Genomic DNA, 101036 nt, shown 5'->3' on the forward strand with positions numbered 1-101036 from the left:
GAATGGACAAATCGGTAACAGATAGAGACGGTCCCTGCCCTTTGACGGGCCGACCGATTCCCCTGTGTCTCCCCCAGCGTTTAGAACAGTGCTCGGCACATAGTAAGCGCTTAACAAATACCAACATTACTATTATTATTATTATTAATCGAATAATAATGATGGCATTTGTTGAGCACTTACTATGTGCCGAGCACTGTTCTAAGCGCTGGGATAGAGACACGGTAATCAGGTTGTCCCACGTGGGGCTCACAGTCTTCATCCCCATTTTCCAGATGAGGTCACTGAGGCCCAGAGAAGTGAAGTGACTTGCCCACTGTCACCCAGCTGACAAGCGGCAGAGCCGGGATTCGAACCCATGACCTCTGACCCCCAAGCCCGGGCTCTGGCCACTGAGCCCCACTGCTTCTCTAAGCACTCTATAAGTACGATTGAATGAATGAATGAATGAATGAATGACCCCGCTGTGTGTCTCAGTGGCCAGAGCCTGGGCTTGGGGATCAGAGGGACGTGGGTTCTAATCCCACCTCCACCACTTCTCTGCTGCAAGTCACTTCACTTCTCTGGGCCTCAGTTCCCTCATCTGTAAAATGGGGATTGCGACTGTGAGCTCCACATGGGGCTAGCTGATGACCTTGTATCTACCCCAGTGCTTAGAACAGTGCTTGGCACATAGTAAGCGCTTCGTAAATACCATCATCATCATCATTATTCTCTGTGCCTCAGTTCCCTCATCTGTAAAATGGGGATTGTGACTGTGAGCTCCACGTGGGACAAGCTGATGGCCTTGTATTTACCCCAGCGCTTAGAACAGTGCCTGGCCCATAGTAAATGCTTCATCAATACCATCATCATCATCATTATTCTCTGTGCCTCAGTTCCCTCATCTGTAAAATGGGGATTGTGACTGTGAGCTCCACGTGGGACAAGCTGATGACCTTATACTTAATAATCATGTTGATATTTGTTAAGCGCTTCCTAATGTGCAGAGCACTGTTCTAAGCGCTGGGGGAGGTAGGGGGTCATCAAGTTGTCCCATGAGGGACTCACAGTCTTCATCCCCATTTTCCAGATGAGGTCACCGAGGCCCAGAGAAGCGAAGTGACTTTCCCCCAGCTGACAAGTGGCAGAGCCGGGATCCGAACCCATGACCTCTGACTCCCAAGCCCGGGCTCTTTCCACTGAGCCACACTGCTTCCGTCGATAATCGGGGGGGGGGGGTGGTGAGGTCCCCGTGAGGCTCACGGTTTTTAATCCCCATTTTCCAGATGAGGTCACTGAGGCCCAGAGCAGTGACTTGCCCACCGTCACCCAGCTGACAAGTGGCAGAGTCGGGATTCGAATCCATGACCTCTGACTCCCAAGCCCGGGCTCTTGCCACTGAGCCACGCTGCTTCTCTATCCCAGCGCTTAGAAGAGTTTTTAGCACATAGTAAGATCATAACAAAGACGGTCATAGTAATAATAATTATGATTAATAATTCCAACGCATCGCCCTCCCCCTCGGGGTTCAGAGGCCACGCCCCTTTCCCCCCTTTCGCGGGAGCCCGCCCGACGCCCCGCCCCCCTCCCATCGGGAGCGCGCCTTCCCAGCCCGAATTGGGGGGGGGTGTCCCCTGGAAGCCCCGCCCCTTCCCGGTCCTCCTTCCGGGGGCGGGGGCGGGGCCGGAAGAGGAAGAACGGTGGGGGGGGGCCCAGGGAGGAGGGGGGGGGGACGGGCCCGGGGCCCGGGATGAGCGGGGAGGCCTCCGGCGGGACCGGCACGGACACGGACAGTCCGGCCAGTCGCCGGCCCACAGGTGGGGGCTTGCAGAGGGGAGGGGGTGCAGGGCTTCGAGATTTGGGGGACCCCGGAGAGGGGAGGGGGTGCAGGGCTTTGAGGTTTGGGGGACCCTGGAGAGGGGCTGCAGGGCGTCGAGATTTGAGGGCCCCTGGAAAAGGGAGGTGCGGGGTGTCGAGGTTTGGGGGACCCCGGAGAGGGGAGGGGGTGCGGGGTTTCGAGGTTGGGGGGACCCTGGAAAGAGGAGGGGGTGCAGGGAGTCGAGTTTGAGGGGGTGCGGGGTGTCGAGGTTTGGGGGACCCTGGAAAGGGGAGTGTGGGGCGTGGAGGTTGGGGGGACCCTGGAGAGGGGAGGGGGGGCAGAGCGTGGAGGTTTAGGGGACGCCGGAGAGGGGGTGGAAGGAGAAGGCATCCAAAAAGGGTGTGGCGTTACCTCGTCTTTTCCCTCCTCCTCTTGCCCCCCCTTTCCTCTCCCGACCCCCCGCTCCCTCCTCCGTCCCCTTCCCCGAAGCGGGGGATGTCACGAGGGGCTGTGGCTGGGGAGCTGGGCCGGAGGTGGGGGACACCTGCGTCCCTGGGGGTAGAGGCAGGGGGCTTGGTTTTTCAGCTCCTCTCTCTGCTGCAGAACGATGTCTCCCGACGAGTGGACGTATCTGGCCGTGCTCCTGGCCGCCGTCCCTATCGGCTTTGCCTTCAAGACAGCAGGTGGGTGACCTGTAGCAGAACCCCGAGTAGGGGTGTGGCCCCTGACCGTGGGGGGCCGCAGAGGGTGACAAGAGGAACAATTCTCCAATTTCTCTGGACACCGGAGGAACCCTGCCCCTCCCTCCCCTCCTAATCCTGGCCACTTCCTGGCTCGGGGCGGAAACTTCTCTTATCTGTGGTTCTTCTTTCCCCTTCTTCTCCTCCTCCTCCTCCTCCTTCAGGCCCCCGGGTGAAGCAGGTGGGTTCAGCGGCTGTAGGGCTGGGCTTGACGTTGCTGACCTGCGGCCCTCACGTCCTGCACTCCCTGGTCACCATCCTGGGGACGTGGGGCATCATGAAGGTCCAGCCCAGGTGAGATGCCGGCCCCAGCGGTCGTCCCTCTCGGGCTGAGGGGGCCGGGGGAGGAGGCAAGAGGAGGGGTGGGAAAGAAAGGGAGTTAAAGACGGGAGGGAGGGTGGGTGGGCGGGTGGCTGGTGGCCGCTGAGAAATGCTTGTCCCACGGCCTCCCCCAGGTCCTGCCACTTCCTGGCCTTGGGCTGGACGTTCTCTTATCTGCTCTTCTTTCGCACGGTCACGGCCTTTGGCCTGCCGGCCCCCACGCCCTTCACCAATGCCATTCAGCTGCTGCTCACGCTCAAGGTCAGACGCCCCCCGCCCCTTTTCCCCCCTACCCCGCACGCCTGCCCGGGATGGCAGCTCCCGTCCCCTCTGGGGGCAGCCTGCTAATTGGGCTAATCAGCAGTCAGTGTTATTTATTGAGCACTTAATCGTGCCAAGCACTGGACGAAGCGCTTGGGAGTCTGCAGTAGGGTTTGGAGGCTCGCTCGCCCCAGGGTGGTGTCGGAATCCGGGATCCTTGAGGGGATTGTGGAGGGAGCTTCCCCCTCTCCCAAAATCAATTAGTGGTTCTGGTTGAGGACTTAGTGGGTGCAGAGCACCGTACTAAGCATCTGGGAGAGGACAGGAGATGGTAAGCTCGTTGCCGGCAGAGAAAGTGGCCGTTTATTGTTATAGCGTACTCTCCCGAGCGCTTGGTACAGTGCTCCGCACGCAGTACTCAGTAAATCCGGTTGAATGAGTGAACGGTTCAGTTGGAAGATACCGTTCCTGCCCTCGAGGAGCTTCCAGTCTAGCAGGAGAGCCCGGCATGCCCACTCCCTGCCCTGTCTTCTTCCACAGCTGGTCAGCCTAGCCAGTGAGGTGCAGGAATTCAACCGGGCCCGGCGGGAGGAGGCCACGGCCTTTGCCAAGACGCCGGCCGTGGGGCTGTTGCTCGGGGTGCCCACGCTGCCCGAGATGCTGAGCTACAGCTACTGCTACGTGGGCATCATGACAGGTGAGGGGAAGGGGACGCTGTGTCGGGCCCGATTAGCTTGAATCAGTCCCAGCGCTTCGCACAGTGCTCAGCACGGAGCGCCTAACCTCCCCGGAGTGATTGTTATTACCGCCCACCTGTCTCTCTCTCCCTCTCCCGTCCCGGTGCGTCCCTTCTCCCAGGCCCCTTCTACCGGTACCGCACGTACCAGGATTGGCTGTCGCAGCCTTACGCGGGCACCGTGCCCACCTGGCAGCCCCTGCTGCGTCGGGCCCGGCTGGCCCCGCTCTTCGGCCTCCTCTTCCTCCTGTCGTCCCACTTCTTCCCGCTGGACTACGTGCGGGAGGAGGCCTTCTACGCCCGCTCCTTCGCCTTCCGGCTCTTCTACATGACCCCCGTCTTCTTCACCTTCCGCATGCGCTTCTACGTGGCCTGGATCATGGCCGAGTGCGGCTGCATCGCGGCCGGCTTCGGGGCCTACCCCGTCGGGGCCAAGGCCAGGGCCGGGGGCGGCCCGACCGTCGAATGTCCTCCCCCCGACAGGTCAGGGGCCCGGGGGCCGGTGGGAGGGGCCCGCCCTCGGGGGGCATCTCCCCTCCGGCTGCCGCGGGGCTCGGGCCGGGGAGGGGGAGGGACGGGGCCTCGGGACTCCCGGGGCGGTGGTCCCATCTGAGCCGGCCCCCCGCATTCCCGACACACACTCCCCCCGTCCCCCTCCTCAGTCCGGAGCGGGCCGGGGCCGTGGAGTACGATTACGAGACGATCCGGAACATCAACTGCCACGGCACCGACTTCTGCGTCCGGGTGCGGGACGGGATGCGCTACTGGAACATGACGGTGCAGTGGTGGCTGGCCCAGTACATCTACAAGAGCGCTCCGGCCCGCTCCTACGTGCTGCGGTGAGGGCGGGGTCCCGGGGGACGCGGAGGGCGGCGGGGGGGGGTGGAGCCCCCCGGGGCGGGGTCAGTCGACCGCTCACTCGGAGGTATCGAGCGCTTGCTGTGTGCAGAGCACCGTTACCGAGCGCTCGGGAGGGGCCGGCAGGGTCCCCCGGGGGCGGGGAGCGGGGCCTGTGGGTGGGAGTAGAGCCGCCTGGTCTTCCCCCGCCCCCCCTCAGGAGCGCATGGACCATGCTGCTGAGCGCCTACTGGCACGGCATCCACCCCGGCTACTACCTGAGCTTCCTGACCATCCCGCTGTGCCTGGCGGCGGAGGGGACCCTGGAGTCCGGGCTGCGGGGCCGGCTGGGGCCCGGGGCCCGGCGGGGCTGGGATTGGGTGCACTGGTTCCTGAAGATGCGGGCCTACGACTACATGTGCATGGGCTTCGTGCTGCTGTCCCTGGGGGACACGGTGCGCTACTGGGCCTCCGTGGGCTTCTGCATCCACCTGCTGGCCCTGGCCCTGCTGGGACTGGGGCTGGCCCTGGGCGGGGGGCCGGGCCGCCGGGGAAACCGCCCGCCTCCGGACAAGTCCCACGAAGAGTGAGGGGCCCGGCTCCGCCTCCCGGCCCGAGGGAGACGGCCGAGGCTTCTCGCCTCCTCGGGACTGTGACTCTCATCGGCCTCTGGGGCGGGAACCCCACGCCGCGGAGGAGGCGGGTGCCCAGAGCCTCCCGGGAGTCGAATTCCCCTTCCCGGGGCAGGAGTGGGGGACCGGGAGCACGCTCCCTGAAGGCCTCTAGAGGAAGGGAGGGACCGACCCTGGTGGCCACAGCTCCCGCTCCTCTGCTGCCCCCTCCTTCCCTGCTCCCAGGGCTGTATGATCCCCACTCCGGGGTAACCTAGGCCCCCTCAACCCAGAAATCCTCCCCATCCCCACCACCCCCCTGATCTGGGGCTGGATGCCCCCGTCCCAGGAGGAGAGGAGCAAGGAGCGGGGGCAGGTGGAGGCCCTCACAGTTTACAGGGGCAGGGTGACGGGCCGGGGAGAACAGGAGATAGGAGGAAGGAAATAGAGGCTTTTTTTTAATTATTATTCTTCTTCTGAACAGTGTTTTTCCCAATAAAGAGCCTAGTGCTGACCTATCCATGCATCTTGGTGTGTGAGACTCCGGGGTCCCCGGATCACCTGGCCGTTGGTCTCGTTTCTTGTGGACTACGACTCCTATGAGCCCCTGGGCGGGTCTGGGCCGGAGCTGGTGCGGCCCGGCGGTGGGAGGGCATCACCTGGAGGTCTCCAGCGGCCCTCAGACTCTGGTTCTAAAAGGCCCTGACTCCGGGCAGCCTCCGTCCTCCCCTTCTGTCCCCTCCCCTCACGCCCCCACTCCAACCAGCCGTGGGATGGGGGAAGCTAGAAGGTCCTGGGAGTCGGTCTTCTCCATTTAATCTAGCCCTGTCAACGTTAGGGATGGTGGAGGGGAGAGGGTGCTTTTAATCTCTCGGTTCATCGTGTTCGTTAAGAGGCCGCTTTCGGCAAAGTGCCTCGGAGAGCGTGGGAGAGGTGAAACGTGATCCCTAGCGTCAGTCAATAACAACAATGATAATAACTGCGGTATCTGTTAAGCGCTTAATACGAGCCAGCGTGCCTGCCATGTAGTAAGTGCTTAACCAGTACCATAAGTAGCCCCCCCGGAACAGATACTGGATCCCTATTTTACAGTTGAGGAAATGAGGCGCAGGGAAATGAAGCCCAAAGTCACACGGCGGGCAAGTGGCAGAGCCAGGATTAGAACCCAGGTCCTGTGGCTCTCAAGACCATGTTTTAAGGCACTTGTTCTCTCTTCCTTCTAACCTCACTAACCCACTACAGTCCAACCCACACACCTCACTCCTCTCTCGCCCACATCCTCCTTCGGGCCTGGAACTCTCCCTCCCCCTTCGTATCTGACAGGCCTCTGCTCTCCCCACCTTTCAAGCCCTTCTAAAATCACATCTCCTCCAGAGGCTTTCCCGCAACTAAGCCTTCTGTTCCCTGATCCCCCCCCCCCCGCCTCCCTCCCCCATATCGCCTCTGCACTGAGATCTGTATTGTTTAAGCCCTGGAAATTCAACCCACCCACAGCACTTGTGTCCATATCCTTCTACTCTTATTTTAATGTCTGTCTCCCCTTTTAGTTTGTAAGCTCTTTGTGGGCCAGGCGCCTGTGATCCAGCTCATATTGTGCTTTCCCGGGTGTATAAATAAATACCAATAAATACCATCGGTTAGTTGATTGAATGGGAGATGGAGGTTAGATAGGATGGGAAAGTAGAGTTCCTTAAAATTGATGTCTTCAAGGAACAGGTAATCTCACTTGTGTCCTCTTCCCCCCCCCCTCAGCTTTCCACTTCTACGCCCCCATTTTTCCCATAATAATAACTATGGTATTTGTTAAGCACTTACTATGTGCCAGGCACTGTAATAATAATAATGTTGGTATTTGTTAAGCTCCTACTATGTGCCGATCACTGTTCTAAGCGCAGGGGTAAATACAGGGTAATCAGGTTGTCCCACGTGAGGCTCACAATCTTAATCCCCATTTTACAGATGAGGTCACTGAGGCACAGAGAAGTGAAGTGACCGGCCCACAGTCACCCAGCTGACAAACGGCGGAGCCGGGATTCAAACCCATGACCTCTGACTCTCAAGCCCGGGCTCTTTCCACGGAGCCAAGCTGTACTCAGCCCTGGGGTGGATCCAAGCAAATCGGGTTGGACCCAGTCCCCTGTCCCACGTGGGGCTCACAGTCCCAATCCCCATTTTCCAGATGAAGTAACTGAGGCCCAGAGAAGTGAAGCGGCTTGCCCAAGGTCACAGCGCAGACAAGTGGCGGAGCAGGGATTAGAATCCATGACCTTCTGACTCCCAGGCCCGAGCTGCATCCACCGTGCTCAGGGAGAAGCGGAAACATCCCCTTTGCCAGCTTCACTGTCCCTCCCTTTAACTGCCTCCACCCTCTCACCTTGTGGGGAGGCACGTATAAGTTGGGGGGCCCTTGGGGCGCCCCGGCTTGTGTCACCCGGTGGTGAATGATTAAACCGGCTCCTCCCCCGGGAAGCTCAGCCGGCCCTCCTGGCCTTGGCGATCGAGTCGGCCCTTCCCGGAAACAGGAGTCGGGTCACCATGGAGGAGGAAGCCGGCTGGGGAGGGGAGGCCGGGGCGAGGAGCTGGGACCCAGCGGCCCGGGGACCCGCGCCAGGTGAGGAGCCGGGGGCGGTTGGGGAGGCCGGGGGACCGGGAGGTCGGAGGAGGGAGCCTCCCGACCCCCGGGGTCCTGGCCGGGGTGGGAGGGGGACCCGACCCCCAGGGCCTCCCCTATCCTCCAGTGGCACTCGGTGGGTGGGTGTGGGGGGGGCTGCTGAGTGGGCAGTGTTTGGGGGGAGGGTTGTGCTGGGCCCCTTGACCCGTACGGGGTTAACGAGGAAGCCGTGAGAGGGGACAAAGTGCGGGAAGTTCCAGGAAGGAGTCGTCTGGATAGGGAATGGATTCCCTCCCTTCCTCTAAGAGTTGAGGCTGCCCGGGTCCTAATGGGGGAGGGAGAGGGCTAGGACGCCCGAGTCTCCCCGAGTGCCCCTCCTCTCTGCCCCAGGTCAGTCCCTCTCCACGCTGCTGAGCCAGCTGCCCAGTGTCGCCAGCGTCCGATACCGGGGACCTGTGCCGGGGGGACCCCAGGAGGAGGAGGAGAAGAATGAGGTGGGGGACTGGGCCGGGGGGCCCGCCGAGGAAACTCCCGAGCTCCAAAATCCCCGCGAGCTGCCCTGGCCCATGGAGGCGAAACGAATGTTCTGGTGAGAGCCTGACCCCTGACCCTTGACCACCAGGGACCTGGGTGTGGAGGGCTTCTGGGTCTCCAAGAGGAAGAGGGTGTGACCTGGCCCGCGCCCCTGCCCCAGCCCGGCCCCAGCTCCGGCCTGCTTAACTGGGACTGGCCCCTGACTTCCCCGATTTTAGAGGAATGGAGTCTGGCCTGTCCTCTTCTCATGGCCAGAACCGGACCCCGATACCCAATACCAAACTGGTTCAGGGTTTTTCCACCCGATCCCTCCCAGGCTGCAGGTTTACCTGGGGGTCCCAGGGCAATCCGGGGAGGCTGGGGGAGGGGCGAGAAGGGGCTGGATGATGGGCATCTGAGGGAACTGTGGGAAAGGGGGTGAAGGTGGAGACACGTATGTGGTTTTCTCAATTTTTCTTTTCTCTCTCTCTCCAAACTGCAGGAGGCGGCTAAAGGCAGAGCAGGCTGGAGCCCAGGCTAGAGCTGGGGGCCAGCGAGGGAGCTGGGGGCTCCACCAGTTCAAAAAGGCTCAGGCTTGGACGGCAGAGATCCTGCAGAGAGCTCAACCCTGGAGGGGAGACCTGCTGAAAATCGGGGGTATGAGGGCCAGGGCGTGAGGGGCCTGGGGAGGGACGGAGGGAACCCAAACTCTGCCTCTGGGGGCAGGACGGGGCAGGGGAGAGAATCCCCTTCCAGCTGGACACGGGTGGTGGTCGGTCTTGGGATCGCTCCCCTTGGCCCGGACCGTGGCGGCGGTCGGTTCCTCGGACAGCGGGGGCAGTCCCCGTGCCGGACCTGGGGCATCGGGGGCCACTCGAGCTCCAGACCCTCAGGTCGGGGGCTCAACGGCTTTCCATTCCGGTGCTCTGGGTCACAGATGTCTCCCAAGTAGCCTAGAGACGGAGGACTGAAACCATCTGGTTCTGGACTGGCGGCCAGCTTAGAGGGACCTGGGGGTGGGACTGGGAGAGGGGGAGGAAGCCCGTGACCCAGCCCGCCGACCTCGCCTGCCCTCAACCCGCCCTTCAGGTCACTTTGGCTCCGGGACTCAGGCCTACTTCTCCCTCTTGCGCTTCCTGCTGCTGCTCAACGTGCTGGGGGCTCTGCTGCCCATCTCCCTGGTGATGCTGCCCACCCTGCTGCTGGGCACGGGTGGGGACTCCCTTAACCCCCCCTCCAACACTTCCCTCTGCGGTCCCTACAATCCTCTGCCCAACTTGCTGGTCAGCTACACCGAGCAGCTCTTCAATCTGCTGTCTGGACAGGTGAGGCCCTCCACCGGCCCCCATCATCACCTTAAACCCAGCCCCATCTCCCTCAGTCAATCAATTAATAGTATTTATTGAGCGCTTACTACGCGCAGAGCACTGTACTGAGCTCTTGGGAGAGGACAACAGAATGAGCAGCCACGTTCCCTGCCCATAACGATACAGAACGATAAGATCGGCCGCAGCCTAAGGGAGAGGGACATCAGGTATTTTACAGATGGGGAAACTGAGCCCCAGAATAGCGAAGTGACTTGCCCCAGGTCACGCAGCAGGCGAGCGGTGGAGCCGGGATGAGAACCCAGGTCGTCCGACTCCCAGGCCCGGGCTCCGACCACTGGGGGACCCCCCTCCTCGGCCCCCTCGGGGGCTCCGTCCCTCAAGGCTTAACCCTCTGCCTCCCGCAGGGCTACCTGGAGTGGTCGGTGCTGTTCTACGGTTTCTACCCCACGATGGAGTCCGGGGGCTACCGGCTGCCCCTGGCTTATCTGCTCTCGGCCGCGGGCGCCGGCCTGCTCTGTCTCCTGCTCATCCTGCGCCGGTCCGCACCCCCGGCCCCTGTTCGCCCCTAAGGCCCGGCCGCCCGAAACTCTCCCGCCTCCTACTCCCCGTGTCTGCCCCAACCTCCGCCCGCCCCCGTCCCCCTCCTTCTCACCCTCTCTCAACTGGGTCTTCCCACCTCCCCGCTGCCCCGCTCGCCCCCGGCCCGCCCCCTCACCCCGCCGCCCCCTCTTCCCGCCTGTCCCCAGGTCGGTGGGGGGCCTGCGGCAGACCCTGCTGGCCGAGTCGGGGGCACTCATCCGCTACAGCGACCGCATCTTCTGCGGTTGGGACTTCTGCCTGTCAGACCCCAAGGCCGTCCGGCTACGACACAACACCGTGCGCTTCGAGATCCAGGTCCTCCCAGATCCCCGGCCTTCTGGCTCCCCCGCTGCCACCTCAGTCCTCCCAGTCCCCCCTGCTGCCGCCTCGGTCCTCGGCTCAGGACTCCTGACCCTCCCTGCCCCCGGTTCGGTCCTTCCGTCACCCCGCGCCCCCTGCTCCCTTTCCCTGGCTCGGTCCTCCCGGGCCCCGCGGGCTCCGTCCCTGGCGAGGCCCGGCGTGGAGGTTGCCCGGCGGGCGGCTCTCACCGCACGCGGTGTCTCCTCGGCCCAGGTGGAGCTGGAGGAGGAGAACGTGCGGCAGTGGGAGGCGGCCTGGACGCTGCCGAAGCGCATGGCCATGTGGGGGCTGCGGGGGCTGCTCAACCTGCTGGTCCTGGGGCTGCTGGGGGCGGCCTTCTTTGGGGTCTACTGGGCCACCCAGGAGTCCATCCAGCTGCAGGTGACCGACGACGGCAGGGGCGGGCGGGGCGCGGCGATCGTTCTGACACCCCACCATCCTCTCCTCAAAAACCTCTGCCCATTCGACTCGGTGCCAATCGACGGAGTGTTTATCGAGCGCTGGCTGTGCGCAGAGCACCGTACTAAGAGCTTGGGAGAGGGCGGTACAAAACGTTCAGTAGCTCACGGACTCCTCACCGTGGATTTTAAGGCAGTCGATCAGCTCTCCCCCGCCTACTTCGCCTCACTTTTCTCCCACTCCAACCCAATCGTCCTCGCTCACTGGTTAGAGGACTGGTCTTATAAAGCAGGGGTTGGGAATTTGATCCTCACTGGGGCCTTGTATCTCTGGATTTTCCTCTAGACTGTACGCTCCTTATGGGCAGGAATCATGCCTACAAACCCTATTGTATTGTTCTTTCCCGAGCGCTTAGTGGAGTGCTCTGCGAACTTCTCTGTGCTTCAGTTATCTCATCTGTAAAATGGGGATTAACTGTGAGTCTCACGTGGGACAACCTGATTACCTTATATCTACCGCAGCACTTAAAACAGTGCTCTGCACGTAGTAAGCGCTTAACAAATACCAACATTATTATTATTAAGTGAATGCTCATTAAATACCACCGATGGACTGATCGGTGGAATCCGTTGGGAGAAGGGACTGTGACAGGGGGTGGGGAGGGAGCCGTACATCTGATTCCCAGCTCTGTTCCCTGCAGAAAGACCCCAAGGTGACCAACAACGCGTTCCTGAAGCTCCTAGTGGACTTCCTCCCGTCCATCTTCATCTCCGCGGTCAACCTGATCCTGCCGCCCGTCTTCACCCTGCTGACCAAGTTGGAGGGGTATACCCTGAGCCGCCAGGTCCTGTTCATCCTGCTCAGGTCAGCGGCGGGAGGGTTCGGGGATCCCGCTCCCGGGCCGAGCCCCTCCCACGAGAGGGGGGCCGGGGCCGCTGAGCACCCGGTCCATCCTCCCCGTTCTCTCCCAGGACCGTGTTCCTCCGACTCGCTTCCCTGGTGGTCCTCCTCCTCACCCTGTGGGCCAAGATCACCTGTAAGGGGGACCCAAATGCCCCGAGCTGCGAGGGCTGTGGCTACAACAGCAAGGAGCTGCCTGTGAGTTGGGGGTGAGAGGGCTGCCCGGGAGGGACCTGGGGAGATCCGGAGGGACTGCGTGCTGAGCCCCTGACGGGAAGGAAGTCACCAACCCAAAGCAGTCACTGAGCACCCACTCTGTGAAGAGCATGGCTCTAAGTGCTGGATTCAAATCCTGGCTCCACCCCTGCCTGCAGGATGATGATGGTGATGATGTTAAGCCGAGCACTGTTCTAAGTACTGGGGTAGATACAAAGTCATCAGGTTGTCATGGGGCTGTCTTAATCCCCATTATGCAGATGAGGGAAATGAGGTACAGTGAAGTGACTTGCCCGGGGTCACACAGCTGATAAAGTGGTGGAGCCAGGATTGGAACCCATTACTTCTAACTCCTAACCCCCTTTCCTTTAAGCCACGCTGCTGCCAAGTGTGACCTTCGGCAAGTCGCCTAACTTCCCCGGGGCCTCACCTTTCTCATCCGTACAACGGGATTGAATACTTATCGTCCCTCCCACTTAGACTCCGAGTCCTGTGTGGGACAGGGACTGTGCCTGGCTTGATTATCTTGTACTTACCTGTGCTCGGTTGAGGGCTTGGCACCTAGAAAGTGCTTAACAAGTACCGCAGTATTATTATTTTTTATTCTTATGGTATTTGTTAAGTGCATACTATGTGTCAAGCACTGTTCTAAACACTGGGGTGGATATAAGTTAACCGGATCGGACCCGATCCCTGCCCCACCTGGAGCTCACTATTATTATATTATTATTATTATAGTGTCAGTAGTAGTGGGCCCCATGCCTACATTGGCCTGGGAGTCAGAGGATGTGGGTTCTAATCCCGGTTCTGTCACGTCTGCTGTGTGACCTTGGCAAGTCACTTCATTTTTCTGTGCCTCGGTTCCCTCATCTGTAAAATGGGATTTAAGACTACGAGCCCCATTTGGGACAGGGGCCGTGTCCAACCTGATTAGCTTCAATCTACCCCAGGGCTTAGAACAGGGCTTGGCCCGCAGTAAGCGCTTAACCAATCCCACAGTTATTATTCTTGCAGCGTAGCAACGAGGTGATGGGCTGGGGGGGTTTCTGGGCGGGGCTGATGGTGTCACTTCTGTCACCACAGTGCTGGGAGACCATGCTGGGCCAGGAGATGTATAAACTGCTGCTGTTTGACCTGCTGACCGTTCTGGCAGTCATCCTGCTGGTGCGCTACCCCCGCAAGTGAGACCCCGTCTCCCCCAGTCTGACCCCTTCCCCCCAGAAAAAGAGGTAGAGAGGGGGTCACCTCCAAGAGGGGATCTCACCCCTTCCCATGGGCTGGGGCAGAAGAGTTCTCCCGTAAAGCCCGGTCGGATGACGAGAGTGGGAGGTGATCCCCGGCCCCCCCGCAATAGCTGGCCGGGACCCAGCCCCTTCCCCCGTTCCCAGGTTACTGTGTGGGCAGTGCCCCGGGGCGCTGGGCCGCCTGGCAGGGACCCAGGAGTTCCAGGTGCCTGCAGAGGTGCTGGGGCTGGTGTACGCGCAGACCGTGGTCTGGATCGGCAGCTTCTTCTCCCCCCTCCTGCCTCTGATCAACGCGTTCAAGTTTGTCCTGCTCTTCTACCTCCAGAAGGTGCGGAGCGGGCCAACCCCAAGAGGCTGAGGGACAGGGTTGGGGGACCTGGGTTTCTGAGGGGAGCGGGGGGAGCAGGGGCGGGGGGCCGGCGGCCTGGGTCCCCAGCTGTCCTCGGTTTCTCTCCCCTCTCCTCAGTTCACTCTCTTCTCCATCTACTCGCCGGCCTCGCGCACATTCCGAGGTTCCAGCGCCCACTTCTTCTTCCCCCTGGTGATGCTGCTCGGGCTGGGGGTTTCGGCGGTGCCCGTCCTCTACAGCGTCTTTGTGTGAGCGTCTCCCCCAACCCGTCCCGTCCCTCCCACCCTTCAGCTCCATTCCCCTCTAGGCTTTGAGCCATTTTCCCTGCCGTGTCCTCCTCCCCACCCTCCGTCTCCTCCCTCCATCCCTCTCGTTCTTCCGGCTTTGCTCCCACGCCACAGGATCCAACCCTCTAAGTTGTGCGGGCCGTTCCGAAACAAGACAAGCATCTGGGATGTGGTGCCACAGGCCATCGAGGAACTGCCCCTGCCCGCCCAGAACATGTTTTTCTTCCTGGGGACCCAGACGTTTGCGGTCCCGCTATTCCTCCTGGCCAGGTGGGAGCCGGGGGCCGGGGGTTGGCATCTCATGGGGGAAGCCAAGGGGCAAATCGGGAGAACACGCTTTAGCCAGAAGGATGTTTGGGTTCTGGAAAACGATTATGTTCCCGCTGTAGTAGTCATTTGCTCCCATTAAGTAGTGCAGCCTAGTGGAAAGGGCCCGGGCCTGAGAATCGGGGGCCTTGGTTTTGAAGCCGGCTCTGCCGCTTGCTTGCTATGTAACCTTGGTCAGGTCGCCTAACTTCTCTGGGCCTCGGGTTCTTTATAAAATGGGGATTTATAAACCTGTTCTCTCGCCCTTTTAGACTTTGAAGCCCATATGGGACAGAGACTGTGTCTGATCTGAGTGTAGCGTGTCTACCCAAGCGCTGGGCTCATAATAAGCACTTAACAAATACCACAATTATTATTATTAGTAGCAAAAATAAAGGTATTTGAGCACCTAATTGGGGCAGCGCATTGGCTTGAAGTTCAACAGAATCGTCACAGTTTCTCTCTTCCTATGTTCCCCCAGCCTCCTGATGTTCTACACGATAGCTCTTGCCAGTTCCTACAACCGGCTCATTCACAAGCTCCAGAAGCAGATAGAGTTGGTGAGCAGGGGATTGGGGGTAGTGCTGGGTCAGTGGGTGGAGGAAAGGGGTGGGAAGAAAATCAGCATGGCCTCCTGGAAAGAGTCCAGGCCTGAGAGTTAGAAGGGCCTGGGTTCTAGTCCTGGGTCCCCCAACCGTCTGCTGTGTGACCTTGGGCGAGAGACTTCACTTTCCTCTGTGACCTCATTTGTAAAATGGGGATTTAAGATGGTGAGCCCCATCTGGGACACGGACGCTGTCCCATTTGATTATCTTGCATCTACCCCAGTAACTTGGTACCGTACCCGGCATATAGTAAGTGCTTTAATACCATGAAAAAAAAAATAATAAGAGGTGGAGTTCCTGGGTTGCGGTGTGAGTGAAAGGAGGTAGTTTCCCACTTGCTTCTTTCTTGCAGGAGAGCCAAAGCAAGAGGTTCCTGGTGCAGCAGACGGTGGAACTGAGCTGAGGGGCAGGAAACTCCTCTAGACTGTAAGCTTGTTGTGGGCAGGGATTGCGTCCGTGTATTGTTATACTCTACTCTCCCAAGGGCTTAGTACAGTGCTCTGCACACAGTAAGCGCTCACTGAATAGGATTGAATTCATTCAATCGTGTTTTTGAACAAATGCACTCCCACCCCACACCCCTTCTCCTCAATAAAGTTGCTTCCGGATTTCTCGGATTCCTCCCTCCTCTCCTGCTCTTCCCAGTACAAGCGGACCGTTTATTAGTTTTGATGTCCGTCTCCCCCCCTTCCAGTCAGTAAACCCGGTGTGGGCAGGGATTGTCTCTCTTTATTGCTTAATTGTACTTTCCACGCGCCTGGTACAGTGCTCTCCACCTAGTAAGCGCTCAATAAATACGACTGAATGAATGAACGAAAGTTGGTGGGCTCCACCCCACAGCCAGCTGCATTGCTGAGGAAGGAAGCAGAGAAGCAGCAGTGTGGCTTAATGGAAAGAGCACTGGCTTGAGAGTCAGAGGACGTGGGTTCGAATCCCAGCTCTGCCACTTGTCGGCTGTGTGACCTCGGGTGGGCCACTTAACATCTCTGTACCTCAGTTACCTCATTTGGAAAATAGGGATTAATAATAATAATGTTGGTATTTGTTAACCGCTTACTATGGGCCGAGCACTGTTCTAAGCAGTAGGGTAGATACAGGGTTATCAGGCTCCCAGTCTTCATCCCCATTTTCCAGATAAAGTAACTGAGGCACAGAGAAGTGAAGTGACCTGCCCAGCCATGCAGCAGACAAGTGGCAGAGTAGGGATTAGAACCCACGACCTCTGACTCCTAAACCCGGGCTCTTTCCACTGAGCCTCGCTGCTTCTGATTAAGGCAGTGAGCCCCACGTGGGACAACTCCATTACTCTGTTATCTCCCCCAGTGCTCAGAACAGTGCTTGGCACATAGTAAGCGCTTAACAAATACCAACATTATTATTATTATTATTATTAAAGGAAGAGGCTCGAGTCCCCGTTCCTTCTGACCAATGAAAAGACGAACATGGAAGCAGCGTGGCTCAGTGGAAAGAGCCCGGGCTTGGGAGTCAGAGGTCATGGGTTCGAATCCCCGCTCTGCCACTTGTCAGCTGTGGGACTGTGGGCAAGTCACTTCACTTCTCTGGGCCTCAGTTACCCCATCTGTAAAATGGGGATGAAGACTGGGAGCCCCACGTGGGACAACCTGATGACCCTGTATCTCCCCCAGCGCTTAGAACAGTGTTCTGCACATAGGAAGCGCTTAACAAATACCAACATTATTATTATTATTCTCTGGGCCTCAGTTCCCTCATCTGTCAAATGGGGATGGAGACTGTGAGCCTCACGTGGGACAACCTGATAACCCTGTATCTCCCCCAGCGCTTAGAACAGTGCTCTGCACATAGGAAGCGCTTAACAAATACCAACATTATTACCAACTAGAGGCGGGTGGGCGGGGCGATTGGGACTAGAGGAAGTGTAGCCAATCAGGAGCGGCCCCCGTTGAGAGCCGCCAATCAAAAGGAAGGGGCGGGGCCGAGGCGAAGGGCGGGACCTGTCCTGAATGATTGACAGGCCAGACGCTGCCGGGTGGCCAATAGGCGGCGAACGGGAGCCAACCAGCCAATCAGGACCCGAGACACTGAGGAAAGCGCAGAGCCGACGTTGATTGGTGGGGCCCCGAGGCGAAGCAGGGCGGAAGGGGCCCGCGGGGAGGCGGGGCTGCAGCCAATCGGAGTCGTCAAGAGGCGGCGCCTGGACCAATCAGGCCCGGGGGGAGGCGGGACACTCACGCGGAACCCAAAGGCCGAGCGGTCGTCGCCATGAACATCCTCCCCAAGAAGAGCTGGCACGTTCGCAACAAGGACAATGTGGCCCGGGTGCGGCGGGACGAGGCTCAGGCCCGGGAGGAGGAGCGCGAGCGGGAGCGCCGGGCGCTTCTGGCCCAGCAGGAAGTGAGTGTGCGCATGCTCGGGGGGCGGTGCTCCCCCTGCACGTGACGGGGGACGGCAGGAGTGCGCATGCGCGGAGGGGCGCGGGCCGGGGGGGGGGGGAAGGGAATCACCTCCTCCTGGGCTCTACCATTGTGCAAAGCAGAAGGGGGGGGCCGAGTTGGTCGCCTTCACCTCCCCCAATAACGACAATCATAATGATGCTATTGACTAAGCGCTTATTATGTGCCAGGCACTGTACTAAGCGCTGGGGCGGGTACGAGCAGATCGGGCTGGACACAGTCCCTGCCCCGCATAATGATACCAATAACAACGATGGCATTTGTTAAGCGCTTACTGTGTGCCAAGCACTGTTCTAAGCGCTGCGGGGAGGTACCAGGTAATCAGGTTGCCCCACGTGGGGCTCACAGTCTTCATCCCCATTTTCCAGATGAGTTGACTGAGGCCCATAGTCATGATAATAATAATGATGGTATTTAAGCGCTTACTACGTGCCGTGCACTGTACTAAGCGCTGGGGCGGGTACCAGGTAATCAGGTTGCCCCACGTGGAGCTCACAGTCTTAGTCCCCATTTTACAGATGAGGTCACTGAGGCCCATAATAATAATAATGATGGTGTTTAAGCGCTTACTATGCGCCAGGCACTGTACTAAGCGCTGGGTTGGGTACGAGCTGATCGGGTTGGACACAGTCCCTGCCCCGCATAATGATAATAATAATGATGATGATGAGGGCATTTGTTAAGCGCTTACTGTGTGCCAAGCACTGTTCTAAGCGCTGGGGCGGGTACCGGGTAATCAGGTTGCCCCACGTGGGGCTCACAGCCTTAATCCCCATTTTACAGATGGGGCCCATAATAATAACAATAATGATGGTGTTTAAGCACTTACTGTGTGCTGGGGTGGGTACAAGCAAATCAGGTTGGACACAGTCCTTGTCCCGAATAACGATAGTAATAACGATGGTATTTGTTAAGCACTTACTATTTGCCAGGCACTATACTAAGCGCTGGGGTGGGTACGAGCAAATAGGGTTGGACACAGTCCCAGTCCCCCATAATAATAATAATGATGGTGTTTGTTAAGCCTTTACGATGTACCAGGTACTGTACTAAGCACTGGGGTGGGTACAGAGAAGCAGCGTGGCTCAGTGGAAAGAGCATGGGCTTGGGAGCCAGAGGTCATGGGTTCGAATCCCAGCTCTGCCACTTGTCAGCTGTGTGGCTGTGGGCAAGTCACTTAACTTCTCTGTGCCTCAGTTACCTCATCTGTAAAATGGGGCTGAAGATTGTGAGCCTCATGTGGGACAACCTGATTACCTTGTATACCCCAGCGCTTAGAACAGTGCTCTGCACATAGTAAGCGCTTAACAAATACCAACATTATTATTATTATTATTACAAGCAGATCGGGTTGGACACGGTCCCTGTCCCACATAATTTAATTATGGTATTTGTTATGCGCTCACTATGTGTCAGGCACTGTATTAAAGGCTGATGTGGGTAGAAGCAAATCAGGTTGGACACAGTCCCTGTCCCACGTGGGGCTCACAGTCTTCATCCCCATTTTACAGATGAGGTCACTGAGGCCCAGAGAAGTGAATAATAATAATGTTGGTATTTGTTAAGCGCTTACTATGTGCAGAGCACTGTTCTAAGCACTGGGGTAGACACAGGGGAATCAGGTTGTCCCACATGGGGCTCACAGTCTTAATCCCCATTTTACAGATGAGGTGACTGAGGCACAGAGAAGTGAAGTGACTTGCCCACAGTCACACAGCTGACAAGTGGCAGAGCCGGGAGTCGAACCCATGACCTCCGATTCCGAAGCCCACGCTCTTTTCACTGAGCCACACTGCTTGGCTTGCCCGTGGTCACAAGCAGACAAGGGGTGGAGGCGGAATTAGAACCCATGACCTTCTGGCTCCTAGGTCCGGGCTCTCTCCACTGAGCCACAATTCCTGCCTCCCCTTCAGGCACCTCATGGCTCAACAAACAACAACAATTGTGATTTTTGTTAGGCATTTCCTATGGGAAGCAGCGGGGCCCAGTGGATACAGCCCAGGCCTGGGAGTCAGAAGGATCCGGGTTCTGATCCCAGCTCTGCCGTTTGTCTGCTGTGTGACCTTGGGCAAGTCACTTTATTTCTCCTGGCCTCAGTTACCTCGTCTGTAAAATGAGGATTAAGTCTGTGAGCCCATTCTGGGCCAGGGACTGTGTCCAACTCCATTACCTTGAGAAGCAGCATGGCTCGGTGGAAAGAGCCCGGGCTTGGGAGTCAGAGATCATGGGTTCGAATTCTGGCTCTGCCACTTGTCAGCTGTGTGAATGTGGGCAAGTCACTTCACTTCTCTGTGCCTCAGTTACCTCATCTGTAAAATGGGGATGAAGACTGTGAGCCTCACGTGGGACAACCTGATGACCCTGTATCTCCCCCAGCGCTTAGAACAGTGCTCTGCACATAGTAAGCGCATAACAAATACCAACATTATTATTGGGAGTCATAGGTCACGGGTTCGAATTCCAGCTCTGCCACTGTGTGGCAGCTCTGTGACTGTGGGCAAGTCACTTCACTTCTCACTTCTCTGGGCCTCAGTTCCCTCACCTGTAAAATGGGGATGAAGACTGTGAGCCTCATGTGGGACAACCCTATTACCCTGTGTCTACCCCAGCGCTTAGAACAGTGCTGTGCACATAGTAAGCGCTGAACAAAGACCAACAGTATTCTTATGGAGCGTTTACTGTGCGCAGAGCACTGTACTGAGCTCTTGGGAGAGTACCACATTCCAGAGTTGGTAGACACGTTTCCTGGATCTCGATTCTGTCGTCGAAACCTTTCACGATCTTGTGGTTCATTCAATAGTATTGATTGAGCGCTTACTATGTGCAAAGCACTGTACTAAGCGCTTGGAATGAACAAGTGGGCAACAGATAGAGACAGTCCCTGCCATTTGACGGGCTTACGGTCTAATCGGGGGAGACGGGCAGACAAGAACAATGGCAATAAATAGAGTCAAGGGGAAGAACATCTCGTAAAAACAATGTGGGTCAGGAGCAGGAGGGGAAAGAAAACCATCAGTGCAAGGGGGTCACACCAGTAGGGGTCTACTACAACCCAGCCCTCACACTTCGCCTTAATAATAATGTTAATAATGTTGGTATTTGTTAAGCGCTTACTATGTGCAGAGCACTGTTCTAAGTGCTAGGGTAGATACAGGGGAATCAGGTTGTCCCCCGAGAGGCTCACAGGTAATCCCCATTTCCAGACGAGGGAACTGAGGCCCAGAGAAGTGAAGTGACTTGCCCACAGGCACACAGCTGACAAGTGGCAGAGCAGGGATTCGAACCCAGGACCTCTGACTCCCAAGCCCGGGCTCTTTCCACTGAGCCACGCTGCCTGTCTATGGACATGAGGGCGAGGGGGCTGGGAGAGGGGAGGAATAAAGGGAGCAAGTCGGGGTGATGCAGAAGGGAGTGGGAGAGGAGGGCTTAATCAGGGAAGGCCTCTCGGAGGAGATGGGCCTTCGATAAGGCTTTGAAAGCGGGGAGAGTCATTGTTGGCTAGGAGGAGGGGAGGCCTGCTAGGCCAGAGGCAGGATGTGGGCCTGAGGAGAGAGAGACGAGATCGAGGTACCGTGAGAAAAGCAGCGTGGCTCAGTGGAAAGAGCCCGGGCTTGGGAGTTATCTGTTATTTATATTAATGTCTGTCTCCCCCTCTGAATGGGAAGCTGTTGTGGGCAGGGCAGTCTGTTATACCGTTAGTTTTCTCGCCCAAGCGCCTAGTTAGGTGCACTGCACACGGTAAGCGCTCAATAAATAGGATCGACCGACATACATCCCTAACCAACCCCCTGGGCCTCCCCGCCAACGTGGTGACTCCGTGCCCTCTTTCTAAGGAGGATCAGTGCCAGGTTCCTTCCCCACCGGCGAGCTAGAAGGGCCTCCCAAGGGCAGGAGTTGGGAGTCGGAAGGACCTGGGTTCTAATCCCGACTCTGCCACTTTGCTGTGTGACCTTGGGCAAGTCACTTCTCTGGGCCTCCGTCCCCTCATCGGAACGGGGATCGACTGCGCCCCCCATGTGGGACACAGACTGCGCCCACTAATATTAGTTTATATCGATCCCAGCCTTAGAAGGGTGCCTGGTACATAGGAAGTGCTTAACAAATGCCCTCAGAAAAGCAGAAAAAGAGAGCTCGTTACGCAGCAGGGAATGTGTCTACCAGCTCTGTTATATTGTACGGCCCTAAGTGCTCAGTGCGGCGCTCTGCACACGGTAAGCGCTCAATACATACCACTGATTGAGAGCCCTTGAAGTAATACGTGCCATCCCCTTTGTCTCTCAACTCGGTAGTATTTTAGTATTTACGCCGTAAGCCCCACAGCACTTACGAGAGTGCTGAGAGGCAGCGTGGCTCAGTGGCCAGAGCCCGGGCTTGGGAGTCCGAGGTCGTGGGTTCTAATCCCGGCTCCGCCGCTTGTCAGCTGTGGGACCCGGGGCAAGGCATTTCGCTTCTCTGGGCCTCAGTTACCTCATCTGGAAAATGGGGATGAAGACTGGGAGCCCCACATGGGGTAACCGGATAAACTTGTATCCCCCTCAGTGCTTAGAACAGTGCTTGGCACATAGTAAGCGCTTAACAAATGCCATCGTTATTATTTAAGTGACTTGCCCAAAGTCACACGCCAGACAAGTGGAGGCGCCAGGGTTAGAACCCGTGACCTTCTGACTCCCAGTGCTCTATCTACTACATCACGCTGCTTCTCTAGTATGTTGTACTCTCCCAAGGGCTAGGCCCCCAGTAAGCGCTCAATAAATACCATCGATTGATTGCTCTGTGCAGATAACACCAGGAGACCTGTGTGGAATAAGGGCTGTCAGATTTGATTATCCTTTATCAACCCCCTCCCCCCCAACCCAGCTGGCACAAGTGCTTACTACAGTGCTGTGCACACAGTAACCACTCCCCCGATACCATCGACGGGTGGTTAGAATGACCGAAATTACTAGTATCTACCCTTTGCCCACAAAGCCTTCTGGTACCGCTCAGCTCACAAGTGGGGCTGACTGACCTTGGCCAACTGCATTTATTGAACGCTTACTTTGTGCAGAGCACCGTACTAAGCGGGAGAGTGAGCAACAGCAGACCCGATTCCCCGCCCGCAACCAGCTTCGAGTTCGGAAGGAGGGCTAAGGGAGCTGTTCACCCACCACGTTTGTTTCCCCGATCCAGGCCCGCACTGACTTCCTGCGGAAGAAGGCCCGGAGGGAGCTGCCGGGGGGAGAGGCCGGAGGGGCCGCCTCCCCGGGGCGAGAGGTGGTGCCGCGGGACCCCGGCCACGTGGACCTGTTTCGGGGGCTGGAGGACGGGCGGGGGGCGCTGAGCGGCAACAAGGAGCACGAGGAGGAAAAGCGACAGGAGAAGGTCGGTGCGAGCTGCTGCTCCCCCTCTTCCATCCCACCCCCGCCAACCTCCGAACCCCGCTTGGGTGGTGGGCGGCTCCGAGGAGCTCCTGCGACAACCAAGCGCCGATCCGCTCTCTTTTCCACCTGTCCCTAGGAGCGGCAAGAAAAGGCCCTGGGGCTGCTGACCTACCTGGGCCAGAGCGCAGCCGAGGCCCAGACCAACCCACCTTGGTACCAGCGGCCCCCGGAGCGCGGGGGGACCGGGCCCGGCCCCCAGGAGGAGAAGCTCAAGGGGCGGCTGGATCCGCTGCGGGAGCTGGAGCGGCAGCTGCGCAAGAAGAAAGGCGGCAGCGGGGAGAAGCGGAAGCGGGAGCCAGACAGGAAGGGGTCCTCGGGGCTGCTGCAGGGGTGAGCAGGACGGGGGGGAAGAGGAGGAGGGGGCTGCGGGAGTGGCGGTTGCAAAGAGAAAGCGTCCTTAGGCTCCGACGGAAGAGGGAGGGGTGAGGAAAGACAGCATGGGATAGAGCAGAGGCCTGCCCATCTGACCCCCTCCGCCCCTCCCCAGCCCCTCATCCCTGGAACAACTGCGGGCCGAGCGGCTGAAGCGGGAAGCGGCCGAACGGGTCCGGGCCGAGGCGCTGCTGGCCGGGGGCGGACAGGGCCGGCAGGCGCGGGAGCAGGACGAGGAGCCGGACGAGAGGCGGAGACGCTACAACTCCCAGTTCCACCCGGAGCTGGCCCGGCCTCCGCGCGCCCACGACAGGGAACCCCGGCGCTGACGTCCGCCCGCCGCTCCCGAGACCTCCCGCCCCCCCCCCCCCCCCCCCAGCCCGGTCCAACCCGGCGCGTCGGCACAAAGACACGGGGTGGGGGTCTGCGTGCTGGCCGCGCGGCTCGGAAGACGTCGTATAAAACTATTTATTCATAAATATTTTCCAAAATGAAAATAGGTTTTACGAAAATCGCCCCTCCTCCCTGAGAGGAGGAGGGGGCCAGGAGGGGGGGAGCCTGGCTTCCCTCAGGGTCCCCCCCACCCCCTGGGCGCGAGGGAGAGATGACAAGGGGGAGGGGAGGGGAGGCGGGAGCCAGGCAGAAGGGCCCCCTCTCCCAGGGCCCTGACCTAGAGGGCGGCATGCGGGCCAGGGGCCGGGGTCAAGGGCAGCGCCGTTCGCTGCGGGTCACTGCAGGTCCCGGTCTTCCAGGTATCTGTATTCAAAGGTGAAGCCTTCCTTCTTGCGCTGCCCCCACTTTTCGTAATCAAAGTAGATGTAGGTGCCCTGGGGTGGGGGGAGAGCGGGGGCAGGTGAGGGGGCGAGGGGACCAACGGGGACCGCACACGGGACCGGGACCCGCCCCCGCTGAGGCGAGAAGCGGGAGGGAGTTGGCTCGGGACGCCCCGAGCCCGTGGCGGTTGGCGTGGACCGGCCGTGGGCCGAAGCCATCGGGGCTTTAGAAAGGCCGACGGCGACTGCTGGGAGGGGGGGGGGGGGGCGGCGGGGGAGGCGCCGGCCGCAACGGGGAAGGCCAAGAGAGGGGTCGGGGAGGGCGCTGGTTTTGGGGAAACGGCAGGGGGGTCTGGGGTTGGGCGGCCGGGCCCGTCAGCCCCTGGAGGCTTGCAAGGGGAGGTGGGGTGTTTGCGTCCCCGTCCCCCCGTTTCCCGACGGCGTGGGGAAGCAGGGTTCTTCCAGAACAGCCACCGACGCACACATCGGATAAGGGACGGGGAGACGGAGCCCCCCTGGCAATCGCGGGGGAGCGGGGGGCAAGATTCCGGAAGAAGCGGAAGCTGAGGTGAGGGCGAGGGGATAGGGAATCGCGGCACCCTCCCCGTTCCCCACCGGGCCTGGGGCGGAATCACTGGACGATCCCGGCGGGAGCGGAGTGGACGGGGGGAGCGCCTGCGTGACGCCTCCCCTGTGACCCCCGGCTTTGTTTCCGGGACGTAATGACGAACGAGCGGCGCCGTGTGGGTGTGGAGATGTGAAAACGGCAGCCGGAGGGCAGTCGGGGGACGGGAGGCGGCCCGGCCAGCGGAAGGGAAGGGAGGGGACCCCAGGTCCACGTCCATGTCCCTCTCACCTGCTCAAATTCGTCCGTGATCGTCTTGGGCTCCTCGTGTCTCTGGAACCACATCATGTACTTGGTGTGGAAGCGCCACGACTGTTTCTTCAGAGCTTTAGCTGCCAGGTACTGGGCCTTGGTGCCCTGGGGAGACAGGGAAGGGCCGTGGTGTCACAGCGTCCCGGGGCCCCGGGCGGGGGGGGAGTGGGCACCAGGGACCTGGCCAGGCCCCCCCCCCCCAGGGGGTGAGGGGGGAGAAGGGGGTGGAGAGTGTTGCTGGGGCCGGAAGGCGGGGCCGCTCAACCTCTGCCGACTGAGGGGGCTTGAGGGGTCCCAGAGGCGGAGGGGGAACGGCGTGGAGAAAGGGGGCTCGGGGCGGGGGCCGGAGGAACTGGAACGAGCCAGTTTCCAACGTGTAACCTACGGAGGGCCGGTCGGGTGGGGTGGCACGAAGGGGGCTATTCCACAAGGAGAGATCCTCGGAAGGTTCTCCTGGGGAACCGCGAGGAGCGGGGAGAGGGTCCAGGGCGTGCGTAGGACGGAACCGACGGGGAGAGGCCGAGGAAAGGCCCCGAGAGACTAGGATGCGGAAGGGGGCGGGGGGAAACCCTGGGACCGCACCCCCGACGCCCGCCGTGAGGGGCGGGGGGCAGTGAGGGATGCGTGTGGGAGAGGGGAGGGGGGGGGCGGGGCCCGGCGGCCGCAGTGGTCACCCACCTCGCCCCTCCAGCCCGAGGGGACGGCGGCGGTGGCGGCGATGCAGGGAGGCACGCCCGAGAGCTCGAGCCTGCACCAGGGACCCTTCTGTACCTCCAGATAGTAGAAGATGAAGAACAGGGTCTCGGTCGACAGGCGCTGGTAGAACTCCACGGTGTCCGAGTGGGGCGGCGGCATCTGGTGATGGTATGGGGGGGTGGGGCAGGGGTTCCGAGGGAGGTACTGCCTGCAGGGGGGAGAGGAGCGGGGAGGGGCCGCGGTGAGGGGCTGGGCCGGCACAGCCCCCTCCCCTTTCCCCCCCTCCCATTCCTCCCCCTCAGGGGTCTCCGGGCGCCCGGGCTCTCACCGGATCCGCTCCGAGTCGGACGGGTGGGGCATGTGGTGCCAGGCGGCCTCCTCCATGGCCTGCTGGTACAGCTGCTCCTTCGTCAGGGGCACGGGCCCCAGCGGGCACACGCCGAGCGACAGGGGGATGTTCACCTCCGACAGCTGCAAGGGGGGCTGGGTAGAGGCCGGGGGCGCCGCCGTGGTGCTCAGGATGATGTCTGGGGGGGGACGGGGGCGGGCCCGGGGAGCCCGTGTTACCGACTGGGCTCGGTGCCCCGGCTCTCCCTTCTGCTCCCCTTCTCTCGCCGCCCCCCGCCACCCCGGCGCTCTCGCTCACCCCTCTCTGCTAGGTGCAGGGCCGGGACCGGATCCTCGATGCCCGACCCTATGGCCGCCCGCTCTGCCATCGACTTCAGGCTACTCAAGGGCTCGGGGGCCTGCGGAAGACAAGGAAGATCTGGGGCTCAGAGGGCACCCCAACCTAGCAGAGGAGGGGAAAACGGGCACGGTCCCAGGTTGACTGCCTCCCTCCAAAGAATAAGGAGGGGACGGAGGGAGAGGGGAGGAGCTCAAAGCAGAGGGTGATCATACCATTCCCTCAACTCCCTTGTGCATTTATCTGTTTGCTACCCCTTTTTCTGTCTGCCTGGACTTCTCTGGATTCTCTCTCCCAGCGCCCTAATGACCGCACCTTCAGGATTCCTACCAGAAAGGCGGTGTGGCCCGCTGGAAAGAATACGGCGGGGGGGACTGGGAGTGGGGAGTTCTGGGGTTCAAATCCCAGCTCTGCCCCTTGCCCGCCGGGTGACCCTGGGCAAGTCACTTAACCTCTCTGGGCCCCAGGCCCCCGCTCTCCCGGGTCGCCAGCCCCGGAGGGGACGGGACAGGGGCCGGATCGGCTCCGATCACGCCACGCGCCTACCCTGGCGTTCAACCCAGCACTTGGCGGTAAAGACAGAACACACGAGTATTTGGCTGGCACCCGTCTTCCCCGTGAGGATGTCAAGCTCCCCGGGGGCTTCCTGACGGAGCGCCGCCCACGGCAGGGGCTCAGCCCCTACTACTGCCGATGCCCGGGCGAGAGGGGGCCGGCGAGGCTGGACGCGGCTCACCTTGCTGTCGGGGGCAGCGCTGAACTGCGGGGGGCCGTTGAGGTTCGTAGAGGCCTTGGGTTCGCTGAAGCTGGGGGTGGGCGAGCTGGGTGGGTTGACGGGCAGGGGCACCAGCAGGCTGGGCCCTCCCGCGCTCACACCGGCACCTCCGCCCCCTCCGCCCCCAGCTGGGGCCACCCCGCCTGCCTCCTTCCTGTGGGGAAGGGCAGAGAAGAGATGGGTGGTCAACAGCGGCTGGAGGGAAGGAGGGGAGACCGACAAAGAGGAAGGGGCTCCGGGGAGGACTCAATGAGGGGGAGGTTGAGGGCATTCTGGAGGACTGTTCCACCGGGAGGATGAGGGGGGCATTCCACTTCGTTCCCCTAATGCTGACCTTCCCACGGGGCCTCCATCTCGCCGCCGACCCCTAGCCACATCCTGACTCTGGCCTGCAACGCCCTCCCGCCTCAAATCCGACAATGATTCTCCCCAGCTTCAAAGCCCTATTAAAGGCCCATCTCCTCCGAGAGGCCTTCCCTAAGCTGCCCCTTTCCTCTTTTCCCACTCCCTTCCTCATCGCCCTGACTTGCTCCCTTGGTTCTTCCACGACACTTATACGCACATCTGTCATTTATTTGTATTGACGGCTGTCTCCCCACCTCTAGACTGTTCGCTCACTGTGGGCAGGGAATTTGTTAATTATTGTATCGTACTCTCCCAAGAGCCCGGTACGGTGCTCTGCACACGGTAAACGCTCTGTAAGTACGACTGACTGACTGACTGAAGTCCAGAGGACTGAACCAAAGGGAGGTTGTGGGGGAGGATTGTACTAACGGGAGTCACACTCCAGGGAATTGTACCAACGGGATAATAACAGGAGGCTTTTTGGAACATTCTGACGGGAAGGATGGGGAGGTCCGCCTCCCTTTCGGGGCTTCGACTCGTGTCGGTGGGGCGGGCGGAGACTCACGTGGCATTTGGCGGGGGGTTGTGGGGGCCAGTCAGGGGGCCCAGCGCTTGGCCGCTATTGCTCCCTCCGCCGCTGCTACTGAGGACCGCGTCTGCCGTGCTGTCCGCCACCACCGAGCTGTAACCTGGTGGGGGGTGGGGGGGTCAGGCCCGGCTGGAGGCCTCCCGGCCCTCCCCGTCCCTATGCTCCCCCCGCCCGCCGCCCTGCTTCCCCAACTCACTGGTGGCCCCGTTTTGCTTGGCGCCGCCGCCAGGCTGGACGCTGGGGGGTCGGGGCTGGACGGAGCCCGCGCTGGGGGCCGGAGGGGCCACGGCCTGGGCGTAGGGGGTGGGGGTGCCGGCGCTGTGGCCCGGGGCCGGGTTGGCCTTGGGGCCCGGCGCCCCGGAGGGGGCGGGGGCCCCGTTGCTGCCCGGTCCGTTGCCCAGGGCGGGGGCGGCGGGGGTGGGGCCGGGCGGGTAGCTGGGTGGCACAGCTGGGGACTGCGGGTGGTGGTTGCTGTGGACGGGCTTGGAGCCGTTCTTGGCCGGAGACTGAGAGGGAGGGAAGGGGGGGCGGGAGGGAGGGAGGGAGGAGGGAAAGAAAGAGGATCAGGACCCCGAGGCCCTGCCCCCTTCGGAGACTCGGCCCCTCTCGGGGCCCCGATCCTGGCCTCTTCCCCTGTCCCCGCCCAACGCCGCCCTCAGGGACCAAACACCCTTCTCCCCAGGCTCCCACCTGGCTCACTTCACTGTCCGTCGACCGGCCCCTCTTCTTATCGTCTTCGGAGTTTTCCTGGCAGCGGTGACGGAGGCAGGGGAGGGAGGGCGGACAAGGGGACGGTCAGACGTGCCTTCCCTCGGACCCCGTTCCCTTCAGAACCCCAGAATCCTAACCCTCAGGCTCCGGCCCCCCTTTTCTCCCTTCCGCAGCCCCCAGCTCCCCTCCGCGCCCTCGGGGTCCAGCCCCGTCAGGCTCACCGTGGTGCAGTTGGCAGGGCTGGGGGGGATGGGGGAGCTGGAGGTAGTGGAGGTGGGCGTGCTGCTTGATTGGTTGAAGATCTCATCCTCCATGTGGCTGTGGCTTGGGGGGGAGGTGGCGACCAGCGCCTGTGCTGGGGTGGGGGGAGGAGGCCGCGGCAGGAGGACGGGGTCAATCCGGGGCCCCGGGCGCCGCCCCCGGCGACTCCCGGTCCCTTCACGGCTCCGAAGACCCCCGGCCCCCGGCTCCCCTCCCCGCCGGCAGCCCCGTCCCCCCATCGTCCCCCCGGCTCTTACGAATGTCCTCGAGGTCGAGGTCGTCGTAGAGGAACTCGTTCTCCTCGAAGTCGGGGTCCTGGGAGGAGTCCACGTAGTACTCCACGTCGTCCTTGATCTTGCGGATCGAGTCGACGAGGATGGAGTCGTTGTCCAGCATGCGCAGGATGGTCTCCAGCATTCGCACGTGGTAGCGGTGCTTCTCGATGTGCCGCTTCAGCCCCTCGATCCGGTCCTGCTTCTGTTGGTCCCAAGGGGCGCGGGCTCAGACATCGGGCAGCCGGGGCCCCCCGCCTTCCTCCCCGGCCCCCCAACCCCCCGGCCCCGCTCACATCCTTGTCCCCCTTCTTCTTGCGGGTCTGCACGGACAGCGACTCCACTTCGCTTTCAAACTGGTCCACCTGCATGTTGAGGGTGTCGATGGTGTTCTGGAGGGAGGAAGGGCCCATGAGGAGAGAGGCGCCCGGGGTTCCAACACGCCTCGGCTTGTCGCCTCGCTCTCAATCGCTCATATTTGTCTGTTTATTGTTATACTGTATTCTCCCAGGCGCTCAGTACAGGGCTCTGCCACGTAAGCGCTCAACAAATTCAACTGAACGAATACCAAGCCCTTGGGAGAGGACAACACAACAGACACAGTCCCTACCCATAAGGAGCTTACAGTCTAGAGAGACAAACACTAACATAAGTAAGTGGATTTCGGCTACGTATGTGAGTACCGTGGGGGCGGTGAGTTAAGGAAGCAAGTCAGGGCGACGTAGAAGGGAGGGGAAGAAGAGGAAAGGAGGGTTTAATCAGGGAAGGCCTCTTGGAGGGGACGGGCCTTTGACAAGGCTCCGAAAAGGGGGTGGTGAGTGACTGATATGAAGAGGAAGGGCGTTCCGGGCCAGAGGCGGGTCGTGGGCGAGAGGTCGGCGGACAGACGAGACAGGCGACGCCTCCCCACTGACCGTGAGCCATTGGCCGACCTCTTCTTTCTCCTTCTGGGCAGGGTCCACCTTCTGGGCCAGCCCCAGCCCCTCCTTGCTGTACGCTTTGGTCTTGGTCTCCCGCTCCACCACCTTGAACCTCTCCATTTGCTGCAGGGGGACGGGGAGGGGAGCCAGAGGCAGGGAGAGAAGATGAGGAGGAGAGACCACGGGACCAGCCCGGGAACCGTTCTGCTCCCTGCTCACACGCTCAGGGCGGCGCCCTGCACCTTGCAGGGGTCCGATGAGATCTCCTGACCGATAACGCGACCCATGCCATCCTTCTCATGGAGTACTCGCACCCGCCACCGCCCCCCGCGAGTCCGGGGTCTGCGTCCCGCCCTCTGGAGGGGGGCCCAGGCCCTCGGGCCGTACCGTCTCAATGAGCTTGCGGTTGTCGATGAGCTGCCGTTTGTCCTTGATCTCATTGGAAGCCACCCATGTCTTGATCTGGTCCCTCAGTCGCTGGGGAGGGAGAAGCGGATGGAGGGTGGTCACCCCCTTCCTGCCCGACCCCGGTGGCCCTTCTCCTTTCACTCACTCATTCGGTTGTATTTACTTTACACCGTGAACCCGTTGTTGGGCAGAGATGGTCTCTGTTGCCCAACTGTCCGCTCCAAGCGCTTAGTCCAGTGCTGTGCCCATAGTAAGCGCTCAATAAATACTACTGAATCCCAGCTCTATCACTTAGCTGTGCCACCATAAGCAAGTCACTTAACTTCTCTGTGCCTCAGTTACCTCATCTGCAAAATGGCGATTAAGACTTTGAGCCTTGCGTGGGACAATCTGATTACCCTGTGTCTACTCCAGCTCTTAGAATGGTGCTCTGCACATAGTAAGCACTTAACTCCCAACAACATTATTATTACTATTAAAGGAATGTAGTCCAGTGCTCTGCCCAAAGTCAGTGCTCAAAAAATACTATTGAATGAGCACAGAGCACTGTACTAAGCGCTTGGAAAGTACAACTCAGCGACTGAGGCAATCCCTACCCAACAACGGGGCTCACAGTCCAGAAGTGGGGGGAGAGAAATGTCAAGACGAGTAAAGAGGCGGGGAAAGGGGATTTCCTTGGAAATCCAGGTGTCCCCTCCGTCTCCCTTACCTGGAGCTTCTTGATTTCCTTCTTCAGGTCTGCCTCATACTTCTCTTTCTGGTTGGCGTTGGCCGCATTGTGGAGCTGGGTGGAAAAGGATTCCGGGAGATGAGGGATCCGGGTGTCCCCCGTCCAGCGGGGAGGCAGCCCTTGGGGGACTCCAAGGCCTCCGGTCCCCCCGTCCCACCCTCCCTCCCTCCCTCCCTCCCGGACCCCCGCCGCCTCCCCGGTTTTCACCTTCTGCCAGATATCCTCAAACTGCTCGACGCCCTCGGACACTTTCTTGAGGCAGCGGTCGATCTCTCCTGGATGGAGCCAGAAAGGCACAGGTGAAAAAGGGGCAGAGGGGAGGCCAAGCGCTTAGTCCAGTGCTCTGCACATAGTAAGCGCTCCACTATTTTATTTTGTTAGGTGTCCATCCTCTTGATTCTATTTATCGTGATGATGTTTTGTCCGTCCGTCTTCCCCGATTAGACCGTGAGCCGTCATGGGGCCCAACTGTCCACTCCAAGCGCTTGGTCCAGTGCTCTGCACATAGTAAGCGCTCCATTATTTTATTTTGTTAATGAGGTGTCCATCCTCATGCTTCTATTTATCGTGATGACGTTGTCTTGTTTTTGTCCATCTGACTCCCTGCATTAGACCGTGAGCCGTCATGGGGCCGAATTGTCCACTCCAAGTGCTTGGTCCAGTGCTCTGCACCTAGTAAGCGCTCCATTATTTTATTAATGAGGTGTCCATCCCCTTCATTCTATTTATGATGATGTTGTCTTGTTTTTGTCCGTCTCCCCCGATTAGACCGTGAGCCGTCATGGGGCCGAATTGTTCATTCCAAGTGCTTAGTCCAGTGCTCGGCACATAGTAAGCGCTCCATTATTTTATTTTGTTAATGAGGTGTCCATCCTCTTGACTCTATTGTGATGATGGTGCTTTGTTTTTGTCCGTCTCCCCCGAATAGACCGTGAGCCGTCATGGGGCCGAATTGTCCACTCCAAGCGCTTGGTCCAGTGCTCTGCACATAGTAAGCGCTCCATTATTTTATTTTATTAATGAGGTGTCCATCTCCTTCATTCTATTATGACAATGTTGTCTTGTTTTTGTCTTTCTCCCCCAATCAGACCGTGCGCCCATCATGGGGCCGAACCGTCCATTCCAAGCGCTTAGTCCAGTTCGCTGCATCTAGTAAGCGCTCCATTATTTTATTAATGAGGTGTCCATCTCCTTCATACTATTATGACAATGTTGTCTTGTTTTTGTCTTTCTCCCCTGATTAGACCGTGAGCCGGTCATGGGGCCGAACTGTCCATTCCAAGCGCTTAGTCCAGTGCTCTGCACCTAGTAAGCGCTCCCTTATTTTATGAATGAGGTGTCCATCCCCTTTATTCTATTTATGATGATGATGATGTCCTGTTTTTGTCTTTCTCCCCCCCTTCGACCGTGCGCCCGTCATGGGGCCGAACTGTCCATTCCCAGCGCTTAGTCCAGTGCTCTGCACCTAGTAAGCGCTCCCTTATTTTACGAATGAGGTGTCCACCCCCTTCATTCTATTTATGATGATGATGATGTCTTGTTTTTGTCTTTCTAATAATACTAATGATGATGTCTTGTTTTTGTCGTCCCCTTCCCCCCCCATCAGACCGTCATGGGGCCCAAGTGTCCACTCCCAGCGCTTCGCCCAGTGCCGTGCACCTCGTAAGCGCCGAATAAAGAGGACGGCAGGCAGGCAGGCAGGCAGACAGGCAGGCAGGCAGGAAGGGTGTTGGGGGGGCCGGGGCGGTCCCCACCTTGAAGTTTGCGCTTGTCCGCCATGTTTCTGCCCTAAAGTGGAGCCGTCTTCATACTCCCGGAGCCGGACGCTGCGGAGAGAGAAGCGGAGGGGGCTGTGTGGCGGCCCGACGCGCTGGAAGGAGACGGCGGGGCGCTAGAGGAGGAGGCCCCCCCCCTCCCCCCCTCACCACAGGATCCGGCGGCGCCAGCCGGACGCCCGCGACGGCCCCGACGGGGACGGGGGACAGGGGACGCGGCCCCCCCCCCGCCTGGATGGCGACAGTCGGACCGACGAGGAGGCTCCGGCGCCTCCCGCGGCTTCGCTGGCTCGGCGGAAGCGGCCCCGGCCGGGTCCAAGATGGCGGCGGCGGCGGCGGCGGCGGCCTCCTCTCTGCTCCCTCTCTGGCCCCGCCCCGCCCGTCGTCCCGCCCCCCGCGCTGGGCTCCCTCGTCGCGATTGGCCCCCCGGCCCGCCGCTCCGAGCGGTCCCCCTCGGCCATTGGTCGGCTCCGGAGGGGCCCGCCCCCGCGCCGCGCCGATTGGACCGTCCCCCCGGCCGGCCTCGCCCTCCGCCTCAGCGATTGGCCGAGGCCGAAGCACAACACGGCGGCGAGGGGGGCTGTCCATCAAACCGCCACGGGCCGCCCGGGCTCCCGGCGGGAGGGGCGGGGCGTCCGCCAGGCGCCGAATCCTATTGGTCCGCGGCGCTGACGAGGCGGCGCTGCCCCGCGCTCATTGGAGAAGGCTGGAGGGGGGGCGGGACCGGAGGGGAGGGGCTCGATTCGGGCAGGCCTCATTGGCTAAGGATAAAATGGGGGGGAGGGCCGTCCTGCCGCGCCTGTCAATCAAGGAGAACGCTCATTCATTCATTCATTCATTCATCCATTCATCCATCCATCCATCCATCCATCCATCCATCCATCCATCCATCCATCCATCCATCCATCCATCCATCCATCCATCCATCCATCCATCCATCCATTGGTATTGATTGTGCGCTTACTGTGTACGGAGCACTGGACTGGGAAAGTATAATTCGGCAAATGCTCCCCGCGGAAGACCATGGTTTAGCGGAAAGAGCCCGGGCTTGGGAGTCGGAGGACGTGAGTTCTAATCCCCACTCCTCCACTTGTAATAATAATAGTAATGTTGGTATTTGTTAAGCGCTTACGATGTGCCGAGCACTGTTCTAAGCACTGGGGGAGATACAGGGGAATCGGATTGTCCCACGCGGGGCTCACATTTTTTAATCCCCATTTTTCCAGATGAGGTCACTGAGGCACAGAGAAGTGGAAGTGACTTGCCCGAGGTCACACAGCAGAGACGGGGCAGAGCCAGGATTAGAACCCACGACCTCTCCCAAGCCCGGGCTCTTTCCACTGAGCCACGCTACTCGTCTGTTGTGTGACCCTTAACTCCTCTGTGCCTCAGTTCCTTCCTCTATAAAATGGGGGTTAAGACCGTGAGCCCCACGGGGGACAACCTGATGACCTTGCGTCTACCCCAGTGCTTAGAACAGTGCTTGGCAGAGAGTAAGCACTTAACAAATACCATCATTATCATTCTTAAGGCCCTGGCCGGAAAGCAGATTCAGACCTCCCTCCGCTCCCACCCCCACCACCTCCCCCCAGCTTCGGTATCGCCCTCCCATTCACCACTGGTCCGACTGGTCGTTGTCACTCAACAACCCACGGGCCCGGGGGAAAAAAGCAAGGAGGTAGATTGGTCGGTAACGACCTGGTCCTGGGAACAAGGTGCTGGAGGAAGGGCCGGGTGGAGAGAGGTGGCGGAGGGGAGAGCGCAGAGAGGGCGAGGAGCGGGCAGCTGCCATCCGACCACGCCGGGTCTGCCCAACCAATTATGCCAGGTGCTCCAGACTTGCAGATCCAGCAACTCACTAGGACCCCGGTGTCCCCGGCCTGCGAACGGCCAAGGCAAGGAGCTGACTTAATATTAACATTAATGATAATAATTCCAGTGTCTGTTAAGTACTTACTGTGTGCCAGGCACTGCACTAAGCGCCGGGGTGGATCCAAGACAATCGGGTTCATAGTCTTCATCCCCGTTTTACAGATGAGAAGACTAAGGCCCAGAGAAGTGAGGTGACTTGCCCCAGGTCACGCAGCAGACAAGCGGCCGAGCTAGGATTAGAACCCACGACCTCCGACTCCCAAGCCCGTGCTCTTTCCACTGAGCCACGCTGCTTCTCATTAGAAACCAGAACCTTCCGACTCCCGGGCCCGGGCTCCGTCCATTACGCCGTGCTGCTTCTCTGACTCGGGCAACCCGCTCTGGGCTCGAACTTCCAGGCTGGTCTGATGTGTAGGTTTAAATTAGTACTTTAATGGGTTTTTCCTAAAAATTACAAAAAAGGAAGTGATACACATAAGCCCAGCTCGGGAAAGCACCCCTTTCCCCATCACGCTGTTCCAGTCTCTGTCGGTCCCCATCCCGGGCTCTTCAGGTGGACATGATGCCGCTCTTCTCGCCCTTGACTTTAAGGAACTCGGCCATGCTGGAGAAGTATTTCTGATTGGCCTCGGCTACCTTCTTCTCCGCTGCCTGCGGATTCACGATCTCCAAGCCCTGCAGCCCGGGGGGACAGGAGGGGTGAGGTGGGGGCGGTTACATGCCGAGTACCCTGCTGCTCTCAGTAATGATATTAATAATAATAATGTTGGTATTTAAACGCTTATTATGTGCAGTACCCCGCCTGGCCTCCCTGGGACCGCGGTTGGAAGGGAGGGGGAGGTGACGGGAAGGGGATGGGGGAAGAGGTTGAGGAACAGGGGCCGTGGGAGCAGAAGAGGGGAGGTGGAGGAGGGTCTGAAGACTAGAGGTACCTGCAAGGGGGTGAAGGCGACGCTGGAAGCTGTGCCTGAGGAGCGGTCCCGGATAGTCGATTTTCCACCGTACACTACGCTCTGTTTCTGCAGTGTCCGCTGAGGGGGAGGGAAGGGGGAAGAAAAGAGAAGGACATCCCTTTCCGCCCCAAATCTTCCCCACTCCACCCCCTAGACACGCCTCTTCGACGCGGCCTTTCCGCCTCCCCAACTCCCCCACTATCCCTCTCCCGCATCCCCACCTGTAAGGTCTTGGAGATCCGGGCTTTAGTGGCCTCGTTGACCTGTGTCTGCCGCACCCGCCCGCTCCCCGACTTGCCCAGGTGGCCCAGGCTGAAGCCGAGGTCCTCCTGGTAGGCGTCCTCCTCGATCTGGGGCAGACCGATGGGGTACAGTGAGTGGAGGGAGGAGAGACCCGATTGGGAGGGAGGGAAATCAAGGCTGAGGGAAGAAGGGGGCAGAGCCAAAGGGCTGGGGAAGACGGTGTGGAGGATGAGGTGCTGAAGGTCGGGGCTCACCTGGAGGGGCTTCCCGGGACCCCAGGGTCGGGGGGGAGGGAGAAAAGGAAGAAGTGGACCCCATCCCACCTCAGGGCTTAGAGTTCTCGGAGGACAGGAGTGCTACTGATGCCTGTCTACTTTTTTGATTTGTTGTCCGTCTCCCCCTGCTAGACTGGGAGCCCGTTGTTGGGTAGGGATTGTCTGTCTGTTGCCCAACAGTACTTTCCCAGCGCTTAGTCCAGTGCTCTGCACACAGTAAGCGCTCAATAAATACGATTGAATGAATGGATTAAGGGGAGAGGAGAAAGGACTGGGGGGAGGAAAGCTCCGGACCTCTCCGAAGCTCATGCGGTTGGCCTGCTTGCGGATTTCGGTGAGGCCCAGCCGCTCCTTCATCTTGCGGTACCTGGGGGGAGCCGGGGGGGGGGGGGAACGAACCAGCCGGGGACGTGAGGAGGTAGGCGGCCCAGGCCCCCGCTCCCCTCTCCTTAGCCTGCCCCTCCCCTCCGCCGGCCACCCCATCTCACCGACCTGCGCCCGCCCCTCTTCTTCCGCTGGCCGTCCAGCGGCGCCGGGAGCGGCTTCACCTGCTTCACGGGCGGCGGCTCCTGCCACTTGTCGAACTTGCGCTCGATCTCCTCCTTCAGCTCAAATCCCACCTGGGGCGGGGAAGAGACGCTCAGCTGAGAGACCAAGCTAAGCATTCTGAAGGGCCCCAACTAAGGGGGGCCTCTCCCCCGACCTCGCACTAAATCGTATTTATTGAGCGCTTACTGTGTGCAGAGCACTGGACTAAGCGCTTGTAAATTTCAATCCAGCAATAAAGAGAGACAATCCCCGCCCAACCCGGGCTTAGAGTCTTGTTAAGCACTTACTACGTGCAAGGGACTGTACTAAGCTCTGGATCCCCTCCTGCCTCCCTCGGTTCTCTGCCCCCGCCTTTCCCACTAACCCCCCCCAGACCTCCTTCTCCCTTCCCTCTCCCCTTCACCCAAGCCCCGGCCCTCTAACTCGGAACCTTCCCCTCCGGGCTCTCGTGGAAACTGTCCACCCGGGCGGCCAGCGTGCACTTGGCAGCCACCAGACGCGCTGCTTTCCGTCGCAGGTCCTGGGTGGGAGACACAGTCACAATAATGATGATAATAATACTGATAAATGGTGACATTTATTAATACCACGAGAAGCAGTGTGGCTTAGTGGCAAGAGCACCGGCTTGCGAGGCAGAGGACGTGGGTTCTAATCCCACTCTGCCACTTGTCTGCTGTGTGACAGTGGGCAAGTCACTTCTCTGGGCCTCAGTTACTTCATCTGTAAAATGGGGATTAAGACTGTGAACCCTATGTGGGGCAATCTGATGACCTTGTATCTATCCCAGAGCTTACAACGGTGCTTGGCACACAGTAAGCGCTTAACGATTACCATTATTATTATAATTGTTTGGTGCTTACTATGTGCCAGGCACCGTACTAAGCGCTGAGGCGGATACAGGGTCCCCTGAGAGGGGCCCGGGAGAGGAAAGGTCCCTCGGGTCCTCCCCGTCTCCACCCCACCGACTGGAGAGCCTCACGGCTGGGGGGGTGGGGGGCGCGGCGGGGAGAGGGAAGCAGAGCCGGGGAGGGGGTGAGAGGCGGCTACCGGGGGCAGCGACTGGACGATGTCACTGTGATAGATGTAGCCCGTGTGGGGCAGCACCGAGGTGCTGGAGAAGCCGGACAGCGTCTTCCGCTGGGCCCCGAGGAGCATGATGTTACAGGCCGGCATCTTGGAGAGATTGGTCAGGCCCCCTGCCACGCCTAGGGGAGACAACCGAAACGACTTATTAAATACCTGTGGGTAGAGAGCTGTACTAAACGCCTGGAAGACTATATTGCTGGTAGGCACGTTCCCTGCCCTCAAGGAGCTTACAACCTAGCAGGGGATTGGATCCAAAAATCATTTCCAGACAGAAAGGAGAAGTAAATATATATCTATATATCTATCTATATATCTATATATATATGTATATATGTATGTATACATGTCACAGGTTAGCTGACAAGATAAAGCAGCGGGTCCTAGGGAAAAGGGCCCGGGCCTGGGAGCCAGAGGACCCGGGTTCTAGTCCTGCCTCTGCCACTTGTCTGCTGTGTAACCTTGGGCAAGTCACTTTACTTCTCTAGGCCTCTGTTACCTCATCTGTAAAATGGGGATTAAATCCTCCTCCCTCCTACTTAGACTGTGAGCCCCACATGGGACAGAGAATGTGTCGAACCACAAGAAGCAGTGTGGCTTAGTGGCTAGAGCACTGGCCTGGGAGTCAGAAGGACCTGAGCTCTAATCCCAGCTCTGCCACTTCCAATCAATCAATCCAATCATTTATTGAGCACTTATTGTATGCAGAGCACCATGGTAAGCCCTTGGGAGAGTACAATATGACAATGAAACAGTTGGTAGACACATTTCCTGCCCACAGTGAGCTTAAGGTCTAGAGTGGGAGGCAGGCAAGGAGGTACATACAATACATACAATTACAAGGAGGTAAATACACTTGTCTGCTGGGTGACCTTGGGCAAGTCAATTCGCTTCTGTGCCTCGGTTCCCTGCTCTGTAGAATGGGGATGGGGACTGTGAACCCCACGCGGAACGTGGACTGTGTTCAACGATTAGCTTGTATATACCCCAGTTTGCATGTACCTTAGTACAGTGCCTGGCACACTTGAGTGCCATGTATAGAAGGGCCCCGGGTGGCTTTGCCTGTCTGCAGAGTTGGCAGGGATGGAAGGACAAGCTTATCGGGACGGGCGGGTGGCCGGGGCCCAGTTACCGGGGAGGAACAGGATGCCCCTGGGGACAGTGGTGGTGGGAACGGAGTAGGGAGTGGTGGGTCTGGGAGGCAGAAGGTCACGGATTCTAATCCCGGCTCCGCCACTTGTCTGCTGTGTGGCCTTAGGCAAATCACTACACTTCTCTGGGCCTCAATTACCTCCTCTGTCAAATGGGGAATAAGACTGTGAGCCCCAAATTGGACTGTGTCCGACCCGATTTGCTTGTATCCAGCCCAGCCCTTAGTGCAGTGCCTGGCACATAGAAAGCGCTTAACCGATACCAGATCTGACCCCGGGGGGGCCTCACCCATGATCTTGGCAGCAGCCGAAGCCCCGATGATGAGCGACAGATTGGGCGCGATGAAAGACATGCGGGACTCCACGTACTCGTAGATGCGGTGCTTGGACGCGTTGAGCTCCAGGGCCATGTCACAAGCCTCCTCCAGCCGCTCCAGCTCCTCCTCTGAGAGCTGCTGCCTGGGAGGGCCAGAAGGGCTTAAACATCCCCACCCTCCTCCATTCCCCGCCAAGCCTGCCCTCCCCGGGACCTCCCCCCGGCCCCCAGGCCCCGCACCCTTGCGTGGTGGAGGCGGTGACGCTGACGACCATTATGGTGGCGTTGGTCAGGATCTGCTGCAGGTTCTCGTTGTTCTTACATTTATCCAGGCTGTTCCCCAGCTCCTGAGGGAGAGAGGAGGGGGGCAGAGGGGAGGAAGAGGACGGCCCACGGATGGTAGCCATCCTCCCCGCCACGGACACGGATTCGAAAAAAGACAAGTATAGGAGTGGTAAGGGGGCCGGCAGGGCCACGGGAGAGAGGGAGTTGGGATCGGCTAGGAGGTGATTATAAGAGGACTCTGAAGGCGGGGCCGCTTTCTTCCCCTCCTTCCCCAGCGACTCCCGTCTCTCCCAACCTTCACGGTGCGGATGTAGTCCAAGGCGCTGGGCACCAGGGACTCCAACTCCGGAAAGCGCTTCGAGTATTTGTCCCTGATGAACTTGTGGATGATGTCTGGCAAGTGGCGGGGAAGGGAACAGAAAGGCCGTCAGAGATCCGGGGTAGGGGAAATCAACCCGTGCTGTTTACTGAGCGCTTAGTGTGTGGAGAGCACCATACAGAGCGCTTAGGAGATTACGATCCAAAAGAGTTGGAAGGCACGAGCTCTGCCCTCAAGGAGTTTAAAGTCTAGTACATTGGTAGGGGATGGGAGAAGCGCTTAACAAATACCATCATATGATTATGATGATGAAGGGTCTTAGGGGTCCCTTTTTAGGGCTCCCTCCCCACCCCCATGTTTGCCTGGTAGGAAGAGTATCAGGCTGAATGGGCATCAAAACGGATACAGGGAAGGCCCGGGGGGAGTCTTGTGCCCGTCTCAATCAATCAATCAATCAATCGGATATGAGGGTTGGCAGACACGTTCCCTGCCCACAACAAGCTTTCGGTCTAGAGGGAAGCTTCCCATCTCCTAACCCATCCACTGCCTGAGTTCCACCAGGAACAGTGGCTCCCACCTGGGACCGGCTCCCGCGCACGGGCGAAACCACTGCACGTTGTGCTAACTCTTAAGCGCTTACTATCGGCTCAGCACCGTACTGAGCGTTGGGGTAAATCCGAGTCAATCGGGTTGGACACCGATTCCCTGCCTCACCTGGGGATCCCAGTCTAAGGCAGAGGGAGAAACAGCGATCGAAACCCCGATTTACAGATGAGGAAACTGAGGCACCGAGAAGTTAAGTGACTGGAGCAAGGTCACGCAGCCGGGAAGTGGCGGAGCTGGGATCGAAACCCTGGTCCTCTGACTCCTTCCCAGATCCGTGTTTTTTCCACTGGGCCACTCTGCCTTGCAGGTGGGCATGCGTCCCAAGTCCTAGGGAGTGCCCTGAGGGGGTCTGATCCAAGAGAGGCTGGGCCATCCCGCTTAGGCGTCCCCCAAAAGTCCCTCAGCCCCACACCTCTGACAGTCCCCACGAAAAGCACCCGCAGCTACTTTGATCCTTCTCTAGACCGTAAGCTGACTGTGGGCAGGGAATGTGTCTGTTTATTATTGTGCTGCACTCTCCCAAGCACTTAGTACTCAATAAATACGACTGACAGACAGACTTTGGGCCACCGGGACCCCTCTTTTCTCCACCGGGACTCACTCAGCTCATTCTCAATCTCCACGGTCAGGTTGTTGGCGTCCACGATGACTCGATATTCAGGGGCGGCTTCCACAGGGCCCAGCACTGAGGGTAGAAACGCAGTCGCTGCCCACTGCCCCTTTCCTCCCAAGCCCCATAAGACATACAACTCCCAATTTCTCCCCACCGAGAGAAGATGGTTTTGGCGGGTGACTGGCGGGGAGGGTCACGGAGGCAAAGTCTCAGTTTCTCTAGGCGGGGAAGGGGTTGCTGGCCCTGGGGTAGAGGAGGGAGCGAATCAGGCGGTAAAGGGAAGAGGTCAGTCACCTTCGGAAGCCTTGGCTTGCTTACTGATGTACTCTTCGATCTTCACCATGATCTCCGCGAACTGACGGGGGTTGAAAGGAATCTCAGAGACGGATCCTCAGCTCTGGCCCTCCATGCTCCCCGGCCTGGCCCCCGGGAAGCCCCCAGCCTCGTCCTCCCCCGACCCTGGGGGGGTCTCACCCGCTCCCCACCATCTTGCTGTCCCACAGCTTGGCGATGCTCTTGACCGAGTCCCCGCTCAGGTCCAGCTGCATTTCCTCCTGCACATCCTCGATGGCCGGTTCCTCTTCTTCCTCCCCGTAGCTGCCTCCCTCCTCCTCCTCCGCCGCCTCCTCCAGGTCTGCCAGGAGCTCATCTGCCAGGGACATCTTCAAACCTAATGGGGGAGGGGGGTGAGCAAGAGGGCAGACCCCTGGCCCGGCACACCGTCCCTCAAATCCACCAACCACACTCCCCCCTCACCCCCAAGCCCTAGTGAAGGCTCACCTCCTCCAAGAAGCCTTCCCAGACTAAGCCCCCCTTTTCCTCAGCTCCCCTCCATGTCGCCCTGACTCGCTCCCTTTGCTCTCCCCCCTCTCCCCCCGTCCCCCAGCACTTGTGTATAGCTGCACATATCTACAAGTCTATTTATATTGATGCCTGTCTACTTTTGATGTCTGTCTCCCCCCCTTCTAGACTGTAAGCCCGGCGTGGGCAGGGATTGTCCTTCTCTATTGCTGAATTGCACTTTCGTAGAGTGCTCTGCACCCAGTAAACGCTCAGTTTCCCTCCCTCCACTGGACTCTCAGAATAATAACGGTGATAATAATGACGGTTCTTCCCTCGTTCACATTTACTGAGCGCTTATTGCGTGCAGCACACTGTACTAAGCGCTTGGAGATTACAATCCAGCAACAGAGAGACCATCCCTCCCCCCCCACCCCGGTTTTAGGATCTTGCTAAGCGCTTACTACGTGCAAGACACTGTACTAAGCGCTGGATCCCCGCGCATCCCTCACCGGTTCCCACGCAATCGCCGGTCTGCAGCGGGCGGCGCACGCGGACACCGTCACTCAGGCCGCTGCCCGGCGCGCGAAGAAGACGTCACATCCGGCCAGAGGCCCGGTGGGGACTACATCTCCCAGAACGCCCCAGCGCCGGACTACACCTCCCAGAATCCCCCCCGGCGCCGGACTACATCTCCCAGAACCCCCGGGGGGGCCCGAGCGCCTCCGGCCCGCGGCGATTGGCGCGCGGGGCCCGGCGGGAAATGTAGTCCGCCGTTGCGGGAGGCGAGCGGGAGCCGGTTCGGGGTCTCGGCGGGTCCCGGGCCGGGCGCACGATGGCCGGGGTGGGCTTCGAGGAGTTCTCGGCGCCGCCGGGCTCGGAGCTGGCGCTGCCGCCGCTGTTCGGCGGCCACATCCTGGAGAGCGAGCTGGACACGGAGGTGGAGTTCGAGGCGGGCGGGCTGGGCGGGGCCGGCCTGCGGGAGCGGGACGAGGAGGAGGAGGCGGCCCGGGGCCGGCGCCGCCGCCAGCGCGAGCTCAACCGCAGGAAGTACCAGGCGCTCAGCCGCCGCTGCCGGGACATCGAGCAGGTCCGGGGCACCCCGGGCGGGCACCTCTCCTTCCTCCGCAGCGGCAGCATCCCGCAGGGTGCGGTATTTGTCGAGCGCTTGCCCAGGGGCCCGAGCACTGGGCTGAGCGCCGGCCGCCAATCTCTTCCCCTCTGCAGAGCCCTCCTGGGAGCTCCCCTCCTCCAGGAGGCCTTCCCAGGCTCAGCCCTCCCTGCCGCACTATATATTCGTTATCGCTCTGTTTTGCTCATGAGGTGTATAGATCCAGGATTCCATTTATCTTGATGAGATTGACGCCAGACTACTTGTTGTGCACCTCTTCCCCTCTCCAAAGCCCTACTGAGAGCTCCCCTCCTCCAGGAGGCCTTCCCAGGCTCTGCCCTCCCTGCCGCACTATATATTCGTTATTGCTCTGTTTTGCTCATGAGGTGTATAGATCCAGGATTCCATTTATCTTGATGAGATTGACGCCAGACTACTTGTTGTGTACCTCTTCCCCTCCCAAGCCCTAGTGAAGGCTCACCTCCTCCAAGAGGCCTTCCCAGACTAAGCCCCCCTTTTCCTCAGGTCCCCTCTGCATCACCCTGACTCGCTCCCTTTGCTCTACCTCCACCTCCCCATCCCACAGCACTTGTGTATATAAATAGATATCTATAATTCTATTTATACTGATGCCTGTTTACTTGTTTTGATGTCTGTCTCCCCACTTCTAGACTGTAAGCCCGGTGTGGGCCGAGATTGTCTCTCTATTGCTGAATTGCCAAGTGTTTAGTAGAGTGCTCTGCACCCAGTTAACGCTCAGTAAATACGACTGAATGAGTCAGGCACTGGTATTTATTGGGCGCTTACTATGTGCAGAACACTGTCCTCAGCGCTTGGTAAGTACAACAGAAGAAGCAGGCCCATTCCCTGCCCACAACAAGCTTAGAGTCCAGATGGGGGAGAACTGTCACTTCTCAGTTCTCTCAACTCTCACTCCCTGTTTTCCCTCCTGTTTGGTCTGTGAGCTCCATGTGCATGGCTTAGTGGAAAGAGCACGGGCTTGGGAGCCAGAGGTCGTGGGTTCTAATCTCAGCTCTGCCACTTGATGGTATGTGGTAAGCGCTTACTATGTGCCAAGCACTGTTCTTGGGGTAGGTCAAGGAAAGCAGGTTGTCCCACGTGGGGCTCACGGTCTTCATCCCCATTTTGCAAATGAAGTCATTGAGGTCCAAACTTAAGTGACTTGCCCAAGGTCACACAGCAGACGTGTGGGGGAGCGGGGATTAGAACCCACGTCCCCTGACTCCCAAGCCCAGGCTCTTACCATTAGGCCATGCTGCTTCCCAGCTGACACTTGTTAGCTGTGTGGCTTTGGGCAAGTCCCTTCACTTCTCTGGGCCTCAGTGACCTCATCTGTGAAATGGGGATGAAGACTGAGCCCCAGGTGGGACACCCTGATGACCTTGTATCTATCCCAGCGCTTAGAACAGTGCTTGGCACACAGTAAGGGCTTCACAAATACCATCGTTATTATTAAATAGGGACTGTGACCAACCTGATTAGCTTGTACCTATTCATTCAATCATATTTATTGAGCGCTTACTATGTGCAGAGCACTGGACTATGTGCTTCGAAATGTACAACTGGGCAACAGATAGAGACAGTCCCTGCCCAACAACGGGGTCGGAGTCTTTGCGTGCTTACTGTGTGCAGAGCACCGTACTAAGCGCTTGGAATGGACAAGTCGACAACAGATAGAGACCAACCCTGCCCAACGACGGGCTCACAGTCCAAACGGGGGAGACGGACAACAAAAGAGGTAGTCCGGCGTCAATATCAGGATACACAGAATCCTGGATATATACACCTCATTACAAAATAAATAGAGTAATAAAGAATATCTACAGGTATGCACAAGTGGGGAGGGGAAGGGCAGAGGGAAAGGGAGGGCTGAGTCCGGGAAGGCCTCTTGGAGGAGGTGAGCCTTCACTAGGGCTTGGGAGGGGAGTGTGGTTGTTTGGTGGATTTGAGGGTGTTCCAGGTCAGAGGTAGGACATAGGCCAGGGGTCGACGGTGGGACAGGAGAGAACGAGGCCCAGGGAGGTTAGCATCAAAAGAGCGGAGTGTGTGCTGGGATGGAGAAGATTGACCCCCAGCATCTAACCTCTCCACTTAATACTTGCCAACTACCACTTCATAATCACCTAAGCGCTTGCTCTGTGTCTTGCAAGAACTCTCTTGCACTGTGCTTCTTGCTGGGGTGGCTACGATCAGATCAGACACCCCCCTGCCCAATGTGGGGCATGCTGTCCAAAAGGGAGGGAGAACAGGTATTTAATCTCTGAGGTATAGAGAAGTTAATGGCCTAGTGGAAAGAGCACGGGCCTTGGAGTCAGGACCTGGGTTCTAATCTGCTCTGCCACTTGTGTGCTGCGTGACCTTGGGAAAATCACTTCACTTCTCTGGACCTCAGTCACCTCATTTGTAAAATGAGGATTAACACCCGTGAGCCCTGTGTGGGTCAGTTGACTGCCTCCAACCCGCTTGTCTTAATAATTGTGGTATTTGTTAAGTGCTTACTATTTGTCAAACACTGTTCTAAATGCTGGGGGTAGATAAACGATCAGCACGTTCCACATGGTGCTCAGATTGTAAATAGAAGGGAAAGCAGGTATTGAATCCTGTTCTTCTCTTGTTTCGTTGTTATCTTGTATCTATCCAGGTGCTTAATACAGGGTCTGGCGCATAGTAAATGCACACATAAACTGTAAGAAATAAAAGCTGTGACTTGCCCAAGATCACATGGCTGGTAGGCAGCAGAGCTAATTAGAATCCAGGCTCTTGACTCAAAGGCCTGTGCTCTTTCCACTCGGCCATACTGCTTCTCTGTGTTCTTCTGCACCAGCTAAATCCTTACATTACAACCCCTGGGGCACTTATCTTATTTTCAATGTTACTGCTCCCCTCTGTCATTTAATGGTCTGTTTCTCCAGCCAGACTGTAAAGCCCTTGAGGGGAGAGATGGTCTCCTAAGCACTTAGTACAGTCCTCTGCACTCAGTAGGTGCTCAATAGAGGCTATCGATTGGACGGTGGGGGCTGGGGACGTAGTTTTGTTAAAATCCAGCTTATGCAGTTAAAAGGCAGCTTCCTCCCCTCCCCACCATCTGTATTCTGCTTCCCCCACCCCAGGTAAATGAGCGTGTCCTCAATCGGCTCCACCAGGTCCAGAGGATCACCCGGAGATTGCGGCAGGAGCGGAGGTAAGAGCTCCTTTCCCCCACCCCCAATGGCAGCTTCCACATTGTCTGCCCCTCTGGGTGCTGGACCCCCCACCCCTGGTTCAGCACCATCACCTTCCTCACCAATCCAATTTCCCACCCATCTTCATTGTCCTTGGTCCCAGTACTTCCCGTCTCTGCCTCCTTCTATGTCACCTCATTTCCTTCTGCTCTATTTCCCTTCCCCCTTGGTCACGCCTGCTCCAGTACTTTCAGCAAAAACCCTCGGGGCCCCCCTCGCTCTCTTCTGCGCCATCCCAGAAGGGAGGCAGTGAAGGGCCCTGGCTCCAGCCCACCCCCTTCATCAGCCCACTGGACAGCTGACAGGTCGGAGGCCCTCCCTGGGCTGGGGTCTGTGTCTCCATGCCCCCTTCCCCGGCCCCATCACTCACCGTCACACCCCTTGACTTCCCTGCAGGTTCCTCATGAGAGTCCTCGACTCTTATGGTGACGACTACAGGAAAAGTCAGTTCACCATCGTCCTGGAGGTGAGAGCCAGGGGTCGAGGGGAGGTTGGAGCGAGCTGGAAGCGCCTGGATGGGGTCTTTGTGGGGGCAGAACCCTTGGGTCTTGAGGGACCCGACCAAGTCCCACCCTGTCTCCTTCCAGGATGAGAGCAGTCACGGTCCTGACGCCCCAACCCCAGGCAACGCAGAGAATGAGCCGCCTGAGCGGGAGGGGCTGTCCCCGGGGGGACTCCCGCGGAGACCCCCCGGACCTCCCGTCGGGGGGACCCTGGAACCCAGTAGCCCTACTCCAGGGGAGGGCCCCAGTGGGAGGAAGAGGCGCCGAACCCCCCGAGACGGACGCAAGACAGGAGCCGGGCTCCTGCCACCGGAGCTCGGCCCCGGTCAGGTGAGACGCAACGGGTGATAGCGGGGGCAGAGCCAAAGGACAGAGGAAATGTTTGGGGGGGGGGGGCCCAGCCTCACTGAGATAAGCAAACAAGTGCCGTGGTCACTGAACGGACCAGAGCCGAGTGGATCCAACCCCTGCAGAGTAGCTGGTGGAGGGGTTTTCCGGTGCGGGCATTTTGGGAAGAGGAGGGAGGAGAGCATTTCAAACAGCTAGGAAGTGCTGTAATAATAATAATAATGTTGGTATTTGTTAAGCGCTTACTATGTGCCGAGCACTGTTCTAAGCGCTGGGGAGATACAGGGTAATCAGGTTGTCCCACGTGAGGCTCACCGTCTTCATCCCCATTTTACAGATGAGGCCACTGAGGCACCGAGAAGTGAAGTGACTTGCCCAAAGTCACACATCTGACAGGTGGCGGAGCCGGGATTAGAACCCATGACCTCTGACTCCTAAGCCCGGGCTCTTTCCTTGTCCCTGTGGGTCAAGGGAGCTGGGAGCCATGACTGTGAGGCAAGTAGGCTTGGATGCAGTAGTCACCCGCAAGGAGGGGGAAATGAGGACAGCTGAGTGTCAAATCTGCCTTCCCCCTTAACTGTCGAAACTCATCCTGGTGGATTTCAGTGGCAAGGGGGATCCGCTCTGGTGGATCCGGGGAGGAGAGTACAGCACGGCCGAATTAGCAGACACGTCCCCTGCCCAGAGCCAACTTGCAGTCTACAAACCGGTACCTTGCCACCTCATCCGTAAAATGAGGATTAAGACTGTGAGCCCTATGTGGGACGGGGACTGTGTCCAACCTGATTATCTTAAATCTACCCCAGCGCTTAGCAGAAGACCCGGCCCAAAGGAGCACTTAGAAAGACGGTGATTCCCGTTGTTAGGTGGGGGAAACAGACAGAGAGCAGGCTGCGGGAAAGGAGCGGCGAGGTGACGTGAGAATTGAGGGGGAGAAGGTGGGGATGGAGACTTTATTTAGGGAGACAGGGGAGGGGCTGGGGAAGTTGGGGTGCGGGGGATCGAAAAAGAAGCATTTTTGACTACTGCCCTCTTGCCTCCCTTCCCCGCAGATCAAAACCGAAGACGATTTTGGCTTTGAACCCGAAGAAACGCTGGGCTCGAGCTGGGCCTCCCGGGGCTCTGACAAGCTGCTCCAGTATCCCGGCCTGGTCAGTCCTCCCTTTGACTGACACCCCAGACAATAAACACCTTCCCGCCCTTCACTACGGCCTTCTTGTGCTTTGGGGGGGGGGGTGTCCTGAAGATGGGGGAGATATTAATGATGATGGTACTTGCTAAGTGCTCACTATGTGCCAAGCACTATTCTAAGCGCTGGGGTAGATACAAGGTAATCAGAGTGTCCCACGTGGGGCTCACAGTCATAATTCCCATTCCCCCACCTCCCCCTTAATAATAATGATGATGGTATTTGCTAAGCGCTTACTATGTGCCCAGCACTGTTCTAAGTGCTGGAGTAGATACAAGCTAATCAAGTTTTCCCACATGGGGCACACAGTCATAATTCCCATTTCCCCACCTCCCCCATCCCCTATACCGTCCCAACGGGTCCCTCCCCTCTCCCCAAATAATGACGATGGTATTTGCTAAGCGCTTACTATGTGCCAAGCACCGTTCTAAGCGCCGTAGATACAAGCTAGTCAGGTTGTCCCCCATGGGGCTCAGTCATAAATGAGGATATGAAGACTGTGAGCCTCACGTGGGACAACCTGATTACCCTCTATCTACCCCAGAGCTTAGAACAGTGCTCGGCACAAAGTGCTTAACAAATACCAACATTATTCTTCTTCTTCCTGTTCCCCCGCCTCCCCCGTCCCCAAATGGTCTCTCACAACACCTGTTCCGGATTGGGGAGGTGTGTCGGGGGGAGGAATTAGTCTTTTATTTCTTAGGGGCGGGCGGGAGGTCCAGCATGGCGGGGAGGGGTCCGGCCGCCGGCCGCTCACATGTTCTTCAGCCAGTCCAGGTTGGGGCCCTGGGGGTCGCAGGGGTGGCTGGGCACGTCGGGCATGTTGCCATCATCGCGGACGGGCACTGTGGGGTGGGCAGGGGGTCAGCGCCGGTCCTCCGACCCACCGACCCGCCTCCCCACCCGGGGGTCCCACTCACCGGGGTAGTTGTAGGGCGTCGCGTCGTGCATCAGCCCCGAGTACTTAGTCAAGGGGCTGAGGTAGGGCAACACCAGCGCTGTGGGGGAGACAGGAATTAGGGGGAGGGTGACCGGGCGGGGGTCGCCTGTCCCGCCTTCGACCCCTGGCCCACGTCCTCCCGCTGTCCTGCAATGCCCTCCCTCCTCACCTCCGCCAAATTCTCTTCCCCTCTTCAAAGCCCTACTGAGAGCTCACCTCCTCCAGGAGGCCTTCCCACACTGAGCTTCCCCTTCCCCTCTGCTCCTCCTCCCCTCCCGCCCTCAGCACTGTGCATATTTGTATATATTATTTATTACCCTATTTATTTTGTTAATGAGGTGTATATCTCCATGATTCCAATATCTCGATGTTGTTGTCTTGTTCTGTTCTGTTTTGCTGCGCTGTCTGTCTCCCCCGTTTAGACTGTGAGCCCGTCGTCGTCCATTCCAAGCGCTTAGTCCAGTGCTCTGCACCTAGTAAGCGCTCTGTCAATACTATTGAATGAATTTATCTTGATGGCACTGACGCCTGACTACTGATGCCTGAGAAGCAGCGTGGCTCCGTGTAAAGAGCCCGGGCTTGGGAGTCAGAGGTCATGGGTTCGAATCCCAGCTCTGCCCCTTGTCAGCTGTGTGACAGTGGGCAAGTCACTTCACTTCTCTGGGCCTCAGTGACCTCATCTGCAAAATGGGGATGAGGACTGTGAGCCTCACGTGACACAACCTGATGACCCTGTCTCTCCCCCAGCGCTTAGAACAGTGCTCTGCACATACTAAGCACTTAAATACCAACATTATTCACTTCTCTGTGCCTCACTTCCCTCATCTGCAAAATGGGGATGAAGACGGTGACCCTCACGTGACACAACCTGATGACCCTGTCTCTCCCCCAGCGCTTAGAACAGTGCTCTGCACATAGTAAGCGTTTAACAAATCCCAACATTTTTATTATGAGTTGTTTTGCTCTGTCTGTCTCCCCCCGTTTGGACTGTGAGCCCGTCGTGGGGCAGGGTTGCCCAGTTGTCCATTCCAAGCTCCTAGTCCAGTGCTGCGCACATAGTAAGAACTTAATAAATATGCCTGAATGAATGGAGAAGCAGCGTGGCTCAGTGGAAAGAACTCGGACTGGGGAGGCAGGGGTCGTGGGTTCGAATCCCAGCTCTGCCCCTTAGTTGGGTGACTGGGGGCAAGTCACTTCTCTGAGCCTCAGTGACCTCATCTGCAAAATGGGGATGAAGACTGTGAGCCCCACGTGGGACCACCTGATGACCCTATATCTCCCCCAGCGCTGACAACAGTGCTCCGCACATAGTAAGCGCTTAACACATACCAACCTCATTATTATCATTATTCCGAGTGGCTCACCCAGGCTTCCGATGACCGCCGACACGGTAAGGACCGGCTCCTTGGCCCAAGACTCCTTCAGGAAGTTGGCGAACCCTGCGGGGCGGGAAGGGTCAGGCTGGGCCCGGGCCTCCCCCCTCGTTCTCCTCCCCCCGTTTTCCCTCCCGCTCCCACAGAAATCCGCCTCAAATCCGCCTGCCCTCGTCGTCCCGGACGCCCTCACTCACTCGCCGCCATCTTGGCCGTATCCCCCCCTCCCCCCCTCCCCCTACACGGCCCTCTTCGCCGCGGGGCAGGCCGGGAGTTGTAGTTCCGGGAACCCCGCCTCTCTCTCGCGAGAGTTTCCAGGCTGCGGGACGGAGACGGTGGGGCGGGGGAGGGAGGGAGCCGCGCCTGCGCACACGCGGGGCGGGCGGGGCTTGGCGGCCTTATTTGCATCCCGCGAGGGGATTGGAGGAAGGCGGGCAGGATTCGAAGGCCCGTGTCCGGGCCCGACACCTCTTTTCCCGCCAACGGCCCAAGGTCGCTCGACTCCTCCCCCTGCCGGCAATAAAGCATAACAACAACTACGGTGCCTGGGAATCATTCATTCATTCAATAGTATTTATTGAGCGCTTACTATGTGCAGAGCACTGTACTAAGCGCTTGGAATGAACAAGTCGGCAACAGATAGAGGCAGTCCCTGCCGTTTGACGGGCTTACAGTCTAATCGGGGGAGACGGACAGGCAAGAACAATGGCAATAAATATTCAATAGTATTTATTGAGCGCTTACTATGTGCAGAGCACTGTACTAAGCGCTTGGGATGAACAAGTCGGCAACAGATAGAGACAGTCCCTGCCGTTTGACGGGCTTACAGTCTAATCGGGGGAGGCGGACAGACAAGAACAATGGCAATAAATAGAGTCAAGGGGAAGAATATCTCATAAAAACAATGGAAACTAAATAGAATCAAGCGTTCACTCTGTGCTAGACGCTGTACCGAGCCCTGGATTGGACACAATAACAATAAAAGAGAAGCAGCATGGCTCAGTGGACATAGTAATAATAATAAGGTTGGTATTTGTTAAGCGCTTACTATGGGCAAAGCACTGTTCTAAGGGCTGGGGTGGTACAAGGTAATTAGGGTGCCCCATGTCGAGCTCACTGTCTTCATCCCCGTTTTAATAATAATCCTGGTATTTGTTAAGCGCTTACTATGTGCAAAGCACTGTTCTAAGCGCTGGGGGGATACAAGGTGATCAGGTTGTCCCATGTGAGACAGTTTTAATCCCCATTTTACAGATGAGGGAACTGAGGCACAGAGAAGTGAACTGACTTGCCCACAGTCACACACCAGACAAGTGGCAGATCAGGATTCGAACCCTTGACATCTGACTCCCAAGCCCGTGCTCTTTCCACTGAGCTACGTTGCTTCTCTTAATTAATTAATTAAATCTATTAATGCCTTTCTCTTCTTCTAGAATGTAAGCTCCTTTCGGACAGGGAGCGTGTCTACCACCTCTGCTGTATTGTACTCTTCCAAGTACTTAGTATATTGCTCTGCACACAGTAAGCGCTCAATAAATACCACTGATTGATATCTATCTCAGTGCGTAGTACCATGTTTGGCACTTATTTAGTTTTTAACAATACCACTATTAGATCTGCAGGGAAGGAGCCCCTCCTCAATCCCCAGTTTCCCTCACCCCCGAAGCATAAAAACATCCATCCTTCCCTTGCACTGGCTTCCATTTTTTTAATGGTATTAAAGTGCTTACTATGTGCCAGATACTGTATTAAGTGCCAGGGTAGATACAAGCTAATCGGGTTGAACCCAGTCCCTGACCCACATAGGGCTCACAGTCTTAATCCCCATTATCCAGATGAGGTAGATGAAGCACAAAAGAATCAATTAATCAATCTATTTACGGAGCGCTTACTAGGTGCAGAGCCCTGTGCTAAGTGCTTGGGAGAATACAACATAACAGAGTGGGTAGACATTAAGTGACATACTCAAGGTCACACAGCAGACAAGTGTGTGGCTCAGTGGAAGAGCCCAGGCTTGGGAGTCAGAGGTCATGGGTTCGAATCCGGGCTCTGCCACTTGTCAGCTGGGTGACTGTGGGCAAGTCACTTCACTTCTCTGTGCCTCGGTTACCTCATCTGTAAAATGGGGATGAGGACTGTGAGCTTCACGTGGGACAACCTGATGACCCTGTATCTACCCCAGCGCTTAGAACAGTGCTCTGCACATAGTAAGCACTTAACAAATACCAACATTATTATTATTATTAAGTGGCAGGGCGGGGATTAGAACCGAGATCTTTCTGACTCCCAGGCCTCTGGCTCTATCCATTAGACCACGCTGCTTCTCATCCTACCTCTCAGTCCAGCCTGCCTTCTGTGGAGACATTCATTCAGTCGTATTTATTGAGCGCTTACTGTGTACAGAACACTGTACTAAGCCCTTGGAGCGTACAATTCGGCAACGGATAGAGACAATCCCTGCCCAACAACGGGCTCACAGTCTAAAAGGGGGAGACAGTAAAACAAAACAAGTAGTTAGGCATCAGTACCATCAAGATAAATAGAATCATAGACATACACACCTCGTTAATAAAATAAATGCTGTGGAGAGGGGAAGGGGGTAAAGCAGAGGGAGGGAGTAGGGGGATGTGACAGCTCTCAGCTATTTCCAATCCCTGGTTGCCCCACAGAATTCCTCCTCCCCTCAGGGACCCACGCACCCAACCCCCAGCTTCCAGACCTAGGCGGCCAGAACTGTCCCAGCCTGGACAAAGGATATGCCTCCTTGTTTCCGATGGCTCATTTCCTGAGGGAGACGGAAGGGGAGGGAGGGGGGTGGTGGGCATCCAGACCCACTTTGATATCAGGTCTCTCCAGCTGCTGCCCCTGCCCAACCAACCATGCCTCTGACACTGCCCATCCTCCTCCTGAGCCTGTGTGAGTCTCCCCTCGTCCCACCTGGCTGTTACCTCTTCCTACTCTGCCGCGTCCTCCCCGGAAACCTGAGGGAGAATTTCGGAGTATATGCACGTTTTGGGGGTCGGAGTGGGGCAGGGAGTGGGCCCAGAGTTCAGATTTGGGGCAGGGACAAGGAGATGGGGAAGGGGTCTCTTGCAACTGTAATTTTATTGATTTGTATTGATGTCCGCTTCCCCCCCCCAGACTAAACTCAATGTGGGCAGGGAATGTCACTGTTTATTGTTATTACTTTCCCAAGCGTTTAGTAGAGTGCTCAGCGCACAGTAAGCGCTCAATAAATACGGTCGAATGAATGAATTTATCTTAATTCTGTTGCAGGGCCCAGAGGGGCTCCTTTGGCCGTCACTCCCCCGGGTGAGTAACGATTACCCAGCATTCTACCATTCCCTCCCCACGAACACCGCCCACACACACACGTTGGGCCTCCCGGCCCCAAATCTGGGACACGGACAGCTCCCCCTCACCCCATCCCCTGCCGAGCCTCAACCTCCAGTCCTCCTAAAGCCTCCGTCCCCTCCGCGGGGACCAGGCCCCCCAGCCCCCGGCCTCCAAACCCAGGAAGCTTCCCCTGTCCCCTGAGCCAACTCCTCTCCTCTCCAGTAGGTCTCTCCCCAAAGCCCTCCCTCTCAGCCTGGCCCGGCCCCGTGGTGGCCCCCGGGGGGAACGTGACCCTCCGGTGCCGGGGGATCCTCCGGGCCGGGAGATTTGCTCTATACAAGGCCGGGGCAGCTGAGCCGGTCAGGCTGCGGGAAGAGGCCGGCGACGGGGCGGAGTTCCTCTTCACTGGAGCCACCACGGTCCAGCAGGGAAGATACAGCTGCCGCTACCAGACCCAAGCGTCGCCTGGAGCCTGGTCCGAACCCAGCGACCCCCTGGTGATGCTTGTCACTGGTGAGGAAGGGGACGGGGAGGGGGAACCTCCCTGTGGGCAGGGAATGTGTCTACCAACTTTATTGTATTGTACTCTCCCAAGCACTTAGTACATTGCCCTTCATAATTATGGTACTTGTTAAGTGCTTACTTTGTACACTGTTCTAAGCACTGGGGTAGATACAAGCTAATGAGGTTGGACCCAGTCCCTGTCCCGCAGAGGGCTCACAATCTTCATCCCCATTTTCCAGATGAGGGAACTGAAGCCTAGAGAAGTGAAGTGACTTGCCCAAGGTCACCCAACAGACAAGTGGCAGAGCTGGGCCTAGAACCCCCGGCCTTCTGACTCCCAGGCCCGTGCTCTGTCCACAAGGCCAATCCGCTACACATTCCCTGCCCGCAGTAAGCTTCCACCTTCTTGCCCCTAGACAAGCTCCCTAAGCCCTCGCTGGTGGCACTGCCCGGCCCCGTCCTGACTCCGGGGACCAACGTGAGCCTACGCTGCCAGGGCCTGGTGGGGGGCATGAGCTTTGCCCTGTACCGGGTGGGCAGACCAGGACCCCTGCAGTACCTCGACTCGGCCTGGGCCTGGGCCGACTTTGCCCTGGGGGGGCCTGGCACCTCGGGCACCTACAGCTGCTATTATCACACGCCTGCCGCCCCTTACGTCCTGTCTGAGCGCAGCGACCCTCTGGTCATCAGCCTTGCAGGTGAGGGGTAACTCAATTCCCTTCCCGGGGCCCCCAACTTTTCAGCTGCTCGGCTCCCGCTCCCTTCAAAATCTCAGCCTTCTGGCTCCCTCCTCTTCGCCAGTCCTCCCTGCTTCCCCTCACGGACCCAAATGACCAGGGTCTCAGCCCCCAGCTCTCCAACTCCAGTCCCTGTTTCCATCTTGGCATCCGAATCTCCCCCTCCCTCTAGGCTTCTAAATGCCCTTTGTTTCCGTGGACCCATGTTCTCTGCCTCCTTCCTGCTGAAACTGGGGGCACCCGATCTGCTCTCTGTAGGGGTGGGGGTGGAGGAAAGGATCTTGGGGTGGGGAGAGAAGCATTTTGCTCCGGATCCAATCAGGGTGTTCCCGCAGAGCCTGCCTCCCTGGATTACACCCTGGGCAATACCATCCGGCTCGGATTGGCTGGGCTGGTCTTCATCGCCCTGGGGGGCCTGGTGTTTCTGGACTGGCTCAGTCGCAAAGCAGGTAACCCCAAACCTTTTAGACTTCTCCCTCCCCACCCCCTTTGTAGGGTATTTGTTAAACATTTAATACGGCCAGGCACTGCACTAATCAGATTGGACACTGTCCCTGTTCCACGTGGGGTTCACAGTCTTAATCCCCATTTTACAGACGAGGGAACTGAGACAGAGAGAAGTTAAATGACTTGCTCGAGGTCATACAGCAGACAAGTGGTGGAGCTGGGATTAGAACTCGGGTCCTCTGACTCCCAGGCCCGTTCCCTTTCCATTAGCCTGTCTACTTCCCCTTCCCCCATTCTACCCTCTCAGAGAGCACGACTCCTTCCCATAATCTGGGACATCAGGGGGTTTCTGCCACAGCCGGACTGGATTTGGGGGGAGATAATGGTTCGTCGTCCCCCTATTTTTTTTAGAGGGAGGTCCTTGGGACGCCTCTTGCATCCTTCAATTGTGTCTCTACCTTCAGAGTCAGAGCTGTCATGGAAGCCAGGCACAGGTCAAACTTCTCTTCCCTCCGGGAGCCGGGATGGAGGGGAAGCGTGGTATTCCCTGTGGGAGAATAGAAGATCGAGCTAGCATCTGCTGGGCCAGACCCCGCTCCGCCAGACCACCGGAACCCAGGAGAATTCCCCTTCCTGCTTGCACTGAAAATAAAACACTGATTCATTGCCAGCCACATTGAGGAGTACGTGTGTGTGTGTGTGAGAGAGAGATCTCTGTGTCATGGGGGGAGAGAGAAGGATTTGTTAGAAAACTGTGAGGGATTTTGGTGCAGGAGGCAGCAGAGAGAACTGCCCTGGAATCCATGAGGAAGAGGTATACAGGACGTCAGTAGGGGCCCAATCAATCAATCAATCAATTAATCAATAGTATTCATGGAACAGCATGGCAGAGTGGATAGAGCATTGACCTGGGAGTCAGAGGTTATAGGTTCTAATCCCAGTTCTGCCACTTGTCTGCTGGGTGACCTTGGGCAAGTCACTTCACTTCTCCGGGCCTCAGTTCCCTCATCTGTAAAATGGGGATCGAGACTGTGAGCCCCATGTGGGACAGGGACTGAGTCCAACCCGATTTGCTTGTATCCTCCCCAGCGCTTAGTACAGTGCCTGGCACATAGTAAGCACCTAAAAAATGCCACAATTGTTATTATCGGTATTGAAAACTTCCCATGGGGAGAGTACTGTGCAAAGCACTTGGGAGAGGGCATTACAAAAGTGTTGGTAGATACGTTCCCTAAAAACCACAAGCTTACAGTCTAGAGGATGAGTTTAGTCTGGAAGTACTGGGCCTGTTAGGATTCAATTCAATCGTATTTGAGCGCTTACTGTGTGCAGAGTGCTGTACTAAGCCCTTGACTGTACTAAGGATGACACCTGTGTGATAACTGATTCTCTAGTGAGAGTCCTGGAACAGTGGGGGATGGCCAGGAATCCTGACATCCATCTTCTCATCTAGCAAGGTTATTCTGACAGTCCCAAGCCAGGAGGAGGGTCCCGGGACAAAGCTGTATGGGGGCCACGGAAATCCCATCACTACAAGAGTTTAGTACAGTGCTTTGCACACAGTAAGTGCTCAATAAATATGATTGAATGAAAGAATATTCTCTGATTTCCTGTAACCCAACACTCTGGGTTGACTTCCCCAACCTCTGTGGATGGGGCCAGGTGATTCTCCTGATTTTTGACCAGCATAGGATAGGACCCAGGGGAATACGAGACATAGATGAGGGGGGAAGCTCCCTTGAAGTGATATCACCTACCCCCATTCTCCCATCCACCCTTTTCAGCACACGCACCTTCTCCTCCGCCTGTTCCAGAGCTGCTGTTTCATCTCTTCCCCGCTGTGTCTGTTTATTACTATATTGTACTCTCCCAAGAACTTAGTACAGTTCTTTGCCCACACTATGTGCTCAGTAAATATGACTGAATGACTTCAAGAAGAGTCTCCCAGAGGCCTGGGAGAAGGAGTAAGGGAAACTGAGGGAGCTGTCTGGGCAGGAGAGCTAGGGAAGGAGGTTGAAGCGGGGTCTCAACTCTAGTCTGGCTCCTTCAGGCGGGTGGAGAAGTGTGGGGGGGAATCTCTCTACTCCTCCATTCTTGTCGTGCTGGAGGGTTTGGGGTTGTACTTCACTGTGGCTTTGTACGGATGATGCTTCCCTCCCTCCTTTTCCATCACCCACTTCAGCTTACCACACAACAGCTGCTCGGCCTCCTGCTCTCATCTGTTCTCTTCAAACGAACCACCCGGTGATGCTGTGCGGCTTCAGCGGTGACGGGGTGACTGAGGCCTGGGGATCAGGCCTGCGGGCTGACGGTTAGGCTAGTCCAGTAAGCAGTTTGAAGGAGTCGGATGGGGCACCTGGGTTGAAGGGTGGCACTGAAAAGGCCCTACAGACCAAGTTCAGTTAGGTCTACGCCTGAAGCCAGACGGCCTGACACACGCTCTGTCCTCCTCCGCCGCCGCCCCCGGCTTCCTTCATTCTGCTTTCTTCTTTTCCTCCATATTTTCCCCCTCCTCATCCCCTCCTCTCCTCTCCCCTGACCCTGACACTGACCCTGACCCATTTCCAAGTCTCCCAGACGCCCTTGCGCGCCTCGTCCGGCAGAGCGAAACGGTTGGGCAGACCCGGCGCAGGGCGCTAGGTGGCGCTCGAGGCCCGGTATGTGAGCGCCCCTCCACCGGGAAAATCTGCCCAGCATCTGATGACGTCACGGAGTTCCGCGCTTCCTGATTGGTCGACCTCGAGAGGTGGAGGGAGAAGAGGGGGACTCCTCTGGGGGCCTGAGGTCCTTTCTCCCGCCTCCCCCAGATCGGGGTGACCTGATGGCCCGGTCAGCGGGGAAAGGGAATTGGCTCTTTCCCCTGCTGCAATAAGCCCGAGGACGGGGACCGTTAGACACAAAACCCTAGCTGAAGATCAATTTTTTTTAATGCCATTCCATTCATTCAATTCATTCATCCAATCGTACTTACTGAGCAGGAATGTGCCTGCTTGTTGTTAGATTGCACTCTCCCAAGCGCTTAGTAGAGTGCTGTGCACACAGTAAACACACACACACAATACGATTGAATGAATGAATGAGCGCTTACTATGTACAGAGCACTGTACTAAAGTTTGGGAAAGTACAGCACAGCAAAACACAGTGACATTCCCTGCCCACAACGAGCTTACAGTCTAGAGTTGAGGGGGCGAGACAGACAGCAATACAAATAAATAAAATGACAGCTATGTACTTAAGTGCTGTGAAGCTGGGAGGGGGGAAGAGCAAAAAGAGCAAGTCAGGGTGATGCAGAAGGGAGTGGGAGATGAGGAAAAGTGGGGGCTAGTCTGGGAAGGTCTCTTGGAGGAGATGGGTCTCCAATAAGGCCTTGAAGGTGGGGCGGCGGTAACTGTCTGGCGGAATTGAGGAGGGAGGGCGTTCCAGGCCAGGGGCAGGACGTGGGTGAGGGGTCGAGGGAGAGACAGGCGAGGTGGAGGCTCGGTGAGAAGGTTAGCGCTAGAGAAGCAAAGTGTGTGGGCTGGGTTGCAGAAGGAGAAAAGCGAGGTGAGGTAGGAGGGGGCAAGGTGATGGAGTGTTTTAAGCAATTACTATGTTCCAGGTACTGTACTAAGCGCTGGGGTAGATGCAAGCTAATCAGATCGGACAGAGTCCATGTGCCACATGGGACTCACAGACTTAATCCCCATTTTATAGATGAGGTAACTGAGGCATGGAACAGTGAAGTGACTTGTCCAAGGTCGCACAGGAGACAAGTGGTGGAGCACTGTACTTCTGACTCCCAGGCCTGGGCTCTAACCACCAGTCAACGCTGCTTCCCACAAAGGAGAGAGAAACCCATTGCCTTTATCCCTGCCTCATTTCATTTCACCTTTCAGCCTGATTTCCCTTAGCCTTGTCATTGTCACCGGGTTTCCTTCCATCCCTCTGGCCAATTTCCTTTAGATCCCAGTTATGCGATATTGTCAGGAAGAAGAGCCATACTGAAGTCCTGGTAGATATATCTACCACATCCTGCTCGCCTCCACTGCCTGTCACTCATCCATAGAAGGAAATTACATCGGTTTGGCTCAATTTTTCCTCTTCACAAAGCCATGTTGTCGGTTTCCTAGTATTTTATGTTCCTCCGGGTGGTAGCAAATTGATTGTGGGATGATTTATTCTAAGCACCAATGTTAAGCTAGTTAGTCCATAATTATAAGCTCTGTCCTTTTCACCCCTTTTAAAGATAACTCACCATTTGCCCTTTCCAGTCACCAGAGGCGTTTCTGGTTCTCTGTGATTTCTCAAAAATGACAGCTACTGGCTCAGGTTGTGAGGATGCAGGGGATCCAGCCTTGTTTGTTGAAATACATCCATTTTTTTTTTAAACACTCCATTTCTTTCTCTCTCTTGTAGATCAGTTTTCTGACCTTCCATCTCAAGGCAGGGGAGTGTGAGTGGTCAGGGCAGTGGGCTCACACCGGTCAAGTTGCTGCATTTGATCTTTTTTGGTAGAGGCAGAAGTGCAAAAAAGAAAATTAAAAGGCTTCAGCCGTTTCCTCTGATCTATTATCTGCCTCTCCGCACTATCTATCAGACAGTGACATTTCTCTGGTCTTCTTCTTTTCCCAAACATAATTGAATTTTTTTTTGTTATCTTTTCTATCTCTCGCTACTTATATCTCTTGTCCAACTTTAGCTGTTCTATCTTGCCTGTTCATAGTTGTGCTGTGCCTTTTTATTCCTCTTTCGTGGCCTAACAAGTTTCAGTAACTTTCCCACTAGCCTTTTGGAAGTCTGTAATTTGAAAATCTAACCAACTTGACCCCCCTTCTTTGATCCTTGATCTTTTTCTGGGCCTCGTAGATTTGTGCCTGGGCCTGCAGGGTTGACTTTCAAAAGAGTAGCGTGGCCTATGAGTCAGGGGTACCGGGGTTCTAATCCCAGCTCTGCCACTTGTCTGCTGTGTGATCTTGGATGAGTCACTTAACTTTCTGTGCCTCAGTTAATTCATTTGTTAAATGGGAATTAAGACTGTGAGCCCCATGTGGGACATGGGCTGTGACTAACCTGATTAGCTTATATCTACCCCAGGATTTAGTACAGTGCCTGGTGCATAGTAAATGCTTAACAAATACCATATAAAAAAAGAGAGCGCAGTCTGTTTTCTTTAGTCTTTTTTGCCTCAGATTTTCTTTTCTTTGGATCCCTCCCATAAGGATCCTGAAATCTGCTCCCTTGAAATTCATTCTCTTACCTTGGTCACATCTCTCCACCTTGTCTTCAGCACCTTAAATTTTATCATCTTGTGATTGCTTCCACCAAAGTGTCTATCTAACTTCCCTGGGAGTAAAAATCAAGGAAAGAAGAGATTCCTCTACTTCGTGTTACCAAAAAATTGTCCCCCATATCCTCAGAGCATGTGTCACTCTTCTCGACGGACAGAGAAACGCAATTTTCATTTTTACCTAATGGGGTTGGAAAAGGCTTTGTGAAATCCCATCTTCTCCAGGAAGACTTCCTGATTAATTTCTAAACTCTCCAAGTTATCTACCCCAATATTCTGCATTATTTAATCACCACCTCTTTTCTCAAGGCAATTATGTCCATATCTTGTGTTTACCCCAGTAGTTAGCACGGTGCTTGTCAGGCTAGTAGTAACATGACCTAGTTGATCTTGCCTCTGCTAACGATTTGCTGGGTGATCTTGGGCAAATCACTTCACTTCTCTGTGCCTCAGTTTCCTCTACTATATAATGGGGATTAAATACCTGTTCTCCTTCCTATTTAGATTGTGAGCCCAGTGTGGGACAGAGACAAGCACATTAATTGCTTGGCACATAGTAAGCACTTACAAATACCATAGTAATAATATTAACCATCATAATAGTACATGCTTAATAAATACCATTATTATTATCTTACCTATCTTATTCTTTAAGCACTAACTCATCTATATACTACATTTCCCCACTATCGGGTAAGGATTGTCTCTATCTGTTGCCAAATTGTATTTTCCAAGGTGCTTGGTACAGTCCTCTGCACACAGTAAGCGCTCAATAAATACGATTGAATGAATGAATTTTCCCTCTTTCGCTTGTCAACCAATCCATCAGTGGTATTTATTTCGTGCATACTGTGTGCAGAGCACTGTACTAAGCGCTTGGGAGAATATGTTAGAACAGAGTTGGTAGTTGGCAGAGTTCCCTGCCCACAAGGATCTTATAGTCTAGCGGGTGAGACAGATATTACAACAAATTGCGGTCAGGTAGGTAAATACTGTGGGGCTGAGGTGGGGTGAATATCAGGTGTCCGAAGGTTACAGATCCATCAGCCCAGTATTCAGCTGTTCCTCTGCAACCCCAGCTCCTCTTCAACATAAATAAAATAAAAATCTTTGTCTGTGAGGTCTCAATAGTCCTCTGTCTCCTCTCCTCTTGCTCTGCTCCATCTCCCTCCTGCTCAGCTCTGCCCTCTGGGTGAGGCGCACACCCTGGTGGAAAAAGCATGAGCCTGGGGGTCAGAAGGTCATGGGTTCTAATCCCGGCCGTGCCACTTGTCTGCTGTGTGACCTTGGGCAAGTCACTTCACTTCTCTAGTTACCTCATCTGGAAAATGGGGATTGAGACTGTGAGTTCCACATGGGACAGAAATTGTGTCCAACTTGATTTGGCTGTATCCACCCCAGCACTTAGTACAGTGCCTGGCACATAGTAAGCACTTAACAAATATCCTGATCATTATAATAATAATAATAATAATGGTGGTATTTGTTAGGCACTTACTATGTGCAAAGCACTGTACTAAGCGCTGGGGGAATCAAGGTGACCAGGTTGTCCCACGTGGGGCTCACAGTTTTAATCCCCATTTTCCAGATGAGGTCACTGAGGGCCAGAGAAGTGAAGTGACTTGCCCAAAATCACACAGCTGGCAAGCGGCGGAGCCAGGATTAGAACCCACAACCTCTGACTCCCAAGCCCGGGCTCTTCCCACTGAGTCACGTTGCTTCTCGTAATTATTAAAGCACCCAATGGTCCTCTGTCTCCAGCAGATAGGAGAGTGAGGGTCCTGGGTAGGGAGGAACGTTGGTACCCCAGGATGTGGGTACCAGCTTCCTCTGTGCCTGTTGCAAACTCTGGTTCCACTGTTACTTATCTGAAACTTTCTCAGAAGGAACCATCTGATGTCCTCTCATCATCCACATCACGTGGGTCAAAAGCCTTGGGGGAAGTAGCAACTCCTTCCTCCTCAACAACGGGGACCCACGGCTCTCCAGCTTCCCAGAAAGGCCTAATCTGAGGGGAGGGCCTGACAATGCAGCAGGAAGGAGGGCGGTCAGATCACAGAGGAGACTTCCCGACAGGGCAGAGGGGGGATAACCAGAAGCCTCCTTTTCCCTGAAGATTTCCTAGGAGAGGTGCCATGGGTCCAAGGCTGTGGTTGGGGCTTTCTCGCTCAAAGGCCACTGTAGAGGGAAGAAGACTGAGGCCCAGTGGGTAGAGGGCCCAGTATAGTGCTCTGGTCCCCGGCTCCCAGAGCGTCCTCAAGCGCCTCCCCTCCAGAACCCAGGTGTCCGCCACCTCCAGCCTCGTTCCCCTCTCTTGCTGCATCATCCCTTATCTTGGCCCTCTTCCTGCCGCACTCGATGTATTCTTCCGTTCATTTAGTCATTCTTTCGATCGTGTTTATTGAGTGCTTACTGTGGGCAGAGCCCTGTACTAAGCACTGTGGGAGAGTACAATACAACAATAAAAAGACACATTCCTGCCCACAATGAGCTTAGAGTCTAGAGGTGGGGAGACAGACATTAATATATATAAATAAATTACAGATATGGACCTAAGTGCTGTGGGGTTGGGAGAGGGGAAGAACCAAGGGAGCAAGTCAGGATGACGGAGAAGGGAGTAGAAGAGGAAAGGGGGGGGCTCAGTCAGGGAAGGTCTGTTGAAGGAGACATGACTTCAGTAAGGCTTTGAAGGAGAGGAGAGTCATTGTCTGTTGGATTTGAGGAGGGGGACCCTGCACTGATGCCTCAGGAACCCAAAGAACCAGAGGGCCCCTACCCTGCCTCCCTGAACCCCAGCTTTGATTATAGCACTTGTGTATATATATACATATTTATTATTCTATTAATTTTATTAATGATGTATATATATCTATAATTCTACTTATTTATATTGCTGCTACTGATGCCTGTCTACTTGTTTTGCTTTGTTTTGTTGTCTGTCTCCCCCCTTCTAGACCGTGAGCTCATTGCTGTGTAGGGATTGTCTCTATTTGTTGCCGGATTGTACTTTCCAAGTGCTCAGTACAGTGCTCTGCACACAGTAAGGGCTCAATAAATACGATTCAATGAATGAATGAATGAAAGCCGAGTTCTTAGTACAGTGCTCTGCACACAGGAAGTGCTCAATAAATAGCATCGATTGATCTTTCAGTGAAGTCGGTGGTGACATCATTGGAGGGCCTGTATCAAGTCTTCCACCGCCTCAGTCGTTGTGGAGGACTTCCTGGAAGAGGTGGGCAGGGAGGCAGGTGCTCAGGGAACAGTTGAGGGGAGAGGCAGGTGAAGTGAGTCATCAGAAGGAGCAGAGGGAGAGGCTTCCGGGGGGAGGAAAGGGTCCTGGAGCCGGGAGTGGGAGCTGGATTACAGAACTGGGAACTGAACTTGGACCCAGAGCCGGAAGAAGGAAGTGGAGAGGGCAGGGCTGGTTGGCGGAGGGGAGAATTGGAAAAGCAGTATGGCCTACTGAAAAGATCCTGGGCCTGGGAGTCAGAGGATCTAGGTTCTAATCCTGGCTCCACCACTTGCCTGCTGTGGGAGCTTGGGCAAGTTGCTTCACTTCTCTGGACCTCAGTTCCTTTAGGTGTAAAATGGGGATTAAGACTGTGAGCTCGACAAGGGATATGGACTGTATCCAGATTAGCTTCTATCTGTTATCTCAGATACCTCATCTGTGAAATGGAGATTGAGACTGTGAGCCCCTCATAGGACAGCGACTGTGTCCAACCCGATTTGCATAAATCTACCCCAGTGCTTTGCACAGTGCCTGGGACATAGTAAGCACTTAACAAATACCCCAATTATTATTTTTACCCCACAGCGCTTAGTACAGTGCCTGGCACATAATAAGCACTCACAAATGCCATTAAAAAATTAAAAAAGGAGGAATCCTGACCAATAATAACAATGGTGGTATTTGTTAAGTGCTTACTATGTGCCAAGCACTGTATTTTGCACTGAGGTAGATCCAAGATAATCAGGTTGGACACAGTCCCCGTCCTTTATCAGTAGAAGAAGCTCTGAGTTCTGACAGTTTCTCAGTGTGAGGGGGCTCTAAAGGAGTCCTGAGGGGAGCAGATTGGGGGTCCCGGCTGGGAGAGCTGCCTGCTTCAACCAGCACTGAAAGGGTTCCACAACAGTGGAAACGCAGGGGACTCCCTAAGGTCAAAGTTCACTTCATTCTCCCCCCACCCCCCAATCCAGAAGGGTGTGTCCCCCTCTTAATAACTGGCATTTTGTTAAGCACTTACTATGTGCCAGCCACTGGACTGAGGGCTGGGGTGGAGACTGAGCTTCCCCTTTTCCCTCTGTTCCCTCTGCTGCCTCTCTGTCCCCCCTTCACCTCCCCTCAGCTAAGCCTCCTTTCCCCCCTTTCCCTCTGCTCCTCCCCCTCTCCCTTCCCTTCCCCTCAGCACTGTGCTCATTTGTATATATTTTTATTACCCTATTTATTTTGTTAATGAGGTGTACATCCCCTTGATTCTATTTATTGCTTTGCTTTTATCTGTCTGTCTCCCCGGATTAAACTGTAAACCCATCAGTGGGCAGGGATTGTCTCTATCTGTTGCCAAATTGTACATTCCAAGCGCTTAGTACAGAGCTCTGCACATAATAAGTGCTCAATAAATACTATCGAATGAATGAATACAAGCAAATCAGGTTGGGCAGAGTCCCTGTCCCATCTGGGGCTCACAGTCTCAATCCCCATTTTACATTCTAGCGGCTGGAAAGAACCCGCACTTGGGAGTCAGAGGTCGTGGGTTCGAATCCCCACTCTACCACTTGTCAGCTGTGTGACTTTGGGCAAGTCACTTCACATCTCTGGGCTTCAGCAACCTCATCTGTAAAATAAGGACTAAGACTGTGAGTCCCACGTGGGACAACCTGATTACCTTGCATCTATCCCAGCGCTTAGAACGGTGCTTTGGCACATAGTAAATGCTTAACAAATACCATCACTATTATTAAGTACTTAGTACAGTGCTCTGCACACAGTAAGTGCTCAATCAATACGGCCGATCGAATGACTCCTGGAAACTGTAGACCCTCCTTTTGAAGGGTCCATTCCCTCCCCCAGTCCCCAGTAACCACTCCTAGGGCACCACCATCTCCCCTACTATCCAGGACACCCCAGTCCACGCCCAGAGAACGCCAGAGGAAGCAGCTGCAGGGGGAGTCTAGTACAAGGAGCAGTGGCCTGGAAGATGGAAAACCTGAGTTCTAATCCTGCCACTGGTCTGCTCGGTGGCCTTGGGCTTGTGTGGCCCTTTCCTGCTCTGTCCTTCAGTTTTCTCATCTGTAAAATGGGATCTGTAAAATGCAATAAGGCTGGCCTCCCCCTTCCAGAGCTTTTACAAAGACTAATGAAATAAGCATTTAAGAGCAGCAGGGAGCAGTGTGGCCTGGTGGAAAGAACCTGGGCCTGGGAGTCAGAAGACCAGGATTCCAATCCCTGCTCTTCCTCTTGTCTGCTGTGTGACCTTGAGCAAGTCATTTCACTTCTCTGTGCCTCAGTTACCTCATCTGTAAAATGGGGATTAAATTCTCCTTTTGATTTAGACTGTCAGTCCCATACACAACAGGGACTTTGTCCCCACTCCCCATGTCAGTCCATACTTCCCTCCTCTGCCCGGATCATTTTTCTACAGAAATCTTTAGTCCATGTTTCCCAACTCCTCAATAACTTCCTGTGGTTGCCCATCCACCTCCGCATCAGAGACTCCAAACCATCAGCTTTAAAGTATTCAATCGCCTTTCCCCCTCCCACCTTTCCTCACTGCTTTTCTACTATAACTCAGCCCACACACTTCGTTCCTCTAATGCAGATCTACCCACTGTACCTCAATCTCGTCTATCTTGCCGCCGACCTCTTACCCACGTCCTGCCTCTGACCTGGAACACCCTCCCCCTTCATATCTGTCAGACGATCACTCTCCCCACCTTCAAAACCTTATTAAAAACATATCTCCTCCAGGAGACCTTTCCTGACTAAACCCTCATTTCCTCGTCTTCCACGCCCTTCTGCACCACCCTGGCACTTGGATTTGCACTCTTATTCACCCCCACCTCAACCCCATAGGATGTATGTACAACTCCGTAATTTATTTATAGATTTATTTATATATATTACTGTCTCTGTCCCCCTTTAAACTGTAAGCTCATTACGGACAGAGAGTGTGTCTACCGATTCTGTTATATCGTACTTTTCCAAGGGCTTGGTATGGTGCTCTGCACACTGGAAGCGCTCAAAAAATACAATTGATCGACCGATTGTCCAACCCGACTATCATGTATCCCCCTCAGCTCTTAGCACAATTCCTGGCACGTAGTAAGTTCTTAACAAATACCATTTAAAAAAAAAAAACATGGCAAGTGCTCTCCGTCCCTTGGAGTGGAAGAGAAGCAGATGACACAACCAACTGCTCAAGGGCGATGGGAGACGTTACGTAAGAAGGGAGGAAGAGAAGACTTGGAAAGCCGAAGGCGCTGACTCCTGAACCAGAACCAGAAAACTTTTTGGAAGAATTCTCTGGCAGAAACCAGAATGTTGCTTATTTGGCAATGGTATGCGGTGAAAGGCAAGGGAAGGGATCCGTCAGGATCCATCAGGATATGGTCAGGATATTCCCCCCGCCCTCAGCTCTTGTGTCCGCCTCCATACTTTATTTTAATGTCTGCCTCCCCTTCTAGGCTGTAAGCTCCTTGTGGGCGGAAAGCAGTGTGGCCTAATGGAAAGAGCCTGGGCCTGGGAGTCAGAAGACCTGGATACTAATCCTGGCTCCACCACTTTCATTCACTCTCTCAATGGCATTTGTTGAGCACTTACTGTGTGCAAAGCACTGTATTAAGCTCTTGGGAGAGTACAATACAACAATAAACCGACACATTCCCCGCACACAACAAACTTACAGTCTAGAGGGGGAAAAACATTAAAATAAATAAGTAAATTAAAGGTATGGACAAAAGTGCTGTGGGGTTGGGGGGGATGAATAAAGGGAGCAAGTCAGGGTGATGCAGAAGGAAGTGGGAGATGAGGTAATGAGGGCTTAATCAGGGGAGGCCTGTTGGGTGAGATGTGCCTTCAATAAGGCTTTGAAGTGGGGGATGTGGGTGAGGGGTTGGTGGCGTGACAGACGAGATCGAGGTACAGTGAGAAGATTAATATGGGCCTGGGAATCAGAAGGACCGGGGTTCTAATGCTGCCTCTGCCACTTATCTGCTGTGTGACCTTGAACAATTCACTTCACATCTCTGTGCCATAGTTCTTTCATCTGTACAATGAAGATTAAGGCCATGAGCACCACGTGGGACAAGGACCATGTCCAATCTGATTATCCTTTATTGTCCCCAGCGCTTATTGTTATTATTAATGATAGTAATAATAATAATAATAATATAGTGCTGGGCACATAGTATAAGCCCTTAACAAACACCATTAAAAACCGAAGAAACTTGTCCAGCAACTCTGTTGTATTGTACTATCCCAAGCGCTAATACAATGTTCTGCACACACACAGTAAGCACTCAATAAATACAACTGACTGTCTGACTAAATGAGTAGGAGGAGGTTAAAGGTCCTGAAGCGGAGAGGTCATGGGGTCCTGGGGCTCACAGTCGATGGTGGAGATTCCATTCAGGAGCCTCTGTTTCTGAGACCCTCACTCCCGAGGACCCCCACATCACCTTCAGCATCTCTGGCCCCTCCCTTCAAAGGAACGCCTCCCACCCCATCCGACCCCCAAATCTCCCTCATTCCACCCCATCCCTCCCTGGGGGAAGTGGGTCCCAGGATCTGTATCCCACTTGGGGAAACTCGGCTACCTGGCCCCCCCACCCCTGAGATCCCTGAGCGAGATGTGGAGAGATTGGGGGGGGGGGCGCAGGGGGCCCATGTGGGATGGGTGAGAGCTAAAAAGGCAGGCCCAGCCCACGGAGAGGGGGGCAAGTGTCTTTATTAGAGGAGGTGAAGCCCAGGACAGAATCCTTGAGCCAGCAACCATCCCTGCCGGGCGGTGGCTCTCCCCACCGAACCTAGGCGTCTTGTCCCCCAGCATCTGGCTTTTCTCTTGGCCACCGCTCCTCTCAAAGAGGCTCCAAAAGCTCCCCCAAAGCTGGGACTCTCCCTCTGAGTTCTGAGTGTGTTGGCAGCCCCTCACTGCCCAGCAATGACGGCATATAGGCTGGGCTCGGGGGTAGGGTCCGGGGTGCCCTCCGCCCCTCTCTTGAGGATGTCTGGGTTCAGCTGGGCGTAGGTCACGTCCTGAGGGTCTTCAGTCTCGGGGTCCAGCAGGTCTGGGGTCTGGAAGGGTGCAATGGTTAGCACTCTGGACTCTGAATCCAGCCATGTGAGTTCAAATCCTCTCCAACAGGCCTTCCCTCACTAAGCCCCCCTTTCCTCTTCCACTCCCTTCTGCATCACCCTGACTTGCTCCCTTTATTCATCCCCCCTCCCAGCCCTGCAGCACTTATGTACATATCTGTCATTTATTGATTAATGTTAATGTCTGTCTTCCCCTCTAGACTGTAAGCACCTTATGGGCAGGGAATGTGTCTGTTTACTGTTATATTGTACTCTCCCAGGTGTTTAGTACAGTGCTTAGTAATCTCTCAATACCATCGACTGACTGACTGAAAGAGCCTAGTGAGCCCACAGCCAGGAGGATAGAAGAGCTTCCTCGAGGAGGGACTTGGGGATGGGGAGCGTTCCCCAGGAGCTGAGGTGATGTTGACGGCTGGGGCAGGGCAGGGGAGGTGCGGTCAGGGGAGGGTAAGTGGGGCCAACTCACCAGATATTCCTGCCTTTTTTGGGCACCCACAGTGGATACTGTAGATGGAACAAGTCAAAGGTCAGTCAACCCAGAAGTCCCTCAGTCAGGCCCAGGCCTGCCCGCTTCCAGTTTCCACCTTGGCAGCCTCCCAATTTCCCAGCCTCTACCTTCCTAACCTTCCAGTCTCCATCCTCACACCCTCAAGCTGCCCAGCCTCCATCTCCCAGTCTCCCAACCTTCCAGCCTCCACCCTCCAAACCTCCAGCTTCTCAACCTCCCAGCCTCCCAACCTCCCACCTTCCGCACTCCAAACCTCCACCTTGCTAACCTCTCAGCCTCCACTCTCCCACCCTCCAACCTCCCAACCATCCAGGCTCCACTCAACAAGCCCCCAGCCTCCTAACCTCCCAGCTTCCACTCTCCCAGCCTTCAGCTTCCCAAAATTCCAGCCTCCACCCAATGAGGATCCAGCCTCCCAACCTCCCAGCCAGGCTTCTCTCCACACCCAGTCCCCATCACTCACTCCCGGTCTCTGCCATGGGTTTCCTGGCATCCCTGGAGTGTCGACAGCTGAGGCAGAGACAGGTGACGCCGGGGTCAGGAGAGCATACCGAAATGAGAAGGAGAGACACACAGCCACCTCCTCTGCCTCCCCCACTGGGGTCTGGAGCTGCTGGGGGTGGTCAGGGGGAGACTGGGAAGGTGTTAGGTGGGTGGGGGCAGGAGGAAGAGTTAAGGAAAGGAGCAGAGGAGCTGGGAGAATCCAGGGAATTTCCCTACCTCCTCAGGTCCTCTGCTTGGCCTGCCCCTGCTGCCGGAAGGGAGAGACTCTTGGCTCCTAGAGAGAAGCAGAAAGGATCAATCTATTGCTCTTCCTCAATCCCTGCCCTTCCTGACCCTTGCCCCCCTCCCTCCCAGCCCTATTCCTCCCCAACTCACCAGGTCTCCCCATTCTTCCCCACTGGCCTTCCCTGTACCCCCTGACTCTCCTCACTTCTCCGGCCCTCCCTGGTCTCCCCCACTAGCCTCCCTGCCGATCCCACTGATGCTTCTCGGCCCTCCCCAGCTCTCTGGCCCTTCCTTTTTTCCCCCACTGGCCTTCCCCGATCCTCCCACTCTCCCTGGCCTGCCCTAACTCTTTGGCCCTCCCCTTTTCTGCTCAACTGGCCCTCCCATCTCAGTCCAGCCTGGTCAGTTGGTATGACTTTTCCTGACCCCGGACTCACTGGACTGTTTACGTCGGTGGCAGAGGAAGGCAGTGAGGAGGAGGAAGGCTAGGAGGAGGAAGAAGGCACTGCTCAGGGCTGTAAAGAGGAGGTTTCTGTTCCCTGGGTCTGAGAGAAGGAGGTTAGATGGGTCAACCAGCTGTTCTATCAGTGCCCTCCCCCACCCCGCCCAAGCCCCTCCCCCTGCTCTCTGGCCACCCCTAATGATGATCTCCTTCTTCCCCTTCTTTTCTTTTCCAACCCCATGACCCAGGCTACTGCTTCCCCTTTACCCTGTCCAACTCCAAATTAACAATCACTGCGGAATTTATTACGCCCCGATTTGGTGCACTGCACTGTGCTAAGCACTGGTATAGACACAATATAAGCAGTTCAGACACAGACCCCATCCCACATGGGACTCACAGTCCAAAGGGTGGAGAGATTTTCTGTCCACTTGGAAACAGGCTGAGGGACTGTGGGAGTAAGCTCTGCCAATTGCATGCTGTGTGACCATGGGCAAGTCACAACCTCTCTGTCCTCAGTTTCCTCAACTGTAAAATGGGGATTCAATACCTCCTACTTCAGACTGTGACCCCCATGTGGAGCAGGGACTGTATCCGACCCAATTGACGGTACATCTCTTCCAAGAGGCCTTCTCTGACTAAACCCTCCTTTCGTCTTCTCCCTCTCCCTTCTGTGCTGCCCTCACTCCCTTTATTTATTCCTCCTCCCAGCCCCATGACACTTATGTCCATATCTGTCATTTATTTATTTATATTAATGCCTATATCCCCCTCTAAACTGTAAGCTCATTGTGAGCAAGAATGTCTGCTCTATTGTTACACTGTACTCTCCCAAGCACTTAGTACAGTGCTCTGCATGCAGCAAGCGCTCAATAAATTGATTGACTGACTAAGGGGGAGAGTTGGGAAAGAAAGACAGAGAAGACTCCAGCATATATGTGTGTGTTTGTGTGTGTGTGAGAGAGAGAGACCTCATCTCTTTCCTCGTGCTCTCATTCATTCATTCAATTGCATTTACTGAGTGTTTACTGGGTGCCGAGCACTGTACTAAGCACTTGGGAGAGTACAATATAACAATAAACAGTGCTCATTAATACAGTGCTAAGTGCTTAGTACAGTGCTCTGCACATAGTAAGTGTTCAATAAATATTATTGAATTGAATGAATAAACAGACACATTCCCTGCTCACATCGCGCTTACAGTCTAGAGGCGGAGCTTGTGTGACCTCGGACAAGTCACTTCACCTTTCTGGGCCTCAGTTACCTCATCTGTAAAATGGGGATTGAGACTGTGAGCCTCACATGGGACAGGGACTGTGCCCAACTCGATTTGCTTGTATCCACTCCAACGCTTAGTAGAATGCCCGGCACAAAGTAAGCGCTTAACAAATATCATTATTATTATCATTATTATTTACCGAGTGCTTATTGTGTGCAGAGCACTGTACTAAGCTCTTGGGAGAATACAGTACTAGGCTAAACAGTCACTTTCCCTGCCCACAACAAGCTTAGAGATCAGAGCTCTCACATCCTTCCCACATTCTGGGAAGGATGGAGGGAGCCAGCTCTGACCCCACAGCTCTCAGATCAGAGCCGGCTCCCCGGGGCAGTAGGTGAGCCTGGGCCGGGGGACGGTCACCGGGAGGGTGAGGTGTGTTAGGGTCACCCCGGGGGACGCGCATGGGGTTGTTGTCCCTGGGGCGTCTCCCTCTCACCTGCCACCACCAGCAGCAGCCAGTCGCTGGGCTCAGCCGGGATGTGGCCGTCGGAGTCCGTGTGGTAGCGGCAGCTGTAACGTCCGGCGTGGGCGGCGCTCACATTGGCGATGGGGAATCGGACCCCATCCAGGCCGGGATACCGGATCTGCAGGGGTCTGGCTTCTCCCTCCCGGAACAGGGCCAAGCAGACGGCCCGCAGCGGCCCCCTGCACCACAGGGTCACGTTCCCCTCCAAGGCCACCTCGGGGCCCGGCCAGGCCGACAGGGTCGGTTTGGGGAGTGAGTCTGGAATCCAGCCCCGGGCCCGAGTCACTGACTGCCAAGTCGACCCCCCCAACTCCCTCCGCGGTTCTTTGTTCTATGGTACTCTCCCAGTCGCTTAGTATAGTACTATGCATGCAGGAAGCGCTCAATAAATACGATCGACTGAATGAATGGACTGCCGACCGGCAGTAGAGAAGGAGCTAGAGGTTGAAGACATCAATGGGAGAGGACGGGGATGTAGAGAAATGGGGATATTTAAGGGGTGAAAGGGGATTAGCTTCAGGCTTAGATTGTGGTCATTCCCCGGCTCATGGCTCCTCCTGCAGAGTGGTGGACAAGGGTTGGGAGAAGTGGGGGACTGGAGATGAAACGGTGTGGCCTGGTGGCTAGAGCCCGGGCCTGGGAGTCAGAAGGACATGGGTTCTAGTGCCAGTGTCACCACTTGGCTGCTGTGTGTCCTTGGGCAAGTCACTTCCCTTCTCTCTGCCTCAGTCCCCTCAGCTGTGAAATGAGGATGAAGACTGCGGACCTCATGTGGGACATGGATTATGTCCAATCTAATTAGCTAGTATCTACCTCAGCGTAAGTGCTTAATGAATACCACCATTAACAAACACCATTAAAAAAAAACAAAACGGGAGAGAATCCTGCAGGTCCTTATCTCCCCTAGGGTCTCCCCTCCAGGGCAGCTCCCCCATCCCCCCGTTCACCGTTCCGTCCCCTCCCTCAATCCCTTTCTCCCTCTCACCCATCACCCAGATCTCCAGGGTCTCGCTGATCTGCGACAGCTCCGAGGAAGTCACATAGTAAGCGCAGCTGTAGTTTCCCGTCTCGTTAGCTTTCCCGGTAGAAAGTTTGAAGAGAACCCAGTTCTGGTCCATTCGCGATGGCTTCTGGAGCTGAAGGGGCTCCAGGGTTCTGGCACTGAGCAGGGCGAATATGACCCCCTGGTGAGGCCCCTGGCACTTGAGGGTGACGGTCCCGCCTGGAGCCACCACGCGACTGGGCAAGGCTGAGAAGGACGGTTTGAGGTGGGATCCTGAGAGAGATCGAGACCCTGGAGTTACTGGGAAAGTGGCTCTTCTTCATCCCCCAGACCACTGGGTTTCCGCAAGGGGAGGGAGAGAGGCAGCTGAGGAGCAGACCCCATTCCCTGTCCTGGGGCAATGGCCAGCCTGAGGCCCCTGCTTTCCTTTACTTAGCAATAATAATAATAGTATTTGTTAAGTGCTTATTATGTGCTAAGCACTGTTCTAAATGCTGGGGTAGATAAAGGTAATTAGATGGGACATAGTCCCCAACCCATGGGATTCACACTTTTAATCTCCATTTTAAAGATGAAGGAACTGAGGCACAGAAATGTAAAGTGACTTGTCCAAGGTCACACAACAGACAAGTGGTGGAGTTGGGATTAGAACCCATGTCCTGTGACTCCTAAGTCCGTGCTCTTACCACTAGGTTATGTTGCTAGGGGACCTTGAAGGGATCCCCACGCCCCTTATTGCAGCTGAGAGATCTCATGATCTTGTCTTCCCCGCCCACTCCCGGAGTCCCTCCTGTTCCACAAGGTTAGATTTGGAACTGGTCCCCAACCCCAGACCTCTCTGAGGGTCCCCCAGCCCCGGGGAGATAATAATAATTATATTGTGTTATTATTATATAATATATTTATAAACTACTATGAATTATGTATACACATATAATATTAACAATAGTAATTATAGCACAATATGGCATCATAATATTATATTATATAATATATTTACAAATTAAGTGCGAGATTTATATATAATATTAATCGTAATTATTGTGGCATTTGCTAAGAACTTACTATGCACCAAGCACTGTTCTAAGCACTGGGGTAGATACAAGGTAATGGGTTGGACACGGTCCCTGTCCCACATAGGGCTCAAGGTCTTAATCCCTATTTTAAAGATGAGGGAACTGAGGCACAGAGAACTTAAGTGATTTGACCAAAGTCACGCAGCAGACAAGTAGCAGAGCCGGGACTAGAACTCATGACTTTCTGACTCCCAGGCCTGTGCCCTATCCACTAGGCCATGCTGCTGGCTGGGGTTACAGGGGCCCTCTTCTCCTCACCTATCAGCACCAGGTCCAGGACATCACTGGGCGTTGACCAGGCACTTGGGGCCACTGGATGGAAATACACACAGCGGTAGCCCTGGGGATCCCAGGCGCCCACAGCCGGGAGCAGGAAGTCGGCCCGGTCCCCTGCCGGGGTCTGGCGCTGCAGGAGGTCCCAGGTCTGAGCCCGGAGCAGGGAGAACGTCAGGCCGCCCACCCACGCCTGGCACCGGAGCGTCACATTCGTCCCAGGGATCAGCAGTGGGCCGGGCCAGGCCCGCAGGGAGGGTTTGGTATAGACTCCTGGAAGAGAATGAGACGCCCCACTCAGAGCTGAAGGGGAGATACCCGTTTCCCCCCAACCCTCCTCCATTCCCGACAGGCCCTGGACTACACAATCCAGGTCCCACATGGGGCTCACAGTCTTAATCCCCATTTTACAGATGAGGGACCCGAGGCCCAGAGAAGGGAAGTGGCTTGCTCAAGGTAACCCAGCCGACGAGTGGCGCAGCAGTGATTAGAACCTGGGTCCTGCTGGTTCCCAGTCCTGTGCTCTATCCACTAGGCCATGTTGCTTTCCCACTCAGGCTGGAGCAAAGTCACTTGGGAGTTTGGTCAGAGTCTGGCTCTCCCCTGGGACAACTTACAAACCCCTCTCAGGCACAAACCAGATAATAATAACACTAATAACTGTGGTATTTGTTAAGCGCTATGTGCCAGGCACTGTTCTAAACACTGGGGTAGATATGAGCAAATCAGGTCGGACACCGTCCCTGTCCCACATGGGTCTCACAGTCTCAATCTCCATTTTACAGATGAAGTAACTAAGGTCCAGAGAAGTGAAGTGACTTGCCCAAGGTCACACAGCAGATGAGTATCATGGCTCAGTGGAAAGAGCCCGGGCTTGGGAGTCAGAGGTCATGGGTTTGAATCTCTGCTCCGCCACTTGTCAGCTGTGTGACTGTGGGCAAGTCACTTCACTTCTCTGTGCCTTAGTGACCTCATCTGTAAAATGGGGATTAACTGTGAGCCTCACGTGGGACAACCTGATGACCCTACCCCAGTGCTTAGAACAGTGCTCTGCACATAGTAAGCACTTAACAAATACCAACATTATTATGAGTAGCAGAGCTGGGATTAGAACCCATGACCTTCTGACTCTCAGGCCCATGTTCTATGACTATGGCATGCTGCTTCTCTGCTGTTTCAAGATAAGCAGCTCTGAGAGTCCAGGGCAGTCCCCTGCCTCAGGCCCCCCAGGCTGGAGCCGGGCCTGGTCACGGCTGCGGGCCCGGGCCCACCTTGGGAGAGGACACTCCCCAAGAGCCTGGCTCTCAGCCCTCTCAGGCTCAAGTCCGCCCACCCAGCCTCTTGTAAGTCAGTCAACTGTGTGTACTGAGCGCTTACTGTGTGCAGAGCATTACACTAAGCACTTGGGAGAGTACAATATAACAATAAATGGACAAATTCCTGGCCCACAGTCTAGATGGGAAGCCTGCTTCGGCTCCATCTCCCCAGACTCTTTTCACTACGGTACGTCCCTTGCCCGGGAAACCCCTGTCAAGTTGGGTTTGCAGGCCCAACCCTCCTCGGTATCCCCTGAACCCCACAGCTCTCCCTCGGGGAGACCCAGAGACCCCTCTTCCCGACACCCAAGGCGTCACGGTTCCGGACACGGGCCTCTCCCTCAGCGTCAGGCCCTGCTCCTGCAGGGGTCATTCATTCATTCAATCATATTTATTGAGCCCTTACTATGTGCAGAACACTGTACTGAGCACCTGGAATGTACAATTCGGCAACAGACAGAGACAATCCCTGCCCAATAAATAAGATCATAGCGTGGCGTCTCTTCCTCACCTGTCACCACCAGCTCCAGAGAATTGCTAGGAAGGGATTGCTTGTTATTTATTCTTGTGTAGTAAATGCAGCGGAAGTTCCCACCATCGCTGGCTCTCACAGAGTAGAGGGAGAAGAGGAAAGTGTTTCCGGATTGACTTAGGGTCCAGCGCTCTAAGGGCTCCCAGTTTTCACCCTTAAGCAGCGCGCACTCCAAGTCCCAGTATGGGGTTTGGCACAAGAGGGTCAAGGTCTTCCCTATGGCCACCATACGTCCAGGTTGGGCTGAGAGAATGGGTTGAGGAAGAAATTCTAAAAGAAAGGAAGATTCTGGAGTTAAAGGGAGTCACCCCTCAGGCCCCACCAGCTGTCTCCTCTAGACTGTAAGTTCGTTGTGGGTAGGGAATGCGTCTGTTTCTTGTTGTACTCTCTCAAGCAATTGGTACGGTGCTCTGCACACAGAGTGCTCAATAAATACAATTGAATGATTGAATGAATTCCCCTGCTTCCGTTCTTTAATCTACCCATCAGAGCTGACAGATGTGTTAGTCCAGGGGTTGAGCTGTGGGCTTGTGGCATTCCCCCTCCCCTCTCTCCACCAGTTCCAGGGGGTCGCTGGGTTCTGACTGGTTTTTGAGGAGGCAGCAGGGAATCCCTTCAGTGAAGTCCACCCCTACTCCCACCCCTGCCCTTCTCCCCATTCAGTCACGGCCTCTAGGGGACCTCAGTTCATTCATTCAATCGTATTTATTGAGTGCTTACTATGTGCAGAACACTGTACTAAGCGCTTAGGGGAGGGCAATAGACAATAAACAGACACATTGGCTGCCCACAACGAGCTTTAGTTCCTTGCGCAGCACTGTTTCTCCCCTCTAATTGTCCATTTTCCAAAATTCAAAGTCCCCCATCTCAGGTGCCCAAAGAGGCTGACAGCACCAGAGTCAGGCCAATCACTGCTGGAACCACCCAGCTGGGCAGAGCTGGGTAAGACCCCGGAGGCAGGAGGTGCCCATTGGTGGGGGGGAGGGGACTTGGACCATGGAGTTACAGGACACCCTCCCACCCTGCTGTGCTCCCCCCCGCCAAGATCTTGCCCTTGAACCCCCCGGCTCCCTCCTTGGTTATGGTAGGGGCAGAGGGAAGGGATGAGGGGGCAAAGGTCAAGAAAGAAGGAAGGGTGGAACTCACCATTCTGTGCCATGATCTTCTGGCCCAGACAGAGCCCTGGAAGAAGGAGGCCCCAGTTACACTGAGCTCCCCCCGCCCACACTCTCCCCACCATCCCACCCCTGCCCAGCTCTGCCTCCAGAATTCTGGGTACTGGCAGAGGGATCAGAGCCGGACACCGACCCCGCATTGCCAATGGGAACAGCGGCTACTGGCCCTCCCTCCCACGGACCCCATGGCCATTGGCCCCTGACGCTGCTCACAACACCACCCATGACACTGCCCATATCACCAAGGCCCACCACCTCTGCCCTGTCCCTGTTCCTGCCCTTGCCCCTCCTCCTGCCCCTGCTTATGCCCCTGTTCCTGCCCCTGCCCCTCACTACCCCCACTTAACTCCCACCCCTCCAGTCCTCCCAGCCTTCTTCCAGCTTCCCAACTCCTATCCCAATTCCTCCCCATCCACCCCTTCTCTTTCACACACATTCCAGCCGCACCACCTTCCTGGACCCCACTAACTGGGGAAGAGCTGGACAGCAGGACACCGGGTTCAGTCCCCACCCTCTGTGTGATTTCAGAGACCACCCCCCACCCACCAGCCACAGCCTCCGTAATCTCTCTCCCACCTCAACCATGTCTCCCCCCAGTGTCCCACCAACACACACACAACTCTCCCCCGCCACCAACCCCTTCCTCTCCCCCCGCCCCCACCCCCAAACCCCACCAATCCCAGGCCTCACCCAGCCAGAGCACAGCTGGGAGCGTAAGGGACATAGCGCTCCCTCAGCCCTGTCCCAAGCTGTCCGGACTCCACTGTGCAGTCAGTGGGAAGGGATGGGGCTAGGAAATCCCCCAGGGTGTGGCCAACACCAGCTCCTTCTGCAGTTTCCTCCCCCTTCCCCGCTCACCCCATTACCCCCGTGCCCTTGACTTCCTGGACATTGCAATGCCCCCAAATGGGGAACTTCTCAGCTTGCTGCCTCAGTAAGTAGTCTTTAGGGAGTCTCCATGGGGAGAGAGCAGGCCCTCCCCACCATGTCCCTTCCTCTGTCACCCTGTCTCAGGCCCCCCAGAAATGAGCTTTTGCTCTAAGATGAAACAGAAAGGAAATTGGGTAAGGAGATAGTAGGCAGTGGGAAAAATAGAACTCTAACTCTGCCAAGGAATTTTAGAAAATCAGGCCAAAGATCTCATGGAAATCAGGAGGCGGGAAAAAGGCATTCAGGTGGGCGGGCTAAAAAAAGTCTGGCTGTGGGGTTAAGACCGACCGGAGAATTCTCCCTCCGGGGCCTCTTTCCCTTTGAGTCTGGGGGATTCTGGGAGTGGGATTGCTGCTGCGAGAGGAGAAGCTAGGGAGGTTTCTGAGCCCAGGGAACTGGAACGGCAGAGGTGGGGCTAAGGAAGGATCAGGGGTCAGGGGTCAGGGGTCGAGGTCAGGATCAGGGTCAGGGTCAGTGTAGCTTCAGCAGATTCAGTCTTCCAGGTACTCCTTTCATTTATTCATTCAAGCGCATTTATTGAGCGCTTACTGTGTGCAAAGAACTGTAGTAAGTACTTGGGAGTGTACAATACAACAATAAACAGATACCTTCCCTGACCACAATGAGTTTACAGTTTAGAAGGGGAGACAGAAATCAATATAAATACATGAATAAAAGATACGGACATAAGTGCTGTGGGGCTGGGAGAGGGGATGAAAAAAGGGAGCAAGTCAGGGTGACACAGAGGGGAGTGGGAGAAGAGAAAAGGAGGACTTTGTCAGGAAAGGGCTCTTGGAGGAGATGTGTCTTCCATAAGATTTTGAACCAGGGGAGAGTGCTTGACTTTCGGACACAAGGAGGGAGGACTTCCAGGCCAGAGGCAGGATGTGGGTGAGAGGTCAGCAGCGAGATAGATGAGATCGAGGTACGATGAGTAGATAGGCATTAGAGGAGTGAAGTGTGCGGTTTGGGTTGTAGGAGGAGAGTAGTGAAGTGAGGTAGGAGGGGGCAAGGTGGTTGAGTGCTTTAAAGCCAATAGTGAGGAGTTTTTGTTTGAAGTGGACGTGGATGGGCACCCACTGGAGTTTCTTGAGGAGAGGAGTGACATGTCCTGAATGTTTTTGTAGAAAAATGATCCGGGCAGCAGAGTGAAGTAAGAACTGGAGTGGGGAGAGACAGGAGACAGGGAGGTCAGCGAGGATGCTGATAAAGTAATCAAGGCAGGATAGATAAGTGAATGTATTAACGTGTTAGAAGTATGGATGGAGAGGAAAAGGTGGATTTTAGCAATGTTATGAAGGTGGAACGGCAGGACTTAGCGATGGACTGAATATCTACATTGAATGAAAGAGAGAGGAGTCAAGGGATAATGCCAAAGTTATGGGCTGGTGAGGCAGGAAGGATGGAGGTGCCATCTACAGTGATGGGAAAGTTGGAGGAGGACAGGGTTTTGGGTGGTTTTGGGGTCTGTTTTGGACATGTTAAGTTTGAGGGGACAGGAGGACAGCCAAGTAGAGATGTCTTGAAAGCAGGAGGAAATGCGAGACTCCAGAGAGGGAGAGAGATCAGGGCTGGAGCTAGAGATTTAGATATCATCCTCAAAGAGGTGGTAGTTGAAGCCATGGGAGGGAATGAGTTCTCCAAGAGATAGGTCTTCCCCCAGACTGTCCCTCTGCCCTTCTCATTTCCCTTCCGCTTTCTTCCCTAGCCCCACCCACTTACATACATAATTTTCATTGTCTATTACAGAAACAGGAAGAACAGTGTGGCCTAATGGAAAGAGTCCAGTTCTGGGAGTCGGAGGACCTGGGTTCTAATACTGGCTCTGACAGTTGCTTGCTATGTGACCTTGGGCAAATCACTTAATTTCTCTGTGCCTCAGCTTCCTCATCTGTAAAAAGGAGATTCAATCTCTGGTCTCCCTCCTACTCACACTGTGAGTCCCATATGGGACAGAGACTGTGTCCCCCCTGATTAACTTATATCTACCCCAGTGCTTAAAAGACTTTTTGTCTTTTTTTAATGATATTTGCTAAGCGCTTACCATGTGCCAGGCATCATACTCTGTGCTAGGTTCTGCCAGGGACAGTCCATGTCCCTAATGGGGCTCACAGTGTTAATCCCCATTTTACGGATGAGGTAACTGAGGCATAGAGAAGTTCAGCGACTTGCCCAAGGTCACACTACAGGCAGGTGGCAGAGCTGGGATTAGAACTCAAGTTCTAGTGGATAGGTCTGTGCTTTCTCCACTAGGCCATGCTGCTTCTCTACCACATTAAGCACTTAACAAATGTTATCATCATCATCAATATTATTATAATTCATTATAACATAAAATAATACATCATAATAATATATCCCTATAACAAATAATCAATAAATATCATTATTATTGATGTTATTCATAATAATAATAAAACGGTATTCAATTAGCCTATTCTCCTCCTACTTGGACTGTGAGCCCCAGATAGGACTATGTCTGACCTGATTAACTTGTATCTGTTCCAGGGTTTAGAACAGTGTTTGACATATAGTAATACCATAATAATGATGAACATGTCCCCTGCTCCTTCTCTTTCTTCCCCCATCTGAAATTATTTTAATGCCTGTCTCCTCTGCAAGATTTCAAACTCTTTTAGGGCAGGGATTATGTCACCTAACTCTCTTGGACTCTCCCGAGGGCTTAGTACAGTGCTCTGCACACAGTATATGCTGAATAAAACTGTCAACTGACTGACTGAAGAGTGTTCTCTTCTCCTTCAAAGCCTTACTGAAGGCCCATCTCCTCCAAGAGGCCTTCCCTGATTAAGCCCCCCTTTCCTCTTCTCCCACTCGCTTCTGCAGCACCCTGACCTGCTCCCTTTGTTCTTCCCCCGACCGGCCCCACAGCACTTATGTATACGTCTGCCATTATTTATATTAATGTCTGTCTCCCTCCCTCTAGATTGTAAATTTGCTGTGGGCAAGGAATGTGTCTGTTTTTGGTTGTATTGTACTCTCCCAAGTGCTGAGTCAAGTGTCTATAGCTTAGCACTGAACTAAGCTATACACACAGTAAGCGCTCAATAAATATGACTGACTGAATGAATGAAAAGGGTTGCAAGAAGTCAGACTGCAGGGAAAAGACATAAGAACTCTCCTTACCTGTCTCCGTCCTTTCTCTCTTCCCCTCTGGGTCTGGGGGCTGCTGGGAGTGGGTTAACGGCAGGGAAGGACTGGGGTTGTCTGAGCCCAGGGAATTTGAAAGTCAGAGGTGCGGCTAAAGGCGGGTCAGAGAGTACGGGTGGGACCTCTATAGATTAGGCTGTGGTAGTGCAGTTTTTTTTACATATTTTTATTATTTATTAAACACATGCTATGTGTCCAGCACTGTTCTAAACGATTTGGGTAGACACAAGTTTATGGGTCTCTAATCCGGGTTCTGGCTGCCTGCCCCAACACACATACTCAGGAAACTTCCTTATCGGAGAGACTCTCCCCAAGGGGATTTTCTCATTGCTACAATCCCAACCCCACCTCTCTGCCCTCTCCCCTCGATGGATAAACCTGCCAGATCCAGCCTCTGCCCCAGGCCTGGCATCTCCCCATCTTCAATGCCCTACTGAAGGCACAACTCCTCCAAGAGGCCTTCCCTGACTAAACCCCTGTTTCCTCTTCTCCCACTCCCTTCCGCGTCCACCCTGACTTGCTCCCTTGATTCATTCTCCTGCCCCATTCTCACAGAACTTATGTCCGTATCTGTAACCTATTTATTTATATTGTCAGTCTCCTCCTGAAGACTGTAAGCTCGTTACGGGCAGAGAAAGTACCTTGTTATAGCATTCTATTGTACTCTCCCAAGCGCTTAGTACAGTTCTGCACCTGTTAAGCGCTTAATAAATACAATTGACTGACTGACCGACTGACAGAGGGAGAACGCTAGGAGTGGCGGGAACATAAAAGAAGGACCACATGTTCCAGTTCTTCCTCAGGCCCCCGCGGACACGTCCCCTCTCCCCATTGCCCTTGGAGGGGCCTGTTCCCCAGCTCGGGACCGACCTATCACCCATGAGCAGTGGACACCCAGTGGTCATCTTGCTCTTCTCCCATCTTTCCGCCACCCCCTGCTTAGTGGTCCGGTCATTTCTCCCCCTCCTTCTCCCTGAACCCCAGCAGTGTGGAGTTCCGGCTGCTTGGGCTTTTCCCTTTCAGTCCGTCTCCTCCCCCAGACATGACCCAGGCTCCAGGTTTGACTAGACCAATGTCCGTTGGGGGTAGTGGGCCCTAGAGGCCATCGGCTGCCATGCCCATCCCGCTTTCCTCACATGGAGGCTCAGTGCCCTGGAGGAATAGGATGACACAAGAAGGTCACCTGCCCCCTCCCCTGCGACCTCCCACCCTTCTCCAGGAAGGGTCCCTCACCAGTCTCCCCCAACCCCCAGCTCCTTCCCGCCTTCCCCACAGCCAGAAATGAGCTCAGTCAGATGTGATGGTTTCATTTCCCGAGATTTAACATCAAAATCTCATGCGCGAAGTGTGAGCGGGGGTTGACGGACCAGAAGCCGGGATCCCTGCGACCGATGTATCAGCCACAGAAAGATCTCGATCCCAAATAAATAATCCAGGAGGAAAGTGGGAGGTGAGAGGCCCAGACCGACCTCACCCTCTTAGCCCATCTGTGCTCCAGGAGAGACTGGGGACCCTCAATCCACCATCCCGCCCAAATCCAGGAACTGGAAAGCTTATTTACAAGAGGAAGGGGGCGGGGACGGGGATGGGGTTGGTCTGGATGAGGTGGGGTGGGGTACCCCAGGGAGAGGAAATATTTTTCCTAGGGAGAGGGGGATTTGGACGAGAAGGAGGGGGAAGAAGAAAAGGGGCAGTTTCTGGGGGACACTGCCCAGGGCCCATGGGTAGTGATGGGGAAGAGTTAGGTGTCCCCATCCCCCCGCCGAAGGCACGGGGCCTTCCAGGGCCGGGGGGGCAGGGCGAGGAGCAGGAAGCAGCCGCCCCCCAGGAAGAGCACAGTCCCGGCCGCCAGGGCGCAGGCCACAGACCACGAGTACTCGTACTCCAGGGCCGGCGCCGGTGTGGGTGTTGCCCCTTCCAGCAGCCCCCGAACTGCATGCCGGAACACTTCCAGGCTCACCAGCAGCAGCACACCTGGGGGGCAGAGATGGGAGGGAAGGGGAGGAGACAGGGGCCTAGATCACGCCCTCCCTGCCAGCCCTCCGCCTCATTTCCCAAGAGCCATGATCCCCCAGGCCCATAAGTCCCAACATGCAATGGTCCTTGGAAATGTCAAAGCCCAACATGCAACGGTCTCTGGGGGCTACAAGTCCCACCATGCGATTGTCCCGTGGCTCCTCTGAGCCCAGCCCTCCCCTTTTCTGGCCTGAGACCCTCGGCGAGGTCATCCTGGCACCCTGGATTGGAAGGGGACTGGGCTGCAGACTCCTCAGGGAGAGGACGGGGGGGTGGGGGTAGGGGTCTCACCGGCAAGACTGAAGCAGATGGCCGCGGGTTTGAGGAGGAACTCGGCCCCCTTGCTGAGCACCATGATGACACAGAGGCAGCCCAACGTCATCACCCCCAGCCCCAGTACCGCCAGCACTGCCGCTGCCAGGTTCAGCTCTGGGAGGGGCAGCGGGTCAGGGTTTGGGCAAGCCCCCCAGGGGCTCCCCCGAGTGTTGATCGGTCCTCACAGAGACCACTTATACCCTCTCTCCCGGGACGTACTTTTCCCTGGACCAATGGTCCACCCCCAGCCTCCACCCCAACCTTCTCAGTTTCTGTGCACAGATTCTCGGACCCTCCCTGACGCCCCCCTCCCAGGGCTCCCATCTCATCTGGAGGGTCAGAGAGGGGGACAAGATGAGGGAAACCTAGCCTGAGACTCCAAGAACCTCCGGGCCTAGAAGAAGGGTTGACTAAGTCTCCAGCGGAGGCAGTCAAGGAAGATGAAGACAGAGCCACAGAAGGAAGGCAGAGGGCCCCTAAGCTCCCAGACCCCTGCTCACCTTTCTTGGTCGTCCTCTGGAAGATGCGAGCATTCTCCCCAGTGGTGAAGAACTTGAAATAGGAGCAGTTGGCTTCTGTGAACAGAGAGAGAGAGAGAGAGGAAGATAGAGATGGAGACCGTAAAAGTCCTCTAGAGTGTAAGTTCTTTGCTGACCAACTCTGTTAAACTGGACTCTCCCAAGAGCTTATTCCAGTGCTCTGCGCACAGTAAGCTCTCAATAAATACGATTGATTGATTGATTGATTGATTGATGGAGGGACGTGAGCTCTATAAAGGAGATATGAAGCCTCGTGACTTTCCGTGTTCTCAAGGATTCTTCCCCTCTGCGCCCCAGCCTCTCCTCCTCCTCACAACCCTGCCCCTGGGGGTGAATCCACAGCTGGGGTGAGAGAGAGAGAGAGAGATTGGCAAAAAGCCAGACAGGAAGAGGAGAGGAGGAGAGAGATGGGGAAAGACAACGGGACCAGCCTCAGAGAGAGGCACAGCAACAGAGACGCGGAGGTAGAGACTGAAGCCAAGGGAAACTGCCACTGAAACCGGAGACAGAGACTGACTGCAAACCTCCCAACCCCAAAAGACTCCTCCCTGGGTCATCCCACCTCTCCCTGGGTCTCTGCACCAGTAAGACGTTCCCAAGTCCAGGCGGGATGATGACGGAAGGGGTGTCTCAACTCCCCTGAGAGATTTCCAAGGAAGGAGAGACCCTAGACTTCCTCACTCTCCTCCCTGCGCACATCTGCTCTCCACCCCCTTCCAGGAAGTTCTTTCTGAAGTCTAATTTCCCTCCCTTCCACTGCATTGTCAGCCAAGCCTCCCTAGAATTTGCAGCCCGTTCATTCCAGGCAGGTGTGGAGACAAAGAGAGTGAGTCAGAGGGAGACAGAGGGGGACAGAGACAAAGACAAATAAATTGAGACAGAGCCATCGACACAGCTCCAGATGGACAGAGAGGCATGTGGGGATAGAAGCGGAAGCAGAGGGAGACAGAGAGTGGGAGAGAGGAAAGGGCGGAGAGAGTAGTGGAGCAGAAGGAGGGGGCAGATGGGGGCTGGGGAGGGATCTAGGGAGCAGTGGGCTCCCCTCAGTTGAAGGGATTGGAGGTCTGAAGGGGGAAGACCTGTCTGAGGGGGAGGTGTGGGAGGACGAGGCGATTACGAGGCCCGAGAGGCCTCCTTGGATTAAGGGAGCTGGGGCCCTTGGAGGAAAGAAGCTGGGGGTGGGGGGGAGGGGGTCAGACTTTAGGGAAGGTGGTCTCGGTCTCCAAGTGGCCATATGGGTGGAAGAGGAGAGGGGAAGCCTTGGGGAGCAGAGTGGAGATGGGGAGGGTCAAGAGAAGTATCAGCTCGGAGGGGTCTGGGGGCGGTCCAAGGGGCTCCGAGGAATTCTCCCCCTCGAGGAGGAGCCCGGAGACGTTGTGGGGTAGGAGCTTCTGGAAAGAAGCAGGTTGGGAAGTTTCTGGTCTCTACAGGGAAGGGTCGAAGTGTACGGAGAGTACCGCTTTGTGGGAATTACATATTATTACTACTCTGTGGGTTCGTGGGGTGCTACTGTGGGGGGTGGGGAGGGGTGGGAGGGGAAATGCTGCAGGATAATTAGGGAGCCTCAGAGACGCGTGGAGGGTTTCCATTGGGGTTTGGAGAGGACGCTGGGGGGTGGGGAGGAGGCGAGCCTGAGGATGCCAAGCAAGGAGGCCGGCGGCAGCGGTGGATGTAGAGACGGAGTGGGGTCATAGGACAACGGGAGAGGGGCTTATAGAGAGGGTCCGGATCAGCGAGGCCGGGGGTCTGAGGGGTCCCGAGCTCTGAGATGGGGGTTTCTCAGGGGCAATTTGGAAGGGAGGGAGGCGGGGGCCCGGCGGGGTCTGTGGAGAGGGAAGAGGGGAGGGGCGGTGTCCACGCTGGGGACGGGGGTGTGGGGGAGCCCCGGGAGGGTCCCTGGAGGTCGGCAGCCGGGGGGGGGGGGGGAATGTCTCACCTCCGGGCAGCTCGGCAGGGCCGCAGGTGGCCCGGCCGGAGGGCACGTCCTCCTGCCACAGCCGCTTGGCGCAGACCTTCCAGAGCCCGAGGTGCGCGGCCTCGCAGACGGCGCTGCCGTTGGCCCGGTAGGTGTTGAGCTCCACCCAGAACTCGGTGCCCACGGCCAGCACGGCCAGGGTGGCGCCCACGCCCGTCAGCAGCAGCGCCAGCTTGATCTGGCCCTCGAGGGCCGGGGCCAGGCCCGGGCCCCGCTTCCCCCGCGCCCCCCGCAGCCCCCCGCCCCGGCGCCGCCGCTCCTCCTCCTGCAGGAAGAAGTTGGACCACATCATCGTGCCGGGGGTCGGGGGTCGGGGGCCGGGGAACGGGGTCCTAGAGAGGGAGATGGGGGCGCCTGCAGGGGCCGGACGACGCCCGGGGCGGTGGGGAGGGGGCTTCCCCGGGGGTCCTCAGCCGGGAGCCAGAGGAGCCTTGGAGACGGGGGGCTCCGGGGGACCGACCCGGGGTCCCTTGGGGGACAGAAGGACCAGCCGCGGCCCCAGCGTGGGGGCCGAGCGGTCCCCCCGGCTCCCAGAAACGCCCCTCGCCCCAGACCCAGGTGTCCTGGCCTCCGCCCACCCCGGGCCCGGGCCCGGGGCCTCCCTCAGCTCGGACCCCGCACCCGGCCTCCAGCCCCCCGGCTCTCCCTCCCGCCCCGGCTCCGGCCTCTGGTCCGGCTCCGGCCTCAGGTCCGGTGCCCGCTGGCCGCCTCCGCCCAGGGCCTGGAGTCCAGCCCCGGCCTCCCCGACCCCCACCCCCGCAGTCGAGGCCCCGGGGCTATTTCGGGCGCGACCCGTAAATAACACCCTGCACCTGTCGCCCCGGCCCGTCCCCATGGAGACGGCGGGTATTTTGAGGGGACTGGGAGAGAGGCGCCGCGGGAAGGGGGGCTAGGACGCCTGGGTCCCCAGGTAGACCCGGGAAGGCCGGTGGTGTTTGTGTGTTAGGGGGTGGGGGTGGGGAAGCAGCTGAGGAGGACGAGCCCGGGTTTGGGAAACAGAGGACGTGGGTGCTAATCCACCTTGTCTGCTCTGGGACAAGTCCCTTCACTTCCCTGGGCCTCAGTTCCCTCATCTCTTAAATGGGAATGAAGACTGGGAGCCCCGCGTGGGCCAACCTGATGAACTTCTATCTACCGCAGCGCTTTGAACAGTGCTTGGCATATAGTAAACGCTTAACAAATACCATCGTCATCATCGTCGTTATTATTATTATTAAGAAAGCAAGGGCCTGGGGCGCCGGACGCCTGGGTCCCCGAGGTGAGCGATGTTCGGGCGGCCCGGAGGAGGGGGCGTGGCGGGGAGGGAAGCCGAGCCGTGGCCTGGGGGACGGACTGGACGGCTGGACTCGGGGCGGGCGGAATGACGGCTCGGGATTCTCTTCATGGACTTTATTAGACAGGCCGCCCCGGGTGACCCTCCATGCAGCTCCAGCCCCCGGGCCTCGGACACGGACAGCAGCACGACACTGGGGGAGGGGGCGCGAGGGGCAGAGGGACACAGGGAGAGGAGGGGGCCGGCCCCGAGACCCCCGACCCCCAAAGGTCCCATCAGTTTGTGTGTGTGTGTGTGTGGCTTGTTTTTTTTGCAAATAAAAATCCCTGGAGCCTGGGGATGTGGGGGACAGATAGAGGGGGAAGGAGGAGGGTCCTGCAGTCGGGGGGTGGGGGGTCGACAACTCCGGGGGGTGTCTTTTTTCTGGGAGGCGGAGGAGGGGGACAGGCCCAGAGTCCCGGTTGCCCATGGCTCATTAGTCTTCTGTGCTGAGACACCGGCAAAACTCACCGAACGGGAGCCCGAGGCCTGGGGGGGGTCTCCCGCCCACTCCTCGGACCCCCTTCTCTACCAGCTGCCATCCCCGCCCCGGGATCCTCTTCTTTCCGTCTCTTGGTACCTTCCCCACCCCCATCTCTTCTGCTCGTTCCCCTCCACTCCCCCAGTTATTGGTGCCTCTGTCTCTCCCGCTCCTCGTCTCGGGTGTCTCCCTGAGTCTCTGGCTCCTTCTGCCCTTCGAAGTCTCTCCCCATCTCCCTCTTCTCTCCGTGAGCGGGCGGCTATCCACCTCCGCATCTCAGCACGGAGCTGGCCTCTCTGGCCTTCCCCCGGCCCGGCCCGGCTCGGCCCGAGCCCTCTCCGACCGTGGGCCTCTCTGCTTCTGCGGCTCTCCATCTTCTCCTCGCTTCACTTCTCTGGGCCTCAGTTCCCTCCTCTGTAAAATGGGGATTGAGACTGTGAGCCCCACATGGGACGGTGACTGCGTCCAGCCCCATTTTCTCGTATCCACCCCAGCGCTGAGTCCAGTGCCTGGCACACAGAATGCGCTGAACAAATACCACAGTTATTCTTCCAGCGCGTACTAAAGTGCCTGGCACACAGTAAGCGCTTAACAAAATACCGCAGTTATTCTTCCAGCGCTTAGCACAGCTCCTGGCACATAGTAAGCGCTTAACAAAATACCACAGATATTCTTCCAGCACTTAGCACAGTGCCTGGCACATAGTAAACGCTTAACAAAATACCACAATTATTCTTCCAGCGCTTACTACAGTGCCTGGCACACAGTAAGCGCTGAACAAATGCCACGGTTATTCTTCCAGCGCTTACTGCCGTGCCTGGCACACAGTAAGCGCTTAACAAAATACCACAGTTATTCTTCCAGCGCTTAGACCAGTGCCTGGCACATAGTAAGCGCTGAACAAATACCACAGTCGTTCTTCCAGCGCTCAGTCCAGGGCCTGGCACATAGTGAGCGCTTCGTCCAGGGCCCGGCACATAGTGAGAGCTTCGTCCAGGGCCTGGCACATAGCCCTTTATGAATACCACCATCGTCATTATTACTCTTCTTCTTCTGCGCCTGACTCGGTGTCCCTCCCGGGCTGCCCCTCCAGTCCTCCCCCAGCCGGGGCAGCCTCCTGTCCACCTGCAGGCAGCCCAGGCGGGCCGGGGCCGGGGGGAGGGAAAGAACAACAGTCTCCAAAGCGGACAAGCCCAGTCCTCCCCCCCACCCCCGTCCCCTCCCTCGGCCCCGGACGCCTGCCGCTGCGACCCCCGACCCCCTCCCCGGGTCCTCGTGCGCGCACGCCTGCGCACGCGCCCCCGAGACCCCCCCCCCCATCCCGAGACCCCCGACCCCCTCCCCGGGTCCGGTCCTGTCCCGCCGTCGAGGGTCCCGGGCCCCGGCGTCCTACACGGGCGTGGTCTTCCTGTTGAGGGTGTTGGTGTTGGAGGCCCCGGCCGCCTCCTTGCCCAGGGTGCCCGTGGCGGGGGGCGCGGGCCCGGGCCCGGGGGCGGCGGCGGCGGCGGCGGCGGGAGGGGCGGGGGGCCCCGTCACCGTCACCGTGACCCCTCCCTCCTTGGGGAAGGCGTTGTGGAGGGTGAGGAAGCCGCCCCGCTCCCGCTCGGCCGTGCCCGCCCCCCCGGTGCCCGCCCCCCCGGTGCCCGCCCCCCCGGCGCCCGCCCCGCCGGTGCCCGCCCCGCCGCCGGCCCCCGCGCCGCCGCCCACGCTGCCCTTGGACGGGTCCCGGGACAGCGTGTACATGGAGATGTCCGTGGACGAGAAGCCCTTGCCGCCCACGGGGGACGTGTCCCGGGACTGCGAGGGCTCGGTGGAGCGGGAGCTGGACCGCGAGCGGCGGCGGTAACGGAACCGGTAGCTGGGGAGGCGCAGGATGGCCGAGGGCCCCCCGGCCCCGGCCCCCCCGGGCCCCCCGCGCCCCCGGCCCCCGCCCCCGCCGTGCGGCTTGAGCAGGTCCGAGCGGGACTGGCAGTGGGCCTCCCGGTTCTTCTCGATGTAGATGTTGACGGCCAGGACGCCGATCATCTCGGCCAGGATGAAGGACAGGCCGCCGAAGTAGAAGGACCAGCCGTAGGAGTAGTGCGACTTCTTCTCGTCGTCCCGCTTGGCCCCCGGGTCCCCCGCGTTGGCCGAGATGTACACGATCACGCCGATGATGTTGCTCAGGCCTGGGGGCGGCGGGAGGGGGAGGGTCCGCCGGCCCCCTGACCGCCCGGACCCGCCCCCCTCTCTCCCCTCGGCCCCGGGGTCGCTCCTGTTCGCCGAGGGCCCTGCCCGGACCCCCTTTCCAGCGTCCCACCCCTCTACCCCCACCCCCACCCACTGCCCCCACCCCTCTCTCCCCTCTCTTCAGTTTCTTCCCACCCCAGGTCCTCCTCCTCCTCTCCGCCCCCCGCTTCCCTCCCCAGGCGTCCCCTTCCCACCCAGACTCGCCTCCTTTCCCCCTCCCAGGTCCTCCCTCTGCCCCGTAGGTCTTCTGTCCCCTTCCAGATCCCTCCACCTGCTCCCACACCCCCTCTCCTTTTCCTCCCACTCTCTCCTCCTTCGCCCCCAGATATTCCTCCCTCCCCCAGGTCCCCCGTCCGTCCCCTCCCAGGCCATCCCTCCCCCCCACCCTAGACTTCCCCTTCCTTCCCTCTCAGACACCTCCCCGTTCCCCCAGGCCCCCCTTTCCTCCCCATTCCCAGCCCCCTTCCTTTCCCCCCTCCCACAGCCCCCTTCCTCCCCCCCATCCTCCTTCCTCTCCTCCCAGACCCTCCCTCTTTCCCCTCAGACCCTGCCAACCATCATCCTCCCAGACCCCCTCCTTCCTCTCTCCAGGCCCTTCTCTCTCCCTCCTCCTCTTCCCTCATCCCCAGTCCCGCCTCTCTCTCTCTCCCCCGAAGCTCTCACCTGCAGCCACGAAGAGGATCCCGGCCCCAAGGATGATGTTCCTCTTGGACTTGTAGACCCGGGAGGCCGCCACACACACGCCTCCGAGCAACAGCAGGATGGCGCTGAGGATCGGGAAGATGCTGGAGGCTCGGACCACACCTGAGGTGGAGGAGATGGGGAGGGCAGGAGAAAGGGAGGCGTCAGGTGGGCGCATTACCAGGCAAGGAGCGGAGATGGTGAGGAGAGCAGAGATAGGTAGAGTCAGAGCCCCGCTACCTGCCACGCACCCCTTCCCGCACCCACAGCACCCTTCTCCACTCCGTCCCTCACCACCCGCCTCTCCTCTGGGCAACCGGATCTGGACACTTCCAAGCCGCCTAAACCCGGGGGCCAATCAGGAGAAGGGATTCTCCCAAATTCTAAAGGACCCCCCCCTCACTCCCACCCCCGACCCCCGGTCATCTTCCAAATCTACAAGTCAGTCGGATTCCGGGATGTCAGCCAGTTCCAGGTTGCCCTCTAGGAGGGCCCCGGTGGCCAATCGAAAGCCCAAGGGGATCCAGCTGGTTGGGTGGAGTTGAGAGCATGGCAGGGAGAACGAGGAGAGGAATAGGATTGGCTGAAGAACCAAGCTCTCCCTCCCCCCTCTGAGGCATAGCCCTTCTGGGACCTCCCCCACAATCACCCAGCCCCCGAACCTTCAGCTCCTCAGTTCTCCAGCTCTTCTGGCCCTGCCTCTTTCCAATCTCGCCACCCCTAAATCTCCAGTTCAAGTCTTCCCCCAGCCCCCCTCCCAGTCTCTGCCCTCTGGTTCCCAGGACCCCAGCCTCCCACCCAAGCCACCCTCCCGCCACGTACGTAGCAGATACTCTGCACTGTCATGGTCGTAGTCTGTGTCCTCAGGAAAGTGATTGATTTTCACACAGATACCTCTCTTCAGTCCTGGAAAATTGGAGGCGGAGTGGGGACGATAGTTGGGAGTGAGGGTAAGCGGGGTGGGAGAGAAGGTGGCCAAGAAACTACATTTCTCATCCGCTCTGGGAGTCACTGGACTCCACCGGACAGCCCCTGGAATAGAAGTTTGGGTAGAGCCCAAGGGGATTCTTTGGCCTTCCTAGACTGCTAGGGAGATCTGGAAGGATGGTGGAGTGATGGGAGGGGGATGAAAGAGGAAAGTTCCTTCTCCCAGTGGTAAGCACTTAGTAGGGTGCTCAATAAACCCCATTGGTGATGGTGCCTGGTCTTCCTCACTTTTTATCTTCGCCTCCCTTCCCGAGAGATATTTTAGAAAGGAAGGGGAGAGTCTGCCACCCTTTAGTTCTCCCCACCACCCCCCACCCCCGCCACCACCCCTGACTAGGAAGGCGGCCCTCACTCTGCAGGGTCCCCTTCCGTTCGATGGCTATACGGAGGTAAGAGGAGAAGGGCGATGAGTAGGGGGTCAAGAGGAGGGAAAAAATGGGGAAGGGGTGAGAGAAGGGTCAGGAGGAAAGAGAAGGCAAGGGATGTAAGGTCTGGAAGAGATGAAGGCTATAATTCATACGCTCCTTACGGTCAGGGATCACGTCGACCGACTCTACTGTATAGCCTTCTTCCAAGGGCTTAGGAAGAATAACAATAATAGCGGTATCTGTTAAGCACTTACTACGTGCCTGGGGATGTTCTAAGCACTGAGGTAGATACAAGACAATCAGGCTCCACGTGGGACTCACAGTCTAAGCAAGAAGGAGAACAGGTATGAAATCCTCATTTTGCAGATGAGGAAACTGTGGCCCAGAGAATCAAAGTGACTCGCCCGAGGTCACACAGCGGACAAGTGGCGAAGCCGAGATTCAGACCCCGGGTCCTCTGACTCCCAGACCCCTGTTTTAAGCGCTCACTAAATACCATCTACGGGCCGGCTGATGGGGAAGCGAGGAGAGGATCTGGAGGTGGTTGGGGTGGGGGTAGGGGTCCTGGTACCTTCCAGGCAGCAGATCCTCCAGAGCCCTGAGTGGGTGAGGCCACCGGGATCCTTCTTATCCCTGTGTGGGGAGGAGGCCTCCTCGCCTCCGCCGGGCCCGGTCAGGTTGGTGGTGTTACAGATGAAGGCACGCGTGTAGAGCCAGTAGTCGGTGCTGATGGCGATGGTCATTAGGCCAAAGGCGGCGAAGGCCCCCACTGTGGTCAGCAGCACCTGAACGCCCCGCTCACACCAGGCCACCCGTTCCTCTTGCCACCGCTTCAGCGACTCCAGCTTGCCGGGCCCGGGCAGCCGGGGGGCCGGCGGCCACCACCGGGGGAGGGGGGGGGCCGTGCCGGCGGCCGGTGGGGGGGTCAGCCGCAGAGAAGGGGGCGGGGGAGCTGGGGGAGTGGGTTCCCCCCTTTTGGGGGGGAGAGGAGAAGAGAGGAGGCGAGACTATGGTAGAGGTGCCAAAGGGGCAGGGGAGGGGTCAGAGGTCAGTCATGGTGAGGGGCTGGGAAGGGGGAGAGAAGAGGGGTTAGCAAAGGGGATGGGGGTCCCTCCTATATTCCCCAAATGCTGGTGGACCTCTTCGCTCAGGTTCCCCCAACTCGACCGACCCAACCCCTTCCCCTGTCTCCCCCTGGCCCATCCCCCTTCCCTTTCCCCCCACCGTCATCCTCATCCCCTTTCCCCTTCTCTCTCCCCACCCCCACCCACCCCCCTTTCCCCGGTCTCTCCCCCTCATGTTTCCCCTTCTATAGATTCCCCCCTCCTCCTCCAGTTCATCCTCTTCCCCCGCTTCCTCCCCGACCCTCAGCCCTTACTCCAGGAGGAGTGCAGGTCACCTGGGTTCTCAGCCGGGTGACCTTGTCTCCCTGCCTCAGTTTCCCCTTCTCCCCATTCTCCACTCCCTGGTCCTCTTTCTCGGAGTCGGGGCTGAGGGGGGAGGGAAAGGGAGGGAAAGGGGGCAGGCTGAGGGCTCTGAATATTGAAAGTGGGGGGGGGGGGTCCTTCCATGGCAACGGAGCCTAATTCTACCCTGTCCTCTGTCCTCCCCCTCACTGGCCCCTCCCCAAGCCCTGGGGGAGGGGGATTTGGGCTCAGGCCCCACTCTCATCTTCCTCTGTCAGTGCTCCCTCCCCGCCACCCCCCCAGCCTCCCTCCCCACCTCCTCGATTTTTCCGCTTGATCTCTTGATCTTTTGATTCTCCTCCCCGTTCCTCCCCACCACGGTAATCGGTCTCTTTGGTGGGGGAGGAAGGGGGTCCTGAGGGTCTCCAGAGCTTAGAGGGGGTGTGGGAGGAAATTCTGGAGCCCCGGCCAGCTTCTCCAGTCCCCACCTCCGCCTAATATTAGGGGGGCTGGCCCCCCGACCCCTGGTTCTCTCACCTCTGTCTCCTTTTGAGCGGTCCCTGATTTGGGGGTGTAGAAAGAATAGGGGAGATTCCTGGATGCCTCTCTCCCTCTGTTCTCTCAGGCTCTGGGGGCCGTCAGAGACCCAGACATCCACGCTGGATCCAGGGGGTAAGGAACTGGCAGGGAGAGATGCAGCTGGTCGGTCGCCCCGGAAAAAAAAAAGAGAACGAGGCAACTGGGTTCGTTATGATTTGGTTCCTTATGTCACTGGAATAAACCACAGCACTGGAGAGGAGAGAGGGAAGGAAGGAGGGAGGGAGAGAGGAAGCGGGGGAGAGAGGGGAGGGGAGGGGGAGAAAGGAGGGAGGTGGGGAGGAGGGCGATTTTGGAGGGATGGGGGAGCAGGGGGCGGGGGGGCGATGGAGGAGGGAGGGGGAGGGGAGAGGAAGTCTGGAACTGGGGGATGGGAGTGCTGGGTCTGGATCGGGAAAACGGTGAGGAGGGAGGGAGGGAGGGAAGGAGGGAGGGGGAGCTAGAGCCAGGGCGAGAGGGGGAGCCGGAAGGGGTCCAGTTGGGGGAGACTCAGCGTGGGGTCTTCTGGCCCTTTCTGACTTCGAGTCCTTCGACCCTGAAGCTCTCCCTTACCCCTCCGTCCCTCTACCCAGCTTCCACTCGCGCCCCTTCAGCGCCTCCCTTCCCCCAAGCCGTCCCAGTCTCCTCCCTGCCCCTCTCCCCCAAACCCCAGCCCCCCTAAGTCCACCCGCTTCAACCTCAGCACCCTAGTTCCTTGACGGGCCTCATCATTCACTCCACTCTTGCCTCCCCCCACCCCCCATCCTTGGGGGTCCCCACCCTGCTCCCCCCTCAGCCTTCCAGGCTCACCCAGTGCCCCCCAGTCTCCCCCAGTTTCTCTCCCCACACCCCCTTCTCCCCCCCTCCCATTCCAGCATCTCCGCAGCCACCGCCGCCTCCTCCCGTCGCCATGGCAACCAGCTCTGGGCCCCGCGGAGCAGCCGGGAGAAGAAGAGGCCACAGCCGGAAACACGCCGTGGGTCCTTTAAGAGCGACCCTCGGGTCCCCGCCTCTTCCCCAAATCCAAGTGAACCCCTACTCTGCCCCTTTCAGCCTACAATACTGGAGGAGGGGATAAAGGCCCTCCAAGAATCCCCCTCCCTCCTCCGGCTTCCCCTACCCATCTCTGGGGTTTGCGGGGAGGCGGGCTGGAAAGCAGGGAACCAGGGGAGAAACAGCGTGGCTTCTTGGAAAGAGCAGTGGCCTGGGAGTCAGAGGATCTGGGTCCCGATCCCCGCTCTGCCAATTGCTTGCTGTGTGACCTTGGGGAAGTCACTTAACTTTTCTGTGCCTGAGTCCTCCTGTTCTCCCTCCCACTCAGACTGTGAACCCCAAGCGGGACAGGGACTGGGTCCAACCTAAGTGACTTGTATCTACCCCAGCCCTTAACAGTGTTTGACACACAGTCAGCGCTTAACACATACCCTAAAATGAAGGAAGCGAGCAAACGTGTGAAAGTGTGGGCTAGGGGAGTTGGGAGAGGGGATCAGAAGACTGGGAGACATGGGGGATGGAGGGAGGTTTCTGGAGAAAGTGCAGGTGCAAGAGAAGTGGGAAAGTCGGGGGTTCAGGGAGACATTTCATCAGGGTGGAGGCAGAAGTTTCAGAACTCTGAAGGGGCCAGGTTCACCTTAGAGATTCCAGCCTCTTTTTCCGGACAGTTCTAAGGGTATCTTTGTTTTATTTAAGGGGCGGCAGCATTTCTCTCTCTCTCTCTCTCTCTCTCTCTCACACACACACACACACACAAATACACACAAAAATGCCTTAGTGGTCTCTAACAAGCACAAAAAACTGGACTACTGTTGTCTCCAGTGAGAGCTAATTTTGATTTCCCTGAAAGTCATTTTGGAATATCCCACTCCACCCCCAACATGTTCTAGGTCAGTGATTTCCCCAAATCTTGCTGCAGCCCCACCTTTCTAAAACCAGGCCAGTATCGGAAAGCTATCAGACATCAGTCAATCCATCAGTTGTATTTATTGAGCACTTACTGGGTGTAGAGCACTGTACTGAGGCGCTTGGGAGAGTACAACAAGAATTGGTAGACGCAGTCCCAGCCCACAGCTGTGAAACATTCTCTTACTGTCTGTGTCTCAATTTTCCCCATCTCTTTCTAGGTCTCAGGAGGTTAAGTGTCTCTAGAGCCCTTCCCCTTAAAGAGTTCCAGAGTCTCAGCTCTCCTTCTCTCTAATAGAAATTGGGAAATGTTGGAGAGCGGAAACTATTGTTTCGTCTTTTAAAAATCTTATCGGTGTCATAGCTTAATTTATTTGTAATGTATTTATTGATATCAAGGTATGTTTCCCCCCACACCCCCACCCCAGACTGTAAACTCTTTATGGGCATGGAATACGTCTGTTTATCATCCTACTGTACTTTCCCAAGTGCTTAGTTCAGTGCTTTGCACACAGTAAGCACTCAATAAATAGGATTGAATGAATGAAAATGTCCATGCCCTTCCCATCCAGTCTTCACCAGACAGACTCTTAGGGGTTGATTTCTAGTTGCCATCATCTTCTATGGCATTTATTGATCCCTTAAAGCACCCAATAAAAGAAGAGTGGCTCTTTGTCCAGTTTTATACCAGACTCTCCCTATTTCAACTGACCTATCCCCTGACCTTTACTGGTTTGGCATCCAGTGCCTTAATTCCCGGTATTTATTTTAAATATACAGCATCCCTCTACCTTGCTTCCTGCTGCTTCTGAGCCCCACGGCTCAGAGAAACACCCAGAGTGAGGGTGGTTCACCTGGAAAAAGCATTCTAGAGTTCACAGACTTCCATACAAGGTTCTATTTGATGTGCATATTTTTATTTCCCCCATGCACTTAGATTTATACCCTTATTCACCCCACCCACAGTCCCACAGCACTTTTCTACATAGCCATAATTTATTTCTATTCCTGTCTGTCTCCACCTCTAGACTATAAACTTGTTGCTGGCAGGGAACGTGTCTACCAACTCACTCTGTTCAGTGCTCTGCATCCAATCACTGCTCAATAAATACCATTGATTGATTTCTTGATATATATTTGATTGATATATAATAATGTTGGTATTTGTTAAGCGCTTACTATGTGCAGAGCACTGTTCTAAGCGCTGGGGTAGACCCAGGGGAATCAGGTTGTCCCACGTGGGGCTCACAGTCTTAATCCCCATTTTACAGATGAAGGAACTGAGGCACAGAGAAGTTAAGTGACTTGCCCACAGTCACACAGCTGACAAGTGGCAGAGCTGGGATTTGAACTCATGAGCCCTGACTCCAAAGCCCGTGCTCTTTCCACTGCGCCACGCTGCTTCTCAACCAGTGTTCCATTCTGGTATGTTTGTATTGCTTCCCACTTAATTTTTCTGTGCCTCAGTTACCTCATCTGTAAAATGGGGATTAAGACTGTAAACCCCACGTGCAACAACCCGATTACCTTGTATCTATCCCAGTGCTTAGAAGATTGCTTGGCACACAGTATTCGCTTAACAAATATTATTATTATTATTATTCCCTTTTTAATCTTGCTCTTCCTCAGGCATCTCTCTCAGAATCATTCTCTTCTGCTTCCCCTGTTAAATTTTAAGTTTCTCAAGGGCAGGGATTATGTCTATTAACTCTAGGGTACTCTCCCACGTATTCAGCGCAGTGCTCTGCACAGAGTAAACACTCAAGAAATACAAATGATTGATATTAATGCAACACAGTAGGCATTTAATAAATACCAGTGATTGACTGACAGGGGCTCTTATTTCTGAATCACGAAGTAACTTCCATGGTATTCCCAAGTACTGTCATGGGTGACCACCCTAAATAGAAGTTATTGCCATTATTGTATTTATTAAGTGCTCACTATATGTCAAGCACTGTTCTAAGCCCAGGGATGTAATAATAATAATAACTGGGGCATTTGTTAAGCACTTACTCTGTGCCAGGGGAATTGCAAGCAAATTGGTTTGGACAGAGTTCCTGGCCCACCTGGGACTCACAGAATAAGTAGGAGGGAAAATGGGGATTGAACCCTTGTTCTCTAGTTGAAGAAACTGAGGCACAGAGAAGTTGAGTGACTCACCCCAGGTCACCTGGCAAACAAGTGGCGGGGCCGGTATTACAAGCCGGGTCTTCCGATCCCCCAGGCCCGGGCTTTTTCTGCTAGACCATGCTGAGACCACGCTGCTTCTAAAAAATGTGGTCCCCACCCTTGAGGTGTTTTACATCCAATAAATAAATTACTAGGTTTCGATGAGCAAAACACCAACCCAGTGGAGGGCCATATCAGAAGAAATGCTCTTCCAGTGAAGCTACAAGTAATAACAGTACAGTAACGGTAAAAGTGATAGTAGAAGTAATATCAATATTAGTAGTAATAATGGAAATTAATAGTAATAATAGCACTACAGTAGAAATAGTAGTAAGCACTTAATACAGTGAAGTGTACCCAGTTGATCTTCAATAACTACTTTTATTACTGCTATACTATATAGCATACTGTATATATATACTAACATAGTATAGTACACTATACTATATTACTATAGTATATATAATATATATATAATATAGTATAGTATACTATACAATATTACTACTATGACTACGACTATTCCCACCACTACCCAGCTGCTCTGTCTCTTTCTGCCTCCCTCTATGTCTCAATATCTTTCCTACACACATACTCTCTCTCGCCCTCTCTCTCTCTCTGTCTTCTCTCTTCCTCTTCCAAGTAACTTGACAGGGCACACAAACCATTTTGCTCTCCCCTTGATCCAGCCAGAGTTCTAGCCCACATAGTGACTATTTCATCCAACATTAATATTTACTAGAATCCCTTTCCTCTACCTGACCTCGCCACGGATCTCTCGCCCACATCCTGCCTCTGGCCTGGAACACCTTCCCTCTTCATATCTGACAGTCAATTACTCTCCCACGCTTCAAAGCCTTATTAAAGGCCCACCTCTTCCAAGAAGCCTTCCCTGACTAAGCCCTCCTTTCCTCTTCTCCCACTACCTTCTGTGTTGCCCTGATTTACTCCCTTTATTCATTCCCCCCCACCCAGCCCCTCTGCACTTTTCTGTAATTTTATTTATTTATATTAATGCCTGTCTCCCCCTCTAGACTGAAACCTTGTTGTGGGCAGAGAACGTGTCTGTTATATTGTTATGTTGTACTTTCCCAAGCGCTTAGGACAGTGCTTTGCCCACAGTAAGCACTCAATAAATACGATTGACTGACTGACTGACCTGGGAGTTGCAGAGAGGCTCTCTTTTCCATAAATTCGTCAAGACATGATTGCAAAAATAAAAAGAAACAAATGTCAACTCAAATTCAGAGCAAAATATTTCTCAAACAATTTCATATTAATGATTGCTTTCTCTCCATGTCAGTGGTGGGGAAACGTTGCCAGCAGGGAACATGTCTACCAACTCTGCTGTACTCTCCCAAGCACTCAGTACAGTGCTTTGCACACAGTAAGCATTCACTATATAAGCAACTGTACTTATTGAGCACTTACCGTGTGCAGAGCACTGTACTGAAAGCGTGGGAGGGTATAATATAACAATATAAGAGACATATTCCTTGCCCACAGTAAGCTTACAGTCTGGAGGTCTACAGTCTACAGTCAATGAATACCATTGATTGATCGATTGATTGACTGTGGGCAGGGAATAGTTCTACCAACTCTGTTGAATTGCACTTTTCCAAGTGCTTAGTACAGTGCTGTGCACAGGCTAAGTGCTTAATAAATGCCATTGATTGATTGATGGATTGAGTAAGCAACTTGTCCACGATCTCTAGAACCCAGCCATTATCCTCACACCCAGCAGCGTCCCTTCAGAAGGGTGTAGAGTGTACCGCGTCAT

General features: G+C 56.3%; 11 protein-coding genes across 16 annotated transcripts; 5 read left to right on the top strand and 6 right to left on the bottom strand.

The window, feature by feature from the left end:
• The first annotated feature begins 1713 nt into the window (after positions 1-1713).
• Positions 1714-5833, top strand: MBOAT7 (membrane bound O-acyltransferase domain containing 7). Its single transcript, XM_029073756.2, has 8 exons — positions 1714-1799; positions 2405-2484; positions 2706-2835; positions 2997-3123; positions 3664-3820; positions 3982-4342; positions 4522-4698; positions 4917-5833. Exons 2-8 carry the CDS (start codon positions 2409-2411, stop codon positions 5284-5286), a joined length of 1398 nt encoding a protein of 465 aa, XP_028929589.1. The 5' UTR covers positions 1714-1799; positions 2405-2408; the 3' UTR covers positions 5287-5833.
• A 1755-nt stretch (positions 5834-7588) lies between these two features.
• Positions 7589-15489, top strand: TMC4 (transmembrane channel like 4). 2 transcript variants are annotated; one of them, XM_029073753.2, is made up of 15 exons: positions 7597-7918; positions 8309-8507; positions 8934-9088; positions 9521-9756; positions 10164-10297; positions 10506-10653; positions 10912-11079; positions 11798-11961; positions 12069-12195; positions 13297-13394; positions 13602-13785; positions 13924-14054; positions 14208-14363; positions 14881-14959; positions 15357-15489. In XM_029073753.2, the coding sequence occupies exons 1-15, from the start codon at positions 7843-7845 to the stop codon at positions 15405-15407; spliced, it is 2106 nt and encodes a 701-aa protein (XP_028929586.1). In that variant the 5' UTR covers positions 7597-7842; the 3' UTR covers positions 15408-15489. The 2 variants fall into 2 exon arrangements, with proteins under 2 accessions (XP_028929588.1, XP_028929586.1); XM_029073755.1 differs by lacking the exons at positions 14881-14959; positions 15357-15489 and having other exon boundaries at positions 7589-7918; positions 13297-13377; positions 14208-14246.
• Positions 15490-17133: 1644 nt separating this feature from the next.
• Positions 17134-23572, top strand: LENG1 (leukocyte receptor cluster member 1). The gene is made up of 4 exons (XM_029073808.2): positions 17134-17377; positions 22606-22797; positions 22933-23186; positions 23344-23572. Exons 1-4 carry the CDS (start codon positions 17246-17248, stop codon positions 23555-23557), a joined length of 792 nt encoding a protein of 263 aa, XP_028929641.1. The 5' UTR covers positions 17134-17245; the 3' UTR covers positions 23558-23572.
• A 73-nt stretch (positions 23573-23645) lies between these two features.
• On the bottom strand, positions 23646-33370 carry CNOT3 (CCR4-NOT transcription complex subunit 3). Its single transcript, XM_029074153.2, has 18 exons — positions 33196-33370; positions 33025-33096; positions 31478-31545; positions 31250-31324; positions 30520-30609; positions 30127-30255; positions 29509-29604; positions 29198-29417; positions 28901-29034; positions 28659-28715; positions 28165-28474; positions 27945-28068; positions 26996-27188; positions 26221-26320; positions 25903-26101; positions 25650-25782; positions 24858-24983; positions 23646-24055 (listed from the first exon to the last, which is right to left on the bottom strand). Exons 2-18 carry the CDS (start codon positions 33047-33049, stop codon positions 23957-23959), a joined length of 2178 nt encoding a protein of 725 aa, XP_028929986.1. The 5' UTR covers positions 33050-33096; positions 33196-33370; the 3' UTR covers positions 23646-23956.
• Positions 33371-35327: 1957 nt separating this feature from the next.
• On the bottom strand, positions 35328-42684 carry PRPF31 (pre-mRNA processing factor 31). Its single transcript, XM_029074248.1, has 14 exons — positions 42603-42684; positions 41796-41980; positions 41605-41665; positions 41299-41382; positions 40068-40165; positions 39728-39834; positions 39461-39630; positions 37985-38142; positions 37368-37457; positions 36881-37008; positions 36683-36755; positions 36092-36220; positions 35850-35948; positions 35328-35592 (listed from the first exon to the last, which is right to left on the bottom strand). The coding sequence occupies exons 2-14, from the start codon at positions 41970-41972 to the stop codon at positions 35467-35469; spliced, it is 1500 nt and encodes a 499-aa protein (XP_028930081.1). The 5' UTR covers positions 41973-41980; positions 42603-42684; the 3' UTR covers positions 35328-35466.
• A 154-nt stretch (positions 42685-42838) lies between these two features.
• Positions 42839-48499, top strand: TFPT (TCF3 fusion partner). Of its 2 annotated transcripts, none has more exons than XM_029072766.2 (5): positions 42839-43180; positions 46333-46403; positions 46840-46909; positions 47031-47276; positions 47632-47675. In XM_029072766.2, the coding sequence occupies exons 1-5, from the start codon at positions 42926-42928 to the stop codon at positions 47662-47664; spliced, it is 675 nt and encodes a 224-aa protein (XP_028928599.1). In that variant the 5' UTR covers positions 42839-42925; the 3' UTR covers positions 47665-47675. The 2 variants fall into 2 exon arrangements, with proteins under 2 accessions (XP_028928599.1, XP_001512352.1); XM_001512302.6 differs by lacking the exon at positions 47632-47675 and adding an exon at positions 48347-48499 and having other exon boundaries at positions 42846-43180.
• Positions 48500-49134: 635 nt separating this feature from the next.
• On the bottom strand, positions 49135-51089 carry NDUFA3 (NADH:ubiquinone oxidoreductase subunit A3). The gene is made up of 4 exons (XM_029074289.2): positions 50994-51089; positions 50788-50862; positions 49404-49481; positions 49135-49328 (listed from the first exon to the last, which is right to left on the bottom strand). The coding sequence occupies exons 1-4, from the start codon at positions 51001-51003 to the stop codon at positions 49237-49239; spliced, it is 255 nt and encodes an 84-aa protein (XP_028930122.1). The 5' UTR covers positions 51004-51089; the 3' UTR covers positions 49135-49236.
• Positions 51090-53675: 2586 nt separating this feature from the next.
• Positions 53676-56496, top strand: OSCAR (osteoclast associated Ig-like receptor). Its single transcript, XM_039913384.1, has 5 exons — positions 53676-53710; positions 54128-54645; positions 55053-55334; positions 55709-55822; positions 56285-56496. Exons 1-5 carry the CDS (start codon positions 53676-53678, stop codon positions 56392-56394), a joined length of 1059 nt encoding a protein of 352 aa, XP_039769318.1. The 3' UTR covers positions 56395-56496.
• A 12519-nt stretch (positions 56497-69015) lies between these two features.
• On the bottom strand, positions 69016-78977 carry LOC103165478 (immunoglobulin superfamily member 1-like). Of its 3 annotated transcripts, XM_029072950.2 has the most exons (11): positions 78893-78977; positions 78174-78209; positions 77007-77297; positions 75165-75452; positions 73813-74103; positions 72798-73085; positions 71078-71185; positions 70632-70689; positions 70375-70421; positions 69870-69907; positions 69016-69382 (listed from the first exon to the last, which is right to left on the bottom strand). In XM_029072950.2, the coding sequence occupies exons 1-11, from the start codon at positions 78924-78926 to the stop codon at positions 69236-69238; spliced, it is 1626 nt and encodes a 541-aa protein (XP_028928783.1). In that variant the 5' UTR covers positions 78927-78977; the 3' UTR covers positions 69016-69235. The 3 variants fall into 3 exon arrangements, with proteins under 3 accessions (XP_028928783.1, XP_028928784.1, XP_039769310.1); XM_029072951.2 differs by lacking the exon at positions 72798-73085; XM_039913376.1 differs by lacking the exon at positions 71078-71185.
• A 4621-nt stretch (positions 78978-83598) lies between these two features.
• On the bottom strand, positions 83599-87437 carry CACNG6 (calcium voltage-gated channel auxiliary subunit gamma 6). 2 transcript variants are annotated; one of them, XM_029074027.1, is made up of 4 exons: positions 87107-87437; positions 85132-85206; positions 84608-84745; positions 83599-84274 (listed from the first exon to the last, which is right to left on the bottom strand). In XM_029074027.1, exons 1-4 carry the CDS (start codon positions 87435-87437, stop codon positions 84042-84044), a joined length of 777 nt encoding a protein of 258 aa, XP_028929860.1. In that variant the 3' UTR covers positions 83599-84041. The 2 variants fall into 2 exon arrangements, with proteins under 2 accessions (XP_028929860.1, XP_028929861.1); XM_029074028.1 differs by lacking the exon at positions 84608-84745.
• Positions 87438-90272: 2835 nt separating this feature from the next.
• Positions 90273-94123, bottom strand: CACNG8 (calcium voltage-gated channel auxiliary subunit gamma 8; the record flags this gene model as incomplete). The annotated part of the gene is made up of 4 exons (XM_029072885.1): positions 90273-91106; positions 91831-91971; positions 92671-92754; positions 93775-94123. Coding segments are annotated over 4 exons (1353 nt in total), but the record flags the coding sequence as incomplete, so codon positions are not given.
• Between the last annotated feature and the right edge of the window lie 6913 nt (positions 94124-101036).

Source organism: Ornithorhynchus anatinus, chromosome 10 (genome assembly GCF_004115215.2).
Source record: "Ornithorhynchus anatinus isolate Pmale09 chromosome 10, mOrnAna1.pri.v4, whole genome shotgun sequence".
Lineage (NCBI taxonomy): Eukaryota > Metazoa > Chordata > Mammalia > Monotremata > Ornithorhynchidae > Ornithorhynchus > Ornithorhynchus anatinus.

Excerpts from the sequence above, each read along its gene's own strand:
- MBOAT7 (XM_029073756.2), top strand. The coding sequence starts at position 2,409 with ATGTCTCCCGACGAGTGGACGTATCTGGCCGTGCTCCTGGCCGCCGTC. Across the intron at positions 2,836-2,996 it reads ATCATGAAGGTCCAGCCCAG|GTCCTGCCACTTCCTGGCCT; the intron begins GTGAGATGCCGG and ends GGCCTCCCCCAG. Across the intron at positions 3,124-3,663 it reads AGCTGCTGCTCACGCTCAAG|CTGGTCAGCCTAGCCAGTGA; the intron begins GTCAGACGCCCC and ends CTTCTTCCACAG.
- TMC4 (XM_029073753.2), top strand. The coding sequence starts at position 7,843 with ATGGAGGAGGAAGCCGGCTGGGGAGGGGAGGCCGGGGCGAGGAGCTGG. Across the intron at positions 7,919-8,308 it reads GGCCCGGGGACCCGCGCCAG|GTCAGTCCCTCTCCACGCTG; the intron begins GTGAGGAGCCGG and ends TCTCTGCCCCAG. Across the intron at positions 9,757-10,163 it reads TCAATCTGCTGTCTGGACAG|GGCTACCTGGAGTGGTCGGT; the intron begins GTGAGGCCCTCC and ends TGCCTCCCGCAG.
- LENG1 (XM_029073808.2), top strand. The coding sequence starts at position 17,246 with ATGAACATCCTCCCCAAGAAGAGCTGGCACGTTCGCAACAAGGACAAT. Across the intron at positions 17,378-22,605 it reads CGCTTCTGGCCCAGCAGGAA|GCCCGCACTGACTTCCTGCG; the intron begins GTGAGTGTGCGC and ends TCCCCGATCCAG. Across the intron at positions 22,798-22,932 it reads AGGAAAAGCGACAGGAGAAG|GAGCGGCAAGAAAAGGCCCT; the intron begins GTCGGTGCGAGC and ends ACCTGTCCCTAG.
- CNOT3 (XM_029074153.2), bottom strand. The coding sequence starts at position 33,049 with ATGGCGGACAAGCGCAAACTTCAAG. Across the intron at positions 29,418-29,508 it reads AGAAGAAGGGGGACAAGGAT|AAGCAGGACCGGATCGAGGG; the intron begins GTGAGCGGGGCC and ends TGGGACCAACAG. Across the intron at positions 27,189-27,944 it reads AACCCCCCGCCAAATGCCAC|GAAGGAGGCAGGCGGGGTGG; the intron begins GTGAGTCTCCGC and ends CCTTCCCCACAG.
- PRPF31 (XM_029074248.1), bottom strand. The coding sequence starts at position 41,972 with ATGTCCCTGGCAGATGAGCTCCTGGCAGACCTGGAGGAGGCGGCGGAG. Across the intron at positions 35,949-36,091 it reads GGATCTCCAAGACCTTACAG|CGGACACTGCAGAAACAGAG; the intron begins GTGGGGATGCGG and ends CCTCCCCCTCAG. Across the intron at positions 35,593-35,849 it reads TCGCCTTCACCCCCTTGCAG|GGCTTGGAGATCGTGAATCC; the intron begins GTACCTCTAGTC and ends CCCGGGCTGCAG.
- TFPT (XM_001512302.6), top strand. The coding sequence starts at position 42,926 with ATGGCCGGGGTGGGCTTCGAGGAGTTCTCGGCGCCGCCGGGCTCGGAG. Across the intron at positions 43,181-46,332 it reads GCTGCCGGGACATCGAGCAG|GTAAATGAGCGTGTCCTCAA; the intron begins GTCCGGGGCACC and ends CCCCCACCCCAG. Across the intron at positions 47,277-48,346 it reads CGGAGCTCGGCCCCGGTCAG|ATCAAAACCGAAGACGATTT; the intron begins GTGAGACGCAAC and ends CCTTCCCCGCAG.
- NDUFA3 (XM_029074289.2), bottom strand. Across the intron at positions 49,482-50,787 it reads GGCGGTCATCGGAAGCCTGG|CGCTGGTGTTGCCCTACCTC; the intron begins GTGAGCCACTCG and ends TCTCCCCCACAG. Across the intron at positions 49,329-49,403 it reads GACGCCCTACAACTACCCCG|TGCCCGTCCGCGATGATGGC; the intron begins GTGAGTGGGACC and ends CCCACCCCACAG.
- OSCAR (XM_039913384.1), top strand. The coding sequence starts at position 53,676 with ATGCCTCTGACACTGCCCATCCTCCTCCTGAGCCT. Across the intron at positions 54,646-55,052 it reads CCTGGTGATGCTTGTCACTG|ACAAGCTCCCTAAGCCCTCG; the intron begins GTGAGGAAGGGG and ends TCTTGCCCCTAG. Across the intron at positions 55,823-56,284 it reads CTGGCTCAGTCGCAAAGCAG|AGTCAGAGCTGTCATGGAAG; the intron begins GTAACCCCAAAC and ends CTCTACCTTCAG.
- LOC103165478 (XM_029072950.2), bottom strand. The coding sequence starts at position 78,926 with ATGTCCCTTACGCTCCCAGCTGTGCTCTGGCTGG. Across the intron at positions 73,086-73,812 it reads CCTGGAGATCTGGGTGATGG|ACTCACTCCCCAAACCGACC; the intron begins GTGAGAGGGAGA and ends GCTGGATTCCAG. Across the intron at positions 70,690-71,077 it reads CCACCGACGTAAACAGTCCA|GAGCCAAGAGTCTCTCCCTT; the intron begins GTGAGTCCGGGG and ends GCTTCTCTCTAG.
- CACNG6 (XM_029074027.1), bottom strand. The coding sequence starts at position 87,437 with ATGATGTGGTCCAACTTCTTCCTGCAGGAGGAGGAGCGGCGGCGCCGG. Across the intron at positions 85,207-87,106 it reads CCCTGCCGAGCTGCCCGGAG|AAGCCAACTGCTCCTATTTC; the intron begins GTGAGACATTCC and ends CTCTGTTCACAG. Across the intron at positions 84,275-84,607 it reads CATCTGCTTCAGTCTTGCCG|GTGTGCTGCTGCTGGTGAGC; the intron begins GTGAGACCCCTA and ends TCTGCCCCCCAG.